Source organism: Heterodontus francisci, chromosome 8 (assembly GCF_036365525.1).
Source record: "Heterodontus francisci isolate sHetFra1 chromosome 8, sHetFra1.hap1, whole genome shotgun sequence".
In the NCBI taxonomy this organism is placed as follows: domain Eukaryota; kingdom Metazoa; phylum Chordata; class Chondrichthyes; order Heterodontiformes; family Heterodontidae; genus Heterodontus; species Heterodontus francisci.
In genome coordinates, this window is record NC_090378.1 from 119,052,776 (window position 1) to 119,196,954 (window position 144,179).

Consider the following 144,179-nt stretch of genomic DNA (forward strand, 5'->3'; position numbering starts at 1 on the left):
CACCTCTTAAAGGGGAGGCATGTGTTGGCTGGAGCAGGAGCTGAAAGTCTTTCTAAAAGTGATTTTGAAGTGGAAAAGACACAAGAATGGTACAATATGACATAGAGCAGGGTGCAAGATTTTCTGATGCTGCGCTGGAGGCCTAGGTGCAGGAGGTGGAGAGGAGGAGAGGTGTTATCTATCCATAGGGGGTCAGGTGACACTCCAGACCAATGATGAGAAGGCACTGGGACCGGGTAGCTATTGTGGTTAATGCCAGGAATCCAGCCCTGACAACCTGGATGCAGTGCCGCAAGAATTCAATGACCTCACACAAGTGGTCAAGGTCAGGGAATATATCTTCAAATGTTATCTCCTACCAACTGCACCATTAGCTTCATACACTGCTGTGTGTACCCCACCCCATCACCTAGCTACCAACAGTCACTATCAATCATGACTCATATCTAATATGCATAGTTTCACCTCACCCTCACACACTTAGCACTACTGCAAACCTCATACCCACATCTCATTGCTTGCATTCACTGCCAGCTATTCAACCATAACAACCACATCACCCAAACACATTGGAACACACTCTCTGACACATTTGCCTCTCCCTTGCAGAACAAGATGGAGGATAACCGAAAGTAGCTGCAGCTAACCGGTGGGGAACAGATCCAGCAGAATTGCCTTACCCCCATGGAGGAGCCAGTGCTCACCGTCATTGGAGCAGCCACGACTGAGGCCAGAGGTGGGGCTGAAACCATGGAAGGTGACGGCATGCTCATACCGAATCCTCCTTCTCACGTCCCACTTCCTCCTCATCCCACAATCCCTTCAGATTTACAAAGTACAGATGCTGTAAACATGCACCTCTTGCTTTCCCCCTGCACTCACCACAACATGACCCTTGTGCCTTTCTCCTTTCAGATACTCACGGACTGCAACCTGATCAGGTAGTGGTGAAAGAGCAAGAAATGGAAGAGGAGGAAGATAGTGGTGAAGAGAAACGGCATCTTGCGATCTCACTTGCAGCTGTCAGCTCAGATATTAACACTACATGTACTTTAGAGAATAGCTGAGAGGTGGGTTTGCATGTGGTGAGATGCTGGGCATGAGTGGCTTGCAGAAAAGCAGTGGACAAGGGTAGCACAGGTGTCAACTTGCTGGAGGGCATGGCTGCACATGTGTTCTGCTGCAGAGTATTCAGATGAGGACTTCTATGGTGTGGCCTACAGAAGAACACTGATAGATACTGAAATACTTGGTGTATTAGCAGGCTTGACAGAAATCCTACTGTCCATGTCAAGGATCATGGAGGAGCCCAGAACCAACTTGGCACAGGGCTTTGCACAGAGTTTGGAGCCCATGCTTTCCAGTGTGGAAGTGGTAGCCAACTTCATTGGCACGTTTGTGGACCAAACCATGACCCTTGTGGCATCTGATTGTCGATATCTCAGTTTCTATTGCAGCACAAGTTGCAGCCTCCCAACCTCTGGGTGCTGCAGTGGAAGATCGGAGTCAAGTTATGCAACGTCAGCTTGCTGTCACACACGAGCAGACTGATTCTATCATGGCTGGGGATACTAGTGTTGAACGGTGCTTGCATGGTGTCACAGCAGCCCAACAATCTGTCCTGCAACACATTACAGAGATTGCTGAGGCACCACCCCAGGGGAGTGGCAGTGGCCTCATGGAGAACAAACTTGTTGTCCTCTCTCAGGCTGACAGCATTCATCCTCCCACTACTGTCACTTCGCCAGTGTCCTTGCTGCCAGCCAGCCAGCCCAGACAACTACCACCCATGGGAGTTAGAGAGGCATTGGATCTGCGAGGAAACAGCCCAGGGTGAGAGACTATAAATCGGGACTGAGGCTCGAGGCCCACACTTACCTGGGAGTCAGAGAGACATTGGATCTGTGAGGAAACAGCCCGGAATAGGAGACTATAAATCAGGACCGAGGATCGAGGCTGACACTTACCTGGGAATCAGAGAGACATTGGATCTGTGAGGAAACAGCCCGGAATAGGAGACTATAAATCGGGAGCGAGGATCGAGGCTGACACTTACCTGGGAGTCAGAGACACATCAGGAGCTCCTTGGAATCAGAGGCACTGATTTGGAAAAAAATCTGTGATATCACAGCAAAGTCATAAGCTGATTGGTTGGTGAGTATGTAGTGTAAGTGTCTGATTGTAAAGAGCTTGACGCATTCAAAACTTTAGGTGGGTTAATAATTGGATTATAGAAAAAACGTAGAAGAAAGGTCAAAGTTTTTTTTTCTTGAACTCTGAAGAACCTACCTTGTACACACAGAAGGAGCTGATTGCTGAGTAATTTTACTTTCTACTCTCTGGTCTCCAGTTTAAAGTAAATAATCTGAAAGTAAGCTTAAGGCGTGGAAGGACAGCTCGGCTGCATGGAATGGCCATTCTGTGACGTGTGGGGAGTCGTGGACACGTCACGTGGCCCAGACGATCACATGCAGAAAGTGTCTCCAGCTGTAAAAACAAGCTCCTGTGTTTTGGAACTCGAACGGAGGTTGGAGTCGCTGTGGTGCATCCATGAAGCTGTAAACTATGTGGATAGTATGTTTAACAAGTGGTCACACTGCAGATTAAGAGCGTGCAGGCAGCGAGTGAATGGATGACCATTGGGCAGGCATGTAGTGCAGGAGTCCTCTGAGTCTATCTCACTCACTAACCAGTTTTCCATTTTGGATACTGGTGAGGGCAATGGTTCGTCAGAGGAATATAACAAGAGCCAAGGTTGTGGCACCACAAGTGTCTCAGCTGCACATGTAGGGGCAAAGAACAGTGGTAGGGCAATAGTGGTAGGCAATTCGATAGTTTGGGGAACAGACAGGCAGTTTTGTGGCTGTAGACCATGACTCCAGGATGGTAAGTTGCCTCCCTGGTGCCAGGGTCAAGGATATCATGGAATGGCTGCAGGACATTCTTTTGGAGGAAGGTGAACAGCCAGAAATTGTGGTCCACATTGACACGAGATACATAAGTAGAAAGAGGGATGAAGTCTTGAAAGCAGAATTTAGGGAGGTAGGAAGGAGATTAAAAAGCAGGACATCTAAGGCCATAATCTCAGGATTACTCCCAGTACCATGTGGTAGTGAGTTTAGAAATAGGAAGATAGAGCGAATGAACACGTGACTAGAAAAATGGTGTAGGAAGGAGGGCTTTAGATTCCTGGGCAGTTGGGACCGGTTCAGGGTAGTTGGCACCTCTGCAAGATGGACGGGTTATACCCTAACAGGACTGGGACTAATATCCTGGTGGGGAAATTTGCTAGTGCTGTTGCGGAGGGTTTAAACTAATTTATCAGGGGGTTGGGAATCTGCGAGGAAATGCAGATAGGAGAAAAGCAAAGCTGGTTATGGGAAGTAGAAAAGCTGTGAATGAAAGTGGAAAGCAGCAGAAACAAATGCTAGAACCAACCAGGGTCAAAATACAGAATAGTGTTCAAAAGGCAGAATTAAAGGCACTCTAGCTGACTGCAAGTAGCATTCGCAACAAGGTGAGTTGATGGCACAAGTAGAGTAAACAGGTATGATTGATTTGCCATTGCAGAGACGTGGCTGCAGGGTGACCAAGACTGGGAACTGAATATTAAAGGATATTCAACATTTAGGAATGACGGGCAAAAAGGAAAAGGCAGTGTGAAGTGCTGATAATAAGGGATGGGATTAGTGCATTAGTGAGAGAGCATCCTTGATTGGAAGGACAGGATGCAGAACCTGTTTGGATGGAGCTAAGAAACAGAAAAGGGGAACAATTGTTGGTAGTGGTTTACAGGCCACCAAACAGTAGTGTAAATGTAGGGTGTGGTATAAATCAGGAAATTAGAAGTGTATGTAGCAGGGACAATACAATAATCATGGGTGAATTAAATCTGCATATAGACTGGGTAAATCTAGTGAGCACCAATGCTATGGAAGAAGAATTCTTGGAATGTGTCCGAGATGGTTTTTTGGAGCAATATGTTGAGGAACCAACTAGGGAACAGGCTATTTTGGATTTAGTATTATGCATTGAGAAAGAGCTAATTAATAATCTGGAGGTAAAAGAACCTTTAGGGAAAAGTGACCATAGTATGATAGATTTTCCATGAAGTTTGAAAAAATGTAGTTCAATCTGAAATTAGTGTGTTAAATTTAAACAAGGGCAATTATGAAGGTATGAGGGGCAAGCTGGCCATGGTGGATTGGTAAAATACATTAAAAGGTTTGTCGGTAGACAGGCAATGGCTAGTATTTAAAGGATTAATGCATGGTTTTCAAAAAATATTCATTTCGGGCAAAAAAACCCAATAGGGAAAGCGAGTCAGTCTTGGCTAATAAAGGAAGTTAAAGATAATATTAGATCAAAGAGAGAGGCTTATAAAGTTGCCAAAAAGTCATAAGCCAGAGCATTGGGAGAATTCTAGAATCCAGAAAAGGAGGACCAAGAAATTGATAAAGAAGAGAGAATAGAATATGAATGTAAACTAGCAAGAAAAATATATACAGATTGTAAAAGTTCCTATGGGTATGTAAAAAGGAAAAAAATAGCAAAGACAAATGTGGGTCCATGACAGGCAGAGACAGGAGAATTTATAATGGGAAATAGATAAATGGCAGAGAAGCTAAATAATTACTTGAGTCTGTCTTATTTATTTAGAGATACAGCACTCAAACAGGCCCTTCGGCCCACTGAGTCTGTGCTGACCATCAACCACCCATTTCTACCAATCCTATCCTAGTTCCATATTTCCACCACATTCCCACCTGTCCCTATATTCCCCTACCACCTACCTATACTCGGGGCAATTTATAATGGCCAATTTACCTTTCAACCTGCAAGTCTTTGGGTGTGGGAGGAAACTGGAACACCTGGCAAAAACCCACACAGACACAGGGAGAACTTGCAAACTCCACACAGGCAGTACCCAAAATTGAACCCAGGTCGCTGGAGCTGTGAGGTTGCGGTGCTAGCCACTGCGCCACACATTCCTTGAAATAATTGAGATCCAAGGGGCTAGTGAGAATGAGGAACAATAAGAAATTAGGATTAGTAAAAAAGTAGTATTGGAGAAATTAATGGGATTGAAAGTTGACAAATCCCTGGGACTCAATGAACTTCACCCCAGAGTGTTGAAAAAGATGGCTACAGAGATAGTGGGTGCATTGCTGATCATCTTTCAAAATTCCATAAATTCTGCAACGGTGCCTGCAGATTACAAATATAACCCCACTGTTTCAGAAAGGAGAGAAAAACAGGGAACTACAAACTTGGGCTGAATTTTACTGACCCCCACCCCCCGACCTTGGGGGTTGTGACAGGAGGTCCCGGAAAATGCTTCCAGGAGAGGCCTGCCATGGGCCTCGAGGCCAGGAAGGCTCCGCCCCCTTTTACCAGCAGCGACGAGGCCTCGGTGGTGTCCCTCCCTGCACCCCTGCCGCTCGGCAGAAAAAATATCATTAACTTATGTATATAAATTATACTTATAGAATAATGATTTACCTTACAGTGACAGCCATCCTACGCTAATGTTCCAGCCGGTGGGGATGGAGGATTTGCATTTTTTGGGGGGCATGAAAAATAATGCTGTGATTATTCATTGAGTCGGGGAGGAGAGGGGTTTGGAAGTGTGACTCCATTTTTTCAAATTGTTTCACAAACCTGTGCCTTTAAAAATTTTAATACAATGGAAGGCCCTTTAAAAATGGCACCGGCACCTATGTGGTGGCTCCAGACACTGTTGGCGAGGACGGAGCATGCGCCCCTCGGGGTGGGCGTTCAACCCCCTCCATGTTAATGAGCCACCGCCTGACGTGGGTAGTAGGGAAAATACCAGAATCTGTTTTAAAGGATGTGTTTACTGGGCACTTAGAAAATAATGGGCTGAGTCAACATGGAGTTACGAAGGGAAAATCATGTTTTACTAGCAGAGTGGATAAGGGAGAACCAGTGGATGTGGTGTATTTGGACTTTCAGAAAGTTTTTGATAAAGTCCCACATAGGTTAGTAAGAAAAATTAAAGTGCATGGGATTGGGGGTAATATACTAGCATGGATTGGGGATTGGTAACAGGCAGAAAATAGAGAGTAGGAATAAATGGGTCATTCTCCAGTTGGCAGGCTGTCACTAGTGGGGTACCGGCGGGATCAATGCTTTGGCCCCAGCTGCTCACAATCTACATCAATGATTTGGATATGGAGAACAATTGTAATATTTCCAAGTCTGCGGATGACAAAACTTGGTGGGAATGTGAGTTGTGAGGAGGATACAAAGAGGCTTCAGGGGATTTGGACAGGCTGAGTGAGTGGGTAGGATCATAGCAGATAGAATATAATGTGGATAAGTGTGAGGATATCCACTTTGGTAGGAGGAACGGAGGTGCAGAGTATTTCTTAAATGATGAGCGATTGGAAAATGTTAATGTCCAAAGGGACCTAGATGTCCCTGTTCATAAGTCATTGAAAGCTAGCATGCAGGTGCAGCAAGCAATTGGGAAGGCAAACGGTATGTTAGCCTTCATCACAAGAGGACTTGAGTACAGGAGTAAAGAAGTCTTGGTTCGGTTGTATTGAGCATTGTTCAGGTTGCACCAGGAATATTGTGTGCAGTTCTGGTTCCCTTGCCTGAGGAAGGATATACTTGCCAGAGAGGGAGTGCAGCGGAGGTTCACCAGACTGAGTCCTGGGAAGGTGGGAATGTCCTATGTGGAGAGATGGAGGAGACTGGGCCTGTATTCTCTGGAGTTTAGAATAATGAGAGGCGATCTCATAGAAACTTACAAATTTCTTAAAGGGATAGTCAGGATAGATGCAGAAAGAATGTTCCCCCTGGCTGTGGGGTCTAGAACCAGGGGTCACAATCTCAGAATAAAGGGCAAGCAATTTAGGACTGAGATGAGGAGGAACTTCTGCACTCAGAGGGTGGTGAATCTTTGGAATTCTTTGCCCCAGAAGGTGGTGGAAGCTCAGTCACTAGGCCTGGAGCTGCTTGAGGTTGGCCTGCAAGGCCATCTACATTCTTCTCCACTGAAAGAGCTGGATTTTATGGCTCTCGACTGGGGATCTTGCTTCCAAGAGCTGCTGGCCAGTCACAGGTCCGGCAGTCCAACAGTATAGGCAGCACCACTGGGAGTAATGGCCACTGCTAACATTGCAGGCCGCAACAGACATCCATGAACCTTGACCCGTGCTCTACCGAGTACTGCAGGCCTCCTTCAGAATGGTTCAGGCAGTAGAAGCGCTGTTTCAACATCCCAATGGTCTGTATATTCACATTTTGTGTGGCAGCGTGGCTTTCATTGTATGCATGCTGCAACATGTGCACCAGAGTCTGAATCATATTGTCAGCAGATAGCCCTTGTTGCCCAGGAGCCGCCCTCTGGTTTGTGGTGGTGGCTGAAATACAAATGGCACAGCCAACTGCTGCAGAATGAAGGCATCATGACTGCTGTCAGGATACCGGGCATTGACCTGCATGCATCTGGTCACACACCAACTGGATATTGAGGAAGTGAGATCACTTTCAGTTGTGGTATATCTCAGAGTTAACATGCAGTGCCAGCAACGCGACTTGTGTGGAATCAGTGGCACCCTGCACCGTGGGGAAGTTGCAGTCCTCGTGAAGCCACATGTTTGCTCCACCTATTTCTCTCTGGCAAGACAGAATGAAATGCATTCAGCATTCTTGCAATACAGAGGCTCAGTGGCCTCCCTTATGCAAGAGTAGTTGGCACACTGAGAGAAGTTACAAATATTGCCTGCTGCTGCCTGGAAGGAGCCCAACACATAAAGTTCATGGTTACGATCACAGTGACTTCACAGTCACTGGCAATGTCATCCTCACCCTGCTCTGAACTGCAGTTGTGGCTGTAGCTTGTGGCAGATTTCAGTGAGGACCTCCTTGGTGAAGTGAAAACAAGTTTCCCACAGTTCTTCGCTGAGGTTCAGGTGGGAAAATTGCTCCTTGAACAACCTGGGTGGACATGGCCTCCTGCTGAGAGCCCTTCTCCCCCTCCTCCTCCTCCCTCTTCCAGCAGCTTGTCCTGCTCTGTACAGTAAAGCACCACTATTACATTCAGGTACAGTAATAAAAAAAAGTACATATATCGCACAGCCATTTACTGTAAGAAAGCATGTTATTAATATATTAGTCAAGTACAGCAATACAGTTGAGTACGAGTATTACAGTCAGATACAGTACTGCAATATAGTACCAGTATTACACAGGCATGCACAGTGACACAGTTTCAATATTATCAAATCAAATACAGTATGATACAATCAAGTAGAGCCATGTACTGTACCATAATTTGAATTAAATTGGGAGCATTAAAGTTAACGAACCTGTTAAGTTGGGAAAACTGGAATTTCATTTGTTACCACAATGAAATTATCAAGGTTTGAGAGACTCTTTAATTCCAGATACAAGGCTCACTCATGTAACATTGACAGTTTGAATTTTATATGTTTATTGCTGTGAACTGGAATTTGGAATCAGCCTGGTTGTTATCAAAAAATCATTGGGTTAGAAACCTCTTACAAGACGATGTTAGAAAGTTTGGAAACAATTGGAAGTTAATCCAAAACGCTGACTTCCTTGCCAGAGACATTTTTATTTGGAGTTTGAGTGGCGCAGTGGTTAACACTGCAGTCTCACAGCTCCAGTGACCTTGGTTCAGTTCTGGGTACTGCCTGTGTGGAGTTTGCAAGTTCTCTCTGTGACCATGTGAGTTTCCACTGGGTGCTCTGGTTTCTTCCCACAGCCAAAAGACTTGCAGGTTGATAGGTCAATTGGCCATTGTAAATTGCCCCTAGTGTAGGTTGGTGGTAGGGAATATGGGAATTAATGTTGGAATAGTATAAGTGGGTGGTTGTTGGTCGGCACAGACTTGGTGGGCTGAAGGACCTATTTCAATGCTGTATCTCTCTATAAGTTGATGATGTTACGAATGATTTTTGCTGTTTTCACTTCCTAAGGATACCAAAAAGAATTGGAAAAAAAACTATTTTAAAATGGAGTTTGATTGTTTTCAATCAGGAAAGTATTTTGAAAAAAGAAGTTACATAAAGCGACAAATCTGAGAATTATTTTTGCTCCATCTGCGTTTTCATTTAATTCACCACACAACTTTTGCATTGCTGAGTGTAAAATTTATATATTGGACATTATTAAATTTTAAGTTTCTAAATCGGCAGATGTATTTGGATAAGTTAACCCATTTGGCTCTGGGGCAGAGCCACAATGGATTCTTTGTGTGTTTTTTTTTTAAACAGGCGACATGAGAATTGATGCCACAGCACGAGAATTTAAGAACTTATCTGCAGACATCAGATTTGGACGAAAGGCTTTACCTTTTCTAAGATTTTTGTCATTTGTTATCTTCCAAGACAAAGTGCATGAGAATAAGGCTCTTTTGGGGAGAAATAAATAGAACATGAATAAAACTTGTCACTCCAACAACACTGTTATTTGAATTTGGGATAATTTTGAGATGCAAAGAGTCCAACGTAATTTTGCAAGTTACTTTTGAGAAACTAAAATGCCATCTAAGAATAAGAACAAACAAAATCTTGTAATGCCTGGGATCAAATGGGAATGTTTGGTTCTCAGGTTTAAAGATATTAGAATATTGTATTGGACTGTAAAGTTCTTCCAGGGCTCAAAAAAATGAAATCGAATTCTAATTAATGGGATTAATTATAATATTGGAAGTTAAATCGGGCTGGTGCAAGAGCTAATAAGGGAATTTGGGGAACAAATATTAGAAAATTAAAATTCAAACCCTTCAATTAGTATAGTGTATAATTTCCGAGAAGTCCAGTACTTTCCAGTGGAAGTTAAGATGTGTAGATAAGAATTGTAATTGACACTTTTCTCTTGGAAATATTTGTATCCTTGCTTTGGAGTTTTTTTTTAAAGAAAACCACATTTAAATGTCCAGCCACTGCCCGAGGTATCAGAACCATACGGGGGAGATAAGCAAAGGTTTTGTGACAGACACCCCACTTTTTGATCTTTTGATAAGATCACCTGAGAGTTGAGAATGTGTGGCGTGATATTGGGATACCAGTGTAAGAGTGCAGATGTGACTTTTTACATGTGAAGTAATTAACATGCAAAATGCATGGTGGAAATGCACTGACGAACGGTTCTCAAACATGTGCAACTACTTGACAAACAGCATGACATGAAATGGTTAATGTGGCCAGTGGAGTGAGACAACATTTTGAATCATCAAAGCATTGACATGTATTCCATAGAGAAACTGACTTTAAATTAATCAGATAGAATTGTACCTGTCAGAGGGAGTGAAATTAATATAAAGAGGGATATAGAATCTGGATTGCGACAATTAAGATCTAAGTCTAGCATTTAATAAGAATTATCCAGAAGTTGGATGCAGATAAAAGGAGAGCTGGAGAATCTTAAGTCCATGAATGATTGATTGCTTGAATTATATGTATTTATGTGCTCATAGTTGAGAGCATTATTGAGTGACGTGATCTGTAGGTGGGGAAGGTCAGAACAATCAATAGTATTCAGACATACCAGGGGTAGGAGATCAGGTCATGGTCAAGATTTTAAATGAAAAGACAGGATTAGCACCCCGATGGCAAGGGCCCTATGAGGTCCTAATGACAAGGACACTTGCGCACGTGTGGATATAAGAGGAAAGGGTAGTTGAAAATATTGGTCCCAACTTAAACCTTTTAAAGGCGCAAAGGATAATAAGGACTAACCAGTCATGACCGGCGTCCTCTGTGATTTCTCCCAACAGTGTAATGATGAATTGGAGAGATGGAATCATCGCAACCATCCTCCAGGGAACTGTGGCAGCCTGGGAAAAGCCTCTGATAGTTATTAGAAACAACACCTGTTAGCATCCTGGCCAGTACATACAGCTGCCCAAAGGAGGCCATGGAGAGTGGGTAAGGAGACCCAATGTCTGGATATTGGACAGGATGACCGGAGACAGCCATCGCATCATCTCGATTAGTTTGAGGGATGTGACAACACAGGTATCACTGTCCAGACCAGGTCTTACATTCTGCCTGCCAAACCCGTGGTCCTCGTGTAGAGACGACGTAGGCTCTTGGCTGTATGAGCCTGCAGGCTGCATTAACTCCTCTTGTCAGTGCCACATACACAAGTCTAACTTGACCTGTATTACCAGTACGGGTAATGATACGATGTTAAAAACGTTGATGACCCACTACAGGTGGAGGAGAGAAAATAATAAAGTTTCTGATGACCCTGCCCCAGTAACATACCAATGAGAATTATCAAGGGGGATGTAAATTCAAATCATTAGGAATAGAATAGACTGGGTGGGTATACCAGGTGGGATCCCGGGAATACTTGGTGACCAGTAAGAATACCACCTGACTGATGACAACACGGCAATGTTGTACAGAATCACAGCATTTCATTGTCTGCTCAGGCAACAGCTTAAAGCCCATCAGTAATAGTTCTGCCATTGTAGTGTCAGTGAATCCTCTGGAAAAGGCCTTCAAGGCAGTCCAAACCTTCCTCACACAATGGTCTTTCCTGACAGATAAAACAGAAGTTTAGAGTGTGGCAACAATCACACTTTCTGTTTGCATATAATTGACTTATTTACTGTTGGAGACTTCCACATAGCTGGTAGGGCTCTCACTGGATACATGTTCAGCCCACGGTGGGACAAAACGCAAAGCATAGATGATGCGCAGGAGAGATAGCCTGGAAGGAAGGCGATAGGTAAGGCCCTGATTATGGCCAATAAATATGCGAAGGAAAGTTACCAGGCAGTAACCAGTGGGAGAGTACAAATACACCAGGCAACAGAGAAAGCCAGGAAGCTGGAGGATTCAGCACAAGGCAGTGAAACAATAGCAAGAATGCAGTATGATTAGTGGGACAGAGAGAGATATGTGGCAGCAGGTGCATCCATTGTAGTGTTGCTAATCAGCCTGTGTATCTGCTGTTCCCAGAGACTGATGATGTCTCAAGCAGAGCTAATGGTAATGCTGGCCACCAAAAGATACAATCCAATGCCCACAGGGTCACGCACCTACTTAGGGGGGGGCAACCTCAGAGAGGTAATAATGATGTAATGTAGGTAGAATCAGTCCCAGGCTCAGCCTAGATCACTAAGACCTCAGTAAGGCCATAAGAGGACCTCAGGAAGAGATTTGAAGTTTGTCGAGTCCCAGATCCTCAGATTGTTTGACAGGTGGAGGATTCAGGGAATGACCACCTGGGCCACCTGGGCCAGATCGTATCTGACCAGGGGTCAAAAGTGGGGATTAAAGTAGGGAATCATGGAATAATTAGCAAGAAGAATGTTGAAAACTGCCAACATTGCACATAATGTGTAACCTCAACCTGTTTTTCAGAAGTGTGAAGCAATGGGCCATGTGAAGATATAATTAAAGTGAGACATGACTGGGGAAGGAACAAGAACGAAGAAGGAAATTGAACGATCAAACCACAAACTGATGGCCTTGGAACGGTTAGATGATTAAAAAATAGTTGATATGTAGAAACAAAGTATGTTGGAATAAGCAGCTGGCCAAGTGAATATGTGAAAATAGTTGACGCAGAGAATGTCATGTGAAGTTAAAGTATAAGTATGTGAATTGAACAAAGGAGTTTTGAGTTGCCTCTTGGATCTCACTGAGAAATGTACTCCCCTGTATGCATACTTGTATCTCTGAATAAATTTTCCTTAGTTCACCTACAGCCGTCTCGTGTGAAGTGCTTTCAAGAATACTCCACAACACACGCACACAAGAAAAGATGGAGAGTAGAGGGTAGTGTGCAATATTGATTCCAATTGTAAAGAGTTCAGTCTTTAAAAAAAAGCTTTAGAAGTTTTTTTGTGAGGAAATCTTTCATCCGTACAGGTCTGAATGTTCATTGTCTTGAAAAGGATGAAGTGTCATAGGCTCCTTGTGGTTAAGCCTCAGTCTGAAGTTGGTGGTGGGAAATCCTGGTTCCCCTTGCAATTTTTCTGCTGCAGTCGTTAAAAGATGTTATCACTGAGGCTTCTGCTTAGTTGGCACTGTCTCATAGCTGGTCTGCCTGGAAAAGACCTTCTTTGGCTGCTCATTGGCTGTTCTCTATCTCTCTCTCTCCAGAGAAATACCTTTTAAGGGAGAAACTCACCAGGTTGGGGTGTCGGTCAGGTGACTAAGGGCTCTGTCCCCTGGGGTGATTTATACAATGTTCCAGGACATGGGAACCAATTGTTACATGATGGTGTCTAAATATGGTCCATTTTGATAAATAGGTGTTCGTACCTATAATTTTGGCCTTGGCTTTGGAGTCAATCTGTCTGCAAACATCTTTGTTAGCTCCATTCCTGTCGATAGGAGTTGTTAGCATGGAATGGGCTGTTTTTTCTATTTCAATGTGCTTTCCCCAAAGCTAATTCAGATGTGGATAATGGGTTTAATCTTCAATAGACATACATGTTTATTGACAATACAGGAGGGGTCACTTGACCTTTACTCCATTTTGTCTGCGGCACGAAGGTGTCCATTTTTTGTAGCTCGGTTCAACAGTTGAGTTTTATTTCATAATTCTTCCAGTTCATTTAATAATTCACCACTTCCCTTCGTGGCATGACAACTCCTAGATATAAATTCCAGTGCTTTGTTAGAATTTTTAATATCTTTACTGACCTACGATGCTGCATTTAATCATTTGTTCACTTGTATCCTCAGATCACTTTTCTCTTCTGCCCCATTCACTTTCTTATTTTCAAAGGAAAGACGATATTTCTATTTTTCCTATCATAGTGCATTATCTCACATTTATCTGTCATATTTCATTTGCCAATGACCACATGCAAATACTGCTGGACCAAGTCTCTGGATTTTCTTGCTTACCGGTGTTTTCCCTGCCAGTGCCTGGTACTGTCAACAGCAGGTGATAGGAAGCTCTGGAAGGTAGTGGTAGTTCCTCGAGGGTGGTGGTAGCCCTGGAAATTGGCAGTAGGCACTGGTGAGTGGCAGTAGAATGCCCATGCAGCTGGATGGAGGGAGAGGAGTTATTAGTGGTCTCATCTCCCTTCCTGTCGATCTCAATTACTAATCTTTTAAGGCTTTAGGATTAGACTGAGGCTAAAAATGAATTCCATTCCTCCCTTTCTGGGCTCTTCTGTTCCCTTTAAATACCCCCATTCTCTCAAAATCCCCTTTTCCTCAGGTGCTGTGGTGACAGTCTCATTGGAGAAATTCCAGAATTTTCTGGCTTTGCAGCATAGGCCTCCCTCTTGGTGGCAAGGATCACTGTAGGAGATTTACTTGCACAGCGAATGAGCTCTGACCATGAAATCAGGTTGGGGGTTAATTCAAGGTCAAAGTGCCGAGCAGAAGTCTTGTCTCCCCAGTATCCAACATCAAGAAAATACAGGCCTTAGTGTCAAATCTCAAAGTTACAGGATTGAAAGTCATGGCTCATAGAGGAAGAACAATGTATATTGATCCAATGATGTATTAAAGTAAAAGAGAACAATACTGAGCTCCTGTAATAGATGAATATCTGATCCAAGATCACTCCAAATGAACAAAGAGTTCCAGTTATTGGGAACGCTGAGGAATGTAAAATCCATCTGAATGATCTGTCACAATTGCAGATGGCCAAGAATAAATTGTGTAGAAATGAAAGCCAAGGGTGGAAGTATAACATGCAGAAAATTATAACTTGCTAAAAGGAGAAAGATGCAAAGTTTTACACTAATATAAGAAGTGGAGACCACAGAGCTGATTCTACAATGCATTCTCTTGAGAGGTGGATTTGGACTTCATACTTGCTGGCTGTCTATCTTTTGGGAAAAACTTCAGAACATGTCAGTAACCGCATATAAAAATCAACGACTGATCCCCAGCCAGCAGCTCAGTGAGGTCCTCCAATGAGCAGCTGAACAATGCAGTCCAGAAAGGTCTCAAGTTCAACCCCTGGTCTATAAAGAGATAGTGATGGAGACTCTCCAATTGACCTCAGTACCCATAGGTTTGGGAGGGGAAAACTGGCTGGGATTCCTGTTTCTGATCTCTCCAGCGGTGCTGACTAGATCTGCTTGAATGTGGTGGCTGGACAATAACAGATTCGCGTTTGTGAGGCCGTGCAGACAAGGGAGGAATGGAATTCATTTTTATGGGCGGCACAGTGACGCAGTGGTTAGCACCGCAGCCTCACAGCACCAGAGACCCGGGTTCGATTCTGGGTACTGCCTGTGCGGAGTTTGCAAGTTCTCCCTGTGTCTGCATGGATTTCCACCGCCAAACGACTTGCAGGTTGATAGGTAAATTGGCCATTGTAAATTGCCCCTAGTGTAGGTAGTTGGTAGGAGAATGGTGGGGATGTGGTAGAGAATATGGGGTTAGTGTAGGGTTAGTATAAATGGGTGTTGTTGGTCTGCACAGACTCGGTGGGCCGAAGGGCCTGTTTCAGTGCTGTATCTCTAAATAAATAAATAAAGTCCCAAATTTGGGCAAAGAATGTACAGGGAGGAATAAAAACAGAAACTGCTGGAAACACTCAGCAGTTCTGGCAGCATCTGTGAGGAGAGAAACAGAGTTAACATTTCAGGTCTGTGATCTTTCATCTGAACTCGGTCCAGATCGTGTCTGCATTGTTCACTCAAGAAAAAACAAGCACGAAGCAGCAAGATGGACTCTGCATTAACGTTATTTCAAGGGTTAGGCACCCTGATTGCAGGTAAGGTCATTTTTTTGCAACTTTTCCGTTGCAAAATGTCTGGAAGTACTCTGGAGTATTTTTGAGAGTTCTTGGATTTACTAGAGAGTGTTGCTGCATCCTCATGGTGAGGGACAGGAGGGCAGAGAATGAGGTGACCTTTCCACAGAGTCATAGAATTATACAGGACAGAAACAGGCCCTTCGGCCCATCTTGTCCATGCCAACCATCAAGCACCGAACTATTCTAATCCCATTTTCCAGCACTTGGCTCATAGCCTTAAATGCTATGGCGTTTCAAGTGTTCATCTAAATACTTCTTAAATGTTGTGAGGGTTCCTGCCTCTACCACTCCTTCAGGCAGTCTGTTCCAAATTCCAATTTTCCTCAAATCCCCTCTAAACCTCCTGCCCCTTACCTTAAATCTATGCTCCCTGGTTATTGATCCCTCTGCTAAGGGAAACATTTTTTTTCCCATCTAACCTATCAATGCCCCTCATAATTTTCTATACCTCAGTCATGTCCCCTGTCAGCCTTCTCTGCTCTAAGGAAAACAACCCTCGCCTTTTCAGTCTCTCTTCATAGCTGAAATGCTCCAGCCCAGGCAACATCCTGGTGAATCTCCTCTGCACCCTCTCCAGTGCAATCACATCCTTCCTGTAATGTGGTGCCCAGAACTGTACACAGTACTTCAGCTGTGGCCTAACTAGCATTTTATACAGCTCCATCATAACCTCCCTGCTCTTATATTCTCTGCCTCGGCTGATAAAAGCAAGTGTCCCATATGCCTTCCTAACCACCTTATCTAACTGTGCTGCTGCCTTCAGTGATCTATAGACAAGTACACCGAGATCCCTCTGACTTTCTGTACTTCCTAGGGTCCTCCCATCCATTGTATATTCCCTTACCTTGTTAGTCCACCCAAAATGCATCACCTCACACTTCTCAGGATTAAATTCCATTTGCCACTGCTCTGCCCATCTTACCAGCCCATCTATATCGTCCCATAATCTAAGGCTTTCCTCCTCACTATTTACGACACCACCAATTTTAATGTCATCTGCGAACTTCCTTAGCATACCTCCTATATTCACGTCTAAATCGTTAATGTACACTACAAACAGCAAGGGTCTCAGCACCGATCCCTGAGGTACACCACTGGTCACAGGCTTCGACTCACAAAAACAACCCTCTGCCTCCTGCCACGAAGCCAATTTTGGATCCACATTGTCAATGTTCTCCATGATGCCAGATGCCAAGGGCCCCATTGCAATCAATCCATAGGGCTCAGGAGATGCAGGCGTCTTATTCTGCCACTGGATTTGCCCATGCTCCATTCTATTGTGTACTACCTTGTCTTGCAAGAGAGAGGTCAGAATGTCACTGCTTGTGTAGCACTGTATTTGGGTAATGTGTCTGCCATAGCTGAATAGCTGGAGATATGTGAAGGCAGTGAGAGGTGGGTGTGAGGCTGGCAGCATTGTTAGGTGTGTGAAGGTTGTGGTGGAATATCTGATTATTAGACCTGAGTCCTGAGTGCCAGCGAATGTTGTCAGATGAGTGATGGGGATGCATTGAGCAGCGTGAAGTGTTGATGGTGTGGTGGGTCGGAGATTTCATGTTCTGACCAACTGCATGAGCTCATTAGACTTCTTGCGACGCTGCTATCAGGTCCTTGGGTCCAGACTCTGAGAGTTGACCTTTCTGGCCACCAGCTCCCACTTCCATCTGAGGGGTGTCCTTGAGGGTCTCCTAGCTCCCTGCAGAACCACGGAATCTCTCCTCCTTCTCACCTGCTCCACTAATGCTTCCAGCACTGCATCTGTCACTCTGGAATCCTCTGTCTACCCTGGTGTTTACGTTATACTAATTTGCATTGCACAAAAATAATGATGCAGCTTTCCTTTAAGAGGGACAGACTGCCTTTAAGAAGAGTAAGCTGGCTGGGCAATGTGACCTACAAACAATGCTGCTGGGCCCTCCTGCTGTGTGTAGGGGCCACAGGCAGTGTTCAGGATCAGACATCAAAGCGGAAGCTGCTCAGGCCAATGCCATAATCTTTCAGTTGAGGTGGCGACATGATGCTTGTGTTGTCCACCTTGAACTGAATGGACGCAGACAGGTCACAAGTCATGACCTCCATGTCCAAAACTTGGGGCTAACCAAATTCTAGCCCCATATGTTCTACCAAAGTGCCCCAAACAACTCGTGCAAACACGCAGCTGATATGTGACTCATTTGATGGCCAACATGGAACACAGCAACATGAAAGGGATATGTGCAAGAAAGAAGATAATGTGAAACAGCAACATGGCCCATTGAAATGAGTATGACGGAACCTTAGCAAAGGCCAGCAGTGGGCAAAGTTCCCTGCATTTTCATTTATACCAAGTTTATAGTCCGAAGCAATAAAGTTCAGCAAGACAATCCAGATCGACACGTCTCCCTCTGCCTGCTCCTACACTCAGGTCACAGACACCACCTCCCCCAATGCTGCTCTGGCTGTACACTTTGTTTCCAGGTGACCCTGTCTTCCATGTAGACCCAGCCTTTTGAAACAGGCGGCCGTTTAAGTACCAAATCTGAAATACCAAGCCTAAGGGGTGTGACTACCTCCTGGAACAAAGTGTCCAGGTAACTTTCCCCCACTCCCTGATGCCTCGCAGTGTCTGAGTCTCGAACTCCAGCTCGTCAACTCTGAGCTGAAGTTCCTCGAGCTGCAGACACTTACTGCAGATGTGGTTTCAGTGAATCACACTGGCATCCACCAGCTTCCACTTGCTACAGCTGCAACACATCACCTGCCCTGACATCTCGATTGTGTTTCAAGTTTAAAAATATTACTGAATGATAATTTGTAGTTATATTAATTTGTTTAACTCATTAAGCTACAAGTTTATACATTACTTATATTTCCCCAGTACCAGTTTACACTGCCCCATTTTAGAAAGAAGAAAAATACTTTTTTTTATTCTATCACGGGATGTGGGTGTCGCTGGCTCAGCCAGCATTTATTGCCCATCCCTAATTGCCCTTGAGAAGATGGTGGTGAGCCTCCTTCTTGAACCGCTGCAGTCTTTGTGGTGTATGTACACCCACAGTGCTGTTGTAAAGGGAGTTCCAGAATTTTGACCCAGTAACAGTGAAGCAACAGCAATATAGTTCTAAGTCAGGATGGTGTGTGCCTTGGAGGGGAACTTGCAGGTGGTGGTGTTCCCATGCATCTGCTGTCCTTATCCTTCTAGGTGATATAGATTGTAGATTTGGAAGGTGCTGTCAAAGGAGCCTTGGTGCTTTGCTGCAGTGCATCTTGTAGATGGTACATACAGCTGCCAGTGTGCGTCAGTGGTGGAGGGAGTGAATGTTTGTGGATGGGGTGCCAATCAAGTGGGCTGCTTTGTCCTGGATGGTGTCAAGCTTCTTAATTGTTGTTGGAGCTGCTCTCATCCAGGCAATTGGAGGGTATTCCATCACACTCCTGACATATGCCTTGTATATGGTGGAGAGCCTTTACGGAGTCAGGAGGTGAGTTACTCACTGCAGAATTCCTAGCCTCTGACATGTTCTTGTAGCCATAGTATTTCTGTGGCTGGTGCAGTTCATTTTCTGGTCAATGGTAACCCCCAGGATGTTGATTGTGGGGGATTTTGCGATAGTAATGCCATTGAATGTCAAGGGAAGATGGTTAGATTCTCTCTTGTTTGATGTGATCAGTACCTAGCACTTGTGTGGCGCAAATGTAACTTGCCACTTATCAGCACAAGCCTGAATGTTGTCCAGGTACTGCTTCAGTCTCTGAGGAGTCACGAATGGTGTTGAATATTGTTCAATCGTCAGCAAACATCTTCACTTCTGACCTTAAAGTGGAGGAAAGGTCATTGATGAAAGAGCTGAAGATGGTTGGGCCTAGGACACTACCCTGAGGAACTCCTGCAGAGATATCCTAGAACTGAGATGATTGACCTCCAACAACCACAACCATCTTCCTTCATGCTAGGTCTGAATCTAACCAGTGGAGAGTTTTTCCACTGATTCCCATTGACTCCAGTTTTACGAGGGCTCTTTGATGCCATACTCGGTCAATAGTGTCAAAGGCGGTCACTCCCACCTCACCTCTGGAGTTTAGCTCTTTTGTCCATGTTTCAATCAAGGCTGTAATGAGGTCAAGAGCTGAGTGGCCCTGGCAGAACCCAAACTGAGTGTCAGTGAGCAGGTTATTGCTGAGCACGTGCCACTTGATAGCACTGTCGACGACCCCTTCCATCACTTTGCTGATGATCGTGAGTAAACTGATAGGGCAGTAATTGGTTGGGTTGAATTTGTCCTGCTTTTTGTGAACAGGACACACCTGGCCAATTTTCCACATTGTCGGATAGATGCCAGTGCTGTAGCTGTTCTGGAATAGCTTTGTTAGGGGCGCTGATTGTTCTGGAGCACAAGTCTTCAGTTCTATTGCCGAAATGTTGTCAGGGCCCATAGCCTTTGCTCTATCCAGTGCCTTCAGTCGTTTCTTGATATCACATGAAGTGAATCAAATTGGCTGAAGACTGGCATCTATGGTGTTCAGGACCTCAGGAAGAGGCCAAGATGAATCATTGACTTCTAGCTGAAGATGGATGCAAATGTTTCAGCCTTGTCTTGCACACAGAGATGCTGGGCTCCCCCATAGTTGAGGATGGGGATGTTTGTGGAGCCTGTCACAGACCTTTAATTATTTTTCTTCTCAGATTAAAAACAGTGTGCGTGCCTTTAAGACGCTGTTAACAACAGTGCACCTCCAAGGGAGAGAATGTTTTAGAATTCCTGGAGACACAGTGCACCAGCTGCATTTTTGTTAAAATGGGCAACAGCAGGAGAGAGAAAGGTCACATGGTAATGTTTCCATTTTAACTGTGTGTGAAACTGGCAGAAACCGGCTGAGACCAGTTAGTTTTTGAGAGACTTTCCAGTGAGGCGATCTGAAGAAAAGGAGCTGTATTATTTTCTCTCAGAAAAATTCTACAAGGTGCTACAAGCCACGTTCATTCCTGAGTAAAGAAGAAAAGCTTTTCTTCCTCAATAAATTATTTGTATTGCTGTGCTCATCGTTCAAAGAACTGTTTAATGTGTGCTACAGCTGAAGAGTTGAATGCCTATCTTCTGAAGGACTGTTTTCACCAGATCCATGATAAGACCGCAAATGACCTTTGACTATTTTCACTTTAGAAGACCTCATCCACCAGGAACATAATCCACAAACACTTTCTTATTTTATTTATACTTAAGAGACAGCTAATTTTTAAAAATTCCACTTTAATAAAAAAAACAGTTAACTATTGTTACTTCTGAGTATATGTGTGTGAATGTGGGAGTTAGATTAATATAAGTTATAAGGTCTTTAGAATAGGTTTATCTTAATAGTGTTTAAGATTGCATTTTAATAAATAGTTAATTTATTGTTGTCTAAACATGCCTGGTTTGATCTGTTTCATTCTGGGGTTACTGTTTAATTTGGCAGTTTTCCGATTGGGTGTGAAAGCTTAATAATATGCTACGACCTGCGGAGTGACGGGACTGAATTAACAGTGTGTTGCTCCCATTACAGTTGTAACAAGCCTCCTCGCCCAGTTAGTTGTTTAATTGTCCACCGTCATTCACGAGTAGATATGGCAGCACTGCAGAGCTTAGATCTGATCCTTTGCTTGTGGGATCATTTATCTCTATCACATGCTGCTTCTGCTGTTCGACACGCCTGAACTCCTGGCTCCATAGCATTGGACGGGCTGCAGTCTCAGCAGTGGCCACCACTCCCAGTGGAGCTGCTGGGACTAAGAGCTGCCGGCCCACTGATTGGTCGGCAAGTTACTGAGGCAGGATCTCCTCCCTCAAGTGGGTGGAAGTCCTGCCTCGGAACAATTAAATCCCAGGGACCCGTAAAATGCAGGTTGGATCCCCGGGCTATGCGTAAAAGTCAGTGGTGAAGTCTCGTCCGCCTACGGTAAAATCCAGCCCATTGAGTGAATCTCACACACTACTGCTTTGTTGAGCCGCGTTAAATCCACACATATTCGCAGAGTTTCATTTGTCTTCAGGACAGGAACCATGGCTAATCACCAGTTCATTGGTTGCCTTACCAGAGAGATAATGCCCATTCTTGTCACCTCCTCCAATTGTTTTTGGGCTTTGTTTAATAAGGGATGAGGTATTCCTCTTTGTGTGAAGATACACACTGATTTGTCCCCTTCCTTCAGAGTGATCCTGTACTCCGTCTTTAGTTTTCTGAGCCCTTTGCACAGCTTCAGGAATTCTGTTTGAAAGGAATTGTTAGCCTTTGTTTGCTTGACTTTGGCTACATTTTTAATCAACTGCAGTTGTCAGCAGACATTCCTGCTTAGTAAAGAAAATGCTTGATTGTGCAAGAAATGCAAGTTCTCTACCAGTTGTCTGCCGCTGTGCTGAAGAGTTTCTTGGAGTTTGCCTTTTACTCACAGTTATGTCCTGCCAGGACCGTGCAATTGTATATCTGTCAGTTGCAGGTAATGTCTCTTCACCCAAGGATCTTGGTCAGACAATACCATGATACTCGCCCCTGTGTCAAGCTTAAACTTCATGAGGCGTCCATTCACAGAGATGTCTGCTGTCCAGAAATTTTGGTCTGTATTATTGATTTCTCCCAAGAGCTCTCCTGGTACTTGCCCTTGTGGATATTGCTGTACTTGATTCACTGCTGTTTGAGTGAAGGTTTTCTGCTTTGTACTTTTAAGTGCAGAGATTTTGCTGTGGCACATCTTCCCATAATTAAAACACTCAGCTTTACTTGCTGGGCACTGCTCTCGTCTGTGGGTCTTCTTGGCTCCACAACATTGACAAGGTTTTCCTGTGTCATGCATCTTCTCACCTGGATTTTTTTTCTGTTCCTCAAAGTTTTTCCCTGGCTTTGGCTTCACCAGTTGGTTGGGAATTGGACTCCTTCTCATCCACAGCTTGTCTTCAGCTCGTAGAATGTCCCTATTCTGTTTGTGAACCTCAGCCTGTCTTATAATTTGAATGGCCTTTTCCAGTGTAAGGTCTTCCTTGGATTGCAACAGGTCTGACAAGGATTCATCCGCTGTGCCGATGACTATCCTGTCTCTGATTAGTTCTGCTTTTCATTCACTGTGTTCACAACCTTCTGACAATTTGTACAGGTCATTAATATAGGAATCTACAGACTCTCCAATCATCTGCACCCACTTATTAAATTTGGCTCTTTTCAAAATTTCATTGGTAGGCAGATTAAAATATTTATCAAAAGCTTGGAGTAATTTTTGAATTTATCAGAAGCCTCATTGATCCCTTGTCGGACAGTTACATTGTCTGCTATTGCACCTACTGAATACAGGAGGGTGTTCACTTGCTCCATTTCAGATTTGGTCTGGAGTTGAGAAGCAATTCTGAATATTAAGAACCTTATTCTCCATATTAGCCAATTTTGGACCTGATTGAGACCTTCTTGGTTCTGGAAACTCTCAGGCATTCCCAATTTTGGATCCATATTGCTTCCTTTCGTTTTTTAGACTTTGCTAAGGTGGTCCTTGGCTCGAGGTGTTTGCGTTCTGTTTGGGGCTTTCCCACGCTCTCCGACCTTTCACGCACTTTCTGACAAATACCAAGCTTTTTTCCCTCGGTGAGGCTGAGCAATGGCTGCCACTGTACTCACCTCTCGTCGCCGATTCGACTGAGATCTCTTTCTGCACCTGATTTTTTTCCCAGTGCACCGTTTAAACAAATGGCCAATTTCACTGTCCCACCGATCCTGGATCGTCGTCTGGCATGAAGACTCAGACCCAACCGCTGGATGTGCTGGATGTACTGACGCAGAGCCTCCCATTGCTGTGGTGTGGTCTCCAGAGCCTCTTCACAGCCTCTTCTGCCAGTAAGTCATTTTCTTACTGTACTGGACCAGTATTTATCTTTAAATTTCTCTGCTTTACCCCTGGTGTTCCTTCAAAAGGTAAGGAGATCTTCAAATTCTCCTATAATAATAGCAAAATACTGCGGATGCTGGAAGTCTGAAATAAAAACAAGAAATGCTGCAACCACTCAGCAGGTCTGGCAGCATCTGTGGAAAGAGAAGCAGAGGTAACGTTTCGGGTCACTGACCGTTCTTCAAATTCTCCTGATCCCTTTCACAGCAGCCACCATATTGCGTTGTCGTGTTTGTATTAGTAGTTTTTAAGGGCGTTCTACAGAAAGTCTTCAATTCCGGTAAAGGTTAACAATAACTCTTTATTATTCACAGTTGCTATATACACTCTCCACAAGCCACTTAAACTAGTATCCTTCGTGCTGCTATACCTTCTCCTTCTCAAGTCTATCTCATGTGACTGTTACATCATCACTTGCACAGTGGGAGGGGTCTCATTGTCTTTGGTATTAACTCTTTACATCCTTATACTACACCTCGGTTGATGCTGGAGGTCTGTCCAGTTTCATTCCTTTTCGACTTTTCTCTTGTGATTTGGTACAACTGAATGGCTTGCCAGGCCATTTCAGAGGGCATTTAAGAGTCAACCACATTGCTGTGGGTCTGGAGTCATACATAGGCCAGACCAGATAAGGACAGCAGATTTCCTTCCCTAAAGGACATTAGTGAACCAGATGGGTTTTTATGACAATCTACAATGGTTTCATAGTCACCATTACTGAGAACATACGGACATACAAATTCAGAGCAGGAGTAGACCACTCGACCCCTCGAACCTGCTCCGCCATTCAATAAGTTCATGGCTGAACTGATTACTCCACATTTCCACCTACCCCCGATAACCTTCCACCCCCTTGCTTATCAAGAATCTATCTACCTCTTCCGTAAAAATATTCAAAGACTCTGCTTCCACTGCCTTTTGAGGAAGAGAATTCCAAAGACTCACGATCCTCTGAGAGAAAAGATTTCTCCTCATCTCTGACCCCTAGTTTGAGATTCTTCCACAAGGGAAAACATCCTTTCCACATCCACCCTGTCAAGACCCCCCAGGATCTTATATGTTTCAATCAAGACGCCTCTTACTTTTCTAAATTCCAGCGGATACAACCTAGCCTGTCCAATCTTTCCTCGGAAGACAGGCCACCCATTCCAGGTATCAGTCTAGTAAACCTTCTCTGTACTGCCTCCAAAGCATTTACATCCTTCCTTAAATAAGGAGACCAGTACTGTACACAGTACTCCAGATGTGGTTTCACCAATGTCCTGTATAGCTGAAGCATAACCTCCCTACTTTTGTATTCAATTCCCCTTGTGATAAATGATAACATTCTATTAGCTTTCCTAATTACGTGCTGTATCTGCATACTAACCTTTTGCGATTCATTGACTCATGCACTAGGACACCCAGATTCTTCTGCATCTCAGAGCTCTGCAATCTCTCACAATTTAGATAATATGCTTCTGTTTTATTCTTCCTGCCAAAGTGGACAATTTCCCACTTTCCCACATTATACTCCATTTCCCAGGTCTTTGCCCACTCACTTAACCGATCTGTATTTCTTTGTAGCCTCCTTATGTCCTTTTCACAAGTTACTTTCCTACCTATCTTTCTGTCCTCAGCAAATTTAGCGACCATACCTTCATCTAAGTCATTTATATAAATTGTAAAAAGTTGAGGCCCCCAGCACAGATCCCTGTGGCACACCACCTGTTACATCTTGCCAACCAGAAAATGACCCATTTATGCCTACTGTCTGTTTGCTGTTAGCTAACCAATCTTCTATCCATGCCAATATGTTACCCCCTACACCATGAGCTTTTATTTTCTGCAATAACCTTTGATGTAGCACCTTATCAAATGCCTTCTGGGAATCCAAGTACAATACATCCACTGGTTCCCCTTTATCCACAGCACATGTAACTCCCTCAAAGAACTCCAATAACTTGGTTAAACATGATTTCCCTTTCACAAAACCATGTTGAGTCTTCCTGATTACCTTGAATTTTTCTAAATACCCTGCTATAACATCTTTAATAATAACTTCAAACATATTCCCTAAGACAGATGTTAAGCTAACTGGCCTGTAGTTTCCTGCTTTCTGTCTCCCTCCCTTTTTGAATAAAGGAGTTACATTTGCTATTTTCCAATCTAAAGGAACCTTCCCTGAATCTCGGGAAATTTGGAAAATTAAAACTAACGCATCAACTATCTCACTAGCCACTTCTTCTTATACCCTAAGATGAAGTCCATCAGGACCTGGGGACTTGTCGTCCCGCAGCTTCAACAATTTGTTCAGTACCACGTCCCTGATGATTGTAATTTTCTTGAGTTCCTCCCTCCCTTCCATTTCCTGACTTACAGCTAATACTAGGATGTTACGTGTATACTCAGTAGTAAAGGCTGATACAAAATATATTTTCAATTCATCTGCCATCTCCTTATTATCCATCAATAATTCCCTGGACTCACTTTTTATAGGACCAATGCTCACTTTGTTAACTTTTTTCTTTTTAATATATTTATAGATGCTCTTACTATCTATCTTTATATTTCTAGCTAGCTTTCTCTCGTACTCTAACTTTACCTTCCTTATCAATCTTTTAGTCCTTCTTTGCTGTTTTTTATATTCTGTCCAATCTTCTGGCCTGCCTCCCATCTTTGCACAATTTTAGGCTTTTTCTTTAAGTTTTATATATCTTTAACTGTTTTACTTAACCACGAATGGCGGGTCCCACCCTTGGAATTTTTCTGTCTCGTTGAAATGTACCTATTCTGCATATTCTGAAATATCCCCTTAAAAGTCTGCCACTGCATCTCTATTGACCTATCCCTAAACCTACTTTGCTAGTTCACTTCAGCTCGCTCTGCTTTCATTCCCTCATAATTGCCCTTATTTAAGTTTAAAATACTAGTCTTGGACCCACTCTTCTCTCCTTCAAACTGAATGTAAAATTCAGTCATGTTCTGATCGCTGCTACCTAGGGGCACTTTAACTATGAGGTCATTAATTATTCCTATCTCATTCCACAATACCAGGTCTAGTATAGCCTGCTCTCTGGTTGGATCCTGAACGTATTGTTCCAAGAAATTATCCCAAAATCATTCCATGTACTCATCTAGGCTACCTCTGCCCATCTGATTTTTCCAGTCTATATGTAGGTTAAAATCCCCCACAATTATCACTATACCTTTCTGACAAGCTGCCATTATTTCTTCCTTTATACCCCTTCCCACAGTGTAGTTAATGTTAGGTAGCCTGTGCACCACTCCCACATGTGACTTCTTGTCTTTATGATTTCTCATCTCTACCCAAACTGCTTCATCATCCTGGTCTCCTGAACTTAGGTCATCCCTCTCTATTGCGCTAATGCCATCATTAATTAACAGAGCTACCCCTCCACCGTTTCCTAGCTTCCTGTCCTTCCTAAATGCCAGATATCCTTCAATATTCAGGTCCCAATCAATGTCGTCCTGTAGCCTGTAATGGCTATCTTCCTTGGCCTCCTTGTCTCGGGAGACAATGGGTAAGCACTTGGAGGTGGTCAGTGGTTTGTAAAGCAGCGCCTGGAGTAGCTATAAAGACCAATTCTAGAGTGACAGACTCTTCCACAGGTGCTGCAGAAAAAATTGGTTGTCGAGGCTGTTACACAGTTGGCTCTCTCCTTGCGCTTCTGTCTTTTTTCCTGCCAACTGCTAAGTCTCTTTGACTCGCCACACTTTAGCCCCGCCTTTATGGCTGCCCGCCAGCTCTGGCGATCGCTGGCAACTGACCCCCACGACTTGTGATCAATGTCACAGGACTTCATGTCGCGTTTGCAGACGTCTTTAAAGCGGAGACATGGACGGCCGGAGGGTCTGATACCAGTGGCGAGCTCGCTGTGCAATGTGTCCTTGGGGATCCTGCCATCTTCCATGCGGCTCACATGGCCAAGCCATCTCAAGCGCCGCTGACTCAGTAGTGTGTATAAGCTGGGGATGTTGGCCGCCTCGAGGACTTCTGTGTTGGAGATACGGTCCTGCCACCTGATGGCAAGGATTCTCCGGAGGCAGCGAAGATGGAATGAATTGAGACGTGGCTCTTGGCTGACATACGTTGTCCAGGCCTCGCTGCCATGGAGCAAGGTACTGAGGACACAGGCTTGATACACTCGGACTTTTGTGTTCCGTGTCAGTGCGCCATTTTCCCACATTCTCTTGGCCAGTCTGGACATAGCAGTGGAAGCCTTTCCCATGCGCTTGTTGATTTCTGCATCGAGAGACAGGTTACTGGGGATAGTTGAACCACTTCCAGAGTGTGGTCGCCGATATTGATGGATGGAGCATTTCTGATGTCCTGTCCCATGATGTTCATTTTCTTGAGGCTGATGGTTAGGACAAATTCATTGCAGGCAGCCGCAAACTTGTCGATGAGACTCTGCAGGCACTCTTCAGTGTGAGATGTCAGCAAAGAGGAGTTCCCTGATGAGGACTTTCCGTACTTTGGTCTTCGCTCTTAGACAGGCAAGGTTGAAAAACCTGCCACCTGATCTTGTGTGCAGGAAAATTCATTCTTCTGAAGACTTGAACGCGTGTGAGAGCAGCAGAGAGAAGAAAATCCCAACCAGTGTAGGTGCGAGAACATAGCCCTGTTTCACGCCACTCAGGATAGGAAAGGGGTCTGATGAGGTGCCGTTATGCTGAATTGTGCCTTTCATATTGTCATGGAATGAGGTGATGATACTTAGTAGCTTTGGTGGACATCCAATCTTTGTTAGTAGCCTGAAGAGACCACGTCTGCTGCCGAGGTCAAAGGCTTTGGTGAGATCAATGAAAGCAACATAGAGGGGCATCTGTTGTTCACGGCATTTCTCCTGTAGCTGATGAAGGGAGAACAGCGTGTCAATGGTCGATCTCTCTGCTCGAAGGCCACACTGTGCCTCAGGTTACATACGCTTGGCCAGCTTCTGGAGCCTGTTTAAAGCGACTCGAGCGAAGACTTTCCCCACTATGCTGTGCAGGGAGATTCCACGGTAGTTGTTGCAGTCACCGCGGTCACTCTTGTTCTTATAGAGGGTGATGATATTGGCATCGCGCATGTCCTGTGGTGCTGCTCCCTCGTCCCAGCACAGGCAAAGCAGTTCGTAGAGTGCTGAGAGTTTGGCAGGCTTAGCACTCTTGCTTATTTCAGGGATAATGCCGTCCTTCCCAGGGTCTTTTCCGCTGGCTGGAGAATCAGTGGCATCACTGAGTTCTGATTTTGTTGGCTGTATGTCCAGCTCATCCATGACTGGCAGAGACTGGGCTGCATTGAGGGCGGTCTCAGTGACAACATTCTCCCTGGAGTACAGTTCTAGGTAGTGCTCCACCCAGCGGTCCATTTGCTTGCTTTGGTCAATGATTGTGTCCCCTCATTTAGATTTGAGGGGGGCGATCTTCTTGATGGTTGGCCCAAAAGCTCTCTTAATGCCATCATACATTCCAATGATGTTTCCGGTGTCAGAGGCCAGCTGAATATGACTGCATAGGTGTTGCCAGTAGTCATTTGCGCAGCGCCTGGCTGTTCTTTGTGCAGCGCTTCTGGCTGTTTTAAGTGCTACGGATGTTAACTCGCTGGGGGCTTTTTTGTAGTTCAGCAGTGCAATGCGCTTAGTGGCTATGACAGGTTCCAGCTCTTCAATGTGAGATTGAAACCAGTCTGCATTCCGCTTCACACGTTTGCCATAGGTGGTCATGGCTGACTCATAAATGGCGTCTCTGATGTGGGCCCACTTGGTCTCTGCATCCCCTGTGGGATTGTTTTGAAGGGCTTTTCCAAGTGAATTTAGAAATTTTTGTAACAGCTGTGGATAAGAAATTCTGCTCGTGTTGATGCGCGGGTGGCCCTTCTGCTTGGAGTGATGCAGCTTCTTTGGTTTGAGTCTAACCTTGCTGCACACCAGGGAGTGGTCGGTGTCGCAGTCCGCACTGTGGAAGCTGCATGTGATTTGAACACTGTTTAAGGAGGCTCGCCTTGTGACGATGAGGTCCAGCTGGTGCCAACGACGTGATCTTGGGTGCCTCCAAGAAACCTGGTGACAGGGTTTAGTGTGAAAGAACGAGTTGTTGATGCAGAGGTTATGATAGGTACACAACTCAAGCAGTCTCTGTCCATTCTCATTCATCCTTCCAACGCCATAGCGCCCAAGGCAGGAGGGCCATGAGTCATGGTCGGCCCCAACCCTGGCATTAAAGTCCCCCAGCAGGAACAGATGTTCGGTATTTGGGATGCTACCAATGATATTATGGAGTTCCTCGTAGAACTGGTCTTTATCTTCATGTGGGGAGCAGAGTGTTGAAGCATAGATGCTGAGTAGGTGTACTGGACCAGAGGTGGTGAGCAGTCGGATGGACAGTATGCGTTCTGAGCCATTTGAAGGTGGCTCTATCATGCTGAGCAAAGAGTTTCTGATGGCGAAGCCCACTCCATGCTGTCTTAGTTCTTCAGGAACCCTACCCTGCCAGAAGAAGGTGTAGTCTTGCTCTGTTAGAGATCTGCTCGCTGGGAGGCATGTCTCCTGAAGTGCTGCAATGTCCACATTGAGTCTACTGAGCTCGTTGTTAATGATGGCGGTCTTCCGAGAATCGTTGATTTGTGTAAGGTCTTCCGACAGGCCAGGACACATAGTTCTGACGTTCCAGTTTGCAAAACGAAGGGCTGGTACCTTCTTTCCTTTTTTCGTGCTGTTTGGTGCAGTGTTGCAGTCCGCTTTTCGGGCAATAACCCTGAGCTCCAAGCACCCATTGAAGCAGGTGGACTGTGGGGGGACAGAACCTTATTGACTGGGGGCTTCCCGGTTTGAGGCGGGCGGTAGCTGTCCACTGAGGTGCGATGACCTCTTCCACTGACAAAGGCAACCCGTGGCGCCCAATCTCTACGCCAATTGAGCTGGACTTATAACCTGTAACTGTTGCCTTCCGTGTTGTTTCGGTTGCTGTGAGGCGACTTTGGAGTGACCTCTCCATGGCGCTTGCCTGGGTGAATGTATGGAGGTTGTGAGTTGCCCAAGCGTCAAAACCCCCCTCTCGGCCTTCTGGTGGGGTCCAAAGGAGTGCAGAGCACGATATTTGGCACCGGTATGGCTGCAGGAACTGCCGGAAACATGCCTAAAGTGACACATGACCGCCTACGGGGTTCCGCTCCGGATTTCTGTTAGGGTTTACTGCCTTAGCCTTGGACTCTCCCAAGACGCCAACAAGGCAGTGGGGTTGTTAGGGCCCCTGCTCAGGGCTAGGTGGATGCCGGTGGGAGGAGGGGGTGCGAGGGGGAGGGGTGGAGGGAAGGGGGTGCGAGGGGGAGCTGGGAAGGGGGCTGTAGAGGGGTGGGGGGGGTTCAGGCGAAGGGGGTGCAGGGGGAAGATGGTGCAAGGGGGGAGCTGGGAAGGGGTTGCGAGGGGGGAGGGGGTGGGGTAAGAGGGTGCTGGGGGGGGTGAGCTGGGAGGGGGGAGCTGGGAAGGGGAAGCGGGGGGAGTGAAGGGGATGCAGGTAATAAAACATTTCATCAGTTCCCACCATCCATGCCGGGAAAGCTCAACCGCGTCCTCCGGGAGGTGGGTGACAGCCTCCGGCGCCAGTACCAGCAGGAATTCGTAGACATTGAGCTGACAGTATTGGAGGCTGCAGGGAGCTGGCAGTATTGGAGGGTACAGGGAGCTGGCAGTATTGGAGGGTACAGGGAGTGGCAGTATTGGAGGGTACAGGGAGTGGCAGTATTGGGGGGGGGGAGCAGGGAGCTGGCAGTATTGGGGGGGCGGAGCAGGGAGCTGGCAGTATTGGGGGAACAGGGTCTAACAGTCCTGTGAGTCCAGGTATTTTGGATTTAAATATCCTGTTTCATCCACTTTCAAACCTCCTGTTTCCAATTTCTACTGTCTTCCCACCGTCAGCGTTTCTCTGTCTCTGCTCAGCTAAAATCAGGAGGTGACTGACTGCAAAACAATGAATTTCCAGTATACAATGTTTTCTGTCCAATGAAACAGAATAAAATCTATTATTTTACACCATTGCTGTCTCTCGGTGTTGTTTGCCAGAATGAGTTCCACATTCTAACCTCTCTCTGGTTAAAAAAGTTGCTCCTGAATTCCCTATTGGATTTAATGTTGATTATTGTATGTTCTGATCTCACCCACAATTGGAAGAATCTTCTCAACATCTACTCTATCAAACCTCTTCATATCCTGAAAGACATTCATGAGGTCACCAAAGAGCCCCAGCCTGTTTAGCCTTTCCTGATCAGTTTATCCTCTCAGTTCTGGTAAATCTATTTTGCACCTTCTCCACTGGCTCGAGATCCTTTTCAGAATATGGAGGCTCGAACCGTTCAGTGTACGTCGAGTGTGGCCTCAACAACATTGTACAGCAGTTCAACAGAAATTCACTGCTTTTCAATTCGAAGCCTCTAGAAATAAATCCAGCTGCTTGATTTGCTTTGTTTAAGTCTTTATTCACCTGTGTCACTACTTTTAGTGATTTTTCATATTTTTGCCTCATTGTTCCTATTATCCACAAATCTTCATTGAATTTCTCCAATCAGGTTATCAGCCCTGTCACATCACCATAACGGCTGGAACCAGTGACACATGGACTCATCTGTGACTTCAACCCTGGAGCATTATCCGTCTTCAACACACACCCACAGTACTGGGTAACACACCCACACTCAGAGACACTCACCTACAGACAGTACTGGGTAACGCACCCACATTCAGAGACACTCACCTACAGACAGTACTGGGTAATACACCCACACTCAGAGACACACCTACAGACAGTACTGGGTGACACACCCACACTCAGAGACACTCACCTACAGACAGTACTGGGTAACGCACCCACACCCAGAGACACTCACCTACAGACAGTACTGGGTAACGCACCCACATTCAGAGACACTCACCTACAGACAGTACTGGGTAACGCACCCACACCCAGAGACACTCACCTACAGACAGGACTGGGTAACGCACCCACATTCAGAGACACTCACCTACAGACAGTACTGGGTAATACACCCACACTCAGAGACACACCTACAGACAGTACTGGGTGACACACCCACACTCAGAGACACTCACCTACAGACAGTACTGGGTAACGCACCCACACCCAGAGACACTCACCTACAGACAGTACTGGGTACCACACCCACACTCAGAGACACACACCTACAGACAGTACTGGGTAACACACCCACACTCAGAGACACACACCTACAGACAGTACTGGGGAACGCACCCACTCTCAGAGACACACACCTACAGACAGTACTGGGTAACACACCCGCAATCAGAGACACACACCTACAGACAGTACTGGGTAATACACCCACACTCAGAGACACACACCTACAGACAGTACTGGGTAACGCACCCACATTCAGAGACACTCACCTACAGACAGTACTGGGTAATACACCCACACTCAGAGACACACACCGACAGACAGTACTGGGTGACACACCTACACTCAGAGACACACACCTACAGACAGTACTGGGGAACGCACCCACTCTCAGAGACACTCACCTACAGACAGTACTGGGTAACACACCCACATTCAGAGACACTCACTGACAGACAGTACTGGGTAACACATCCACACTCAGAGACACGCACCTACAGACAGTACTGGGTAATACACCCACACTCAGAGACACACACCTACAGACAGTACTGGGTAATACACCCACACTCAGAGACACACACCTACAGACAGTACTGGGTAATACACCCACACTCAGAGACACACACCTACAGACAGTACTGGGGAACGCACCCACTCTCAGAGACACACACCTGCAGACAGTCCTGGGTAATACACCCACATTCAGAGACACACACCTACAGACAGTACTGGGTAACACACCCACACTCAGAGACACACACTGACAGACAGTACTGGGTAACACACCCACATTAAGAGACACTCACTGACAGACAGTACTGGGTAACACATCCACACTCAGAGACACGCACCTACAGACAGTACTGGGTAACACACCCACACTCAGAGACACGCACCTACAGACAGTACTGGGTAACACACCCACATTCAGAGACACTCACTGACAGACAGTACTGGGTAACACATCCACACTCAGAGACACGCACCTACAGACAGTACTGGGTAACACACCCACACTCAGAGACACACACCTACAGACAGTACTGGGGAACGCACCCACTCTCAGAGACACACACCTGCAGACAGTCCTGGGTAATACACCCACATTCAGAGACACACACCTACAGACAGTACTGGGTAACACACCCACATTCAGAGACACTCACTGACAGACAGTACTGGGTAACACATCCACACTCAGAGACACGCACCTACAGACAGTACTGGGTAACACACCCACACTCAGAGACACACACCTACAGACAGTACTGGGGAACGCACCCACTCTCAGAGACACACACCTGCAGACAGTCCTGGGTAACACACCCACACTCAGAGACACACACTGACAGACAGCACTGGGTAATACACCCACACTCAGAGACACACACCTACAGACAGTACTGGGTAACGCACCCACATTCAGAGACACTCACCTACAGACAGTACTGGGTAATACACCCACACTCAGAGACACACACCGACAGACAGTACTGGGTGACACACCTACACTCAGAGACACACACCTACAGACAGTACTGGGGAACGCACCCACTCTCAGAGACACTCACCTACAGACAGTACTGGGTAACACATCCACACTCAGAGACACACACCTACAGACAGTACTGGGGAACGCACCCACTCTCAGAGACACACACCTACAGACAGTACTGGGTAACACACCCACACTCAGAGACACACACCTACAGACAGTACTGGGTAACACACCTACACTCAGAGACACACACCTACAGACAGTACTGGGTAACACACCCACACTCAGAGACACACACCGACAGACAGTACTGGGTAATACACCCACACTCAGAGACACACACCTACAGACAGTACTGGGTAATACACCCACACTGAGAGACACACACTGACAGACAGTACTGGGTAATACACCCACACTCAGAGACACACACCTACAGACAGTACTGGGGAACGCACCCACTCTCAGAGACACACACCTGCAGACAGTCCTGGGTAATACACCCACATTCAGAGACACACACCTACAGACAGTACTGGGTAACACACCCACACTCAGAGACACACACTGACAGACAGTACTGGGTAACACACCCACATTCAGAGACACTCACTGACAGACAGTACTGGGTAACACATCCACACTCAGAGACACGCACCTACAGACAGTACTGGGTAACACACCCACACTCAGAGACACGCACCTACAGACAGTACTGGGTAACACACCCACATTGAGAGACACTCACTGACAGACAGTACTGGGTAACACATCCACACTCAGAGACACGCACCTACAGACAGTACTGGGTAACACACCCACACTCAGAGACACACACCTACAGACAGTACTGGGGAACGCACCCACTCTCAGAGACACACACCTGCAGACAGTCCTGGGTAACACACCCACACTCAGAGACACACACTGACAGACAGTACTGGGTAATACACCCACACTCAGAGACACACACCTACAGACAGTACTGGGTGACACACCTACACTCAGAGACACACACCTACAGACAGTACTGGGGAACGCACCCACTCTCAGAGACACACACCTGCAGACAGTCCTGGGTAACACACCCACACTCAGAGACACTCACCTACAGACAGTACTGGGTAATACACCCACATTCAGAGACACACACCTACAGACAGTACTGGGTAACACACCCACACTCAGAGACACACACCTACAGACAGCACTGGGGAACGCATCCACTCTCTGAGACACACACCTACAGACAGCACAGGGTAACACACCCACACTCAGAGACACACACCTACAGACAGTACTGGGTAACACACCCACATTCAGAGACACTCACTGACAGACAGTACTGGGTAACACATCCACACTCAGAGACACGCACCTACAGACAGTACTGGGTAACACACCCACACTCAGAGACACACACCTACAGACAGTACTGGGGAACGCACCCACTCTCAGAGACACACACCTGCAGACAGTCCTGGGTAATACACCCACATTCAGAGACACACACCTACAGACAGTACTGGGTAAAACACCCACATTCAGAGACACTCACTGACAGACAGTACTGGGTAACACATCCACACTCAGAGACACGCACCTACAGACAGTACTGGGTAACACACCCACTCTCAGAGACACACACCTGCAGACAGTCCTGGGTAACACACCCACACTCAGAGACACACACTGACAGACAGTACTGGGTAATACACCCACACTCAGAGACACACACCTACAGACAGTACTGGGTAACGCACCCACATTCAGAGACACTCACCTACAGACAGTACTGGGTAATACACCCACACTCAGAGACACACACCGACAGACAGTACTGGGTGACACACCTACACTCAGAGACACACACATACAGACAGTACTGGGTAACGCACCCACACCCAGAGACACTCACCTACAGACAGTACTGGGTACCACACCCACACTCAGAGACACACACCTACAGACAGTACTGGGTAACACACCCACACTCAGAGACACACACCTACAGACAGTACTGGGGAACGCACCCACTCTCAGAGACACACACCTACAGACAGTACTGGGTAACACACCCGCAATCAGAGACACACACCTACAGACAGTACTGGGTAATACACCCACACTCAGAGACACACACCTACAGACAGTACTGGGTAACACACCCACATTCAGAGACACTCACCTACAGACAGTACTGGGTAATACACCCACACTCAGAGACACACACCGACAGACAGTACTGGGTGACACACCTACACTCAGAGACACACACCTACAGACAGTACTGGGGAACGCACCCACTCTCAGAGACACTCACCTACAGACAGTACTGGGTAACACACCCACACTCAGAGACACACACCTACAGACAGTACTGGGTAATACACCCACACTCAGAGACACACACCTACAGACAGTACTGGGTAATACACCCACACTCAGAGACACACACCTACAGACAGTACTGGGTAATACACCCACACTCAGAGACACACACCTACAGACAGTACTGGGTAATACACCCACACTCAGAGACACACACCTACAGACAGTACTGGGGAACGCACCCACTCTCAGAGACACACACCTGCAGACAGTCCTGGGTAATACACCCACATTCAGAGACACACACCTACAGACAGTACTGGGTAACACACCCACACTCAGAGACACACACTGACAGACAGTACTGGGTAACACACCCACATTCAGAGACACTCACTGACAGACAGTACTGGGTAACACATCCACACTCAGAGACACGCACCTACAGACAGTACTGGGTAACACACCCACACTCAGAGACACGCACCTACAGACAGTACTGGGTAACACACCCACATTCAGAGACACTCACTGACAGACAGTACTGGGTAACACATCCACACTCAGAGACACGCACCTACAGACAGTACTGGGTAACACACCCACACTCAGAGACACACACCTACCAGACAGTACTGGGGAACGCACCCACTCTCAGAGACACACACCTGCAGACAGTCCTGGGTAATACACCCACATTCAGAGACACACACCTACAGACAGTACTGGGTAACACACCCACATTCAGAGACACTCACTGACAGACAGTACTGGGTAACACATCCACACTCAGAGACACGCACCTACAGACAGTACTGGGTAACACACCCACACTCAGAGACACACACCTACAGACAGTACTGGGGAACGCACCCACTCTCAGAGACACACACCTGCAGACAGTCCTGGGTAACACACCCACACTCAGAGACACACACTGACAGACAGTACTGGGTAATACACCCACACTCAGAGACACACACCTACAGACAGTACTGGGTAACGCACCCACATTCAGAGACACTCACCTACAGACAGTACTGGGTAATACACCCACACTCAGAGACACACACCGACAGACAGTACTGGGTGACACACCTACACTCAGAGACACACACCTACAGACAGTACTGGGGAACGCACCCACTCTCAGAGACACTCACCTACAGACAGTACTGGGTAACACATCCACACTCAGAGACACACACCTACAGACAGTACTGGGGAACGCACCCACTCTCAGAGACACACACCTGCAGACAGTCCTGGGTAACACACCCACACTCAGAGACACTCACCTACAGACAGTACTGGGTAATACACCCACATTCAGAGACACACAACTACAGACAGTACTGGGTAACACACCCACACTCAGAGACACACACCTACAGACAGCACTGGGGAACGCATCCACTCTCTGAGACACACACCTACAGACAGTACTGGGTAACACACCCACACTCAGAGACACACACCGACAGACAGTACTGGGTAACACACCCACACTCAGAGACACTCACCTACAGACAGTACTGGGTAATACACCCACACTCAGAGACACACACCGACAGACAGTACTGGGTAACACACCTACACTCAGAGACACACACCAACAGACAGTACTGGGGAACGCACCCACTCTCAGAGACACTCACCTGCAGACAGTACTGGGTAACACATCCAGACTCAGAGACACACACCTACAGACAGTACTGGGTAATACACCCACATTCAGAGACACACACCTACAGACAGTACTGGGTAACACACCCACACTCAGAGACACACACCTACAGACAGCACTGGGGAACGCACCCACTCTCAGAGACACACACCTACAGACAGTACTGGGTAACACACCCACACTCAGAGACACACACCTACAGACAGTACTGGGTAACACACCCACACTCAGAGACACACACCTACAGACAGTACTGGGTAACACACCCACACTCAGAGACACACACCTACAGACAGTACTGGGTAATGCACCCACACTCAGAGACACACACCTACAGACAGTACTGGGGAACGCACCCACTCTCAGAGACACACACCTGCAGACAGTCCTGGGTAATACACCCACATTCAGAGACACACACCTACAGACAGTACTGGGTAACACACCCACACTCAGAGACACACACTGACAGACAGTACTGGGTAACACACCCACATTCAGAGACACTCACTGACAGACAGTACTGGGTAACACATCCACACTCAGAGACACGCACCTACAGACAGTACTGGGTAACACACCCACACTCAGAGACACGCACCTACAGACAGTACTGGGTAACACACCCACATTCAGAGACACTCACTGACAGACAGTACTGGGTAACACATCCACACTCAGAGACACGCACCTACAGACAGTACTGGGTAACACACCCACACTCAGAGACACACACCTACAGACAGTACTGGGGAACGCACCCACTCTCAGAGACACACACCTGCAGACAGTCCTGGGTAACACACCCACACTCAGAGACACACACTGACAGACAGTACTGGGTAATACACCCACACTCAGAGACACACACCGACAGACAGTACTGGGTGACACACCTACACTCAGAGACACACACCTACAGACAGTACTGGTGAACGCACCCACTCTCAGAGACACACACCTGCAGACAGTCCTGGGTAACACACCCACACTCAGAGACACTCACCTACAGACAGTACTGGGTAATACACCCACATTCAGAGACACACACCTACAGACAGTACTGGGTAACACACCCACACTCAGAGACACACACCTACAGACAGCACTGGGGAACGCATCCACTCTCTGAGACACACACCTACAGACAGTACAGGGTAACACACCCACACTCAGAGACACACACCTACAGACAGTACTGGGTAACACACCCACATTCAGAGACACTCACTGACAGACAGTACTGGGTAACACATCCACACTCAGAGACACGCACCTACAGACAGTACTGGGTAACACACCCACACTCAGAGACACACACCTACAGACAGTACTGGGGAACGCACCCACTCTCAGAGACACACACCTGCAGACAGTCCTGGGTAATACACCCACATTCAGAGACACACACCTACAGACAGTACTGGGTAACACACCCACATTCAGAGACACTCACTGACAGACAGTACTGGGTAACACATCCACACTCAGAGACACGCACCTACAGACAGTACTGGGTAACACACCCACACTCAGAGACACACACCTACAGACAGTACTGGGGAACGCACCCACTCTCAGAGACACACACCTGCAGACAGTCCTGGGTAACACACCCACACTCAGAGACACACACTGACAGACAGTACTGGGTAATACACCCACACTCAGAGACACACACCTACAGACAGTACTGGGTAACGCACCCACATTCAGAGACACTCACCTGCAGACAGTACTGGGTAATACACCCACACTCAGAGACACACACCGACAGACAGTACTGGGTGACACACCTACACTCAGAGACACACACCTACAGACAGTACTGGGGAACGCACCCACTCTCAGAGACACTCACCTGCAGACAGTACTGGGTAACACATCTACACTCAGAGACACACACCTACAGACAGTACTGGGGAACGCACCCACTCTCAGAGACACACACCTGCAGACAGTCCTGGGTAACACACCCACACTCAGAGACACACACCTACAGACAGTACTGGGTAACACACCCACACTCAGAGACACTCACCTACAGACAGCACTGGGGAACGCACCCACTCTCAGAGACACACACCTACAGACAGTACTGGGTAACACACCCACACTCAGAGACACACACCTACAGACAGTACTGGGTAACACACCCACACTCAGAGACACACACCTACAGACAGTACTGGGTAACACACCCACACTCAGAGACACACACCTACAGACAGTACTGGGTAATACACCCACACTCAGAGACACACACCTACAGACAGTACTGGGTAATACACCCACACTCAGAGACACACACTGACAGACAGTACTGGGTAATACACCCACACTCAGAGACACACACCTACAGACAGTACTGGGGAACGCACCCACTCTCAGAGACACACACCTGCAGACAGTCCTGGGTAATACACCCACATTCAGAGACACACACCTACAGACAGTTCTGGGTAACACACCCACACTCAGAGACACACACTGACAGACAGTACTGGGTAACACACCCACATTCAGAGACACTCACTGACAGACAGTACTGGGTAACACATCCACACTCAGAGACACGCACCTACAGACAGCACTGGGTAACACATCCACACTCAGAGACACACACCTACAGACAGTACTGGGGAACGCACCCACTCTCAGAGACACACGCTGACAGACTGTACTGGGTAATACACCCACACTCAGAGACACACACCGACAGACAGTACTGGGTGACACACCTACACTCAGAGACACACACCTACAGACAGTACTGGGGAACGCACCCACTCTCAGAGACACACACCTGCAGACAGTCCTGGGTAACACACCCACACTCAGAGACACTCACCTACAGACAGTACTGGGTAATACACCCACATTCAGAGACACACAACTACAGACAGTACTGGGTAACACACCCACACTCAGAGACACACACCTACAGACAGCACTGGGGAACGCATCCACTCTCTGAGACACACACCTACAGACAGTACTGGGTAACACACCCACACTCAGAGACACACACCGACAGACAGTACTGGGTAACACACCCACACTCAGAGACACTCACCTACAGACAGTACTGTGTAATACACCCACAGTCAGAGACACACACCGACAGACAGTACTGGGTAACACACCTACACTCAGAGACACACACCAACAGACAGTACTGGGGAACGCACCCACTCTCAGAGACACTCACCTGCAGACAGTACTGGGTAACACATCCAGACTCAGAGACACACACCTACAGACAGTACTGGGTAATACACCCACATTCAGAGACACACACCTACAGACAGTACTGAGTAACACACCCACACTCAGAGACACACACCTACAGACAGTACTGGGTAACACACCCACACTCAGAGACACACACCTACAGACAGTACTGGGTAACACACCCACACTCAGAGACACACACCTACAGACAGTACTGGGTAATACACCCACACTCAGAGACACACACCTACAGACAGTACTGGGTAACACACCCACACTCAGAGACACACACCTACAGACAGTACTGGGTAACACACCCACACTCAGAGACACACACCTACAGACAGTACTGGGTAATGCACCCACACTCAGAGACACACACCTACAGACAGTACTGGGGAACGCACCCACTCTCAGAGACACACACCTGCAGACAGTCCTGGGTAACACACCCACACTCAGAGACACTCACCTACAGACAGTACTGGGTAATACACCCATATTCAGAGACACACACCTACAGACAGCACTGGGGAACGCACCCACTCTCAGAGACACTCACCTACAGACAGTCCTGGGTAATACACCCACATTCAGAGACACACACCGACAGACAGTACTGGGTAACACATCCACACTCAGAGACACTCACCTACAGACAGTACTGGGTAACACACCCACACTCAGAGACACACACCTACAGACAGTACTGGGGAACGCACCCACTCTCAGAGACACTCACCTGCAGACAGTCCTGGGTAACACACCCACACTCAGAGACACACACTGACATACAGTACTGGGTAACACACCCACATTCAGAGACACTCACTGACAGACAGTACTGGGTAACACATCCACATTCAGAGACACTCACCTACAGACAGTACTGGGTAATACACCTACACTCAGAGACACACACCGACAGACAGTACTGGGTGACACACCTACACTCAGAGACACACACCTACAGACAGTACTGGGGAACGCACCCACTCTCAGAGACACACACCTACAGACAGTACTGGGTAACACATCCACACTCAGAGACACGCACCTACAGACAGTACTGGGTAACACACCCACACTCAGAGACACACACCTGCAGACAGTACTGGGTAATACACCCACACTCAGAGACACACACCTACAGACAGTACTGGGGAACGCACCCACTCTCAGAGACACACACCTGCAGACAGTCCTGGGTAACACACCCACACTCAGAGACACACACTGACAGACAGTACTGGGTAACACACCCACATTCAGAGACACTCACTGACAGACAGTACTGGGTAACACATCCACACTCAGAGACACGCACCTGCAGACAGTACTGGGTAACACACCCACACTCAGAGACACACACCTACAGACAGTACTGGGTAACACACCCACATTCAGAGACACTCACTGACAGACAGTACTGGGTAACACATCCACACTCAGAGACACGCACCTACAGACAGTACTGGGTAACACACCCACACTCAGAGACACACACCTACAGACAGTACTGGGTAAAACACCCACACTCAGAGACACACACCTACAGACAGTACTGGGTGACACACCCACACTCAGAGACACACACCTACAGACAGTACTGGGTGAGACACCCATACTCAGAGACACACACCTACAGACAGCACTGGGTGACACACCCACACTCAGAGACACTCACCTACAGACAGTACTGGGTAACACACCCACACTCAGAGACACACACCTACAGACAGTACTGGGTAACACACCCACACTCAGAGACACACACCTACAGACAGTACTGGGTAACACACCCATACTCAGAGACACACACCTACAGACAGTACTGGGTAACACCCCCACACTCAGAGACACTCACCTACAGACAGTACTGGGTAACAGTCACACCCACACTCAGGGTCATGTACACAATGATACCCTGACTGCTCCTCTCTCTAAACTGAGACCTCACTTGGTTCAGTTTTGTACTGTTACCATGAGGCATTGGTTAAGGTGGGAGAAATGAACATTGTGAGTGTGGCCTCCAGCCCTGAGATTGTCCCAGGCTCATTTCAGGTATTGCTCAGCAGTCAGCACAGAGTGCACAGTGCGATCCCACCAGCTGGGGCTACACCAACACCTCCAGTGTGAAGAGTGATGTGTGAATGCTGGGATTGTGATGATTTAATTCCAGCTGCTTTCAGTTTCTGTTTTTAATCTTGTAATCTCAAGGGATTTGAGATAAAACTGATCATTTTAATATGATTTACAATTGGCTATGAATCAATTCTGCTTCTGACATGTTATTGATTGACAGGTCAACCAGCCAATCATCAGATTCACTTGCTGAAATGCAGCCAATCAGCTGACAGGAAGGTGGGACATTTCCAAAGCACTCCCAAGACATTTACTGAATATTCTTAATGTTTATTACCTTTTACTGATTTACATTTACAGAAAAAAGACTTGAATAAACAGCCCAGCGAGAGGTAGCTGGAGAAATTCACAGGGAGAATGGAGGTTTATTAAAACAGTTGTGGAGATTTTCTCAATAACATGAGAATCCTGTCGCTTTAAACAGAGACTAAACTTTAAATTGTAACTGCAGAGTGAGCAGGAAGGAGGTCTGGTTTACTGAGCGGCGAATTCTGAGGTTCACATTATTTTAGCTCAGCTGACAGTCTTCAGCATCTTAGAGAGGTTTTACTTGGCATCACGAGTCTACATTGTCCAATCAAACACTCCCAGGGCAGGTCCAGTACGGGTTAGATACAGAGTAAAGCTCCGTCTACATTGTCCAATCAAATACTCCCAGGGCAGGTACAGTACGGGTGAGATACAGAGTAAAGCTCCCTCTACACTGTCCCAATTTCGAGCCTTAACCCCTGATCCTCAGAAGTGTCTCAGACCCAGTCACGAGAAGGAAGAGAGTTGAAATTCCGTGTTGAAAATGACCTTTATCCTCCCAGCTCACCCCTGTTATATTTAAAGTTGTGTCTCCTCTGCGGACTGTCTCTAACACTCTACACACATTCTGATCTGCTCACACTCTTACTGAGGGGAGAGGAGAGGGTCTCATGGATCAGGGCACAGGAGAAGCGGGCGTTGGACTCCCAGTCAGAGCCAGAGAGGGTCAGCAGGCTGCTGACACTGTAGGTGCTATCCGAAGCTCGCAGGTAGTTGCTGGTCTGAACCCCGGCCGAAATGGCTGCACCGTCCTTCTTCCACTCTACCCCCACTTCATCGGGATAGAAGTGATCGGCAAGGCACACCAGGGTGGCAGTGCCCTTGGCCTTGACCTCCTCCTCCGAGGGGGGCAGCAGGGTCAGTGTGGGTTGAGACTTCTCTCGGCCTGAAAGAGAAGAGAAAAACTGTTAATCACTGCATGTTTGTGTGCTCGGTGTATATATTTGTGTGTTGTGGGTATATGTGTTCTTTGTGCATTTTTGCATATTCTGTGTATATCTGTGTTTCCTGTGTGTATATTTGTGTGTTCTGTGTGTGTATTTATGTGTTCTATATATATTTGTGTGTTCTATAAATATTTATGTATTCTGAGTATATATTTATTTGTTCTGTGTATATGTGTGTGTTCTGCATATTGTTACAAGAGATTTATTTTTGTACTAAAATCTTAGAATTCTGTGTGTTTTTAAAAATTGAAAACAGGATTTCCAGTGGACATGGACACCTGCAACTAGCTGAAATTTTTGGATGTTGACTTTGTATACAAGAATAGGAAAAGCAAACCGTTTCAAGGAAGCCTGCCAAGGGGTTTTTGACCTCCTCAGAGCATCACTTTGAATGACAGTGGATACTCTATGTCTGGTCATGTGATTGGCTCAGGAAGGTTTACTGTCACTTCAGACCCTTTTAAAATCCAATGAGTTAGACAAAAAGCAGGCATTTGAAATTTGGTTGCTGATCTGCCTTGAGATCAAAGTTGAAGACCAAAAAAGACCTCTCTCTGTAAAGGAAACTTGCATCTCTTGAAAAGAAACCCTGCATTTGAAAGGTGGCAGATTCCGATTGCCTCCTGTCTCTGAAGAATTCCTGCATCCAGCATGGTTCCTGTTGCCTGCTGTGTTTTGGGAAATCCTGGAACCTGAAGAAAGCTTCTACTGCAATACTGCTGCTGTGAGCCCTCAGCAGACCTGTTGCTACACCCCTGCCAAAAGTCCTGTGTGACGCCTACTGTAGCCGAATTGCCCTGAACGCCGACCCATCACAGACTGTTCATCAACTTCTCCTGGAGAGACTTTGAGTGGCATCCGACTATTCAACTCTGGGACACCTCATTCAACTGAAGAACTTCATATCAAGAACGTGACAAACTGATTTATTTTATTTTTCCTTCTATTCCTAAGAAACAGCTGTGACCCGTGAAGAAGTGGGACTGAATTAATATTTATTTCTTCCACCTTGGTCGGAACAATATATATTATTTTGTTCTTCGTGTATTTGTGTGCTCTTTGTGTATTTATGTGTTTCAGTGTATATTTGCATTATCTGTGCATTTTTGTGTTCTATGTCTATGCTTCTGTGTTCTCTATATATTTTTGTAAATTCTGTGTTCATATTTGTGTGTTCTGTGTGTTTATATTTCTGTGCTGTGTGTTTGTGTATTCTGTGTTTATTTGTATGTTTTGAGTCTATTTGAGTGGTCTATGTGTATATTCGTCTGTGTCTCTCTGTGGGTGTTTCTACATTGGAATTCACATTGGATAACAGACAGCTGGGTTGATGAACTCCTGTTTGTGTTTAACCATTAGAGGTGAGAACCATTAATTCTTGATTTCCTTCTGTTTTGCCTAGCTTGCTAAGGTTAGTCTAAATATAAATACATTGAATCATTTGATGTTCAGATGGTTAAATCGTGTTGGACAGTTTTTTAAATCTGTAATGAAGGGTTACCACAAATTCAGCACTGAAATGGTTATAGTAAGAGTGTTTGAAGACTCAGTGTCCCTTTAAGACACTGTTAACCTGACAGGAAGCTCGAACTATAGATCAGTCCATCTGGAGGAAACAGGCTCAGTGTTAACAAATCTCAGATCACACATACACATCGGGAGAACTTTCTCCGGAACACTGGAACAGACTTGTCTCAACACACTTCAGAAATAACAACAACCAAAACAATAACTTGTATTTATATGTTCAGTGATTGCTTTTAAGAATAATGTACCTTTAAGATCTTTGTATGCTAATGAGGTGAGCACCACTATTTGAGATCTTCAACAGCCAGATCTCCACATACCTCATTCATGTTGCATCAGACAACATAAAAAGCTTCTCATTACATGGTGGCAGCTGTGGTGTATAGCGCCTTTAATCTCATTAAGCATTTAAAACATCTCAATGTGCTTCACAGGAGCATTATAAAACAGAAATATGACACTGAGCCACAAATGGAGATAAAGGAGGAAAGTGAGGTAGATGATGAGCAGATGAGCTGAGCAGGGACACAGTCGTGTGATGTTACTGCGGTGGAAATAGGGGGTCTTAGTGATGGCCGGAACATGAGGTCAGAAATATGACACCAAGGCTGTGAACAGTCTGGTTTAGTCTCAGACGGGGGGAAGGATGGAGGGATGGAGAAGGGTTGGATGACGTGGGGGAGGATGGAGGGATGGAGAAGGGTTGGGTGTCAGTGTAGAAGGTTCTAGATGTCATTTAAAACCTTCCTGCCCAGCACTGGGGTGAGGTCAAGGGTGAGGCTATAATTAGTCTCAGTGCACTGGGGTCAGGCAGGGTCACTGCTCCGAATGATCCCATGACCCCTGGAAGGTGAGAGTGTGCGGACAATGGGCGAGGGTCAGGATCAGGAGCCTCCAACCTCAAAGAAAGACTTGCATTTCTATAGCGCCTGTCACCACCTCAGCATATCTTCAAGTATTTTACAGCCAACTGTTCACAGTAAGATCCCAGACAGCTGAGTGATACTGAGCAGATAATCTGATTTTTAATGGTGTTGGTTGAGTGATAAACATTGTCCAGGACACCGGGGAGAACTCCCCTGCTCTTCTAATAGTGCAGTGGGATCCTTTACATTCACCTGAGAGGGCAGACGTCAGTTTGTCTCATCTGAAAGACAGCACCTCTGACAGTGCAGCATTCCCTCAATACTGCACTGCAGTGTCAGCCTGGATTATGTGCTCCAGTCTCTGGAGTGGGACCTGAAGCCACGACATTCTGACTCAGAGGTGAGAGTGTTACCCACTGAGACAACACTAAAACCTCACAGTCGAATAGCCTGCCATTCTCAACCTCCCGGCTCACACTTGGAGGAATGAGGCCACTTGGGGAGGGTGGAGCTGTGCCCCAGCCAGAGATAGTGCCTTCAGGAGAGAGATGGAGAGCAGATTACGGGAGGCCTGTAGTCTAGAGGGGTGACATTTAACCAGTCGATGGCAGGTGCTGAGCCCTTTCCCCGTAAGTATTATGTAAGTCGATGGGGAAAGTGGGAGGGGCACTAGAGTAACACCTTTGTTGCTGCTGAAACTCTTGCTATCTGCTCAGTCATGTCTAATAAACACACAGACAAATCAGACAAACATTAGTCAGTTTTCTGTGGATTTTCTGCTGGGTTCAGCTTTAATCAACAGGGTATTGTGGGAGCTCCCGGTTAATAAAAAGAAAAGAAAGACTTGTATTTATATCGAGTATTTCACACCTCAGGACCTCCCAAAGTCATTTACAGACAATGAAGGACTTGTTTAAAGAGCAGTCACTGTTGGAATGTAGGAAATGTGGCAGACAATTTGTGCACAGCAAGATCCCACAAACAGCAATGAGGTAAATGAGCATTTTTAGCAATGTCGGTTCAGAGATAAATTTTGGCCTGAACTTCACCCAAAGAGAAAGCAACTGAGAGTCTCCCCAAAACCCTGGAACACTGAAGCCACTGGATTGGGAGCCCTGCTGTCACTGTTTGTCATCAGAACTTTGACAAGAGATAAGCAGGGAGTGGACAGAACAGAGTTAAAGCTGGGGGAGGTGGGACCTCGGTGTCTCACTGTGCTGGTGCTGAGATCAGTTATATCAGAGACTGTGACAGAGACCCAGAGCTCACACTGAGACTGGCAGGAATCTAGTGAGGGATTTCACTCCATGGAGCAGGAATGTGACCACAGTCTGCAAACGTCCAGATCTCCTCTACACACTCGGTAAAAGTTGGTTACTTATATCTTGTTGGTTAAAGGGGGAATGTAACTAAAGAAATACAGCTGGGCACCCTGTTATACACAGTGCTCTTCAATGAACCATTTCATTGACTGCAGCTCCTTACTAACACCTTCCACTATTCAGCATTTGTGTTTTAGAATGTTTCAGTATTTAAAGGATTAGTAACGGAGGATTGAGGTTTACTTACTCAGTCTGAGCTTGGTTCCTTTACCAAACGTTAACCACACTGACAGCTTCCAGTGCAGGGGCTGTACAATATCCTCTGCTCTGTGTTTCACTCACTCACTCTCACACTCTCTCTGTCTTTCACTGTCACTGTGTCTCTCTCTCTCTGTCTGTATTTGTGTGTGTGTGTGTGTCTCTCTTTCTCTCTCTCTGTGTTTCCTTCCCTGTGTGTGCCTCTGTGTGTGTGTCTGTCTCTCTGTCTGTATTTGTGTGTGTGTCTCTCTCTGTGTTTCCTTCTCGGTGTGTGCCTCTGTGTGTGTGTCTCTCTCTGTCTGTATTTGTGTGTGTGTCTCTCTCTGTGTTTCCTTCTCGGTGTGTGCCTCTGTGTGTGTGTCTCTCTCTGTCTGTATTTGTGTGTGTGTCTCTCTCTGTGTTTCTTTCTCGGTGTGTGCCTCTGTGTGTGTGTCTGTCTCTCCGTCTGTATTTGTGTGTGTGTCTCTCTCTGTGTTTACTTCCCGGTGTGTGCCTCTGTGTGTGTGTCTGTCTCTCCGTCTGTATTTGTGTGTGTGTCTCTCTCTGTGTTTCCTTCCCTGTGTGTGCCTCTGTGTGTGTGTCTCTCTCTCTCTGTATTTGTGTGTGTATGTGTGTGTGTGTGTCTCTCTTTCTCTCTCTCTGTGTTTCCTTCCCTGTGTGTGCCTCTGTGTGTGTGTCTCTCTCTGTCTGTATTTGTGTGTGTGTCTCTCTCTGTGTTTCCTTCCCTGTGTGTGCCTCTCTTTGTCTGTATTTGTGTGTGTGTCTCTCTCTGTGTTTCCTTCTCGGTGTGTGCCTCTGTGTGTGTGTCTGTCTCTCCGTCTGTATTTGTGTGTGTCTCTCTCTGTGTTTACTTCCCGGTGTGTGCCCCTGTGTCTCTCTCTCTCTTCGGGTAAGAATGGATCTGACCCAGATAAATTGGAGAACTGTAACTGAACAATGGGCTGCTTTTAAAGAAGAGATAGTTCGGGCAAAACCAAGGTGTATTTCCACGAAGGGGAAACGTGGGGCAAACAAATCCAGAGCTCCCTGGATGACAAAAGAGACAGAGGTTAAGATAAAGAAGAAAAAGTCTGCTTATGATAAATGTCAGGTGGATTTTCTTTTGTTATTTGATCATGGGATATGGGCGTCACTGGCTAGGCCAGCATTTATTGCCCATCCCTAATTGCCCACTGAAGGCATTTAAGAGTCAACCACATTGCTGTGGGTCTGGAGTCACATGAAGGCCAGACCAGGTAAGGCCTGCAGATTTCCTTCCCTGAAGGACATTAGTGAACCAGATGGGTTTTTACAACAATCGACAATGGTTTCATGGTCACCATTCCACCAGCTTTTAATTCCAGATTTATTAATTGAATTCAAATTTCACTATCTGCCATGGTGGGATTCAAACACATGTCCCCAGAACGGCACAGTGGCGCAGTGGTTAGCACCGCAGCCTCACAGCTCCAGCGACCCGGGTTCAATTCTGGGTACTGCCTGTGTGGAGTTTGCAAGTTCTCTCTGTGTCTGCGTGGGTTTCCTCCGGGTGCTCCGGTTTCCTCAAACATGCCAAAGACTTGCAGATTGATAGGTAAATTGGCCATTAGCAATTGCCCCTAGTATAGGTAGGTGGTAGGGAAATTTGGGTACAGGTGAGGATGTGGTAGGAATATGGAATTAGTGTAGGATTAGTATAAATGGGTGGTTGATGGTCGGCACAGACTCGGTGGGCCGAAGGGCCTGTTTCAATGCTGTATCTCTAAAAAAAAAATTAGCCTGGGCCTCTGGATTACTGGTCAAGTGACATTACCACTACACCATCACCTCCCCCTACAATCGAGAACTAGGCTGAATGTAGAAGGCTCAGAGGGGAATTTAAAAGGCAAAGGGAAGAAAAGAGAGAGTATGAAAAGAGACTGGCAGCTAATACAATAGTGGATCTAATAGTCTTGTATCGGCATGTATATAGTAAAAGAGTGGTAAAAGGAGTAGTGGGGCGATTAGGGACCAAAAAGGGGATTTACACATGGAGGTAGGAGCATGGCTGAGGTATGAAATGAATACTTTCCATCTGTCTTTATCAAGGGAGAAGATGCTGCACAGGTCATAGTGAAAGAGAAGGTAATTCAGACACCAGATGGGTTTAAAATTGATAAAGAGGAGTTATTGGATAGGCTGTCTGTACTTAAAGTGGATTAAACACCAGGACCGGATGAGATACTGAGGGAGTGAGAGTGGAAATTGCAGAGCCACTGGCCATAATTTTACAGTCTTCGTTAAACTCAGGGATGGTGGCAGAGAATTGGAGAATTGTAAATGTGACACCCTTGTTCAAAAAAAGGGTGTAAAGATAAGCCCAGCAATGTCAAGCCAGTCAGTTTAACCTCAGTGGTGGGGAAACTTCTAGAAAGAATAATTCGGGACAAGATTAATAGTCACATGGACAAGTGCAAGTTAGTTAAGGAAAGCCAGCAATGATTTGTTCAGGGCAAATCATGTTTAACTAACTTGTTGGAGTTTTTGATGAGGTAACAGAGAGAGTTGATGAGGGCAATGTTGTTGCTGTTGATGTTGTGTACATGGACTTTCAAAAGGTGTTTGACACAGTGCCACACAACAGACTGGTGAGCAAAGTTATAGCTCATGGAATAAAAGGGACAGTAGCAACATGGATACAAAATTGGCTGACTGACAGGAAAAAGAGAGTAGTTAATGGATGTTTTTCAGGCTGGAGGAAGGATTGTAGTGGAGTTCCTCAGGGATCAGTGTTGGGATCCTTGCTTTTCCTAATATATATTAATGACCTAAACCTTGGTGTGCAGGGCACAATTTCAAAATTTGCAGAAGATACAAAACTTGGAAGTATTGTGAACTGTGAGGAAGATAGTGTAGAACTTCAAAAGGATACGGACAGGTTGGTGGAATGGGCTGACAAGTGGCAGATGAAATTTAAATGCAGAGAAGGGTGATGTGGTAGAGAGAATGCGGAGAGACAATATAAAATAAAGGGTATAATTCTAAAGGGGGTTCAGGAGCATAGGGACCTAAGTGTATATGTGCGGACGTCATTGAAGGTGGCAGGACAGGTTGAGAGAGAGGATAATAAAGCATACAGTATCCTGGGCTTTATTAATAGGGGCACAGAGTACAAGAGCAAGGAGGTTATGTTAAATTTGTATAAAACACTAGTTCAGCCTCAACTGGAGGACTGTGTCCAGTTCTGGGTGCCACAATTTAGGAAGGAAGTGAAGGCATTAGAGAGGGTGCAGAAAGGATTCACAAGAATCGGTCCAGGGATAGTTATGTGGATAAATTGGAGAAGCTGGGACTGTTTCCTTGGAGATGAGAAGGTTGAGAGGGGATTTGATAGGGGTATTCAAAATCATTAGGGCTCTGGACAGAGTAGATAGGGAGAAACTATTACCATTGGTGGAAGGATCGAGAACCAGACGGCACAGATGTAAGGTAATTGGCAAAAGATGCAATGGTGACATGAGGAGAAACTTTTTCACACAGCGAGTAGTTCGGATCTGGAATGCACTGCCTGAGAGTGTGGTGGAGGCATGTTCAATTGATGCATTCAAAAGGGAATTGGATTATTCTCCTAAAAGGAAGGATATGCAGGATGACGGGGAGAAGGTGCCGGAGTGTCACGAGGTGAATTGCTCTTTCAGAGATCCAGCACAGAAATGATGGCCTGAATGGCCTTCTTCTGTGCTGTAACCATTCTATAATTCTATCATTGTTTTTCAAAGTCTGTATTTGTCTCTCATTGCCTGCGTGTCTCCCGTTGTGTGTGTGTGGATGTGTCTCTTTCCTTCTGTCTCTCTCTCAATGTCTGCGTGCATGTCTCTGTGCCTCTACGCATATCTCCCTGTCCCTCTCCCACCTTCTCTCACTCATTCTGTCTCTCCCTTGGTCTGTATCTCTCTCACACTCTGCCTCTCACTGTTTCTGTGTCTTGCTGTGTCTAAGCTGCATGCAGCAGTGCTCGGGAGAGTTGGAATCCCAATTCAATGAAAACATTTTCAGCATCTCTTCATAAGTGCACATGGAGTGTTCGAGGAACAACTTAAGCCTTCAATGAGCAGTGGGCACCACAGGGGCAGGGGGGTGTAGTGGACAGTGAACATAATGTCATGGTTTAATTTGATCAGTTTACGTTCTTCATTAATTATATTACATATATAACTGTGGGATGTGTCAGTTCAGGAGGTGGGACCGTGTGTCCATTATTATATATTATATATAACTGTGGGACGTGTCAGTACAGGAGGTGGGACTGTGTGTCCATTATTATATATTATATATAACTGTGAGATGTGTCAGTCCAGGAGGTGGGACTGTGTGTCCATTATTATATATTATATATAACTGTGGGACGTGTCAGTACAGGAGGTGGGACTGTGTGTCCATTATTATATATTATATATAACTGTGAGATGTGTCAGTCCAGGAGGTGGGACTGTGTGCCCATTATTATATATTATATATAACTGTGGGATGTGTCAGTCCAGGAGGTGGGACTGTGTGTCCATTATTATATATTATATACAACTGTGGGATGTGTCAGTCCAGGAGGTGGGATTGTGTGTCCATTGTTATATATTATATATAACTGTGGGATGTGTCAGTCCAGGAGGTGGGACTGTGTGTCCATTATTTTATATGATATATAACTGTGGGATGTGTCAGTCCAGGAGGTGGGACTGTGTGTCCATTATTATATATTATATATAACTGTGGGATGTGTCAGTCCAGGAGGTGGGACTGTGTGTCCATTATTATATATGATATATAACTGTGGGATGTGTCAGTCCAGGAGGTGGGACTGTGTGTCCATCATTATATATTATATATAACTGTGGCATGTGTCAGTCCAGGAGGTGGGACTGTGTGTCCATTATTTTATATGATATATAACTGTGGGATGTGTCAGTTCAGGAGGTGGGAGCGTGTGTCCATTATTATATATTATATATAACTGTGGGACGTGTCAGTCCAGGAGGTGGGACTGTGTGTCCATTATTATATATTATATATAACTGTGGGATGTGTCAGTCCAGGAGGTGGGACTGTGTGTCCATTATTATATATTATATATAACTGTGGGACGTGTCAGTCCAGGAGGTGGGACTGTGTGTCCATTATTATATATTATATATAACTGTGGGATGTGTCAGTATGCAGGAGGTGGGACTGTGTGTCCATTATTATATATTATATATAGCTGTGGGATGTGTCAGTACAGGAGGTGAGACTGTGTGTCCATTATTATATATTATATATAACTGTGGGATGTGTCAGTATACAGGAGGTGGGACTGTGTGTCCATTATTATATATTATATATAGCTGTGGGATGTGTCAGTACAGGAGGTGAGACTGTGTGTCCATTATTATGTATTATATATAACTGTGGGATGTGTCAGTCCAGAAGGTGAGACTGTGTGTCCATTATTATATATTATATATAACTGTGGGATGTGTCAGTGCAGGAGGTGGGACCGTGTGTCCATTATTATATATTATATATAACTGTGGGATGTGTCAGTCCAGGAGGTGGGACTGTGTGTCCATTATTTTATATTGTATATAACTGTGGGACGTGTCAGTACAGGAGGTGGGACTGTGTGTCCATTATTATATATTACATATAACTGTGGGATGTGTCAGTCCAGGAGGTGGGACTGTGTGTCCATTATTATGTATTATATATCACTGTGGGAAGTGTCAGTATACAGGAGGTGGGACTGTGTGTCCACTATTATATATTATATATAGCTGTGGGATGTGTCAGTACAGGAGGTGGGACTGTGTGTCCATTATTATATATTATATATAACTGTGGGATGTGTCAGTCCAGGAGGTGGGACTGTGTGTCCATTATTATATATTATATATAACTGTGGGATGTGTCAGTCCAGAAGGTGAGACTGTGTGTCCATTATTATATATTATATATAACTGTGGGATGTGTCAGTCCAGGAGGTGGGACTGTGTGTCCATTATTTTATATTGTATATAACTGTGGGACGTGTCAGTCCAGGAGGTGGGACTGTGTGTCCTTTATTATATATTATATATAAATGTGGGATGAGTCAGTACAGGAGGTGGGACCGTGTGTCCATTATTATATATTATATATAACTGTGGGATGTGTCAGTCCAGGAGGTGGGACTGTGTGTCCTTTATTATATATGATATATATAAATGTGGGACGTGTCAGTACAGGAGGTGGGACTGTGTGCCCATTATTATATATTACATATAACTGTGGGATGTGTCAGTCCAGGAGGTGGGACTGTGTGTCCATTATTATATATTATATATAAATGTGGGACATGTCAGTACAGGAGGTGGGACTGTGTGCCCATTATTATATATTACATATAACTGTGGGATGTGTCAGTCCAAGAGGTGGGACTGTGTGTCCATTATTATATATTATATATAACTGTGGGATGTGTCAGTACAGGAGGTGGGACCGTGTGTCCATTATTATATATTATATATAAATGTGGGATGTGTCACGACAGGAGGTGGGACTGTGTGTCCATTATTATATATTCTATATAACTGTGGGATGTGTCAGTGCAGGAGGTGGGACCGTGTGTCCATTATTATATATTAAATATAACTGTGGGATGTGTCAGTAGAGGAGGTGAGACTGCGTGTCCATTATTATATATTATATATACCTGTGGGATGTGTCAGTGCAGGAGGTGGGACCGTGTGTCCATTATTATATATTACATATAACTGTGGGATGTGTCAGTGCAGGAGGTGAGACTGCGTGTCCATTATTATATATTATATATAACTGTGGGATGTGTCAGTCCAGGAGGTGGGACTGTGTGTCCATTATTATATATTATATATAACTGTGGGATGTGTCAGTCCAGGAGGTGGGACTGTGTGTCCATTATTATATATTATATATAACTGTGGGATGTGTTAGTCCAGGAGGTGGGACTGTGTGTCCATTATTATATATTATATATAACTGTGGGATGTGTCAGTATACAGGAGGTGGGACTGTGTGTCCATTATTATATATTATATATAGCTGTGGGATGTGTCAGTACAGGAGGTGGGACCGTGTGTCCATTATTATATATTACATATAACTGTGGGATGTGTCAGTCCAGGGGGTGGGACTGTGTGTCCATTATTATATATTGTATATAACTGTGGGACGTGTCAGTCCAGGAGGTGGGACTGTGTGTCCATTATTATATATTATATATAACTGTGGGATGTGTCAGTACAGGAGGTGGGACTGTGAGTCCATTGTTTTTTATTATATATATCTGTGGGATGTGTCAGTACAGGAGGTGGGACTGTGTGTCCATTATTATATATTATATATAACTGTGGGATGTGTCAGTATACAGGAGGTGGGACTGTGTGTCCATTATTATATATCATATATAGCTGTGGGATGTGTCAGTACAGGAGGTGAGACTGTGTGTCCATTATTATGTATTATATATAACTGTGGGATGTGTCAGTCCAGAAGGTGAGACTGTGTGTCCATTATTATATATTATATATAACTGTGGGAAGTGTCAGTGCAGGAGGTGGGACCGTGTGTCCATTATTATATATTATATATAACTGTGGGATGTGTCAGTCCAGGAGGTGGGACTGTGTGTCCATTATTTTATATTGTATATAACTGTGGGACGTGTCAGTCCAGGAGGTGGGACTGTGTGTCCATTATTATATATTGTATATAACTGTGGGATGTGTCAGTACAGGAGGTGGGACTGTGAGTCCATTGTTTTTTATTATATATATCTGTGGGATGTGTCAGTACAGGAGGTGGGACTGTGTGTCCATTATTATATATTATATATAACTGTGGGATGTGTCAGTATACAGGAGGTGGGACTGTGTGTCCATTATTATATATTATATATAGCTGTGGGATGTGTCAGTACAGGAGGTGAGACTGTGTGTCCATTATTATGTATTATATATAACTGTGGGATGTGTCAGTCCAGAAGGTGAGACTGTGTGTCCATTATTATATATTATATATAACTGTGGGATGTGTCAGTGCAGGAGGTGGGACCGTGTGTCCATTATTATATATTATATATAACTGTGGGATGTGTCAGTGCAGGAGGTGGGACCGTGTGTCCATTATTATATATTATATATAACTGTGGGATGTGTCAGTGCGGGAGGTGGGACTGTGTGTCCATTATTTTATATTGTATATAACTGTGGGATGTGTCAGTACAGGAGGTGGGAATGTGTGTCCATTATTATATATTACATATAACTGTGGGATGTGTCAGTCCAGGAGGTGGGACTGTGTGTCCATTATTATATATTATATATAACTGTGGGACGTGTTAGTCCAGGAGGTGGGACTGTGTGTCCTTTATTATATATTATATATAAATGTGGGATGTGTCAGTACAGGAGGTGGGACCGTGTGTCCTTTATTATATATTATATATAAATGTGGGAAGTGTCAGTATACAGGAGGTGGGACTGTGTGTCCACTATTATATATTATATATAACTGTGGGACGTGTTAGTCCAGGAGGTGGGACTGTGTGTCCTTTATTATATATTATATATAAATGTGGGATGTGTCAGTACAGGAGGTGGGACCGTGTGTCCATTATTATATATTATATATAACTGTGGGATGTGTCAGTCCAGGAGGTGGGACTGTGTGTCCTTTATTATATATTATATATAAATGTGGGATGTGTCAGTACAGGAGGTGGGACTGTGTGTCCATTATTATATATTATATATAACTGTGGGATGTGTCAGTACAGGAGGTGGGACTGTGTGCCCATTATTATATATTACATCTAACTGTGGGATGTGTCAGTCCAGGAGGTGGGACTGTGTGTCCTTTATTATATATTATATATAAATGTGGGACGTGTCAGTACAGGAGGTGGGACTGTGTGCCCATTATTATATATTACATATAACTGTGGGATGTGTCAGCCCAGGAGGTGGGACTGTGTGTCCATTATTATATATTATATATAACTGTGGGATGTGTCAGTACAGGAGGTGGGACCGTGTGTCCATTATTATATATTATATATAAATGTGGGATGTGTCACTACAGGAGGTGGGACTGTGTGTCCATTATTATATATTATATATAACTGTGGGATGTGTCAGTGCAGGAGGTGGGACCGTGTGTCCATTATTATATATTACATATAACTGTGGGATGTGTCAGTACAGGAGGTGAGACTGCGTGTCCATTATTATATATTATATATACCTGTGGGATGTGTCAGTGCAGGAGGTGGGACCGTGTGTCCATTATTATATATTACATATAACTGTGGGATGTGTCAGTGCAGGAGGTGAGACTGCGTGTCCATTATTATATATTATATATAACTGTGGGATGTGTCAGTCCAGGAGGTGGGACTGTGTGTCCATTATTATATATTATATATAACTGTGGGATGTGTCAGTCCAGGAGGTGGGACTGTGTGTCCATTATTATATATTATATATAACTGTGGGATGTGTCAGTCCAGGAGGTGGGACTGTGTGTCCATTATTATATATTATATATAACTGTGGGATGTGTCAGTATACAGGAGGTGGGACTGTGTGTCCATTATTATATATTATATATAGCTGTGGGATGTGTCAGTACAGGAGGTGGGACTGTGTGTCCATTATTATATATTACATATAACTGTGGGATGTGTCAGTCCAGGAGGTGGGACTGTGTGTCCATTATTATATATTGTATATAACTGTGGGACTTGTCAGTCCAGGAGGTGGGACTGTGTGTCCATTATTATATATTGTATATAACTGTGGGATGTGTCAGGACAGGAGGTGGGTCAGTGTGTCCATTATTATATATTATATATAACTGTGGGATGTGTCAGTGCAGGAGGTGGGACTGTGAGTCCATTGTTTTTTATTATATATATCTGTGGGATGTGTCAGTACAGGAGGTGGGACTGTGTGTCCATTATTATATATTATATATAACTGTGGGATGTGTCAGGACAGGAGGTGGGTCAGTGTGTCCATTATTATATATTATATATAACTGTGGGATGTGTCAGTGCAGGAGGTGGGACTGTGAGTCCATTATTCTTTATTATATATATCTGTGGGATGTGTCAGAACAGGCGGTGGGACTGTGTGTCCATTATTATATATTATATATAACTGTGGGATGTGTCAGTGCAGGAGGTGAGACTGTGTGTCCATTATTATATATTACATATAACTGTGGGATGTGTCAGTCCAGGAGGTGGGACTGTGTGTCCATTATTATGTATTATATATAACTGTGGGATGTGTCAGTATACAGGAGGTGGGACTGTGTGTCCACTATTATATATTATATATAGCTGTGGGATGTGTCAGTACAGGAGTTGAGACTGTGTGTCCATTATTATGTATTATATATAACTGTGGGATGTGTCAGTCCAGAAGGTGAGACTCTGTGTCCATTATTATATATTATATATAACTGTGGGATGTGTCAGTGCAGGAGGTGGGACCGTGTGTCCATTATTATATATTATATATAACTGTGGGATGTGTCAGTCCAGGAGGTGGGACCGTGTGTCCATTATTTTATATTGTATATAACTGTGGGACGTGTCAGTCCAGGAGGTGGGACAGTGTGTCCTTTATTATATATTATATATAAATGTGGGATGTGTCAGTACAGGAGGTGGGACCGTGTGTCCATTATTATATATTATATATAACTGTGGGATGTGTCAGTCCAGGAGGTGGGACTGTGTGTCCTTTATTATATATTATATATAAATGTGGGACATGTCAGTGCAGGAGGTGGGACTGTGTGCCCATTATTATTTATTACATATAACTGTGGGATGTGTCAGTCCAGGAGGTGTGACTGTGTGTCCTTCATTATATATTATATATAAATGTGGGACGTGTCAGTACAGGAGGTGGGACTGTGTGCCCATTATTATATATTACATATAACTGTGGGATGTGTCAGTCCAGGAGGTGGGACTGTGTGTCCATTATTATATTTTATATATAACTGTAGGATGTGTCAGTACAGGAGGTGGGACCGTGTGTCCATTATTATATATTATATATAAATGTGGGATGTGTCACTACAGGAGGTGGGACTGTGTGTCCATTATTATATATTATATATAACTGTGGGATGTGTCAGTGCAGGAGGTGGGACCGTGTGTCCATTATTATATATTACATATAACTGTGGGATGTGTCAGTACAGGAGGTGAGACTGCGTGTCCATTATTATATATTATATATACCTGTGGGATGTGTCAGTGCAGGAGGTGGGACCGTGTGTCCATTATTATATATTACATATAACTGTGGGATGTGTCATTGCAGGAGGTGAGACTGCGTGTCCATTATTATATATTATATATAACTGTGGGATGTGTCAGTCCAGGAGGTGGGACTGTGTGTCCATTATTATATATTATATATAACTGTGGGATGTGTCAGTCCAGGAGGTGGGACGGTGTGTCCATTATTATATATTATATATAACTGTGGGATGTGTCAGTCCAGGAGGTGGGACTGTGTGTCCATTATTATATATTATATATAACTGTGGGATGTGTCAGTATACAGGAGGTGGGACTGTGTGTCCATTATTATATATTATATATAGCTGTGGGATGTGTCAGTACAGGAGGTGGGACCGTGTGTCCATTATTATATATTACATATAACTGTGGGATGTGTCAGTCCAGGAGGTGGGACTGTGTGTCCATTATTATATATTGTATATAACTGTGGGACGTGTCAGTCCAGGAGGTGGGACTGTGTGTCCATTATTATATATTGTATATAACTGTGGGACGTGTCAGTCCAGGAGGTGGGACTGTGTGTCCATTATTATATATTGTATATAACTGTGGGATGTGTCAGTACAGGAGGTGGGACTGTGAGTCCATTGTTTTTTATTATATATATCTGTGGGATGTGTCAGTACAGGAGGTGGGACTGTGTGTCCATTATTATATATTATATATAACTGTGGGATGTGTCAGGACAGGAGGTGGGTCAGTGTGTCCATTATTATATATTATATATAACTGTGGGATGTGTCAGTGCAGGAGGTGGGACTGTGAGTCCATTATTCTTTATTATATATATCTGTGGGATGTGTCAGTACAGGCGGTGGGACTGTGTGTCCATTATTATATATTATATATAACTGTGGGATGTGTCAGTGCAGGAGGTGGGACTGTGTGTCCATTATTATTTATTATATATAACTGTGGGATGTGTCAGTGCAGGAGGTGGGACTGTGTGTCCATTATTATATATTATATATAACTGTGGTTTGTGTCAGTCCAGGAGGTGAGACGGTGTGTCCATTATTATATATTATATATAACTGTGGGATGTGTCAGTGCAGGTGGTGGGACTGTGTGTCCATTATTATTTATTATATATAACTGTGGGATGTGTCAGTGCAGGAGGTGGGACTGTGTGTCCATTATTATATATTATATATAACAGTGGTTTGTGTCAGTCCAGGAGGTGGGACTGTGTGTCCATTATTATATATTATATATGACTGTGGGATGTGTTAGTACAGGAGGTGGGAACGTGTGTCCATTATTATATATTACATATAACTGTGGAATGTGTCAGTCCAGGAGGTGGGACTGTGTGTCCATTATTATATATTGTATATAACTGTGGGACGTGTCAGTACAGGAGGTGGGACTGTGTGTCCATTATTATATATTATATATAACTGTGGGACGTGTCAGTAATGGAGGTGGGACTGTGTGTCCATTATTATATATTGTATGTAACAGTGGGATGTGTCAGTACAGGAGGTGGGTCAGTGTGTCCATTATTATATATTATATATAACTGTGGGATGTGTCAGTACAGGAGGTGGGACTGTGAGTCCATTATTTTTTATTATATATATCTGTGGGATGTGTCAGTACAGGCGGTGGGACTGTGTGTCCATTATTATATATTATATATAACTGTGGGATGTGTCAGTGCAGGAGGTGGGACTGTGTGTCCATTATTATATATTATATATAACTGTGGGATGTGTCAGTGCAGGAGGTGGGAGTGTGTCCATTATTATTTATTATATATAACTGTGGGATGTGTCAGTCCAGGAGGTGGGACTGTGTGTCCATTATTATATATTGTATATAACTGTGGGACGTGTCAGTCCAGGAGGTGAGACTGTGTGTCCATTATTATATATTGTATATAACTGTGGGACGTGTCAGTACAGGAGGTGGGACTGTCTGTCCATTATTATATATTGTATGTAACTGTGGGAAGTGTCAGTCCAGGAGGTGGGACTGTGTGTCCATTATTATAAATTATATATAACTGTGGGATGTGTCAGTACAGGAGGTGGGACTGCGTGTCCATTATCATATATTATATATAACTGTGGGATGTGTCAGTACAGGAGGTGGGACTGTGAGTCCATTATTTTTTATTATATATATCTGTGGGATGTGTCAGTACAGGCGGTGGGACTGTGTGTCCATTATTATATATTATATATAACTGTGGGATGTGTCAGTCCAGGAGGTGGGACTGTGAGTCCATTATTTTTTATTATATATATCTGTGGGATGTGTCAGTACAGGCGGTGGGACTATGTGTCCATTATTATATATTATATATAACTGTGGGACGTGTCGGTACAGGAGGTGGGACTGTGTGTCCATTATTATATATTATATATAAGTGTGGGATGTGTCAGTACAGGAGGTGGGACTATGTGTCCATTATTATATATTATATATAACTGTGGGACGTGTCGGTACAGGAGGTGGGACTGTGTGTCCATTATTATATATTATATATAGGTGCGGGATGTGACAGTACAGGAGGTGGGACTATGTGTCCATTATTATATATTATATATAACTGTGGGACGTGACAGTACAGGAGTTGGGAGTGTGTGTCCATTATTATATCTTATATATAACTGTGGGACATGTCAGTACAGGAGGTGGGACTGTGTGTCCATTATTATATATTATATATAACTGTGGGACGTGTCAGTACAGGAGATGGGACTGTGTGTCCATTATTATATATTATATATAACTGTGGGAGGTGTCAGTACAGGAGTTGGGACTGTGTGTCCATTATTATATTATATAACTGTGGGACGTGTCAGTACAGGAGGTGGGACTGTGTGTCCATTATTATATATTATATATAACTGTGGGACGTGTCAGTACAGGAGGTGGGACTGTGTGTCCATTATTATATCTTATATATAACTGTGGGACATGTCAGTACAGGAGGTGGGACTGTGTGTCCATTATTATATATTATATATAACTGTGGGACGTGTCAGTACAGGAGGTGGGACTGTGTGTCCATTATTATATATTATATGTAATTGTGGGACGTGTCAGTACAGGAAGTGGGACTGTGTGTCCATTATTATATTATATAACTGTGGGATGTGTCAGTACAGGAGGTGGGACTGTGTGTCCATTATCATACATTATATATAACTGTGGGACGTGTCAGTACAGGAGCTGGGACTGTGTGTCCATTATTATATATTATATATAACAGTGGGATGTGTCAGTACAGGAGGTGGGACTGTGTGTCCATTATTATATTATATAACTGTGGGACATGTCAGTACAGGAGGTGGGACTGTGTGTCCATTATTATATATTATATATAACAGTGGGATGTGTCAGTACAGGAGGTGGGACTGTGTGTCCATTATTATATTATATAACTGTGGGACATGTCAGTACAGGAGGTGGGACTGTGTGTCCATTATTATATTATATAACTGTGGGACATGTCAGTACAGGAGGTGGGACTGTGTGTCCATTATTATATATTATATATAACTGTGGGATGTGTCAGTACAGGAGGTGGGACTGTGTGTCCATTATTATATTATATAACTGTGGGACATGTCAGTACAGGAGGTGGGACTGTGTGTCCATTATTATATTATATAACTGTGGGACATGTCAGTACAGGAGCTGGGACTGTGTGTCCATTATTATATTATATAACTGTGGGACATGTCAGTACAGGAGGTGGGACTGTGTGTCCATTATTATATATTATATATAACTGTGGGATGTGTCAGTACAGGAGGTGGGACTGTGTGTCCATTATTATATATTATATATAACTGTGGACGTGTCAGTACAGGAGGTGGGACTGTGTGTCCATTATTATATATGATATATAACTGTGGGACGTGTCAGTACAGGAGGTGGGACTGTGTGTCCATTATTATATATTATATATAACTGTGGGACGTGTCAGTGCAGGAGGTGGGACTGTGTGTCCATTATTATATATTATATATAACTGTGGGATGTGTCGGTACCGGAGGTGGGACTGTGTGTTCATTATTATATCTTAGATAGAACTGTGGGACGTGTCAGTGCAGGAGGTGGGTCAGTGTGTCCATTATTATGTATTATATATAACTGTGGGATGTGTCAGTCCAGAAGGTGAGACTGTGTGTCCATTATTATATATTATATATAACTGTGGGATGTGTCAGTGCAGGAGGTGGGACTGTGTGTCCATTATTATATATTATATATAACTGTGGGATGTGTCAGTCCAGGAGGTGGGACTGTGTGTCCATTATTTTATATTGGATATAACTGTGGGACGTGTCAGTAGAGGAGGTGGGACTGTGTGTCCATTATTATATATTACATATAACTGTGGGATGTGTCAGTCCAGGAGGTGGGACTGTGTGTCCATTATTATGTATTATATATAACTGTGGGACGTGTCAGTACAGGAGGTGGGACTGTGTGCCCATTATTATATATTATATATAGCTGTGGGATGTGTCAGTACAGGAGGTGAGACTGTGTGTCCATTATTATGTATTATATATAACTGTGGGATGTGTCAGTCCAGAAGGTGAGACTGTGTGTCCATTATTATATATTATATATAACTGTGGGATGTGTCAGTGCAGGAGGTGGGACCGTGTGTCCATTATTATATATTATATATAACTGTGGGATGTGTCAGTCCAGGAGGTGGGACTGTGTGTCCATTATTTTATATTGTATATAACTGTGGGACGTGTCAGTCCAGGAGGTGGGACTGTGTGTCCTTTATTATATATTATATATAAAATGTGGGATGTGTCAGTACAGGAGGTGGGACTGTGTGTCCATTATTATATATTACATATAACTGTGGGATGTGTCAGTACAGGAGGTGGGACTGTGTGTCCATTATTATATATTACATATAACTGTGGGATGTGTCAGTCCAGGAGGTGGGACTGAGTGTCCTTTATTATATATTATATATAAATGTGGGACGTGTCAGTACAGGAGGTGGGACGGTGTGCCCATTATTATATATTACATATAACTGTGGGATGTGTCAGTCCAGGAGGTGGGACTGTGTGTCCATTATTATATATTATATATAACTGTGGGATGTGTCAGTACAGGAGGTGGGACCGTGTGTCCATTATTATATATTATATATAAATGTGGGATGTGTCAGTACAGGAGGTGGGACTGTGTGTCCATTATTATATATTATATATAACTGTGGGATGTGTCAGTGCAGGAGGTGGGACCGTGTGTCCATTATTATATATTACATATAACTGTGGGATGTGTCAGTACAGGAGGTGAGACTGCGTGTCCATTATTATATATTATATATACCTGTGGGATGTGTCAGTCCAGGAGGTGGGACCGTGTGTCCATTATTATATATCACATATAACTGTGGGATGTGTCAGTGCAGGAGGTGAGACTGCGTGTCCATTATTATATATTATATATAACTGTGGGATTTGTCAGTCCAGGAGGTGGGACTGTGTGTCCATTATTATATATTATATATAACTGTGGGATGTGTCAGTCCAGGAGGTGGGACTGTGTGTCCATTATTTTTTATTATATATATCTGTGGGATGTGTCAGTACAGGAGGTGGGACTGTGTGTCCATTATTATATATTATATATAACTGTGGGATGTGTCAGTCCAGGAGGTGGGACTGTGTGTCCATTATTTTTTATTATATATATCTGTGGGATGTGTCAGTACAGGAGGTGGGACTGTGTGTCCATTATTATATATTATATATAACTGTGGGATGTGTCAGTACAGGAGGTGGGTCAGTGTGTCCATTATTATATATTATATATAACTGTGGGATGTGTCAGTACAGGAGGTGGGACTGTGAGTCCATTATTTTTTATTATATATATCTGTGGGATGTGTCAGTACAGGCGGTGGGACTGTGTGTCCATTATTATATATTATATATAACTGTGGGACGTGTCAGTACAGGAGGTGGGACTGTGTGCCCATTATTATATATTATATATAGCTGTGGGATGTGTCAGTACAGGAGGTGGGACTGTGTGTCCATTATTATATATTATATATAACTGTGGGATGTGTCAGTCCAGGAGGTGGGACTGTGTGTCCATTATTTTATATTGTATATAACTGTGGGACGTGTCAGTCCAGGAGGTGGGACTGTGTGTCCTTTATTATATATTATATATAAAATGTGGGATGTGTCAGTACAGGAGGTGGGACCGTGTGTCCATTATTATATATTACATATAACTGTGGGATGTGTCAGTCCAGGAGGTGGGACTGTGTGTCCTTTATTATATATTATATATACATGTGGGACGTGTCAGTACAGGAGGTGGGACGGTGTGCCCATTATTATATATTACATATAACTGTGGGATGTGTCAGTCCAGGAGGTGGGACTGTGTGTCCATTATTATATATTATATATAACTGTGCGATGTGTCAGTACAGGAGGTGGGACCGTGTGTCCATTATTATATATTATATATAAATGTGGGATGTGTCAGTGCAGGAGGTGGGACCGTGTGTCCATTATTATATATTACATATAACTGTGGGATGTGTCAGTACAGGAGGTGAGACTGCGTGTCCATTATTATATATTATATATACCTGTGGGATTTGTCAGTGCAGGAGGTGGGACCGTGTGTCCATTATTATATATTACATATAACAGTGGGATGTGTCAGTACAGGAGGTGGGACTGTGTGTCCATTATTATATATTATATATAAATGTGGGATGTGTCAGTGCAGGAGGTGGGACCGTGTGTCCATTATTATATATTACATATAACTGTGGGATGTGTCAGTACAGGAGGTGAGACTGCGTGTCCATTATTATATATTACATATAACTGTGGGATGTGTCAGTCCAGGAGGTGGGACTGTGTGTCCATTATTATATATTGTATATAACTGTGGGACGTGTCAGTCCAGGAGGTGGAACTGTGTGTCCATTATTATATATTGTATATAACTGTGGGACGTGTCAGTCCAGGAGGTGGGACTGTGAGTCCATTATTTTTTATTATATATAACTGTGGGATGTGTCAGTACAGGGGGTGGGACTGTGTGTCCATTATTATATATTATATATAACTATGGGATGTGGCAGTGCAGGAGGTGGGACTGTGTGTCCATTATTATATATTATATATAACTGTGGGATGTGTCAGTACAGGGGGTGGGACTGTGTGTCCATTATTATATATTATATATAACTATGGGATGTGGCAGTGCAGGAGGTGGGACTGTGTGTCCATTATTATATATTATATATAACTGTGGGACATGTCAGTACAGGAGGTGGGACTGTGAGTCCATTATTTTTTATTATATATAACTGTGGGATGTGTCAGTACAGGGGGTGGGACTGTGTGTCCATTATTATATATTATATATAACTATGGGATGTGGCAGTGCAGGAGGTGGGACTGTGTGTCCATTATTATATATTATATATAACTGTGGGATGTGTCAGTACAGGGGGTGGGACTGTGTGTCCATTATTATATATTATATATAACTATGGGATGTGGCAGTGCAGGAGGTGGGACTGTGTGTCCATTATTATATATTATATATAACTGTGGGATGTGTCAGTGCAGGAGGTGGGACTGTGTGTCCATTATTATATATTATATATAACTGTGGGATGTGTCAGTACAGGAGGTGGGACTATGTGTCCATTATTATATATTAAAAATAACTGTGGGATGTGTCAGTCCAGGAGGTGGGACTGTGTGTCCATTATTATATATTGTATATAACTGTGGGATGTGTCAGTACAGGAGGTGGGACTGTGAGTCCATTATTATATATTATATATAACTGTGGGATGTGTCAGTACAGGAGGTGGGACTGTGAGTCCATTATTATATATTATATATAACTGTGGGATGTGTCAGTGCAGGAGGTGGGACCGTGTGTCCATTATTATATATTACATATAACTGTGGGATGTGTCAGTACAGGAGGTGAGACTGCGTGTCCATTATTATATATTATATATAACTGTGGGATTTGTCAGTCCAGGAGGTGGGACTGTGTGTCCATTATTATATATTGTATATAACTGTGGGATGTGTCAGTACAGGAGGTGGGACTGTGAGTCCATTATTATATATTATATATAACTGTGGGATGTGTCAGTGCAGGAGGTGGGACCGTGTGTCCATTATTATATATTACATATAACTGTGGGATGTGTCAGTACAGGAGGTGAGACTGCGTGTCCATTATTATATATTATATATAACTGTGGGATTTGTCAGTACAGGAGGTGGGACTGTGTGTCCATTATTATATATTATATATAACTGTGGGATGTGTCAGTACAGGAGGTGAGACTGCGTGTCCATTATTATATATTATATATAACTGTGGGATTTGTCAGTACAGGAGGTGGGACTGTGTGTCCATTATTATATATTATATATAACTGTGGGATGTGTCAGTACAGGAGGTGAGACTGCGTGTCCATTATTATATATTATATATAACTGTGGGATTTGTCAGTACAGGAGGTGGGACTATGTGTCCATTATTATATATTATATATAACTGTGGGATGTGTCAGTACAGGAGGTGGGACCGTGTGTCCATTATTATATATTACATATAACTGTGGGATGTGTCAGTCCAGGAGGTGGGACTGTGTGTCCATTATTATATATTGTATATAACTGTGGGACGTGTCAGTCCAGGAGGTGGAACTGTGTGTCCATTATTATATATTATATATAACTGTGGGATGTGTCAGTACAGGAGGTGGGACTGTGAGTCCATTATTTTTTATTATATATATCTGTGGGATGTGTCAGTACAGGAGGTGGGACTGTGTGTCCATTATTATATATTATATATAACTGTGGGATGTGTCAGTACAGGAGGTGGGACTGTGAGTCCATTATTTTTTATTATATATATCTGTGGGATGTGTCAGTACAGGAGGTGGGACTGTGTGTCCATTATTATATATTATATATAACTGTGGGATGTGTCAGTACAGGAGGTGGGACTGTGAGTCCATTATTTTTTATTATATATATCTGTGGGATGTGTCAGTACAGGAGGTGGGACTGTGTGTCCATTATTATATATTATATATAACTGTGGGATGTGTCAGTACAGGAGGTGGGACTGTGAGTCCATTATTTTTTATTATATATATCTGTGGGATGTGTCAGTACAGGAGGTGGGACCGTGTGTCCATTATTATATATTACATATAACTGTGGGATGTGTCAGTCCAGGAGGTGGGACTGTGTGTCCATTATTATATATTGTATATAACTGTGGGACGTGTCAGTCCAGGAGGTGGAACTGTGTGTCCATTATTATATATTATATATAACTGTGGGATGTGTCAGTACAGGAGGTGGGACTGTGAGTCCATTATTTTTTATTATATATATCTGTGGGATGTGTCAGTACAGGAGGTGGGACTGTGTGTCCATTATTATATATTATATATAACTGTGGGATGTGTCAGTACAGGAGGTGGGTCAGTGTGTCCATTATTATATATTATATATAACTGTGGGATGTGTCAGTACAGGAGGTGGGACTGTGAGTCCATTATTTTTTATTATATATATCTGTGGGATGTGTCAGTACAGGCGGTGGGACTGTGTGTCCATTATTATATATTATATATAACTATGGGATGTGGCAGTGCAGGAGGTGGGACTGTGTGTCCATTATTATATATTATATATAACTGTGGGATGTGTCAGTGCAGGAGGTGGGACTGTGTGTCCATTATTATTTATTATATATAACTGTGGGATGTGTCAGTACAGGAGGTGGGACAGAGTGTCCATTATTATATATTATATATAACTGTGGGATGTGTCAGTCCAGGAGGTGAGACGGTGTGTCCATTATTATATATTATATATAACTGTGGGATGTGTCAGTCCAGGAGGTGGGACTGTGTGTCCATTATTATATATTATATATAACTGTGGGATGTGTCAGTACAGGAGGTGGGACCGTGTGTCCATTATTATATATTACATATAACTGTGGGATGTGTCAGTCCAGGAGGTGGGACTGTGTGTCCATTATTATATATTGTATATAACTGTGGGACGTGTCAGTACAGGAGGTGGGACTGTGTGTCCATTATTATATATTGTATGTAACTGTGGGAAGTGTCAGTACAGGAGGTGGGACTGTGTGTCCATTATCATAAATTATATATAACTGTGGGATGTGTCAGTACAGGAGGTGGGACTGCGTGTCCATTATCATATATTATATATAACTGTGGGATGTGTCAGTACAGGAGGTGGGACTGTGAGTCCATTATTTTTTATTATATATATCTGTGGGATGTGTCAGTACAGGCGGTGGGACTGTGTGTCCATTATTATATATTATATATAACTGTGGGATGTGTCAGTACAGGAGGTGGGACTGTGAGTCCATTATTTTTTATTATATATATCTGTGGGATGTGTCAGTACAGGCGGTGGGACTGTGTGTCCATTATTATATATTATATATAACTGTGGGACGTGTCAGTACAGGAGATGGGACAGTGTGTCCATTATTATATATTATATATAACTGTGGGACGTGTCAGTACAGGAGATGGGACTGTGTGTCCATTATTATATATTATATATAACTGTGGGAGGTGTCAGTACAGGAGGTGGGACTGTGTGTCCATTATTATATTATATAACTGTGGGACGTGTCAGGACAGGAGGTGGGACTGTGTGTCCATTATTATATCTTATATATAACTGTGGGACGTGTCAGTACAGGAGGTGGGACTTTGTGTCCATTATTATATATTATATGTAATTGTGGGACGTGTCAGTACAGGAGGTGGTACTGTGTGTCCATTATTATATTATATAACTGTGGGATGTGTCAGTCCAGGAGGTGGGACTGTGTGTCCATTATTATATATTGTATATAACTGTGGGAAGTGTCAGTACAGGAGGTGGGACTGTGTGTCCATTATTATATATTATATATAACTGTGGGACGTGTCAGTACAGGAGGTGGGACTGTGTGTCCATTATTATATATTGTATATAACTGTGGGACTTGTCAGTACAGGAGGTGGGACTGTGTGTCCATTATTATATATTGTATGTAACTGTGGGAAGTGTCAGTACAGGAGGTGGGACTGTGTGTCCATTATCATAAATTATATATAACTGTGGGATGTGTCAGTACAGGAGGTGGGACTGTGAGTCCATTATTTTTTATTATATATATCTGTGGGATGTGTCAGTACAGGCGGTGGGACTGTGTGTCCATTATTATATATTATATATAACTATGGGATGTGGCAGTGCAGGAGGTGGGACTGTGTGTCCATTATTATATATTATATATAACTGTGGGATGTGTCAGTGCAGGAGGTGGGACTGTGTGTCCATTATTATTTATTATATATAACTGTGGGATGTGTCAGTACAGGAGGTGGGACAGAGTGTCCATTATTATATATTATATATAACTGTGGGATGTGTCAGTCCAGGAGGTGAGACGGTGTGTCCATTATTATATATTATATATAACTGTGGGATGTGTCAGTCCAGGAGGTGGGACTGTGTGTCCATTATTATATATTATATATAACTGTGGGATGTGTCAGTACAGGAGGTGGGACCGTGTGTCCATTATTATATATTACATATAACTGTGGGATGTGTCAGTCCAGGAGGTGGGACTGTGTGTCCATTATTATATATTGTATATAACTGTGGGACGTGTCAGTACAGGAGGTGGGACTGTGTGTCCATTATTATATATTGTATGTAACTGTGGGAAGTGTCAGTACAGGAGGTGGGACTGTGTGTCCATTATCATAAATTATATATAACTGTGGGATGTGTCAGTACAGGAGGTGGGACTGCGTGTCCATTATCATATATTATATATAACTGTGGGATGTGTCAGTACAGGAGGTGGGACTGTGAGTCCATTATTTTTTATTATATATATCTGTGGGATGTGTCAGTACAGGCGGTGGGACTGTGTGTCCATTATTATATATTATATATAACTGTGGGATGTGTCAGTACAGGAGGTGGGACTGTGAGTCCATTATTTTTTATTATATATATCTGTGGGATGTGTCAGTACAGGCGGTGGGACTGTGTGTCCATTATTATATATTATATATAACTGTGGGACGTGTCAGTACAGGAGATGGGACTGTGTGTCCATTATTATATATTATATATAACTGTGGGACGTGTCAGTACAGGAGATGGGACTGTGTGTCCATTATTATATATTATATATAACTGTGGGAGGTGTCAGTACAGGAGGTGGGACTGTGTGTCCATTATTATATTATATAACTGTGGGACGTGTCAGGACAGGAGGTGGGACTGTGTGTCCATTATTATATCTTATATATAACTGTGGGACGTGTCAGTACAGGAGGTGGGACTTTGTGTCCATTATTATATATTATATGTAATTGTGGGACGTGTCAGTACAGGAGGTGGTACTGTGTGTCCATTATTATATTATATAACTGTGGGATGTGTCAGTCCAGGAGGTGGGACTGTGTGTCCATTATTATATATTGTATATAACTGTGGGAAGTGTCAGTACAGGAGGTGGGACTGTGTGTCCATTATTATATATTATATATAACTGTGGGACGTGTCAGTACAGGAGGTGGGACTGTGTGTCCATTATTATATATTGTATATAACTGTGGGACGTGTCAGTACAGGAGGTGGGACTGTGTGTCCATTATTATATATTGTATGTAACTGTGGGAAGTGTCAGTACAGGAGGTGGGACTGTGTGTCCATTATCATAAATTATATATAACTGTGGGATGTGTCAGTACAGGAGGTGGGACTGTGAGTCCATTATTTTTTATTATATATATCTGTGGGATGTGTCAGTACAGGCGGTGGGACTGTGTGTCCATTATTATATATTATATATAACTGTGGGATGTGTCAGTACAGGAGGTGGGACTGTGAGACCATTATTTTTTATTATATATATCTGTGGGATGTGTCAGTACAGGCGGTGGGACTGTGTGTCCATTATTATATATTATATATAAGTGTGGGATGTGTCAGTACAGGAGGTGGGACTGTGTGTCCATTATTATATATTATATATAAGTGTGGGATGTGTCAGTACAGGAGGTGGGACTATGTGTCCATTATTATATATTATATATAACTGTGGGACGTGTCAGTACAGGAGATGGGACTGTGTGTCCATTATTATATATTATATATAACTGTGGGACGTGTCAGTACAGGAGATGGGACTGTGTGTCCATTATTATATATTATATATAACTGTGGGAGGTGTCAGTACAGGAAGTGGGACTGTGTGTCCATTATTATATTATATAACTGTGGGACGTGTCAGGACAGGAGGTGGGACTGTGTGTCCATTATTATATATTATATATAACTGTGGGACGTGTCAGTACAGGAGGTGGGACTGTGTGTCCATTATTATATCTTATATATAACTGTGGGACGTGTCAGTACAGGAGGTGGGACTTTGTGTCCATTATTATATATTATATGTAATTGTGGGACGTGTCAGTACAGGAGGTGGTACTGTGTGTCCATTATTATATTATATAACTGTGGGATGTGTCAGTAAAGGAGGTGGGACTGTGTGTCCATTATTATATATTATATATAACTGTGGGATGTGTCAGTACAGGAGCTGGGACTGTGTGTCCATTATTATATATTATATATAACAGTGGGATGTGTCAGTACAGGAGGTGGGACTGTGTGTCCATTATTATATTATATAACTGTGGGATGTATCAGTAAAGGAGGTGGGACTGTGTGTCCATTATTATATATTATATATAACTGTGGGATGTGTCAGTACAGGAGCTGGGACTGTGTGTCCATTATTATATTATATAACTGTGGGATGTGTCAGTAAAGGAGGTGGGACTGTGTGTCCATTATTATATATTATATATAACTGTGGGATGTGTCAGTACAGGAGCTGGGACTGTGTGTCCATTATTATATATTATATATAACAGTGGGATGTGTCAGTACAGGAGGTGGGACTGTGTGTCCATTATTATATATTATATATAACAGTGGGATGTGTCAGTACAGGAGGTGGGACTGTGTGTCCATTATTATATTATATAACTGTGGGACATGTCAGTACAGGAGGTGGGACTGTGTGTCCATTATTATATATTACATATAACTGTGGGATGTGTCAGTACAGGAGCTGGGACTGTGTGTCCATTATTATATATTATATATAACAGTGGGATGTGTCAGTACAGGAGGTGGGACTGTGTGTCCATTATTATATATTATATATAAGTGTGGGATGTGTCAGTACAGGAGGTGGGACTATGTGTCCATTATTATATATTATATATAACTGTGGGACGTGTCAGTACAGGAGATGGGACTGTGTGTCCATTATTATATATTATATATAACTGTGGGACGTGTCAGTACAGGAGATGGGACTGTGTGTCCATTATTATATATTATATATAACTGTGGGAGGTGTCAGTACAGGAAGTGGGACTGTGTGTCCATTATTATATTATATAACTGTGGGACGTGTCAGGACAGGAGGTGGGACTGTGTGTCCATTATTATATATTATATATAACTGTGGGACGTGTCAGTACAGGAGGTGGGACTGTGTGTCCATTATTATATCTTATATATAACTGTGGGACGTGTCAGTACAGGAGGTGGGACTTTGTGTCCATTATTATATATTATATGTAATTGTGGGACGTGTCAGTACAGGAGGTGGTACTGTGTGTCCATTATTATATTATATAACTGTGGGATGTGTCAGTAAAGGAGGTGGGACTGTGTGTCCATTATTATATATTATATATAACTGTGGGATGTGTCAGTACAGGAGCTGGGACTGTGTGTCCATTATTATATATTATATATAACAGTGGGATGTGTCAGTACAGGAGGTGGGACTGTGTGTCCATTATTATATTATATAACTGTGGGATGTATCAGTAAAGGAGGTGGGACTGTGTGTCCATTATTATATATTATATATAACTGTGGGATGTGTCAGTACAGGAGCTGGGACTGTGTGTCCATTATTATATTATATAACTGTGGGATGTGTCAGTAAAGGAGGTGGGACTGTGTGTCCATTATTATATATTATATATAACTGTGGGATGTGTCAGTACAGGAGCTGGGACTGTGTGTCCATTATTATATATTATATATAACAGTGGGATGTGTCAGTACAGGAGGTGGGACTGTGTGTCCATTATTATATATTATATATAACAGTGGGATGTGTCAGTACAGGAGGTGGGACTGTGTGTCCATTATTATATTATATAACTGTGGGACATGTCAGTACAGGAGGTGGGACTGTGTGTCCATTATTATATATTATATATAACTGTGGGATGTGTCAGTACAGGAGCTGGGACTGTGTGTCCATTATTATATATTATATATAACAGTGGGATGTGTCAGTACAGGAGGTGGGACTGTGTGTCCATTATTATATTATATAACTGTGGGACATGTCAGTACAGGAGGTGGGACTGTGTGTCCATTATTATATATTATATATAACTGTGGGATGTGTCAGTACAGGAGGTGGGACTGTGTGTCCATTATTATATTATATAACTGTGGGACATGTCAGTACAGGAGGTGGGACTGTGTGTCCATTATTATATATTATATAGAACTGTGGGATGTGTCAGTCCAGGAGGTGGGACTGTGTGTCCATTATTATATATTATATATAACTGTGGGATATGTCAGTCCAGGAGGTGGGACTGTGTGTCCATTATTATATATTATATATAGCTGTGGGATGTGTCAGTACAGGAGGTGGGACCGTGCGTCCATTATTATATATTACATATAACTGTGGGATGTGTCAGTCCAGGAGGTGGGACTGTGTGTCCATTATTATATATTGTATATAACTGTGGGACGTGTCAGTCCAGGAGGTGGAACTGTGTGTCCATTATTATATATTGTATATAACTGTGGGATGTGTCAGTACAGGAGGTGGGACTGTGAGTCCATTATTTTTTATTATATATATCTGTGGGATGTGTCAGTACATGAGGTGGGGCTGTGTGTCCATTATTATATATTATATATAACTGTGGGATGTGTCAGTACAGGAGGTGGGTCAGTGTGTCCATTATTATATATTATATATAACTGTGGGATGTGTCAGTACAGGAGGTGGGACTGTGAGTCCATTATTTTTTATTATATATATCTGTGGGATGTGTCAGTACAGGCGGTGGGACTGTGTGTCCATTATTATATATTATATATAACTGTGGGATGTGGCAGTGCAGGAGGTGGGACTGTGTGTCCATTATTATATATTATATATAACTGTGGGATGTGTCAGTGCAGGAGGTGGGACTGTGTGTCCATTATTATTTATTATATATAACTGTGGGATGTGTCAGTACAGGAGGTGGGACTGAGTGTCCATTATTATATATTATATATAACTGTGGGATGTGTCAGTACAGGAGGTGGGACCGTGTGTCCATTATTATATATTACATATAACTGTGGGATGTGTCAGTCCAGGAGGTGGGACTGTGTGTCCATTATTATATATTATATGTAACTGTGGGATGTGTCAGTCCAGGAGGTGAGACGGTGTGTCCATTATTATATATTATATATAACTGTGGGATGTGTCAGTCCAGGAGGTGGGACTGTGTGTCCATTATTATATATTATATATAACTGTGGGATGTGTCAGTACAGGAGGTGGGACCGTGTGTCCATTATTATATATTACATATAACTGTGGGATGTGTCAGTCCAGGAGGTGGGACTGTGTGTCCATTATTATATATTATATATAACTGTGGGATGTGGCAGTGCAGGAGGTGGGACTGTGTGTCCATTATTATATATTATATATAACTGTGGGATGTGTCAGTGCAGGAGGTGGGACTGTGTGTCCATTATTATTTATTATATATAACTGTGGGATGTGTCAGTACAGGAGGTGGGACTGTGTGTCCATTATTATATATTATATATAACTGTGGGATGTGTCAGTGCAGGAGGTGGGACTGTGTGTCCATTATTATTTATTATATATAACTGTGGGATGTGTCAGTACAGGAGGTGGGACTGTGAGTCCATTATTTTTTATTATATATATCTGTGGGATGTGTCAGTACAGGCGGTGGGACTGTGTGTCCATTATTATATATTATATATAACTGTGGGATGTGGCAGTGCAGGAGGTGGGACTGTGTGTCCATTATTATATATTATATATAACTGTGGGATGTGTCAGTGCAGGAGGTGGGACTGTGTGTCCATTATTATTTATTATATATAACTGTGGGATGTGTCAGTACAGGAGGTGGGACTGAGTGTCCATTATTATATATTATATATAACTGTGGGATGTGTCAGTACAGGAGGTGGGACCGTGTGTCCATTATTATATATTACATATAACTGTGGGATGTGTCAGTCCAGGAGGTGGGACTGTGTGTCCATTATTATATATTATATGTAACTGTGGGATGTGTCAGTCCAGGAGGTGAGACGGTGTGTCCATTATTATATATTATATATAACTGTGGGATGTGTCAGTCCAGGAGGTGGGACTGTGTGTCCATTATTATATATTATATATAACTGTGGGATGTGTCAGTACAGGAGGTGGGACCGTGTGTCCATTATTATATATTACATATAACTGTGGGATGTGTCAGTCCAGGAGGTGGGACTGTGTGTCCATTATTATATATTATATATAACTGTGGGACGTGTCAGTACAGGAGGTGGGACTGTGTGTCCATTATTATATATTATATATAACTGTGGGACGTGTCAGTACAGGAGGTGGGACTGTGTGTCCATTATTATATATTATATATAACTGTGGGATGTGTCAGTCCAGGAGGTGGGACTGTGTGTCCATTATTATATATTGTATATAACTGTGGGACGTGTCAGTCCAGGAGGTGGGACTGTGTGTCCATTATTATATATTGTATATAACTGTGGGATGTGTCAGTACAGGAGGTGGGACTGTGAGTCCATTATTTTTTATTATATATATCTGTGGGATGTGTCAGTACATGAGGTGGGGCTGTGTGTCCATTATTATATATTATATATAACTGTGGGATGTGTCAGTACAGGAGGTGGGTCAGTGTGTCCATTATTATATATTATATATAACTGTGGGATGTGTCAGTACAGGAGGTGGGACTGTGAGTCCATTATTTTTTATTATATATATCTGTGGGATGTGTCAGTACAGGCGGTGGGACTGTGTGTCCATTATTATATATTATATATAACTGTGGGATGTGGCAGTGCAGGAGGTGGGACTGTGTGTCCATTATTATATATTATATATAACTGTGGGATGTGTCAGTGCAGGAGGTGGGACTGTGTGTCCATTATTATTTATTATATATAACTGTGGGATGTGTCAGTACAGGAGGTGGGACTGAGTGTCCATTATTATATATTATATATAACTGTGGGATGTGTCAGTCCAGGAGGTGAGACGGTGTGTCCATTATTATATATTATATATAACTGTGGGATGTGTCAGTCCAGGAGGTGGGACTGTGTGTCCATTATTATATATTATATATAACTGTGGGATGTGTCAGTACAGGAGGTGGGACCGTGTGTCCATTATTATATATTACATATAACTGTGGGATGTGTCAGTCCAGGAGGTGGGACTGTGTGTCCATTATTATATATTGTATATAACTGTGGGACGTGTCAGTACAGGAGGTGGGACTGTGTGTCCATTATTATATATTATATATAACTGTGGGACGTGTCAGTACAGGAGGTGGGACTGTGTGTCCATTATTATATATTGTATATAACTGTGGGACGTGTCAGTACAGGAGGTGGGACTGTGTGTCCATTATTATATATTGTATGTAACTGTGGGAAGTGTCAGTACAGGAGGTGGGACTGTGTGTCCATTATCATAAATTATATATAACTGTGGGATGTGTCAGTACAGGAGGTGGGACTGCGTGTCCATTATCATATATTATATATAACTGTGGGATGTGTCAGTACAGGAGGTGGGACTGTGTGTCCATTATTATATATTATATATAACTGTGGGACGTGTCAGTACAGGAGATGGGACTGTGTGTCCATTATTATATATTATATATAACTGTGGGAGGTGTCAGTACAGGAAGTGGGACTGTGTGTCCATTATTATATTATATAACTGTGGGACGTGTCAGGACAGGAGGTGGGACTGTGTGTCCATTATTATATATTATATATAACTGTGGGACGTGTCAGTACAGGAGGTGGGACTGTGTGTCCATTATTATATCTTATATATAACTGTGGGACGTGTCAGTACAGGAGGTGGGACTTTGTGTCCATTATTATATATTATATGTAATTGTGGGACGTGTCAGTACAGGAGGTGGTACTGTGTGTCCATTATTATATTATATAACTGTGGGATGTGTCAGTAAAGGAGGTGGGACTGTGTGTCCATTATTATATATTATATATAACTGTGGGATGTGTCAGTACAGGAGCTGGGACTGTGTGTCCATTATTATATATTATATATAACAGTGGGATGTGTCAGTACAGGAGGTGGGACTGTGTGTCCATTATTATATTATATAACTGTGGGATGTATCAGTAAAGGAGGTGGGACTGTGTGTCCATTATTATATATTATATATAACTGTGGGATGTGTCAGTACAGGAGCTGGGACTGTGTGTCCATTATTATATTATATAACTGTGGGATGTGTCAGTAAAGGAGGTGGGACTGTGTGTCCATTATTATATATTATATATAACTGTGGGATGTGTCAGTACAGGAGCTGGGACTGTGTGTCCATTATTATATATTATATATAACAGTGGGATGTGTCAGTACAGGAGGTGGGACTGTGTGTCCATTATTATATATTATATATAACAGTGGGATGTGTCAGTACAGGAGGTGGGACTGTGTGTCCATTATTATATTATATAACTGTGGGACATGTCAGTACAGGAGGTGGGACTGTGTGTCCATTATTATATATTATATATAACTGTGGGATGTGTCAGTACAGGAGCTGGGACTGTGTGTCCATTATTATATATTATATATAACAGTGGGATGTGTCAGTACAGGAGGTGGGACTGTGTGTCCATTATTATATTATATAACTGTGGGACATGTCAGTACAGGAGGTGGGACTGTGTGTCCATTATTATATATTATATATAACAGTGGGATGTGTCAGTACAGGAGGTGGGACTGTGTGTCCATTATTATATTATATAACTGTGGGACATGTCAGTACAGGAGGTGGGACTGTGTGTCCATTATTATATTATATAACTGTGGGACATGTCAGTACAGGAGGTGGGACTGTGTGTCCATTATTATATATTATATATAACTGTGGGATGTGTCAGTCCAGGAGGTGGGACTGTGTGTCCATTATTATATATTATATATAACTGTGGGATATGTCAGTCCAGGAGGTGGGACTGTGTGTCCATTATTATATTATATAACTGTGGGACATGTCAGTACAGGAGGTGGGACTGTGTGTCCATTATTATATATTATATATAACTGTGGGATGTGTCAGTACAGGAGCTGGGACTGTGTGTCCATTATTATATTATATAACTGTGGGATGTGTCAGTAAAGGAGGTGGGACTGTGTGTCCATTATTATATATTATATATAACTGTGGGATGTGTCAGTACAGGAGCTGGGACTGTGTGTCCATTATTATATATTATATATAACAGTGGGATGTGTCAGTACAGGAGGTGGGACTGTGTGTCCATTATTATATATTATATATAACAGTGGGATGTGTCAGTACAGGAGGTGGGACTGTGTGTCCATTATTATATTATATAACTGTGGGACATGTCAGTACAGGAGGTGGGACTGTGTGTCCATTATTATATATTATATATAACTGTGGGATGTGTCAGTACAGGAGCTGGGACTGTGTGTCCATTATTATATATTATATATAACAGTGGGATGTGTCAGTACAGGAGGTGGGACTGTGTGTCCATTATTATATTATATAACTGTGGGACATGTCAGTACAGGAGGTGGGACTGTGTGTCCATTATTATATATTATATATAACAGTGGGATGTGTCAGTACAGGAGGTGGGACTGTGTGTCCATTATTATATTATATAACTGTGGGACATGTCAGTACAGGAGGTGGGACTGTGTGTCCATTATTATATTATATAACTGTGGGACATGTCAGTACAGGAGGTGGGACTGTGTGTCCATTATTATATATTATATATAACTGTGGGATGTGTCAGTCCAGGAGGTGGGACTGTGTGTCCATTATTATATATTATATATAACTGTGGGATATGTCAGTCCAGGAGGTGGGACTGTGTGTCCATTATTATATATTATATATAGCTGTGGGATGTGTCAGTACAGGAGGTGGGACCGTGCGTCCATTATTATATATTACATATAACTGTGGGATGTGTCAGTCCAGGAGGTGGGACTGTGTGTCCATTATTATATATTGTATATAACTGTGGGACGTGTCAGTCCAGGAGGTGGAACTGTGTGTCCATTATTATATATTGTATATAACTGTGGGATGTGTCAGTACAGGAGGTGGGACTGTGAGTCCATTATTTTTTATTATATATATCTGTGGGATGTGTCAGTACATGAGGTGGGGCTGTGTGTCCATTATTATATATTATATATAACTGTGGGATGTGTCAGTACAGGAGGTGGGTCAGTGTGTCCATTATTATATATTATATATAACTGTGGGATGTGTCAGTACAGGAGGTGGGACTGTGAGTCCATTATTTTTTATTATATATATCTGTGGGATGTGTCAGTACAGGCGGTGGGACTGTGTGTCCATTATTATATATTATATATAACTGTGGGATGTGGCAGTGCAGGAGGTGGGACTGTGTGTCCATTATTATATATTATATATAACTGTGGGATGTGTCAGTGCAGGAGGTGGGACTGTGTGTCCATTATTATTTATTATATATAACTGTGGGATGTGTCAGTACAGGAGGTGGGACTGAGTGTCCATTATTATATATTATATATAACTGTGGGATGTGTCAGTCCAGGAGGTGAGACGGTGTGTCCATTATTATATATTATATATAACTGTGGGATGTGTCAGTCCAGGAGGTGGGACTGTGTGTCCATTATTATATATTATATATAACTGTGGGATGTGTCAGTACAGGAGGTGGGACCGTGTGTCCATTATTATATATTACATATAACTGTGGGATGTGTCAGTCCAGGAGGTGGGACTGTGTGTCCATTATTATATTTTGTATATAACTGTGGGACGTGTCAGTACAGGAGGTGGGACTGTGTGTCCATTATTATATATTATATATAACTGTGGGACGTGTCAGTACAGGAGGTGGGACTGTGTGTCCATTATTATATATTATATATAACTGTGGGATGTGTCAGTCCAGGAGGTGGGACTGTGTGTCCATTATTATATATTGTATATAACTGTGGGACGTGTCAGTCCAGGAGGTGGGACTGTGAGTCCATTATTTTTTATTATATATATCTGTGGGATGTGTCAGTACATGAGGTGGGGCTGTGTGTCCATTATTATATATTATATATAACTGTGGGATGTGTCAGTCCAGGAGGTGGGACTGTGTGTCCATTATTATATATTGTATATAACTGTGGGATGTGTCAGTACAGGAGGTGGGACTGTGAGTCCATTATTTTTTATTATATATATCTGTGGGATGTGTCAGTACATGAGGTGGGGCTGTGTGTCCATTATTATATATTATATATAACTGTGGGATGTGTCAGTACAGGAGGTGGGACTGTGTGTCCATTATTATATATTATATATAACTGTGGGATGTGTCAGTCCAGGAGGTGGGACTGTGTGTCCATTATTATATATTGTATATAACTGTGGGATGTGTCAGTACAGGAGGTGGGACTGTGAGTCCATTATTTTTTATTATATATATCTGTGGGATGTGTCAGTACATGAGGTGGGGCTGTGTGTCCATTATTATATATTGTATATAACTGTGGGATGTGTCAGTACAGGAGGTGGGACTGTGAGTCCATTATTTTTTATTATATATATCTGTGGGATGTGTCAGTACATGAGGTGGGGCTGTGTGTCCATTATTATATATTGTATATAACTGTGGGATGTGTCAGTCCAGGAGGTGGGACTGTGTGTCCATTATTATATATTGTATATAACTGTGGGATGTGTCAGTACAGGAGGTGGGACTGTGAGTCCATTATTTTTTATTATATATATCTGTGGGATGTGTCAGTACATGAGGTGGGGCTGTGTGTCCATTATTATATATTATATATAACTGTGGGATGTGTCAGTACAGGAGGTGGGTCAGTGTGTCCATTATTATATATTATATATAACTGTGGGATGTGTCAGTACAGGAGGTGGGACTGTGAGTCCATTATTTTTTATTATATATATCTGTGGGATGTGTCAGTACAGGCGGTGGGACTGTGTGTCCATTATTATATATTATATATAACTGTGGGATGTGGCAGTGCAGGAGGTGGGACTGTGTGTCCATTATTATATATTATATATAACTGTGGGATGTGTCAGTGCAGGAGGTGGGACTGTGTGTCCATTATTATTTATTATATATAACTGTGGGATGTGTCAGTACAGGAGGTGGGACTGAGTGTCCATTATTATATATTATATATAACTGTGGGATGTGTCAGTCCAGGAGGTGAGACGGTGTGTCCATTATTATATATTATATATAACTGTGGGATGTGTCAGTCCAGGAGGTGGGACTGTGTGTCCATTATTATATATTATATATAACTGTGGGATGTGTCAGTACAGGAGGTGGGACCGTGTGTCCATTATTATATATTACATATAACTGTGGGATGTGTCAGTCCAGGAGGTGGGACTGTGTGTCCATTATTATATATTGTATATAACTGTGGGACGTGTCAGTACAGGAGGTGGGACTGTGTGTCCATTATTATATATTATATATAACTGTGGGACGTGTCAGTACAGGAGGTGGGACTGTGTGTCCATTATTATATATTGTATATAACTGTGGGACGTGTCAGTACAGGAGGTGGGACTGTGTGTCCATTATTATATATTGTATGTAACTGTGGGAAGTGTCAGTACAGGAGGTGGGACTGTGTGTCCATTATCATAAATTATATATAACTGTGGGATGTGTCAGTACAGGAGGTGGGACTGCGTGTCCATTATCATATATTATATATAACTGTGGGATGTGTCAGTACAGGAGGTGGGACTGTGAGTCCATTATTTTTTATTATATATATCTGTGGGATGTGTCAGTACAGGCGGTGGGACTGTGTGTCCATTATTATATATTATATATAACTGTGGGATGTGTCAGTACAGGAGGTGGGACTGTGAGTCCATTATTTTTTATTATATATATCTGTGGGATGTGTCAGTACAGGCGGTGGGACTGTGTGTCCATTATTATATATTATATATAAGTGTGGGATGTGTCAGTACAGGAGGTGGGACTGTGTGTCCATTATTATATATTATATATAAGTGTGGGATGTGTCAGTACAGGAGGTGGGACTATGTGTCCATTATTATATATTATATATAACTGTGGGACGTGTCAGTACAGGAGATGGGACTGTGTGTCCATTATTATATATTATATATAACTGTGGGACGTGTCAGTACAGGAGATGGGACTGTGTGTCCATTATTATATATTATATATAACTGTGGGAGGTGTCAGTACAGGAGGTGGGACTGTGTGTCCATTATTATATTATATAACTGTGGGACGTGTCAGGACAGGAGGTGGGACTGTGTGTCCATTATTATATATTATATATAACTGTGGGACGTGTCAGTACAGGAGGTGGGACTGTGTGTCCATTATTATATCTTATATATAACTGTGGGACGTGTCAGTACAGGAGGTGGGACTTTGTGTCCATTATTATATATTATATGTAATTGTGGGACGTGTCAGTACAGGAGGTGGTACTGTGTGTCCATTATTATATTATATAACTGTGGGATGTGTCAGTCCAGGAGGTGGGACTGTGTGTCCATTATTATATATTGTATATAACTGTGGGAAGTGTCAGTACAGGAGGTGGGACTGTGTGTCCATTATTATATATTATATATAACTGTGGGACGTGTCAGTACAGGAGGTGGGACTGTGTGTCCATTATTATATATTGTATATAACTGTGGGACGTGTCAGTACAGGAGGTGGGACTGTGTGTCCATTATTATATATTGTATGTAACTGTGGGAAGTGTCAGTACAGGAGGTGGGACTGTGTGTCCATTATCATAAATTATATATAACTGTGGGATGTGTCAGTACAGGAGGTGGGACTGCGTGTCCATTATCAGATATTATATATAACTGTGGGATGTGTCAGTACAGGAGGTGGGACTGTGAGTCCATTATTTTTTATTATATATATCTGTGGGATGTGTCAGTACAGGCGGTGGGACTGTGTGTCCATTATTATATATTATATATAACTGTGGGATGTGTCAGTACAGGAGGTGGGACTGTGAGACCATTATTTTTTATTATATATATCTGTGGGATGTGTCAGTACAGGCGGTGGGACTGTGTGTCCATTATTATATATTATATATAAGTGTGGGATGTGTCAGTACAGGAGGTGGGACTGTGTGTCCATTATTATATATTATATATAAGTGTGGGATGTGTCAGTACAGGAGGTGGGACTATGTGTCCATTATTATATATTATATATAACTGTGGGACGTGTCAGTACAGGAGATGGGACTGTGTGTCCATTATTATATATTATATATAACTGTGGGACATGTCAGTACAGGAGATGGGACTGTGTGTCCATTATTATATATTATATATAACTGTGGGAGGTGTCAGTACAGGAAGTGGGACTGTGTGTCCATTATTATATTATATAACTGTGGGACGTGTCAGGACAGGAGGTGGGACTGTGTGTCCATTATTATATATTATATATAACTGTGGGACGTGTCAGTACAGGAGGTGGGACTGTGTGTCCATTATTATATCTTATATATAACTGTGGGACGTGTCAGTACAGGAGGTGGGACTTTGTGTCCATTATTATATATTATATGTAATTGTGGGACGTGTCAGTACAGGAGGTGGTACTGTGTGTCCATTATTATATTATATAACTGTGGGATGTGTCAGTAAAGGAGGTGGGACTGTGTGTCCATTATTATATATTATATATAACTGTGGGATGTGTCAGTACAGGAGCTGGGACTGTGTGTCCATTATTATATATTATATATAACAGTGGGATGTGTCAGTACAGGAGGTGGGACTGTGTGTCCATTATTATATTATATAACTGTGGGACATGTCAGTACAGGAGGTGGGACTGTGTGTCCATTATTATATATTATATATAACAGTGGGATGTGTCAGTACAGGAGGTGGGACTGTGTGTCCATTATTATATTATATAACTGTGGGACATGTCAGTACAGGAGGTGGGACTGTGTGTCCATTATTATATATTATATATAACTGTGGGATGTGTCAGTACAGGAGCTGGGACTGTGTGTCCATTATTATATATTATATATAACAGTGGGATGTGTCAGTACAGGAGGTGGGACTGTGTGTCCATTATTATATTATATAACTGTGGGACATGTCAGTACAGGAGGTGGGACTGTGTGTCCATTATTATATATTATATATAACAGTGGGATGTGTCAGTACAGGAGGTGGGACTGTGTGTCCATTATTATATTATATAACTGTGGGACATGTCAGTACAGGAGGTGGGACTGTGTGTCCATTATTATATTATATAACTGTGGGACATGTCAGTACAGGAGGTGGGACTGTGTGTCCATTATTATATATTATATATCACTGTGGGATGTGTCAGTCCAGGAGGTGGGACTGTGTGTCCATTATTATATATTATATATAACTGTGGGATGTGTCAGTCCAGGAGGTGGGACTGTGTGTCCATTATTATATATTATATATAGCTGTGGGATGTGTCAGTACAGGAGGTGGGACCGTGTGTCCATTATTATATATTACATATAACTGTGGGATGTGTCAGTCCAGGAGGTGGGACTGTGTGTCCATTATTATATATTGTATATAACTGTGGGACGTGTCAGTCCAGGAGGTGGAACTGTGTGTCCATTATTATATATTGTATATAACTGTGGGATGTGTCAGTACAGGAGGTGGGACTGTGAGTCCATTATTTTTTATTATATATATCTGTGGGATGTGTCAGTACATGAGGTGGGGCTGTGTGTCCATTATTATATATTATATATAACTGTGGGATGTGTCAGTACAGGAGGTGGGTCAGTGTGTCCATTATTATATATTATATATAACTGTGGGATGTGTCAGTACAGGAGGTGGGACTGTGAGTCCATTATTTTTTATTATATATATCTGTGGGATGTGTCAGTACAGGCGGTGGGACTGTGTGTCCATTATTATATATTATATATAACTGTGGGATGTGGCAGTGCAGGAGGTGGGACTGTGTGTCCATTATTATATATTATATATAACTGTGGGATGTGTCAGTGCAGGAGGTGGGACTGTGTGTCCATTATTATTTATTATATATAACTGTGGGATGTGTCAGTACAGGAGGTGGGACTGAGTGTCCATTATTATATATTATATATAACTGTGGGATGTGTCAGTCCAGGAGGTGAGACGGTGTGTCCATTATTATATATTATATATAACTGTGGGATGTGTCAGTCCAGGAGGTGGGACTGTGTGTCCATTATTATATATTATATATAACTGTGGGATGTGTCAGTACAGGAGGTGGGACCGTGTGTCCATTATTATATATTACATATAACTGTGGGATGTGTCAGTCCAGGAGGTGGGACTGTGTGTCCATTATTATATATTGTATATAACTGTGGGACGTGTCAGTACAGGAGGTGGGACTGTGTGTCCATTATTATATATTATATATAACTGTGGGACGTGTCAGTACAGGAGGTGGGACTGTGTGTCCATTATTATATATTGTATATAACTGAGGGACGTGTCAGTACAGGAGGTGGGACTGTGTGTCCATTATTATATATTGTATGTAACTGTGGGAAGTGTCAGTACAGGAGGTGGGACTGTGTGTCCATTATCATAAATTATATATAACTGTGGGATGTGTCAGTACAGGAGGTGGGACTGCCTGTCCATTATCATATATTATATATAACTGTGGGATGTGTCAGTACAGGAGGTGGGACTGTGAGTCCATTATTTTTTATTATATATATCTGTGGGATGTGTCAGTACAGGCGGTGGGACTGTGTGTCCATTATTATATATAACTGTGGGATGTGTCAGTACAGGCGGTGGGACTGTGTGTCCATTATTATATATTATATATAAGTGTGGGATGTGTCAGTACAGGAGGTGGGACTGTGTGTCCATTATTATATATTATATATAAGTGTGGGATGTGTCAGTACAGGAGGTGGGACTATGTGTCCATTATTATATATTATATATAACTGTGGGACGTGTCAGTACAGGAGATGGGACTGTGTGTCCATTATTATATATTATATATAACTGTGGGACGTGTCAGTACAGGAGATGGGACTGTGTGTCCATTATTATATATTATATATAACTGTGGGAGCTGTCAGTACAGGAGGTGGGACTGTGTGTCCATTATTATATTATATAACTGTGGGACGTGTCAGGACAGGAGGTGGGACTGTGTGTCCATTATTATATATTATATATAACTGTGGGACGTGTCAGTACAGGAGGTGGGACTGTGTGTCCATTATTATATCTTATATATAACTGTGGGACGTGTCAGTACAGGAGGTGGGACTGTGTGTCCATTATTATATATTATATGTAATTGTGGGACGTGTCAGTACAGGAGGTGGTACTGTGTGTCCATTATTATATTATATAACTGTGGGATGTGTCAGTACAGGAGGTGGGACTGTGTGTCCATTATTATATATTATATATAACTGTGGGATGTGTCAGTACAGGAGCTGGGACTGTGTGTCCATTATTATATATTATATATAACAGTGGGATGTGTCAGTACAGGAGGTGGGACTGTGTGTCCATTATTATATTATATAACTGTGGGACATGTCAGTACAGGAGGTGGGACTGTGTGTCCATTATTATATTATATAACTGTGGGACATGTCAGTACAGGAGGTGGGACTGTGTGTCCATTATTATATATTATATATAACTGTGGGATGTGTCAGTACAGGAGGTGGGACTGTGTGTCCATTATTATATTATATAACTGTGGGAAATGTCAGTACAGGAAGTGGGACTGTGTGTCCATTATTATATTATATAACTGTGGGACATGTCAGTACAGGAGGTGGGACTGTGTGTCCATTATTATATTATATAACTGTGGGACATGTCAGTACAGGAGGTGGGACTGTGTGTCCATTATTATATATTATATATAACTGTGGGATGTGTCAGTACAGGAGGTGGGACTGTGTGTCCATTATTATATATTATATATAACTGTGGACGTGTCAGTACAGGAGGTGGGACTGTGTGTCCATTATTATATATTATATATAACTGTGGGACTTGTCAGGACAGGAGGTGGGACTGTGTGTCCATTATTATATATTATATATAACTGTGGACGTGTCAGTACAGGAGGTGGGACTGTGTGTCCATTATTATATATTATATATAACTGTGGGATGTGTCAGTACCGGAGGTGGGACTGTGTGTTCATTATTATATCTTATATAGAACTGTGGGACGTGTCAGTGCAGGAGGTGGGACTGTGTGTCCATTATTATATTATATAACTGTGGGACGTGTCAGTACAGGAGGTGGGACTGTGTGTCCATTATTATATATTATATATAACTGTGGGATGTGTCAGTACAGGAGGTGGGACTGTGTGTCCATTATTATATATTATATATAACTGTGGGACGTGTCAGTACAGGAGGTGGGACTGTGTGTCCATTATTATATATTATATATAACTGTGGGACGTGTCAGTACAGGAGGTGGGACTGTGTGTCCATTATTATATTATATAACTGTGGGACGTGTCAGTACAGGAGGTGGGACTGTGTGTCCATTATTATATATTATATATAACTGTGGGACATGTCAGTACAGGAGGTGGGACTGTGTGTCCATTATTATATATTATATATAACTTTGGGACGTGTCAGTACAGGAGGTGGGACTGTGTGTCCATTATTATATTATATAACTGTGGACGTGTCAGTACAGGAGGTGGGACTGTGTGTCCATTATTATATATTATATATAACTGTGGGACATGTCAGTACAGGAGGTGGGACTGTGTGTCCATTATTATATATTATATATAACTTTGGGACGTGTCAGTACAGGAGGTGGGACTGTGTGTCCATTATTATATATTATATATAACTGTGGGACATTTCAGTACAGGAGGTGGGACTGTGTGTCCATTATTATATATTATATATAACTGTGGGATGTGTCAGTGCAGGAGGTGGGACCGTGTGTCCATTATTATATATTACATATAACTGTGGGATGTGTCAGTACAGGAGGTGAGACTGCGTGTCCATTATTATATATTATATATAACTGTGGGATGTGTCAGTGCAGGAGGTGGGACCGTGTGTCCATTATTATATATTACATATAACTGTGGGATGTGTCAGTGCAGGAGGTGAGACTATGTGTCCATTATTATATATTATATATAACTGTGGGATGTGTCAGTCCAGGAGGTGGGACTGTGTGTCCATTATTATATATTATATATAGCTGTGGGATGTGTCAGTACAGGAGGTGGGACCGTGTGTCCATTATTATATATTACATATAACTGTGGGATGTGTCAGTCCAGGAGGTGGGACTGTGTGTCCATTATTATATATTATATATAACTGTGGGATGTGTCAGTCCAGGAGGTGGGACTGTGTGTCCATTATTATATATTATATATAGCTGTGGGATGTGTCAGTACAGGAGGTGGGACCGTGTGTCCATTATTATATATTACATATAACTGTGGGATGTGTCAGTCCAGGAGGTGGGACTGTGTGTCCATTATTATATATTGTATATAACTGTGGGACGTGTCAGTCCAGGAGGTGGAACTGTGTGTCCATTATTATATATTGTATATAACTGTGGGATGTGTCAGTACAGGAGGTGGGACTGTGAGTCCATTATTTTTTATTATATATATCTGTGGGATGTGTCAGTACAGGAGGTGGGACTGTGTGTCCATTATTATATATTATATATAACTGTGGGATGTGTCAGTACAGGAGGTGGGTCAGTGTGTCCATTATTATATATTATATATAACTGTGGGATGTGTCAGTCCAGGAGGTGGGACTGTGTGTCCATTATTATATATTATATATAGCTGTGGGATGTGTCAGTACAGGAGGTGGGACTGTGAGTCCATTATTTTTTATTATATATATCTGTGGGATGTGTCAGTACAGGCGGTGGGACTGTGTGTCCATTATTATATATTATATATAACTGTGGGATGTGTCAGTGCAGGAGGTGGGACTGTGTGTCCATTATTATATATTATATATAAATGTGGGATGTGTCAGTACAGGAGGTGGGACTGTGTGTCCATTATTATATATTATATATAACTGTGGGATGTGTCAGTACAGGAGGTGGGACTGTGTGTCCATTATTATATATTATATATAACTGTGGGATGTGTCAGTGCAGGAGGTGGGACTGTGTGTCCATTATTATATATTATATATAACTGTGGGATGTGTCAGTACAGGAGGTGGGACTGAGTGTCCATTATTATATATTATATATAACTGTGGGATGTGTCAGTACAGGAGGTGGGACTGTGTGTCCATTATTATTTATTATATATAACTGTGGGATGTGTCAGTACAGGAGGTGGGACTGTGTGTCCATTATTATTTATTATATATAACTGTGGGATGTGTCAGTCCAGGAGGTGGGACTGTGTGTCCATTATTATATATTATATATAACTGTGGGATGTGTCAGTACAGGAGGTGGGACTGTGTGTCCATTATTATTTATTATATATAACTGTGGGATGTGTCAGTACAGGAGGTGGGACTGTGTGTCCATTATTATTTATTATATATAACTGTGGGATGTGTCAGTCCAGGAGGTGGGACTGTGTGTCCATTATTATATATTATATATAAATGTGGGATGTGTCAGTACAGGAGGTGGGACTGTGTGTCCATTATTATATATTATATATAACTGTGGGATGTGTCAGTACAGGAGGTGGGACTGTGTGTCCATTATTATATATTATATATAACTGTGGGATGTGTCAGTGCAGGAGGTGGGACTGTGTGTCCATTATTATTTATTATATATAACTGTGGGATGTGTCAGTACAGGAGGTGGGACTGAGTGTCCATTATTATATATTATATATAACTGTGGGATGTGTCAGTACAGGAGGTGGGACTGTGTGTCCATTATTATTTATTATATATAACTGTGGGATGTGTCAGTACAGGAGGTGGGACTGTGTGTCCATTATTATTTATTATATATAACTGTGGGATGTGTCAGTCCAGGAGGTGGGACTGTGTGTCCATTATTATATATTATATATAACTGTGGGATGTGTCAGTACAGGAGGTGGGACTGTGTGTCCATTATTATATATTATATATAAATGTGGGATGTGTCAGTACAGGAGGTGGGACTGTGTGTCCATTATTATATATTATATATAACTGTGGGATGTGTCAGTGCAGGAGGTGGGACTGTGTGTCCATTATTATTTATTATATATAACTGTGGGATGTGTCAGTACAGGAGGTGGGACTGAGTGTCCATTATTATATATTATATATAACTGTGGGATGTGTCAGTCCAGGAGGTGAGACGGTGTGTCCATTATTATATATTATATATAACTGTGGGATGTGTCAGTCCAGGAGGTGGGACTGTGTGTCCATTATTATATATTATATATAACTGTGGGATGTGTCAGTACAGGAGGTGGGACCGTGTGTCCATTATTATATATTACATATAACTGTGGGATGTGTCAGTCCAGGAGGTGGGACTGTGTGTCCATTATTATATATTGTATATAACTGTGGGACGTGTCAGTACAGGAGGTGGGACTGTGTGTCCATTATTATATATTATATATAACTGTGGGACGTGTCAGTACAGGAGGTGGGACTGTGTGTCCATTATTATATATTGTACATAACTGTGGGACGTGTCAGTGCAGGAGGTGGGACTGTGTGTCCATTATTATATATTGTATGTAACTGTGGGAAGTGTCAGTACAGGAGGTGGGACTGTGTGTCCATTATCATAAATTATATATAACTGTGGGATGTGTCAGTACAGGAGGTGGGACTGCGTGTCCATTATCATATATTATATATAACTGTGGGATGTGTCAGTACAGGAGGTGGGACTGTGAGTCCATTATTATATATTATATATAACTTTGGGACGTGTCAGTACAGGAGGTGGGACTGTGTGTCCATTATTATATTATATAACTGTGGGACGTGTCAGTACAGGAGGTGGGACTGTGTGTCCATTATTATATATTATATATAACTTTGGGACGTGTCAGTACAGGAGGTGGGACTGTGTGTCCATTATTATATTATATAACTGTGGGACGTGTCAGTACAGGAGGTGGGACTGTGTGTCCATTATTATATATTATATATAACTGTGGGACATGTCAGTACAGGAGGTGGGACTGTGTGTCCATTATTATATATTATATATAACTGTGGGACATTTCAGTACAGGAGGTGGGACCGTGTGTCCATTATTATATATTATATATAACTGTGGGATGTGTCAGTACAGGAGGTGGGACCGTGTGTCCATTATTATATATTATATATAACTGTGGGATGTGTCAGTACAGGAGGTGGGACTGTGTGTCCATTATTATATATTATATATAACTGTGGGATGTGTCAGTGCAGGAGGTGGGACCGTGTTTCCATTATTATATATTACATATAACTGTGGGATGTGTCAGTACAGGAGGTGAGACTGCGTGTCCATTATTATATATTATATATACCTGTGGGATGTGTCAGTGCAGGAGGTGGGACCGTGTGTCCATTATTATATATTACATATAACTGTGGGATGTGTCAGTGCAGGAGGTGAGACTGCGTGTCCATTATTATATATTTTATATAACTGTGGGATGTGTCAGTCCAGGAGGTGGGACTGTGTGTCCATTATTATATATTATATATAACTGTGGGATGTGTCAGTCCAGGAGGTGGGACTGTGTGTCCATTATTATATATTATATATAGCTGTGGGATGTGTCAGTACAGGAGGTGGGACCGTGTGTCCATTATTATATATTACATATAACTGTGGGATGTGTCAGTCCAGGAGGTGGGACTGTGTGTCCATTATTATATATTGTATATAACTGTGGGATGTGTCAGTACAGGAGGTGGGACTGTGAGTCCATTATTTTTTATTATATATATCTGTGGGATGTGTCAGTACAGGAGGTGGGACTGTGTGTCCATTATTATATATTATATATAACTGTGGGATGTGTCAGTACAGGAGGTGGGTCAGTGTGTCCATTATTATATATTATATATAACTGTGGGATGTGTCAGTACAGGAGGTGGGACTGTGAGTCCATTATTTTTTATTATATATATCTGTGGGATGTGTCAGTACAGGCGGTGGGACTGTGTGTCCATTATTCTATATTATATATAACTGTGGGATGTGGCAGTGCAGGAGGTGGGACTGTGTGTCCATTATTATTTATTATATATAACTGTGGGATGTGTCAGTACAGGAGGTGGGACTGAGTGTCCATTATTATATATTATATATAACTGTGGGATGTGTCAGTCCAGGAGGTGAGACGGTGTGTCCATTATTATATATTATATATAACTGTGGGATGTGTCAGTCCAGGAGGTGGGACTGTGTGTCCATTATTATATATTATATATAACTGTGGGATGTGTCAGTACAGGAGGTGGGACCGTGTGTCCATTATTATATATTACATATAACTGTGGGATGTGTCAGTCCAGGAGGTGGGACTGTGTGTCCATTATTATATATTGTATATAACTGTGGGACGTGTCAGTACAGGAGGTGGGACTGTGTGTCCATTATTATATATTATATATAACTGTGGGACGTGTCAGTACAGGAGGTGGGACTGTGTGTCCATTATTATATATTGTATATAACTGTGGGACGTGTCAGTGCAGGAGGTGGGACTGTGTGTCCATTATTATATATTGTATGTAACTGTGGGAAGTGTCAGTACAGGAGGTGGGACTGTGTGTCCATTATCATAAATTATATATAACTGTGGGATGAGTCAGTACAGGAGGTGGGACTGCGTGTCCATTATCATATATTATATATAACTGTGGGATGTGTCAGTACAGGAGGTGGGACTGTGAGTCCATTATTTTTTATTATATATATCTGTGGGATGTGTCAGTACAGGCGGTGGGACTGTGTGTCCATTATTATATATTATATATAACTGTGGGATGTGTCAGTACAGGAGGTGGGACTGTGAGTCCATTATTTTTTATTATATATATCTGTGGGATGTGTCAGTACAGGCGGTGGGACTGTGTGTCCATTATTATATATTATATATAAGTGTGGGATGTGTCAGTACAGGAGGTGGGACTGTGTGTCCATTATTATATATTATATATAAGTGTGGGATGTGTCAGTACAGGAGGTGGGACTATGTGTCCATTATTATATATTATATATAACTGTGGGACGTGTCAGTACAGGAGATGGGACTGTGTGTCCATTATTATATATTATATATAACTGTGGGACGTGTCAGTACAGGAGATGGGACTGTGTGTCCATTATTATATATTATATATAACTGTGGGAGGTGTCAGTACAGGAGGTGGGACTGTGTGTCCATTATTATATTATATAACTGTGGGACGTGTCAGGACAGGAGGTGGGACTGTGTGTCCATTATTATATATTATATATAACTGTGGGACGTGTCAGTACAGGAGGTGGGACTGTGTGTCCATTATTATAACTTATATATAACTGTGGGACATGTCAGTACAGGAGGTGGGACTGTGTGTCCATTATTATATATTATATATAACTGTGGGATGTGTCAGTACAGGAGGTGGGACTGAGTGTCCATTATTATATATTATATATAACTGTGGGATGTGTCAGTCCAGGAGGTGAGACGGTGTGTCCATTATTATATATTATATATAACTGTGGGATGTGTCAGTCCAGGAGGTGGGACTGTGTGTCCATTATTATATATTATATATAACTGTGGGATGTGTCAGTACAGGAGGTGGGACCGTGTGTCCATTATTATATATTACATATAACTGTGGGATGTGTCAGTCCAGGAGGTGGGACTGTGTGTCCATTATTATATATTGTATATAACTGTGGGACGTGTCAGTACAGGAGGTGGGACTGTGTGTCCATTATTATATATTATATATAACTGTGGGACGTGTCAGTACAGGAGGTGGGACTGTGTGTCCATTATTATATATTGTATATAACTGTGGGACGTGTCAGTGCAGGAGGTGGGACTGTGTGTCCATTATTATATATTGTATGTAACTGTGGGAAGTGTCAGTACAGGAGGTGGGACTGTGTGTCCATTATCATAAATTATATATAACTGTGGGATGAGTCAGTACAGGAGGTGGGACTGCGTGTCCATTATCATATATTATATATAACTGTGGGATGTGTCAGTACAGGAGGTGGGACTGTGAGTCCATTATTTTTTATTATATATATCTGTGGGATGTGTCAGTACAGGCGGTGGGACTGTGTGTCCATTATTATATATTATATATAACTGTGGGATGTGTCAGTACAGGAGGTGGGACTGTAAGTCCATTATTTTTTATTATATATATCTGTGGGATGTGTCAGTACAGGCGGTGGGACTGTGTGTCCATTATTATATATTATATATAAGTGTGGGATGTGTCAGTACAGGAGGTGGGACTGTGTGTCCATTATTATATATTATATATAAGTGTGGGATGTGTCAGTACAGGAGGTGGGACTATGTGTCCATTATTATATATTATATATAGCTGTGGGACGTGTCAGTACAGGAGATGGGACTGTGTGTCCATTATTATATATTATATATAACTGTGGGACGTGTCAGTACAGGAGATGGGACTGTGTGTCCATTATTATATATTATATATAACTGTGGGAGGTGTCAGTACAGGAGGTGGGACTGTGTGTCCATTATTATATTATATAACTGTGGGACGTGTCAGGACAGGAGGTGGGACTGTGTGTCCATTATTATATATTATATATAACTGTGGGATGTGTCAGTACAGGAGGTGGGACTGTGTGTCCATTATTATAACTTATATATAACTGTGGGACATGTCAGTACAGGAGGTGGGACTGTGTGTCCATTATTATATATTATATATAACTGTGGGACGTGTCAGTACAGGAGGTGGGACTGTGTGTCCATTATTATATATTATATGTAATTGTGGGACGTGTCAGTACAGGAGGTGGTACTGTGTGTCCATTATTATATTATATAACTGTGGGATGTGTCAGTACAGGAGGTGGGACTGTGTGTCCATTATTATACATTATATATAACTGTGGGACGTGTCAGTACAGGAGCTGGGACTGTGTGTCCATTATTATATATTATATATAACAGTGGGATGTGTCAGTACAGGAGGTGGGACTGTGTGTCCATTATTATATTATATAACTGTGGGACATGTCAGTACAGGAGGTGGGACTGTGTGTCCATTATTATATATTATATATAACAGTGGGATGTGTCAGTACAGGAGGTGGGACTGTGTGTCCATTATTATATTATATAACTGTGGGACATGTCAGTACAGGAGGTGGGACTGTGTGTCCATTATTATATTATATAACTGTGGGACATGTCAGTACAGGAGGTGGGACTGTGTGTCCATTATTATATATTATATATAACTGTGGGATGTGTCAGTACAGGAGGTGGGACTGTGTGTCCATTATTATATTATATAACTGTGGGACATGTCAGTACAGGAGGTGGGACTGTGTGTCCATTATTATATATTATATATAACTGTGGGATGTGTCAGTACAGGAGGTGGGACTGTGTGTCCATTATTATATTATATAACTGTGGGACATGTCAGTACAGGAGGTGGGACTGTGTGTCCATTATTATATTATATAACTGTGGGACGTGTCAGTACAGGAGGTGGGACTGTGTGTCCATTATTATATATTATATATAACTTTGGGACGTGTCAGTACAGGAGGTGGGACTGTGTGTCCATTATTATATTATATAACTGTGGGACGTGTCAGTACAGGAGGTGGGACTGTGTGTCCATTATTATATATTATATATAACTGTGGGACATGTCAGTACAGGAGGTGGGACTGTGTGTCCATTATTATATATTATATATAACTGTGGGACATTTCAGTACAGGAGGTGGGACCGTGTGTCCATTATTATATATTATATATAACTGTGGGATGTGTCAGTACAGGAGGTGGGACCGTGTGTCCATTATTATATATTATATATAACTGTGGGATGTGTCAGTACAGGAGGTGGGACTGTGTGTCCATTATTATATATTATATATAACTGTGGGATGTGTCAGTGCAGGAGGTGGGACCGTGTTTCCATTATTATATATTACATATAACTGTGGGATGTGTCAGTACAGGAGGTGAGACTGCGTGTCCATTATTATATATTATATATACCTGTGGGATGTGTCAGTGCAGGAGGTGGGACCGTGTGTCCATTATTATATATTACATATAACTGTGGGATGTGTCAGTGCAGGAGGTGAGACTGCGTGTCCATTATTATATATTTTATATAACTGTGGGATGTGTCAGTCCAGGAGGTGGGACTGTGTGTCCATTATTATATATTATATATAACTGTGGGATGTGTCAGTCCAGGAGGTGGGACTGTGTGTCCATTATTATATATTATATATAGCTGTGGGATGTGTCAGTACAGGAGGTGGGACCGTGTGTCCATTATTATATATTACATATAACTGTGGGATGTGTCAGTCCAGGAGGTGGGACTGTGTGTCCATTATTATATATTGTATATAACTGTGGGATGTGTCAGTACAGGAGGTGGGACTGTGAGTCCATTATTTTTTATTATATATATCTGTGGGATGTGTCAGTACAGGAGGTGGGACTGTGTGTCCATTATTATATATTATATATAACTGTGGGATGTGTCAGTACAGGAGGTGGGTCAGTGTGTCCATTATTATATATTATATATAACTGTGGGATGTGTCAGTACAGGAGGTGGGACTGTGAGTCCATTATTTTTTATTATATATATCTGTGGGATGTGTCAGTACAGGCGGTGGGACTGTGTGTCCATTATTCTATATTATATATAACTGTGGGATGTGGCAGTGCAGGAGGTGGGACTGTGTGTCCATTATTATTTATTATATATAACTGTGGGATGTGTCAGTACAGGAGGTGGGACTGAGTGTCCATTATTATATATTATATATAACTGTGGGATGTGTCAGTCCAGGAGGTGAGACGGTGTGTCCATTATTATATATTATATATAACTGTGGGATGTGTCAGTCCAGGAGGTGGGACTGTGTGTCCATTATTATATATTATATATAACTGTGGGATGTGTCAGTACAGGAGGTGGGACCGTGTGTCCATTATTATATATTATATATAACTGTGGGATGTGTCAGTCCAGGAGGTGGGACTGTGTGTCCATTATTATATATTACATATAACTGTGGGATGTGTCAGTCCAGGAGGTGGGACTGTGTGTCCATTATTATATATTGTATATAACTGTGGGATGTGTCAGTCCAGGAGGTGGGACTGTGTGTCCATTATTATATATTATATATAACTGTGGGATGTGTCAGTCCAGGAGGTGAGACGGTGTGTCCATTATTATATATTATATATAACTGTGGGATGTGTCAGTCCAGGAGGTGGGACTGTGTGTCCATTATTATATATTACATATAACTGTGGGATGTGTCAGTCCAGGAGGTGGGACTGTGTGTCCATTATTATATATTGTATATAACTGTGGGACGTGTCAGTACAGGAGGTGGGACTGTGTGTCCATTATTATATATTATATATAACTGTGGGACGTGTCAGTACAGGAGGTGGGACTGTGTGTCCATTATTATATATTGTATATAACTGTGGGACGTGTCAGTGCAGGAGGTGGGACTGTGTGTCCATTATTATATATTGTATGTAACTGTGGGAAGTGTCAGTACAGGAGGTGGGACTGTGTGTCCATTATCATAAATTATATATAACTGTGGGATGAGTCAGTACAGGAGGTGGGACTGCGTGTCCATTATCATATATTATATATAACTGTGGGATGTGTCAGTACAGGAGGTGGGACTGTGAGTCCATTATTTTTTATTATATATATCTGTGGGATGTGTCAGTACAGGCGGTGGGACTGTGTGTCCATTATTATATATTATATATAACTGTGGGATGTGTCAGTACAGGAGGTGGGACTGTGAGTCCATTATTTTTTATTATATATATCTGTGGGATGTGTCAGTACAGGCGGTGGGACTGTGTGTCCATTATTATATATTATATATAAGTGTGGGATGTGTCAGTACAGGAGGTGGGACTGTGTGTCCATTATTATATATTATATATAAGTGTGGGATGTGTCAGTACAGGAGGTGGGACTATGTGTCCATTATTATATATTATATATAACTGTGGGACGTGTCAGTACAGAAGATGGGACTGTGTGTCCATTATTATATATTATATATAACTGTGGGACGTGTCAGTACAGGAGGTGGGACTGAGTGTCCATTATTATATATTATATATAACTGTGGGATGTGTCAGTACAGGAGGTGGGACTGAGTGTCCATTATTATATATTATATATAACTGTGGGATGTGTCAGTCCAGGAGGTGAGACGGTGTGTCCATTATTATATATTATATATAACTGTGGGATGTGTCAGTCCAGGAGGTGGGACTGTGTGTCCATTATTATATATTATATATAACTGTGGGATGTGTCAGTACAGGAGGTGGGACCGTGTGTCCATTATTATATATTACATATAACTGTGGGATGTGTCAGTCCAGGAGGTGGGACTGTGTGTCCATTATTATATATTGTATATAACTGTGGGACGTGTCAGTACAGGAGGTGGGACTGTGTGTCCATTATTATATATTATATATAACTGTGGGACGTGTCAGTACAGGAGGTGGGACTGTGTGTCCATTATTATATATTGTATATAACTGTGGGACGTGTCAGTGCAGGAGGTGGGACTGTGTGTCCATTATTATATATTGTATGTAACTGTGGGAAGTGTCAGTACAGGAGGTGGGACTGTGTGTCCATTATCATAAATTATATATAACTGTGGGATGAGTCAGTACAGGAGGTGGGACTGCGTGTCCATTATCATATATTATATATAACTGTGGGATGTGTCAGTACAGGAGGTGGGACTGTGAGTCCATTATTTTTTATTATATATATCTGTGGGATGTGTCAGTACAGGCGGTGGGACTGTGTGTCCATTATTATATATTATATATAACTGTGGGATGTGTCAGTACAGGAGGTGGGACTGTAAGTCCATTATTTTTTATTATATATATCTGTGGGATGTGTCAGTACAGGCGGTGGGACTGTGTGTCCATTATTATATATTATATATAAGTGTGGGATGTGTCAGTACAGGAGGTGGGACTGTGTGTCCATTATTATATATTATATATAAGTGTGGGATGTGTCAGTACAGGAGGTGGGACTATGTGTCCATTATTATATATTATATATAACTGTGGGACGTGTCAGTACAGGAGATGGGACTGTGTGTCCATTATTATATATTATATATAACTGTGGGACGTGTCAGTACAGGAGATGGGACTGTGTGTCCATTATTATATATTATATATAACTGTGGGAGGTGTCAGTACAGGAGGTGGGACTGTGTGTCCATTATTATATTATATAACTGTGGGACGTGTCAGGACAGGAGGTGGGACTGTGTGTCCATTATTATATATTATATATAACTGTGGGATGTGTCAGTACAGGAGGTGGGACTGTGTGTCCATTATTATAACTTATATATAACTGTGGGACATGTCAGTACAGGAGGTGGGACTGTGTGTCCATTATTATATATTATATATAACTGTGGGACGTGTCAGTACAGGAGGTGGGACTGTGTGTCCATTATTATATATTATATGTAATTGTGGGACGTGTCAGTACAGGAGGTGGTACTGTGTGTCCATTATTATATTATATAACTGTGGGATGTGTCAGTACAGGAGGTGGGACTGTGTGTCCATTATTATACATTATATATAACTGTGGGACGTGTCAGTACAGGAGCTGGGACTGTGTGTCCATTATTATATATTATATATAACAGTGGGATGTGTCAGTACAGGAGGTGGGACTGTGTGTCCATTATTATATTATATAACTGTGGGACATGTCAGTACAGGAGGTGGGACTGTGTGTCCATTATTATATATTATATATAACAGTGGGATGTGTCAGTACAGGAGGTGGGACTGTGTGTCCATTATTATATTATATAACTGTGGGACATGTCAGTACAGGAGGTGGGACTGTGTGTCCATTATTATATTATATAACTGTGGGACATGTCAGTACAGGAGGTGGGACTGTGTGTCCATTATTATATATTATATATAACTGTGGGATGTGTCAGTACAGGAGGTGGGACTGTGTGTCCATTATTATATTATATAACTGTGGGACATGTCAGTACAGGAGGTGGGACTGTGTGTCCATTATTATATATTATATATAACTGTCTACCCTGAGGCACAGTGTGGCTTTCGTGCAGAGAGATCGACTATTGACATGCTGTTCTCCCTTCGTCAGATACAGGAGAAATGCCGTGAACAACAGATGCCCCTCTACATTGCTTTCATTGATCTCACCAAAGCCTTTGACCTCGTCAGCAGACGTGGTCTCTTCAGACTACTAGAAAAGATCGGATGTCCACCAAAGCTACTAAGTATCATCACCTCATTCCATGACAATATGAAAGGCACAATTCAACATGGTGGCTCCTCATCAGAGCCCTTTCCTATCCTGAGTGGTGTGAAACAGGGCTGTGTTCTCGCACCCACACTTTTTGGGATTTTCTTCTCCCTGCTGCTTTCACATGCGTTCAAATCCTCTGAAGAAGGAATTTTCCTCCACACAAGATCAGGGGGCAGGTTGTTCAACCTTGCCCGTCTAAGAGCGAAGTCCAAAGTACGGAAAGTCCTCATCAGAGAACTCCTCTTTGCTGACGATGCTGCTTTAACATCTCACACTGAAGAATGCCTGCAGAGTCTCATCGACAGGTTTGCGTCTGCCTGCAATGAATTTGGCCTAACCATCAGCCTCAAGAAAACGAACATCATGGGGCAGGATGTCAGAAATGCTCCATCCATCAATATTGGCGACCACGCTCTGGAAGTGGTTCAAGAGTTCACCTACCTAGGCTCAACTATCACCAGTAACCTGTCTCTAGATGCAGAAATCAACAAGCGCATGGGTAAGGCTTCCACTGCTATGTTCAGACTGGCCAAGAGAGTGTGGGAAAATGGCGCACTGACACGGAACACAAAAGTCCGAGTGTATCAGGCCTGTGTCCTCAGTACCTTGCTCTACGGCAGCGAGGCCTGGACAACGTATGCCAGCCAAGAGCGACGTCTCAATTCATTCCATCTTCGCTGCCTTCGGAGAATACTTGGCATCAGGTGGCAGGACTATATCTCCAACACAGAAGTCCTTGAAGCGGCCAACACCCCCAGCTTATACACACTACTGAGTCAGCGGCGCTTGAGATGGCTTGGCCATGTGAGCCGCATGGAAGATGGCAGGATCCCCAAAGACACATTGTACAGCGAGCTCGCCACTGGTATCAGACCCACCGGCCGTCCATGTCTCCGTTATAAAGACGTCTGCAAACGCGACATGAAATCGTGTGACATTGATCACAAGTCGTGGGAGTCAGTTGCCAGCATTCGCCAGAGCTGGCGGGCAGCCATAAAGACAGGGCTAAATTGTGGCGAGTCGAAGAGACTTAGTAGTTGGCAGGAAAAAAGACAGAGGCGCAAGGGGAGAGCCAACTGTGCAACAGCCCCAACAAACAAATTTCTCTGCAGCACCTGTGGAAGAGCCTGTCACTCCAGAATTGGCCTTTATAGCCACTCCAGGCGCTGCTTCACAAACCACTGACCACCTCCAGGCGCGTATCCATTGTCTCTCGAGATAAGGAGGCCCAAAAGAATAACTGTGGGATGTGTCAGTACAGGAGGTGGGACTGTGTGTCCATTATTATATTATATAACTGTGGGACATGTCAGTACAGGAGGTGGGACTGTGTGTCCATTATTATATTATATAACTGTGGGACATGTCAGTACAGGAGGTGGGACTGTGTGTCCATTATTATATATTATATATAACTGTGGGATGTGTCAGTACAGGAGGTGGGACTGTGTGTCCATTATTATATTATATAACTGTGGGACATGTCAGTACAGGAGGTGGGACTGTGTATCCATTATTATATATTTTATATAACTGTGGGACATGTCAGTACAGGAGGTGGGACTGTGTGTCCATTATTATATATTATATATAACTGTGGGATGTGTCAGTACAGGAGGTGGGACTGTGTGTCCATTATTATATATTTTATATAACTGTGGGACATGTCAGTACAGGAGGTGGGACTGTGTATCCATTATTATATATTTTATATAACTGTGGGACATGTCAGTACAGGAGGTGGGACTGTGTGTCCATTATTATATATTATATATAACTGTGGGATGTGTCAGTACAGGAGGTGGGACTGTGTGTCCATTATTATATATTATATATAACTGTGGACGTGTCAGTACAGGAGGTGGGACTGTGTGTCCATTATTATATATTATATATAACTGTGGGACGTGTCAGTACAGGAGGTGGGACTGTGTGTCCATTATTATATATTATATATAACTGTGGACGTGTCAGTACAGGAGGTGGGACTGTGTGTCCATTATTATATATTATATATAACTGTGGGATGTGTCAGTACCGGAGGTGGGACTGTGTGTTCATTATTATATCTTATATAGAACTGTGGGACGTGTCAGTGCAGGAGGTGGGACTGTGTGTCCATTATTATATTATATAACTGTGGGACGTCTCAGTACAGGAGGTGGGACTGTGTGTCCATTATTATATATTATATATAACTGTGGGATGTGTCAGTACAGGAGGTGGGACTGTGTGTCCATTATTATATATTATATATAACTGTGGGACGTGTCAGTACAGGAGGTGGGACTGTGTGTCCATTATTATATATTATATATAACTGTGGGACGTGTCAGTACTGGAGGTGGGACTGTGTGTCCATTATTATATTATATAACTGTGGGACGTGTCAGTACAGGAGGTGGGACTGTGTGTCCATTATTATATATTATATATAACTGTGGGACATGTCAGTACAGGAGGTGGGACTGTGTGTCCATTATTATATATTATATATAACTTTGGGACGTGTCAGTACAGGAGGTGGGACTGTGTGTCCATTATTATATATTATATATAACTGTGGGATGTGTCAGTACAGGAGGTGGGACTGAGTGTCCATTATTATATATTATATATAACTGTGGGATGTGTCAGTCCAGGAGGTGAGACGGTGTGTCCATTATTATATATTATATATAACTGTGGGATGTGTCAGTCCAGGAGGTGGGACTGTGTGTCCATTATTATATATTATATATAACTGTGGGATGTGTCAGTACAGGAGGTGGGACCGTGTGTCCATTATTATATATTACATATAACTGTGGGATGTGTCAGTCCAGGAGGTGGGACTGTGTGTCCATTATTATATATTGTATATAACTGTGGGATATGTCAGTACATGAGGTGGGACTGTGTGTCCATTATTATATATTATATATAACTGTGGGATGTGTCAGTATACAGGAGGTGGGACTGTGTGTCCATTATTATATATTGTATATAACTGTGGGACGTGTCAGTGCAGGAGGTGGGACTGTGTGTCCATTATTATATATTGTATGTAACTGTGGGAAGTGTCAGTACAGGAGGTGGGACTGTGTGTCCATTATCATAAATTATATGTAACTGTGGGATGAGTCAGTACAGGAGGTGGGACTGCGTGTCCATTATCATATATTATATATAACTGTGGGATGTGTCAGTACAGGAGGTGGGACTGTGAGTCCATTATTTTTTATTATATATATCTGTGGGATGTGTCAGTACAGGCGGTGGGACTGTGTGTCCATTATTATATATTATATATAACTGTGGGATGTGTCAGTACAGGAGGTGGGACTGTGAGTCCATTATTTTTTATTATATATATCTGTGGGATGTGTCAGTACAGGCGGTGGGACTGTGTGTCCATTATTATATATTATATATAAGTGTGGGATGTGTCAGTACAGGAGGTGGGACTGTGTGTCCATTATTATATATTATATATAAGTGTGGGATGTGTCAGTACAGGAGGTGGGACTATGTGTCCATTATTATATATTATATATAACTGTGGGACGTGTCAGTACAGGAGATGGGACTGTGTGTCCATTATTATATATTATATATAACTGTGGGACGTGTCAGTACAGGAGATGGGACTGTGTGTCCATTATTATATATTATATATAACTGTGGGAGGTGTCAGTACAGGAGGTGGGACTGTGTGTCCATTATTATATTATATAACTGTGGGACGTGTCAGGACAGGAGGTGGGACTGTGTGTCCATTATTATATATTATATATAACTGTGGGACGTGTCAGTACAGGAGGTGGGACTGTGTGTCCATTATTATATCTTATATATAACTGTGGGACATGTCAGTACAGGAGGTGGGACTGTGTGTCCATTATTATATATTATATATAACTGTGGGACGTGTCAGTACAGGAGGTGGGACTGTGTGTCCATTATTATATATTATATGTAATTGTGGGACGTGTCAGTACAGGAGGTGGTACTGTGTGTCCATTATTATATTATATATCTGTGGGATGTGTCAGTACAGGAGGTGGGACTGTGTGTCCATTATTATACATTATATATAACTGTGGGACGTGTCAGTACAGGAGCTGGGACTGTGTGTCCATTATTATATATTATATATAACAGTGGGATGTGTCAGTACAGGAGGTGGGACTGTGTGTCCATTATTATATTATATAACTGTGGGACATGTCAGTACAGGAGGTGGGACTGTGTGTCCATTATTATATATTATATATAACAGTGGGATGTGTCAGTACAGGAGGTGGGACTGTGTGTCCATTATTATATTATATAACTGTGGGACATGTCAGTACAGGAGGTGGGACTGTGTGTCCATTATTATATTATATAACTGTGGGACATGTCAGTACAGGAGGTGGGACTGTGTGTCCATTATTATATATTATATATAACTGTGGGATGTGTCAGTACAGGAGGTGGGACTGTGTGTCCATTATTATATTATATAACTGTGGGACATGTCAGTACAGGAGGTGGGACTGTGTGTCCATTATTATATTATATAACTGTGGGACATGTCAGTACAGGAGGTGGGACTGTGTATCCATTATTATATATTTTATATAACTGTGGGATGTGTCAGTACAGGAGGTGGGACTGTGTGTCCATTATTATATATTATATATAACTGTGGACGTGTCAGTACAGGAGGTGGGACTGTGTGTCCATTATTATATATTATATATAACTGTGGGATGTGTCAGTACAGGAGGTGGGACTGTGTGTCCATTATTATATATTATATATAACTGTGGACGTGTCAGTACAGGAGGTGGGACTGTGTGTCCATTATTATATATTATATATAACTGTGGGACGTGTCAGTACAGGAGGTGGGACTGTGTGTCCATTATTATATATTATATATAACTGTGGACGTGTCAGTACAGGAGGTGGGACTGTGTGTCCATTATTATATATTATATATAACTGTGGGATGTGTCAGTACCGGAGGTGGGACTGTGTGTTCATTATTATATCTTATATAGAACTGTGGGACGTGTCAGTGCAGGAGGTGGGACTGTGTGTCCATTATTATATTATATAACTGTGGGACGTCTCAGTACAGGAGGTGGGACTGTGTGTCCATTATTATATATTATATATAACTGTGGGATGTGTCAGTACAGGAGGTGGGACTGTGTGTCCATTATTATATATTATATATAACTGTGGGACGTGTCAGTACAGGAGGTGGGACTGTGTGTCCATTATTATATATTATATATAACTGTGGGACGTGTCAGTCCAGGAGGTGGGACTGTGTGTCCATTATTATATTATATAACTGTGGGACGTGTCAGTACAGGAGGTGGGACTGTGTGTCCATTATTATATATTATATATAACTGTGGGACATGTCAGTACAGGAGGTGGGACTGTGTGTCCATTATTATATATTATATATAACTTTGGGACGTGTCAGTACAGGAGGTGGGACTGTGTGTCCATTATTATATATTATATATAACTGTGGGACATTTCAGTACAGGAGGTGGGACTGTGTGTCCATTATTATATATTATATATAACTGTGGAACGTTTCAGTACAGGAGGTGGGACTGTGTGTCCATTATTATATATTATATATAACTGTGGGACGTGTCAGTACAGGAGGTGGGACTGTGTGTCCATTATTATAGATTATATATAACTGTGGGACATGTCAGTACAGGAGGTGGGACTGTGTGTCCATTATTATATATTATATATAACTGTGGGACGTGTCAGTACAGGAGGTGGGACTGTGTGTCCATTATTATATATTATATGTAATTGTGGGACGTGTCAGTACAGGAGGTGGTACTGTGTGTCCATTATTATATTATATATCTGTGGGATGTGTCAGTACAGGAGGTGGGACTGTGTGTCCATTATTATACATTATATATAACTGTGGGACGTGTCAGTACAGGAGCTGGGACTGTGTGTCCATTATTATATATTATATATAACAGTGGGATGTGTCAGTACAGGAGGTGGGACTGTGTGTCCATTATTATATTATATAACTGTGGGACATGTCAGTACAGGAGGTGGGACTGTGTGTCCATTATTATATATTATATATAACAGTGGGATGTGTCAGTACAGGAGGTGGGACTGTGTGTCCATTATTATATTATATAACTGTGGGACATGTCAGTACAGGAGGTGGGACTGTGTGTCCATTATTATATTATATAACTGTGGGACATGTCAGTACAGGAGGTGGGACTGTGTGTCCATTATTATATATTATATATAACTGTGGGATGTGTCAGTACAGGAGGTGGGACTGTGTGTCCATTATTATATTATATAACTGTGGGACATGTCAGTACAGGAGGTGGGACTGTGTGTCCATTATTATATTATATAACTGTGGGACATGTCAGTACAGGAGGTGGGACTGTGTATCCATTATTATATATTTTATATAACTGTGGGATGTGTCAGTACAGGAGGTGGGACTGTGTGTCCATTATTATATATTATATATAACTGTGGACGTGTCAGTACAGGAGGTGGGACTGTGTGTCCATTATTATATATTATATATAACTGTGGGATGTGTCAGTACAGGAGGTGGGACTGTGTGTCCATTATTATATATTATATATAACTGTGGACGTGTCAGTACAGGAGGTGGGACTGTGTGTCCATTATTATATATTATATATAACTGTGGGACGTGTCAGTACAGGAGGTGGGACTGTGTGTCCATTATTATATATTATATATAACTGTGGACGTGTCAGTACAGGAGGTGGGACTGTGTGTCCATTATTATATATTATATATAACTGTGGGATGTGTCAGTACCGGAGGTGGGACTGTGTGTTCATTATTATATCTTATATAGAACTGTGGGACGTGTCAGTGCAGGAGGTGGGACTGTGTGTCCATTATTATATTATATAACTGTGGGACGTCTCAGTACAGGAGGTGGGACTGTGTGTCCATTATTATATATTATATATAACTGTGGGATGTGTCAGTACAGGAGGTGGGACTGTGTGTCCATTATTATATATTATATATAACTGTGGGACGTGTCAGTACAGGAGGTGGGACTGTGTGTCCATTATTATATATTATATATAACTGTGGGACGTGTCAGTCCAGGAGGTGGGACTGTGTGTCCATTATTATATTATATAACTGTGGGACGTGTCAGTACAGGAGGTGGGACTGTGTGTCCATTATTATATATTATATATAACTGTGGGACATGTCAGTACAGGAGGTGGGACTGTGTGTCCATTATTATATATTATATATAACTTTGGGACGTGTCAGTACAGGAGGTGGGACTGTGTGTCCATTATTATATATTATATATAACTGTGGGACATTTCAGTACAGGAGGTGGGACTGTGTGTCCATTATTATATATTATATATAACTGTGGAACGTTTCAGTACAGGAGGTGGGACTGTGTGTCCATTATTATATATTATATATAACTGTGGGACGTGTCAGTACAGGAGGTGGGACTGTGTGTCCATTATTATAGATTATATATAACTGTGGGACGTGTCAGTACAGGAGGTGGGACTGTGTGTTCATTATTATATATTATATATAATTGTGGGATGTGTCAGTGCAGGAGGTGGGACTGTGTGTTCATTATTATATATTATATATAACTGTGGGATGTGTCAGTGCAGGAGGTGGGACTGTGTGTCCATTATTATATATTATATATAACTGTGGGATGTGTCAGTGCAGGAGGTGGGACTGTGTGTTCATTATTATATATTATATATAACTGTGGGACGTGTCAGTACAGGAGGTGGGACTGTGTGTTCATTATTATATATTATATATAACTGTGGGATGTGTCAGTACAGGAGGTGGGACTGTGTGTCCATTATTATATATTATATATAACTGTGGGACGTGTCAGTACAGGAGGTGGGACTGTGTGTCCATTATTATATATTATATATAACTGTGGGATGTGTCAGTGCAGGAGGTGGGACTGTGTGTCCATTATTATATATTATATATAACTGTGGGATGTGTCTGTGCAGGAGGTGGGACTGTGTGTCCATTATTATATATTATATATAACTGTGGGACGTGTCAGTACAGGAGGTGGGACTGTGTGTTCATTATTATATATTATATATAACTGTGGGATGTGTCAGTGCAGGAGGTGGGACTGTGTGTTCATTATTATATATTATATATAACTGTGGGATGTGTCAGTGCAGGAGGTGGGACTGTGTGTCCATTATTATATATTATATATAACTGTGGGATGTGTCAGTACAGGAGGTGGGACTGTGTGTTCATTATTATATATTATATATAACTGTGGGATGTGTCAGTACAGGAGGTGGGACTGTGTGTTCATTATTATATATTATATATAACTGTGGGATGTGTCAGTGCAGGAGGTGGGACTGTGTGTCCATTATTATATTATATATCTGTGGGATGTGTCAGTACAGGAGGTGGGACTGTGTGTCCATTATTATACATTATATATAACTGTGGGACGTGTCAGTACAGGAGCTGGGACTGTGTGTCCATTATTATATATTATATATAACAGTGGGATGTGTCAGTACAGGAGGTGGGACTGTGTGTCCATTATTATATTATATAACTGTGGGACATGTCAGTACAGGAGGTGGGACTGTGTGTCCATTATTATATATTATATATAACAGTGGGATGTGTCAGTACAGGAGGTGGGACTGTGTGTCCATTATTATATTATATAACTGTGGGACATGTCAGTACAGGAGGTGGGACTGTGTGTCCATTATTATATATTATATATAACAGTGGGATGTGTCAGTACAGGAGGTGGGACTGTGTGTCCATTATTATATTATATAACTGTGGGACATGTCAGTACAGGAGGTGGGACTGTGTGTCCATTATTATATTATATAACTGTGGGACATGTCAGTACAGGAGGTGGGACTGTGTGTCCATTATTATATATTATATATAACTGTGGGATGTGTCAGTACAGGAGGTGGGACTGTGTGTCCATTATTATATTATATAACTGTGGGACATGTCAGTACAGGAGGTGGGACTGTGTGTCCATTATTATATTATATAACTGTGGGACATGTCAGTACAGGAGGTGGGACTGTGTATCCATTATTATATATTTTATATAACTGTGGGATGTGTCAGTACAGGAGGTGGGACTGTGTGTCCATTATTATATATTATATATAACTGTGGACGTGTCAGTACAGGAGGTGGGACTGTGTGTCCATTATTATATATTATATATAACTGTGGGATGTGTCAGTACAGGAGGTGGGACTGTGTGTCCATTATTATATATTATATATAACTGTGGACGTGTCAGTACAGGAGGTGGGACTGTGTGTCCATTATTATATATTATATATAACTGTGGGACGTGTCAGTACAGGAGGTGGGACTGTGTGTCCATTATTATATATTATATATAACTGTGGACGTGTCAGTACAGGAGGTGGGACTGTGTGTCCATTATTATATATTATATATAACTGTGGGATGTGTCAGTACCGGAGGTGGGACTGTGTGTTCATTATTATATCTTATATAGAACTGTGGGACGTGTCAGTGCAGGAGGTGGGACTGTGTGTCCATTATTATATTATATAACTGTGGGACGTCTCAGTACAGGAGGTGGGACTGTGTGTCCATTATTATATATTATATATAACTGTGGGATGTGTCAGTACAGGAGGTGGGACTGTGTGTCCATTATTATATATTATATATAACTGTGGGACGTGTCAGTACAGGAGGTGGGACTGTGTGTCCATTATTATATATTATATATAACTGTGGGACGTGTCAGTCCAGGAGGTGGGACTGTGTGTCCATTATTATATTATATAACTGTGGGACGTGTCAGTACAGGAGGTGGGACTGTGTGTCCATTATTATATATTATATATAACTGTGGGACATGTCAGTACAGGAGGTGGGACTGTGTGTCCATTATTATATATTATATATAACTTTGGGACGTGTCAGTACAGGAGGTGGGACTGTGTGTCCATTATTATATATTATATATAACTGTGGGACATTTCAGTACAGGAGGTGGGACTGTGTGTCCATTATTATATATTATATATAACTGTGGAACGTTTCAGTACAGGAGGTGGGACTGTGTGTCCATTATTATATATTATATATAACTGTGGGACGTGTCAGTACAGGAGGTGGGACTGTGTGTCCATTATTATAGATTATATATAACTGTGGGATGTGTCAGTACAGGAGGTGGGACTGTGTGTCCATTATTATATATTATATATAACTGTGGGACGTGTCAGTACAGGAGGTGGGACTGTGTGTTCATTATTATATATTATATATAATTGTGGGATGTGTCAGTGCAGGAGGTGGGACTGTGTGTTCATTATTATATATTATATATAACTGTGGGATGTGTCAGTGCAGGAGGTGGGACTGTGTGTCCATTATTATATATTATATATAACTGTGGGATGTGTCAGTGCAGGAGGTGGGACTGTGTGTTCATTATTATATATTATATATAACTGTGGGACGTGTCAGTACAGGAGGTGGGACTGTGTGTTCATTATTATATATTATATATAACTGTGGGATGTGTCAGTACAGGAGGTGGGACTGTGTGTCCATTATTATATATTATATATAACTGTGGGACGTGTCAGTACAGGAGGTGGGACTGTGTGTCCATTATTATATATTATATATAACTGTGGGATGTGTCAGTGCAGGAGGTGGGACTGTGTGTCCATTATTATATATTATATATAACTGTGGGATGTGTCTGTGCAGGAGGTGGGACTGTGTGTCCATTATTATATATTATATATAACTGTGGGACGTGTCAGTACAGGAGGTGGGACTGTGTGTTCATTATTATATATTATATATAACTGTGGGATGTGTCAGTGCAGGAGGTGGGACTGTGTGTTCATTATTATATATTATATATAACTGTGGGATGTGTCAGTGCAGGAGGTGGGACTGTGTGTCCATTATTATATATTATATATAACTGTGGGATGTGTCAGTACAGGAGGTGGGACTGTGTGTTCATTATTATATATTATATATAACTGTGGGATGTGTCAGTACAGGAGGTGGGACTGTGTGTTCATTATTATATATTATATATAACTGTGGGATGTGTCAGTGCAGGAGGTGGGACTGTGTGTCCATTATTATATATTATATATAACTGTGGGATGTGTCAGTACAGGAGGTGGGACTGTGTGTTCATTATTATATATTATATATAACTGTGGGATGTGTCAGTACAGGAGGTGGGACTGTGTGTTCATTATTATATATTATATATAACTGTGGGATGTGTCAGTGCAGGAGGTGGGACTGTGTGTTCATTATTATATATTATATATAACTGTGGGATGTGTCAGTACAGGAGGTGGGACTGTGTGTATTGAGGTTTTTGTACGGCTCTGTCTCACTGTGTAGAGGGAAGCTGTAATATTGCTGACAGTAATAATCTGCGACATCCTCATTCTGTACATTACTGATTGTCAGAGTGAATTTGAGGTTCTGTTGACTGCCGGTGAACCGTTCCGATATTCCTGTGTATCGAGTTGTTGCAGCATAGATCAGGGGAGTGGGTTTCTGACCGTCTCGCTGCTGATACCAAGCTACATATTTGCTAACGGACTGGCTGGCCGTACAGGTGATCGTTGCGGTCTGTCCCAGTGTCACTGACAGTGCCGGTGGAGACTGGGTCATGATGATGGTGTCTCCACTGATACCTGAGGGGTAATAGAGAAACAGAGTGAAGTAAGAACTGTCACAGAAAGACCCTGTAAAATGAGATATTATTAGAGACAGTGACCGCTCCTCATGTTTCAGCATTTTCACTCCAATCACAAGTCAGTAGAATTGGACTGAAATAAACAGCAGGAAAATATTAAACGTGGAAGGAGAGAGATTTGTACCTGCGACGCAGAATGCCAGAGGCCAGATCAGCTGGATGGGTGAAATCATGGTGCCTGCTCCTGTCTCTGTGCCTGGTTACTGATAAACTCTCCCTTCACTGGGCTCTGCTTTATAAAGCTGCAGCCTGTGAGAGTCTGACTGCCTGTTTCTCAGTATGTAAATGGTATCACCCAGAGAAAGGCACGTCAGCAACTCTCACTTCCTCTTCTCTCTCCCTCTTCCACCCTCCCTCTCACTCTCCCTCTCCTCCCTCCCTCTTCCTCACTCTCCCTCTCCTCCCTCTGTCTCCCTGTCTTCCTCTTCCACCCTCTGACTCTCCCTCTTCTCCCTCTTTTCCTCTTCCTGTCTCCCTCCCTTCCTCTTCCTCACTCTCCCTCTCCTCCCTCTCTTCCTCTTCCTCACTCTCACTCTCCTCCCTCTTTTCCTCTTCCTCTGTCTCCCTCTCTTCCTCTTCCTCACTCTCCCTCTCCTCCCTCTCTTCCTCTGTCTCCCTCTCTTCCTCTTCCTCACTCTCCCTCTCCTCCCTCTCTTCCTCTTCCTCACTCTCCCTCTCCTCCTTCTCTTCCACTTCCTCTGTCTCCCTCTCTCACGATCCCTCTCCCTCACTCACTCTCTTTCTCTCCCCTTCTCTCTATCCTTGTCTCTGTTTTGCTCTTTTGTGCTCTTTCTTTGTCATCCTCTCTTTCTGCCTCTCTCTCTCTGTTACTCTGTCTCACTGGCCTGGATTTTAAGGCTCCCTCGACATTGTGATCCCTGGTGGGAGATCCTGAAGTTGGCTCCGGATGAGGCCACCACGGACCTTGACGCCGGCAGAGCTACTCCCGATCCTCCCGGTGACGGGGAGGCTCCGTGCCGACCACCCGGCCGCTGGGCGACAGGACCACAATTTAAACATTTAAATCAATAATATTAATGAATTTAAATCGACTCACCCGTGATCTTGAGGGTCCGTCACAGTGTCGCACCTTCAGAACCCTGTCTTGGGAAACAAGGCACCACACTGGTGGGGAGGTGGGAGCAGGTCAGTTTCTCAGTGCAGGAGTTGGGGGGGAAACAGGGTCAAATAAACAGCAGGATGGAGGGGATGGTGGGAATTTTCTGTCATTTTCTGAACTCGCTGACGAGCTCATAGAATCCAGCACATTGTTTCTCCTCTCTCTGTCTCTCTCTCTCTCTCTGTCTCTCTCTCTGTCTCTCATTCTCTCTCTCACCCTCTTTTTCTATCTCCCTCTCCCTCTCTCTGTCTCAGTTTTCGAGCCTCTGGGCTGAATTTTACCAGCCCCTCCACTCGCGGGTCACAGCGCTGGGGCAGGTAAAATTATGTGGGGAGTCGCCCGCCTCGACCCCCCATGTTGTGGAGAAGGGCTCGCCGCATATTACCAGTGGCGAGGGGACATTGGTGCCACCGCCCACTGCCACCTGGCAGCAGGACCTTCATCTCCATATTAAAATGAACCTTAATGATATGTAAATAAACTTACCTGCAGGTGCGGCTGTCCCACACCGATTTTACCACCACCGTTCATACCTCGCGCACCTTCGGAACTCCGTACGGAATTCCCAGGCGGGAACCTGGTGGATAGCGGGGAGGAATAAAACTTTCAGGGCGGGAGGGGTGGGGGAGCGGGGGAGCGGGGAAAACAATTTTGATTGGATGTGGGGATGGTGGGAAGAGGTTGAAGGGTAAAAGATTGAAGGTTGGGGTGAAAGTTCAGGTATTTGAAAAAGCCAGTTGTTGATCATTTCGGGCAATGAAATGACCATTGGGGAGTTGGGGAAGGGCTTCCATCACAAAGATTTTTATTTAATAAAGTTTTACAATAATACACCTTTATTTAAATGAGCCCCTATGTGTAATTTCGCGGGGGCTCCGGGACGACACATCTGCACAGTCTACATCCCGACAACACTCATAAAATTCATCCTTGGATTTCTATCACCCTGTTCGTCCACCTCTCTGTATCTCTCTCAGTTATACTTTCACCCTCCTCTCTCTCATTGCATATCTGTCTTTCACATTCTTCCCATCTCGCTCTCCCTGTTTTGCTCTCCTCCCTGTCGCTCTGTCTCTTTCTCATTCTCTCTCATTTCTGGTCTCTCTCTCCCATTGCGTTTCTCTCTCCCTCTTTCCCTGTCTCTATCTCTCTGTCTTTGTTCCTCTGCCGACTCATCTCTCTCTCCCACCCTCCATTGTTCTGTAATTCTGTAACTGATCTCTATAACAGGAGTTATTACTGGAGACTGGAACACTTTGAGGCCTGGTGCAGCAGTTAAATGCCTCCCCCTCTCTCTTTCTCTCACTCTGTCTCACAGCCTCCACCTCTCTCTCTTTCCCACAGTCTCCCAGGTGGAGCACAGTTAAATGAAGGGTAAAACTCCCTCTGCTCTGCCCCATCAATGGTTGTTAATTCTTGACCCCAGAAACATGCCTTCTCCTGGAGTAAGGCCCCATTCCCCACAGTGACCATGCTTTGACCTCTCTCAGTAAGACTGGCAGATTATTGTCAAATTTAGGGCAGTTCTGTGCTGTTGGTCTATTCTCACTGGGACTGGTTTGGACAGAAAGCTCATTTCGTGAAGGCCCAGCAGAGAGAGGAGATCCTCACCCCATCAGTGTGAGCTGGAGGGACAGGATAGGGTCTGACCCACTGCCCCATCCTGTCAGCTCATAACATGTTCTAATCCCTTCCCGTCTCCATCCCTTTCCATGGTCAGGCTCCGGGTCATGGGGTTTTACTGGGATGAGGGGTCGACAATCACACATTTACAACATGAAGGAGCTTTGCTTCACATCAACCATGGTGACCATGTTCCACTGGACCTCCAATAGGGACCAGTAAACATGGGCCTCCTTCTCACTGGACCTCCAATAGGGAACAGTAAACATGGGCCTCCTTCCCACTGGACCCTCCAATAGGGACCAGTAAACATGGGCCTCCTTCCCACTGGACCCTTCAATAGGGACCAGTAAGCATGGGCCTCCTTCCCACTGGACCCTCCAATCGGGACCAGTAAACATGGGCCTCCTTCCCACTGGGCATCCAATAGGGACCAGTAAACATGGGCCTCCTTCCCACTGAACCCTCCAATCGGGACCAATAAACATGGGCCTCCTTCCCACTGGACCCTTCAATAGGGACCAGTAAACATGGGCCTCCTTCCCACTGGGCATCCAATAGGGACCAGTAAACATGGGCCTCCTTCCCACTGGGCATCCAATAGGGACCAGTAAACATGGGCCTCCTTCCCACTGGGCCTCCAATAGGGACCAGCAAACATGGGCCTCCTTCCCACTGGGCCTCCAATAGGGACCAGTAAACACGGGCCTCCTTCCCACTGGACCCTCCAATAGGGACCAGTAAACATGGGCCTCCTTCCCACTGGACCCTCCAATAGGGACCAGTAAACATGGGCCTTCTTCCCACTGGGCATCCAATAGGGACCAGTAAACATGGGCCTCCTTCCCACTGGGCATCCAATAGGGACCAGTAAACATGGGCCTCCTTCCCACTGGCCCTCCAGTAGGGACCAGCAAACATGGGCCTCCTTCCCACTGGGCCTAAAGTAGTTGAGCTTCAAACCCCACATCCTCTCCATCATGTGAGCCTCTTATTTCTGTCCCCACAACATTGCCTGTCTCTACACTACATCAGCCCCTTGACCACACAAACCCTTATCCCTGCTCATCTTGTCTCCAAACTTGATTATTCCCATGTCTGCTGCCGGCTTCTTTCATCCACTCTCCATAAACCCCGACTTGTCTGAAATGCAGTGGTCAGTACACTGTCTGACACCAAGTGCCGTTCCAACACTACCCCTGACCTCACTGACCTACTACCCTGACCTCACTGACCTCTGTTTCCCTCCTCCCTACCCTCTGCCTCCTGCTGCAGACTCACATTCCCTCCCTCACTCTTCCATCTTCTAACTCGCCTCTCCTGCCCATCGCTGCTTCCTTCATCCCACCATGGACAGCAGAGCCTTCAGATGCCTCGGCCCTGCTCTCTGAACTCCCGCCATTAATCCCTCCCCCTCTCCAGGTCTCTCTCTGCTCCATCAAACTCCATCCTTTCACCCAAGACTTTGATCACTCTTCCGAAAGTCTCCTCACCCCCTACCCCGTTCCTCTTACTGTGGCTCTGTGAAGCATCTTGTGATGTTTTGTACTTTAAAGGTGCTATATAAATGCAAGTTGTGTGTGGATTTCAGGTGGGGACAGAATTGGACACAGTTGTGATGGCCCCTGCAGTCAAATATCCTGCTAACAGGGTCCAGGTTTACACATGTAGGCTGGGATTTTGTTGAGGTCCCGATGTCGGGATCCGTGGCGGGGAATGGTGGCGGGGGGGCCGGAAGATCATTCTGACAGCGGCCGGACACGGAGTCCGACGCCAGGAGTGTCGGACCCGATCTTCCTGGTGGTGACGTGGCTCCAGGGCGGTCCCTCCGCTGCTGGGTGATGGGATCCGACTTTACATATTTAAATTAAGTAAATGAATAAATTTAAATAAAATCAACAGCAATCTTCCCGGCTGCCCGCGATCTTCCGAGTGGCGGCCGGCACTCACACCTTCACTTCCCCGTCCAGGGAAAACTAGCACCACCGAGGTGGGGATGGGGGGAGACTTAGGACCTTTAGTGCAGTGAGAGGGGGATCAGGATCCAATCAGCATTAATAGTGTAGGGGAGGGTGGGAAGGGGTGACCTCTGAACTTTGATCAGTTTGGGGGGAAAGGTCAAGTCTTGCTGGTAAGTGTTTTGTTGGGGGAGAGGAGGACAACCATTACATTTAATTGTTATTGGGGGGAAGGGGCGAGAGTTTATTTTGCAGTTCATTGGGTGGGGAGGGGTTAGGCCATTAAAAATGTAAATGTAGCAGCAGGACTGGCTGTCCTTTCAAAATGGCACCAGCGCCTGTGTAAAGGCAGCTGATGCTGTTGCCAGCGTCGCAGAGCACCCACCCTCCACGTGATTGAGGGGGCAGCACGACCATCGTTTTATGTTGGGCCACCGTGCGGTCGATCGTGGTAGCATGGCGGCACGGGGACCACATGTGTGACCATCATATTGTTCACCCACAGAATGGGGAAGTGGGTGAGGTAGGAATGTGCTGTCGGGGTCCATGGAACTGTTACCCCAGCATGAAGTGTCCCTCAGGAGGGGAGAGGGAATGTTCCGAGTCCTGAGCTCCATTTCCCACACCAGGCATTTTGTCTTCCAATGAATGAATGAGATGCCAATTTCGAGCCCAGGTTAGGGACAGTCTCGTACTGTGGGCCCAGGTCTAGAAGAGGGAATTGGAGATAGACCTGAAAAGGAAAGATTTGCTGGGTTATGGGGCTGGAGAGGGGCAGTGGGAGGAATTGGGTAGCTCACAGGCACGATGGGCTGAATGGCCTCCTTCTGTGCTGTAAGATTCTAGGTAGTGTGTGCGGTTCACAGTTTTGTCCCGTGTCATTAACAAACGTCCAGCTGCTCCGAGCTCCTTCTTTCACTTCCTCTGTTAGTTAAGTTTCAATCTTCCGATCTGACAGTCTTTGCAGTTATTTTTTACATTGGGGATTTCTGCTGTGGTCTGAGTCTCTAATAATAACCGTCCAATCAAAGAAAATAACAGCAGCTAAGACCAGTCAGCACTGAGGACCCAGTCTCACTGGGGAACACATTGGGAAGATCAAAGCCATTGTCTTCAGTTCCTGGTACAAACTCCATCCCTCTCCCTGAACACTGTCTGCTGCCGAACCAGACTCTTTACAACCTTAGTCTCATCTTTGACCCTGATCTGACCCCAAATCCTCCACATCTCAATGATTATCCACTTCCCCCTCTGTAACATTGCCCATCTCTGCCCCTCCCTCACTCCTTCCACTACTGAAACTCTTCTTCATGTCTTTGTCACCTCTAACTTTACTATTCCAGTGTTCTCCTGACCAGACTGCCATCCTCCACTCTCTGTATTCTTCAGCTCATCCGAAGCTCTGCTCTCTCTATCCTGTTCCAAACCAAGTCCTGTTCACCATCACCCCCGTCCATGCTGACCTACATTGGGCTTCCATCCCCAAACACCCTCAAATTTCAATGTAAAATTCTACTCTCTGGATTTAAATCCCTCCGTAGTCTTAACCCACCCCCCATATCTAGAACCTCCTTTAACCTTGGTCTCCTTGAAACACTTCACCCTCCTTAAAACCCACATCTTTAACCAAGCATTTGGTCACCCCTCCTAATCTCTCTGTATTACTTGTGTCTGTTTTCCTGATGTCATGTGAGGTGGCGTGCGATGTTTCTCTACATTAAAGAGGTGACTTGTTGCTGATATATATCGATGATTTGGTCTTGGACAGAGGGAGCACGATCATTGGAATGTGCTGATTACACAGAAGGAGAGGTTTGACAAACAGGGAGGAGAAGAGACAAAGACTCGGGGAGAGGGATCAGGGAAGGGACAGATCGGAGACTGACACAATTCAATGGCGAGGGGTTTGAGATGATGGGTTTTGGAAGGAAAAGGAGTGAAAAGCTGATGAAGGATGTGTAGAAGCAGAGAGATCTCGGGTTCAATTACATCATTCCTTGAAAGTGGAAATGCAGATCGATAAACCCTTGAATTAAAACAATCAACAGCGTTTGGAAACTAAAAACTACAGATAGTAGAAATCTGAAATCAAAACCGAGAATTCACTAAACATTCAGCAGCCTCTCGGGGATTAAACTTCAGGTTTTTATTCAAATTGTATTCAATAAACATGTGAATCTGAGGAGAATACAGGACTATGGGGATAGAGCAGGGTAGTGGGATTGGGAATATAGGAACAGGAGGAGGCTGTTCAGCCCATCGAGCCTGTTCTATCCTCCAGTTAGATCATCTGATCTGTATCTGATCTCCATCTCCCTGCCTTGGTCCCATACCCCACAATACCCCGACCCAACAAAATCTATCAAGCTCATTGTTAAATGTTTAAATTGATCTTCAGCCTCAACAGCTTTATGAGGGAGAGAGTTCCCGATTTCCACTCGCCTTTATGTGAAGAAATGCCTCCTGACATCACCCCGAGCTCTAATATTAAGATTATGTCCCCTTGTTCTCGACTCCCCCACCAGAGGAAACAGTTTCTCGCCATCTCTCCGAATCATCTTAATCCTTTATTCATCTTAAATACCTCAATGAGATCACCCCTGAATTCACATTCCCCCATCACTGTGATCACTGACCTACATTGGCTCCTGTTCCAGCAACACCTCGATGTTGCCTCATCTTGCCTCACATTATCCCTACTCTCTGTCTCCTACCTCCTAACCAATTCCTTACCCATGTCAAAAGGTTTCCTCACATTCCATATGCTTCTATTTTGCGAACAGTCTCTTGTGTGGAACCTTCTCAAATGCCTTCTGGAAATCCATATAAATAACATCCATAGACATTCCCTTATCTACCACATTAGTGACCTCTTCAAAAAATACAACTCGATTAGTTAAACATGTTTCACCCTTTTTAAATCCGTGCTGACTCTCTCTGATCAGTTTCTATTTGTCAGTCATTCTGTCCCTAATACCAGATTCAAATAACTTCCCCACAACAGATATTAAACTGAGATGTTAGTCGTGAATTACTCGAGCAAACAGCTGGCAGAGAGACGAGAGTCTGAACGGCCTCCTCCTGTGCTGTAGAATTATACGGCTCTTTGGCTGAAACATGTGGATTGGAACAGGAGGTGTGCTGGAGTTTAAACAATGAGTTAAATGTGGACGTAGTGTCATTCGTGGGTAATGCACAGTCTGCATTGTGTCCATTGACCGTCTCTAAAAGATGTCTTTCTCTTTTTCCCTTTTCAGATCCAGGGCTGTAATTAAGGAGCTGAAAGAATATTTAGTGAAGAAGTTTCCGGACGGTGCGGTGTGTGTGAAGGTGTTCGGCAGTGACTGATGATGACAGCTCCTTGTTCAGTCTGCTCCGCCCTCACCACTGATCAAGCAATGTAACCTCCTGTCACACTGAGTGAAATTACAATCGATATCATAGTGTCAGTCACAGAAAACAACAGCATCACAGTCTGAGTCACTGGGACAGACATCACTGCCTCAAATCAAAGAACAGATCCCTAATCCCCTCTCACCATGTTCATAAACCATACAGCAGTGAAAATATACTGACAAACACCACCTTATATTAAACACTCACATCCATAGAACACCTTCAGAGGTAGAAGATGGGATAGAGATTGAGAGAGAGAAAAAGAGAGAGTGAGATGGAGAGAGAGAGAGAGGGAGTGAGAGGGAGTGAGATGGAGACAGAGACTCTGTGTCAGCTCTTGTACATGGAAGAGTGAAGAAGTCTTATTGCAGTTGGATCGGACCTTGCTGAGACCACACCTGGAGAACTGTGGCCAGTTTTGGTCTCTTGACCAAAGGAAGGATATTCTGGCCTTGGAAGGAGAGCAGCAAAGATTCACCAGATTGATTCCTGGGATGCGGGGATTGTCCTATGAGGAGAGATTGAGTAGACTGGGATATTATTCCCTGAAATGTAGAAGAATGAGAGGTGATCTGATTGAAAGATATACAATTTTTAATGTGATTGACAGGGTAGATACTGGGAGGATGTTTTCCCCTGGCTGGGGAATCTAGAACTAGGGGTCACAGTCTCAGAATAAGGGGTCGGCCATTTCGGACTGAGATCAGGATAAAGTTCTTCAACTCAAGGGGTTGTGAATCTTTGGAATTCTGTTTCCCAGAGAGCAGTGGATGCTCAGTCATTGAAGACAGGAGTCTATAGATCCGGAGTGCGCCTGTTCCTGCCCAATTTCTAATACAATGGTGGAATTACACTCGAACCCTTGCTGCATGTAAAGTATCAGCCATGGCTCAGTGTTTGCAGTAACGTTTATACTCATCAGTCTCCAGACAGAGCGCAATTCATCCAGTGCAGTCTCCAGCCGGGGCTCCATTCATCCAGTGCAGTCTCCAGCTAGGGCTCCATTCATCCAGTGCAGTCTCCAGCCAGGGCTCCATTCATCCAGTGCAGTCCCCAGTCAGGGCTCCGTTCATCCAGTGCCGTCTCCAGCCAGGGCTCCATTCATCCAGCGCAGTCTCCAGTCAGGGTTCCATTCATCCAGTGCAGTCTCCAGTCAGGGCTCCGTTCATCCAGTGCCGTCTCCAGCCAGGGCTCCATTCATCCAGTGCAGTCTCCAGTCAGGGCTCCGTTCATCCAGTGCCGTCTCCAGCCAGGGCTCCATTCATCCAGTGCCGTCTCCAGCCAAGGCTCCATTCATCCAGGGCAGTCTCTAGCCAGGGCTCCATTCATCCAGTGCAGTCTCCAGCCAGGGCTCCATTCATCCAGTGCAGTCTATGGTCAGGGCTCCATTCATCCAGTGCAGTCTCCAGCCAGGGCTCCATTCATCCAGTGCAGTCTCCAGCCAGAGCTCCATTCATCCAGTGCAGTCTCCAGCCAGGGCTCCATTCATCCAGTGCCGTCTCTAGCCAAGGCTCCATTCATCCAGTGCAGTCTCCAGCCATGGCTCCATTCATCCAATGCAGTCTCTAGCCAGGGCTCCATTCATCCAGTGCAGTCTCCAGCCACGGCTCCATTCATCCAGTTCAGTCTTCAGCCAGGGCTCCATTCATCCAGTGCCGTCTCCAGTCAGGGCTCCATTCATCCAGTTCAGTCTTCAGCCAGGGCTCCATTCATCCAGTGCAGTCTCCATCCAGGGCTCCATTCATCCAGTGCAGTCTCCGGTCAAGGCTCCATTCATCCAGTGCAGTCTCCAGTCAGGGCTCCGTTCATCCAGTGCAGTCTCCAGTCAGGGCACCATTCATCCAGTGCAGTCTCTAGCCAGGGCTCCATTCATCCAGTGCAGTCTCCAGCCAGGGCTCCATTCATCCAGTGCCGTCTCCAGCCAAGGCTCCATTCATCCAGTGCAGTCTCTCGCCAGGGCTCCATTCATCCAGTGCAGTCTCCAGCCAGGGCTCCATTCATCCAGTGCAGTCTCCAGTCAATGCTCCATTCATCCAGTGCAGTCCTTAGCCAGGGCTCCATTCATCCAGTGCAGTCTCCAGCCAGGGCTCCATTCATCCAGTGCAGTCTCCAGCCAAGGCTCCATTCATCCAGTGCAGTTTCCAGCCATGGCTCCAATTATCCAATGCAGTCTCTAACCAGGGCTCCATTCATATAGTGCAGTCTCCAGCCAGGGCTCCATTCATCCAGTGCAGTCGCCGGTCAAGGCTCCATTCATCCAGTGCAGTCTCCAGTCAGGGCTCCGTTCATCCAGTGCAGTCTCCAGTCAGGGCTCCATTCATCCAGTTCAGTCTTCAGTCAGGGCTCGATTCATCCAGTGCCGTCTCCAGTCAGGGCTCCATTCATCCAGTGCAGTCTCCAGCCAGGGCTCCATTCATCCAGTGCAGTCTCCGGTCAAGGCTCCATTCATCCAGTGCAGTCTCCAGCCAGGGCTCCATTCATCCAGTGCCGTCTCCAGTCAGCGCTCCGTTCATCCAGTGCCGTCTCCAGTCAGGGCTCCATTCATCCAGTTCAGTCTCCAGTCAGGGCTCCGTTCATCCAGTGCCGTCTCCAGTCAGGGCTCCATTCATCCAGTTCAGTCTCCAGCCAGGGCTCCATTCATCCAGTGCAGTCTCCAGCCAGGGCTCCATTCATCCAGTGCAGTCTCCAGCCAGGGCTCCATTCATCCAGTGCCATCTCCAGCCAAGGCTCCATTCATCCAGTGCAGTCTCTAGCCAGGGCTCCATTCATCCAGTGCAGTCTCCAGCCAGGGCTCCATTCATCCAGTGCAGTCTCCACTCAGGGCTCCATTCATCCAGTGCAGTCTCCAGTCAGGGCTCCATTCAGCCAGTGCAGTCTCCAGCCAGAGCTCCATTCATCCAGTGCAGTCTCCAGCCAGGGCTCCATTCATCCAGTGCCGTCTCCAGCCAAGGCTCCATTCATCCAGTGCAGTCTCTAGCCAGGGCTCCATTCATCCAGTGCAGTCTCAAGCCAGGGCTCCATTCATCCAGTGCCGTCTCCAGTCAGGGCTCCATTCATCCAGTGCAGTCTCCAGTCAGGGCTCCATTCATCCAGTGCAGTCTCCAGCCAGAGCTCCATTCATCCAGTGCAGTCTCCAGCCAAGGCTCCATTCATCCATTGCAGTCTCCAGCCATGGCTCCATTCATCCAATGCAGTCTCTATCCAGGGCTCTATTCATCCAGTGCAGTCTCCAGCCAGGGCTCCATTCATCCAGTTCAGTCTTCAGCCAGGGCTCGATTCATCTAGTGCCGTCTCCAGTCAGGGCTCCATTCATCCAGTTTATTTTTCAGCCAGGGTTCGATTCATCCAGTGCCGTCTCCAGTCAGGGCTCCATTCATCCAGTGCAGTCTCTAGCCAGGGCTCCAGTCATCCAGTGCAGTCTCCAGCCAGGGCTCCATTCATCCAGTGCAGTCTCTAGCCAGGGCTCCATTCATCCAGTGCAGTCTCCAGCCTGGGCTCCATTCATCCAGTGCAGTCTCTAGCCAGGGCTCCATTCATCCAGTGCAGTCTCTAGCCAGGGCTCCATTCATCCAGTGCAGTCTCTAGCCAGGGCTCCATTCATCCAGTGCAGTCTCCAGCCAATGCTCCATTCATCCTTTGCAGTCTCCAGTCAGGGCTCCATTCATCCAGTGCAGTCTCCAGCCAGGGCTCCATTCATCCAGTGCAGTCTCCAGCCAAGGCTCCATTCATCCAGTGCAGTTTCCAGCCATGGCTCCAATTATCCAATGCAGTCTCTAACTAGGGCTCCATTCATCCAGTGCAGTCTATGGTCAGGGCTCCATTCATCCAGTGCAGTCTCCTGCCAGGGCTCCATTCATCCAGTGCAGTCTCCAGCCAGAGCTCCATTCATCCAGTGCAGTCTCCAGCCAGGGCTCCATTCATCCAGTGCCGTCTCTAGCCAAGGCTCCATTCATCCAGTGCAGTCTCCAGCCATGGCTCCATTCATCCAGTGCAGTCTCCAGTCAGGGCACCATTCATCCAGTTCAGTCTTCAGCCAGGGTTCAATTCATCCAGTGCATTCTCCAGTCAGGGCTCCATTCATCCAGTGCAGTCTCCAGCCAGGGCTCCATTCATCCAGTGCAGTCTCCAGCCAGGGTTCCATTCATCCAGTGCAGTCTCCAGCCAGGGCTCCATTCATCCAGTGCCGTCTCCAGCCAAGGCTCCATTCATCCAGTGCAGTCTCTAGCCAGGGCTCCATTCATCCAGTGCAGTCTCCAGCCAGGGCTCCATTCATCCAGTGCAGTCTCCAGTCAGGGCTCCATTCATCCAGTGCAGTCTCCAGTCAGGGCTCCATTCATCCAGTGCAGTCTCCAGCCAGAGCTCCATTCATCCAGTGCAGTCTCCAGCCAAGGCTCCATTCATCCATTGCAGTCTCCAGCCATGGCTCCATTCATCCAATGCAGTCTCTATCCAGGGCTCTATTCATCCAGTGCAGTCTCCAGCCAGGGCTCCATTCATCCAGTTCAGTCTTCAGCCAGGGCTCGATTCATCTAGTGCCGTCTCCAGTCAGGGCTCCATTCATCCAGTTTATTTTTCAGCCAGGGTTCGATTCATCCAGTGCAGTCTCCAGTCAGGGCTCCATTCATCCAGTGCAGTCTCTAGCCAGGGCTCCATTCATCCATTGCAGTCTCCAGCCAGGGCTCCATTCATCCTTTGCAGTCATTAGCCATGGCTCCATTCATCCAGTGCAGTCTCCAGCCTGGGCTCCATTCATCCAGTGCAGTCTCTAGCCAGGGCTCCATTCATCCAGTGCAGTCTCTAGCCAGGGCTCCATTCATCCAGTGCAGTCTCCAGCCAGGGCTCCATTCATCCAGTGCAGTCTCCAGCCAAGGCTCCATTCATCCTTTGCAGTCTCCAGTCAGGGCCCCATTCATCCAGTGCAGTCTCCAGCCAGGGCTCCATTCATCCAGTGCAGTCTCCAGCCATGGCTCCAATTATCCAATACAATCTCTAACCAGGGCTCCATTCATCCAGTGCAGTCTATGGTCAGGGCTCCATTCATCCAGTGCAGTCTCCTGCCAGGGCTCCATTCATCCAGTGCAGTCTCCAGCCAGAGCTCCATTCATCCAGTGCAGTCTCCAGCCAGGGCTCCATTCATCCAGTGCCGTCTCTAGCCAAGGCTCCATTCATCCAGTGCAGTCTCCAGCCATGGCTCCATTCATCCAATGCAGTCTCTAGCCAGGGCTCCATTCATCCAGTGCAGTCTCCAGCCAGGGCTCCATTCATCCAGTTCAGTCTTCAGCCAGGGCTCCATTCATCCAGTGCCGTCTGCAGTCAGGGCTCCATTCATTCGGTTCAGTCTTCAGCCAGGGCTCCATTCATCCAGTGCAGTCTCCATCCAGGGCTCCATTCATCCAGTGCAGTCTCCGGTCAAGGCTCCATTCATCCAGTGCAGTCTCCAGTCAGGGCTCCATTCATCCAGTGCAGTCTCCAGTCAGGGCACCATTCATCCAGTTCAGTCTTCTGCCAGGGCTCGATTCATCCAGTGCCGTCTCCAGTCAGGGCTCCATTCATCCAGTTCAGTCTTCAGCCAGGGCTCCATTCATCCAGTGCAGTCTCCAGCCAGGGCTCCATTCATCCAGTGCAGTCTCCGGTCAAGGCTCCATTCATCCAGTGCAGTCTCCAGTCAGGGCTCCATTCATCCAGTTCAGTCTCTAGCCAGGGCTTGATTCATCCAGTGCCGTCTCCAGTCAGGGCTCCATTCATCCAGTGCAGTCTCTAGCCAGGGCTCCATTCATCCAGTGCCGTCTCCAGCCAGGGCTCCATTCATCCAGTGCAGTCTCTAGCCAGGGCTCCATTCATCCAGTGCCGTCTCCAGCCAGGGCTCCATTCATCCAGTGCAGTCTGCAGCCAGGGCTCCATTCATCCAGTGCAGTCTCCAGTCAGGGCTCCGTTCATCCAGTTCAGTCTTCAGCCAGGGTTCAATTCATCCAGTGCATTCTCCAGTCAGGGCTCCATTCATCCAGTGCAGTCTCGAGCCAGGGCTCCATTCATCCAGTGCAGTCTCTAGCCAGGGCTCCATTCATCCAGTGCAGTCTCCAGCCAGGGCTCCATTCATCCAGTGCCGTCTCCAGCCAAGGCTCCATTCATCCAGTGCAGTCTCTCGCCAGGGCTCCATTCATCCAGTGCAGTCTCCAGCCAGGGCTCCATTCATCCAGTGCAGTCTCCAGTCAGGGCTCCATTCATCCAGTGCAGTCCTTAGCCAGGGCTCCATTCATCCAGTGCAGTCTCCAGCCAGAGCTCCATTCATCCAGTGCAGTCTCCAGCCAAGGCTCCATTCATCCAGTGCAGTTTCCAGCCATGGCTCCAATTATCCAATGTAGTCTCTAACCACGGCTCCATTCATATAGTGCAGTCTCCAGCCAGGGCTCCATTCATCCAGGGCAGTCGCCGGTCAAGGCTCCATTCATCCAGTGCAGTTTCCAGTCAGGGCTCCGTTCATCCAGTGCAGTCTCCAGTCAGGGCTCCATTCATCCAGTTCAGTCTTCAGTCAGGGCTCGATTCATCCAGTGCCGTCTCCAGTCAGGGCTCCATTCATCCAGTGCAGTCTCCAGCCAGGGCTCCATTCATCCAGTGCAGTCTCCGGTCAAGGCTCCATTCATCCAGTGCAGTCTCCAGCCAGGGCTCCATTCATCCAGTGCCGTCTCCAGTCAGGGCTCCGTTCATCCAGTGCCGTCTCCAGTCAGGGCTCCATTCATCCAGTTCAGTCTCCAGCCAGGGCTCCATTCATCCAGTGCAGTCTCCAGCCAGGGCTCCATTCATCCAGTGCAGTCTCCAGCCAGGGCTCCATTCATCCAGTGCCGTCTCCAGCCAAGGCTCCATTCATCCAGTGCAGTCTCTAGCCAGGGCTCCATTCATCCAGTGCAGTCTCCAGCCAGGGCTCCATTCATCCAGTGCAGTCTCCAGTCAGGGCTCCATTCATCCAGTGCAGTCTCCAGTCAGGGCTCCATTCATCCAGTGCAGTCTCCTGCCAGATCTCCATTCATCCAGTGCAGTCTCCGGCCAGGGCTCCATTCATCCAGTGCAGTCTCCAGTCAGGGCTCCATTCATCCAGTGCAGTCTCCAGTCAGGGCTCCATTCATCCAGTGCAGTCTCCAGCCAGAGCTCCATTCATCCAGTGCAGTCTCCAGCCAAGGCTCCATTCATCCATTGCAGTCTCCAGCCATGGCTCCATTCATCCAATGCAGTCTCTATCCAGGGCTCTATTCATCCAGTGCAGTCTCCAGCCAGGGCTCCATTCATCCAGTTCAGTCTTCAGCCAGGGCTCGATTCATCTAGTGCCGTCTCCAGTCAGGGCTCCATTCATCCAGTTTATTTTTCAGCCAGGGCTCCATTCATCCAGTGCAGTCTCTAGCCAGGGCTCCATTCATCCAGTGCAGTCTCTGGTCAAGGCTGCATTCATCCAGTGCAGTCTCCAGTCAGGGCTCCGTTCATCCAGTGCCTTCTCCAGTCAGGGCTCCATTCATCCAGTTCAGTCTTCAGCCAGCATTCGATTCATCCAGTGCCGTCTCCAGTCAGGGCTCCATTCATCCAGTGCAGTCTCTAGCCAGGGCTCCATTCATCCAGTGCAGTCTCCAGCCAGGGCTCCATTCATCCAGTGCAGTCTCTAGCAAGGGCTCCATTCATCCAGTGCAGTCTCCAGCCTGGGCTCCATTCATCCAGTGCAGTCTCTAGCCAGGGCTCCATTCATCCAGTGCAGTCTCTAGCCAGGGCTCCATTCATCCAATGCAGTCTCTAGCCAGGGCTCCATTCATCCAGTGCAGTCTCCAGCCACGGCTCCATTCATCCAGTTCAGTCTTCAGCCAGGGCTCCATTCATCCAGTGCCGTCTCCAGTCAGGGCTCCATTCATCCAGTTCAGTCTTCAGCCAGGGCTCCATTCATCCAGTGCAGTCTCCATCCAGGGCTCCATTCATCCAGTGCAGTCTCCGGTCAAGGCTCCATTCATCCAGTGCAGTCTCCAGTCAGGGCTCCGTTCATCCAGTGCAGTCTCCAGTCAGGGCACCATTCATCCAGTGCAGTCTCTAGCCAGGGCTCCATTCATCCAGTGCAGTCTCCAGCCAGGGCTCCATTCATCCAGTGCCGTCTCCAGCCAAGGCTCCATTCATCCAGTGCAGTCTCTCGCCAGGGCTCCATTCATCCAGTGCAGTCTCCAGCCAGGGCTCCATTCATCCAGTGCAGTCTCCAGTCAATGCTCCATTCATCCAGTGCAGTCCTTAGCCAGGGCTCCATTCATCCAGTGCAGTCTCCAGCCAGGGCTCCATTCATCCAGTGCAGTCTCCAGCCAAGGCTCCATTCATCCAGTGCAGTTTCCAGCCATGGCTCCAATTATCCAATGCAGTCTCTAACCAGGGCTCCATTCATATAGTGCAGTCTCCAGCCAGGGCTCCATTCATCCAGTGCAGTCGCCGGTCAAGGCTCCATTCATCCAGTGCAGTCTCCAGTCAGGGCTCCGTTCATCCAGTGCAGTCTCCAGTCAGGGCTCCATTCATCCAGTTCAGTCTTCAGTCAGGGCTCGATTCATCCAGTGCCGTCTCCAGTCAGGGCTCCATTCATCCAGTGCAGTCTCCAGCCAGGGCTCCATTCATCCAGTGCAGTCTACGGTCAAGGCTCCATTCATCCAGTGCAGTCTCCAGCCAGGGCTCCATTCATCCAGTGCCGTCTCCAGTCAGCGCTCCGTTCATCCAGTGCCGTCTCCAGTCAGGGCTCCATTCATCCAGTTCAGTCTCCAGTCAGGGCTCCGTTCATCCAGTGCCGTCTCCAGTCAGGGCTCCATTCATCCAGTTCAGTCTCCAGCCAGGGCTCCATTCATCCAGTGCAGTCTCCAGCCAGGGCTCCATTCATCCAGTGCAGTCTCCAGCCAGGGCTCCATTCATCCAGTGCCATCTCCAGCCAAGGCTCCATTCATCCAGTGCAGTCTCTAGCCAGGGCTCCATTCATCCAGTGCAGTCTCCAGCCAGGGCTCCATTCATCCAGTGCAGTCTCCACTCAGGGCTCCATTCATCCAGTGCAGTCTCCAGTCAGGGCTCCATTCATCCAGTGCAGTCTCCAGCCAGAGCTCCATTCATCCAGTGCAGTCTCCAGCCAGGGCTCCATTCATCCAGTGCCGTCTCCAGCCAAGGCTCCATTCATCCAGTGCAGTCTCTAGCCAGGGCTCCATTCATCCAGTGCAGTCTCAAGCCAGGGCTCCATTCATCCAGTGCCGTCTCCAGTCAGGGCTCCATTCATCCAGTGCAGTCTCCAGTCAGGGCTCCATTCATCCAGTGCAGTCTCCAGCCAGAGCTCCATTCATCCAGTGCAGTCTCCAGCCAAGGCTCCATTCATCCATTGCAGTCTCCAGCCATTGCTCCATTCATCCAATGCAGTCTCTATCCAGGGCTCTATTCATCCAGTGCAGTCTCCAGCCAGGGCTCCATTCATCCAGTTCAGTCTTCAGCCAGGGCTCGATTCATCTAGTGCCGTCTCCAGTCAGGGCTCCATTCATCCAGTTTATTTTTCAGCCAGGGTTCGATTCATCCAGTGCCGTCTCCAGTCAGGGCTCCATTCATCCAGTGCAGTCTCTAGCCAGGGCTCCAGTCATCCAGTGCAGTCTCCAGCCAGGGCTCCATTCATCCAGTGCAGTCTCTAGCCAGGGCTCCATTCATCCAGTGCAGTCTCCAGCCTGGGCTCCATTCATCCAGTGCAGTCTCTAGCCAGGGCTCCATTCATCCAGTGCAGTCTCTAGCCAGGGCTCCATTCATCCAGTGCAGTCTCTAGCCAGGGCTCCATTCATCCAGTGCAGTTTCCAGCCATGGCTCCAATTATCCAATGCAGTCTCTAACCAGGGCTCCATTCATCCAGTGCAGTGTATGGTCAGGGCTCCATTCATCCAGTGCAGTCTCCTGCCAGGGCTCCATTCATCCAGTGCAGTCTCCAGCCAGAGCTCCATTCATCCAGTGCAGTCTCCAGCCAGGGCTCCATTCATCCAGTGCCGTCTCTAGCCAAGGCTCCATTCATCCAGTGCAGTCTCCAGCCATGGCTCCATTCATCCAATGCAGTCTCTAGCCAGGGCTCCATTCATCCAGTGCAGTCTCCAGCCAGGGCTCCATTCATCCAGTTCAGTCTTCAGCCTGGGCTCCATTCATCCAGTGCCGTCTGCAGTCAGGGCTCCATTCATTCGGTTCAGTCTTCAGCCAGGGCTCCATTCATCCAGTGCAGTCTCCATCCAGGGCTCCATTCATCCAGTGCAGTCTCCGGTCAAGGCTCCATTCATCCAGTGCAGTCTGCAGTCAGGGCTCCATTCATCCAGTGCAGTCTCCAGTCAGGGCACCATTCATCCAGTTCAGTCTTCAGCCAGGGTTCAATTCATCCAGTGCATTCTCCAGTCAGGGCTCCATTCATCCAGTGCAGTCTCCAGCCAGGGCTCCATTCATCCAGTGCAGTCTCCAGCCAGGGCTCCATTCATCCAGTGCAGTCTCCAGCCAGGGCTCCATTCATCCAGTGCCGTCTCCAGCCAAGGCTCCATTCATCCAGTGCAGTCTCTAGCCAGGGCTCCATTCATCCAGTGCAGTCTCCAGCCAGGGCTCCATTCATCCAGTGCAGTCTCCAGTCAGGGCTCCATTCATCCAGTGCAGTCTCCAGTCAGGGCTCCATTCATCCAGTGCAGTCTCCAGCCAGAGCTCCATTCATCCAGTGCAGTCTCCAGCCAAGGCTCCATTCATCCATTGCAGTCTCCAGCCATGGCTCCATTCATCCAATGCAGTCTCTATCCAGGGCTCTATTCATCCAGTGCAGTCTCCAGCCAGGGCTCCATTCATCCAGTTCAGTCTTCAGCCAGGGCTCGATTCATCTAGTGCCGTCTCCAGTCAGGGCTCCATTCATCCAGTTTATTTTTCAGCCAGGGTTCGATTCATCCAGTGCAGTCTCCAGTCAGGGCTCCATTCATCCAGTGCAGTCTCTAGCCAGGGCTCCATTCATCCAGTGCAGTCTCCAGCCAGGGCTCCATTCATCCTTTGCAGTCATTAGCCAGGGCTCCATTCATCCAGTGCAGTCTCCAGCCTGGGCTCCATTCATCCAGTGCAGTCTCTAGCCAGGGCTCCATTCATCCAGTGCAGTCTCTAGCCAGGGCTCCATTCATCCAGTGCAGTCTCCAGCCAGGGCTCCATTCATCCAGTGCAGTCTCCAGCCAAGGCTCCATTCATCCTTTGCAGTCTCCAGTCAGGGCCCCATTCATCCAGTGCAGTCTCCAGCCAGGGCTCCATTCATCCAGTGCAGTCTCCAGCCATGGCTCCAATTATCCAATACAATCTCTAACCAGGGCTCCATTCATCCAGTGCAGTCTATGGTCAGGGCTCCATTCATCCAGTGCAGTCTCCTGCCAGGGCTCCATTCATCCAGTGCAGTCTCCAGCCAGAGCTCCATTCATCCAGTGCAGTCTCCAGCCAGGGCTCCATTCATCCAGTGCCGTCTCTAGCCAAGGCTCCATTCATCCAGTGCAGTCTCCAGCCATGGCTCCATTCATCCAATGCAGTCTCTAGCCAGGGCTCCATTCATCCAGTGCAGTCTCCAGCCAGGGCTCCATTCATCCAGTTCAGTCTTCAGCCAGGGCTCCATTCATCCAGTGCCGTCTGCAGTCAGGGCTCCATTCATTCGGTTCAGTCTTCAGCCAGGGCTCCATTCATCCAGTGCAGTCTCCATCCAGGGCTCCATTCATCCAGTGCAGTCTCCGGTCAAGGCTCCATTCATCCAGTGCAGTCTCCAGTCAGGGCTCCATTCATCCAGTGCAGTCTCCAGTCAGGGCACCATTCATCCAGTTCAGTCTTCTGCCAGGGCTCGATTCATCCAGTGCCGTCTCCAGTCAGGGCTCCATTCATGCAGTTCAGTCTTCAGCCAGGGCTCCATTCATCCAGTGCAGTCTCCAGCCAGGGCTCCATTCATCCAGTGCAGTCTCCGGTCAAGGCTCCATTCATCCAGTGCAGTCTCCAGTCAGGGCTCCATTCATCCAGTTCAATCTCTAGCCAGGGCTTGATTCATCCAGTGCCGTCTCCAGTCAGGGCTCCATTCATCCAGTGCAGTCTCTAGCCAGGGCTCCATTCATCCAGTGCCGTCTCCAGCCAGGGCTCCATTCATCCAGTGCAGTCTCTAGCCAGGGCTCCATTCATCCAGTGCCGTCTCCAGCCAGGGCTCCATTCATCCAGTGCAGTCTGCAGCCAGGGCTCCATTCATCCAGTGCAGTCTCCAGTCAGGGCTCCGTTCATCCAGTTCAGTCTTCAGCCAGGGTTCAATTCATCCAGTGCATTCTCCAGTCAGGGCTCCATTCATCCAGTGCAGTCTCGAGCCAGGGCTCCATTCATCCAGTGCAGTCTCTAGCCAGGGCTCCATTCATCCAGTGCAGTCTCCAGCCAGGGCTCCATTCATCCAGTGCCGTCTCCAGCCAAGGCTCCATTCATCCAGTGCAGTCTCTCGCCAGGGCTCCATTCATCCAGTGCAGTCTCCAGCCAGGGCTCCATTCATCCAGTGCAGTCTCCAGTCAGGGCTCCATTCATCCAGTGCAGTCCTTAGCCAGGGCTCCATTCATCCAGTGCAGTCTCCAGCCAGAGCTCCATTCATCCAGTGCAGTCTCCAGCCAAGGCTCCATTCATCCAGTGCAGTTTCCAGCCATGGCTCCAATTATCCAATGTAGTCTCTAACCACGGCTCCATTCATATAGTGCAGTCTCCAGCCAGGGCTCCATTCATCCAGTGCAGTCGCCGGTCAAGGCTCCATTCATCCAGTGCAGTTTCCAGTCAGGGCTCCGTTCATCCAGTGCAGTCTCCAGTCAGGGCTCCATTCATCCAGTTCAGTCTTCAGTCAGGGCTCGATTCATCCAGTGCCGTCTCCAGTCAGGGCTCCATTCATCCAGTGCAGTCTCCAGCCAGGGCTCCATTCATCCAGTGCAGTCTCCGGTCAAGGCTCCATTCATCCAGTGCAGTCTCCAGCCAGGGCTCCATTCATCCAGTGCCGTCTCCAGTCAGGGCTCCGTTCATCCAGTGCCGTCTCCAGTCAGGGCTCCATTCATCCAGTTCAGTCTCCAGCCAGGGCTCCATTCATCCAGTGCAGTCTCCAGCCAGGGCTCCATTCATCCAGTGCAGTCTCCAGCCAGGGCTCCATTCATCCAGTGCCGTCTCCAGCCAATGCTCCATTCATCCAGTGCAGTCTCTAGCCAGGGCTCCATTCATCCAGTGCAGTCTCCAGCCAGGGCTCCATTCATCCAGTGCAGTCTCCAGTCAGGGCTCCATTCATCCAGTGCAGTCTCCAGTCAGGGCTCCATTCATCCAGTGCAGTCTCCAGCCAGAGCTCCATTCATCCAGTGCAGTCTCCAGCCAGGGCTCCATTCATCCAGTGCAGTCTCCAGTCAGGGCTCCATTCATCCAGTGCAGTCTCCAGTCAGGGCTCCATTCATCCAGTGCAGTCTCCAGCCAGAGCTCCATTCATCCAGTGCAGTCTCCAGCCAAGGCTCCATTCATCCATTGCAGTCTCCAGCCATGGCTCCATTCATCCAATGCAGTCTCTATCCAGGGCTCTATTCATCCAGTGCAGTCTCCAGCCAGGGCTCCATTCATCCAGTTCAGTCTTCAGCCAGGGCTCGATTCATCTAGTGCCGTCTCCAGTCAGGGCTCCATTCATCCAGTTTATTTTTCAGCCAGGGCTCCATTCATCCAGTGCAGTCTCTAGCCAGGGCTCCATTCATCCAGTGCAGTCTCTGGTCAAGGCTGCATTCATCCAGTGCAGTCTCCAGTCAGGGCTCCGTTCATCCAGTGCCTTCTCCAGTCAGGGCTCCATTCATCCAGTTCAGTCTTCAGCCAGCATTCGATTCATCCAGTGCCGTCTCCAGTCAGGGCTCCATTCATCCAGTGCAGTCTCTAGCCAGGGCTCCATTCATCCAGTGCAGTCTCCAGCCAGGGCTCCATTCATCCAGTGCAGTCTCTAGCAAGGGCTCCATTCATCCAGTGCAGTCTCCAGCCTGGGCTCCATTCATCCAGTGCAGTCTCTAGCCAGGGCTCCATTCATCCAGTGCAGTCTCTAGCCAGGGCTCCATTCATCCAGTGCAGTCTCCAGCCAGGGCTCCATTCATCCAGTGCAGTCTCCAGCCAAGGCTCCATTCATCCTTTGCAGTCTCCAGTCAGGGCTCCATTCATCCAGTGCAGTCTCCAGCCAGGGCTCCATTCATCCAGTGCAGTCTCTAGCCAGGGCTCCGTTCATCCATCATATCAGTAAAAAGTACAAGGTGAAAACCATCAAACTGTAATCGTGGAGCCTGTCCTCAGGATGGGGGATAAGGGAGCTGCATGGATTGGTGAAGAGACATCCTCTTTTCTCTCAGATACACACCTCCCTGACCTCCATTCCTCCCTCTATCTGACCTCCATCCCTCTCTCTATCTGAGCTCTATCCCTCCCTCTATCTGATCTCCATCCCTCCCTCTATCTGACCTCCATCCCTTCCTCTATCTGACCTCCATCCCTCCCTCTATCTGACCTCCATCCCTCCCTCTATCTGATCTCCATCCCTCCCTCTATCTGACCTCCATCCCTCCCTCTATCTGACCTCCATCCCTCCCTCTATCTGATCTCCATCCCTCCCTCTATCTGACCTCCATCCCTCCCTCTATCTGATCTCCATCCCTCCCTCTATCTGAGCTCCATCCCTCCCTCTATCTGATCTCCATCCCTCCCTCTATCTGACCTCCATCCCTCCCTCTATCTGATCTCCATCCCTCCCTCTATCTGATCTCCATCCCTCCCTCTATCTGACCTCCATCCCTCCCTCTATCTGAGCTCCATCCCTCCCTCTATCTGATCTCCATCCCTCCCTATATCTGAGCTCCATCCCTCCCTCTGTCTGATCTCCATCCCTCCCTCTATCTGAGCTCCATCCCTCCCTCTATCTGATCTCCATCCCTCCCTCTATCTGATCTCCATCCCTCCCTCTATCTGAGCTCCATCCCTCCCTCTATCTGACCTCCATCCCTCCCTCTATCTGATCTCCATCCCTCCCTCTATCTGATCTCCATCCCTCCCTCTATCTGAGCTCCATCCCTCCCTCTATCTGAGCTCCATCCCTCCCTCTATCTGATCTCCATCCCTCCCTCTATCTGATCTCCATCCCTCCCTCTATCTGAGCTCCATCCCTCCCTCTATCTGATCTCCATCCCTCCCTCTATCTGATCTCCATCCCTCCCTCTATCTGAACTCCATCCCTCCCTCTATCTGATCTCCATCCCTCCCTCTATCTGATCTCCATCCCTCCCTCTATCTGATCTCCATCCCTCCCTCTATCTGATCTCCATTCCTCCCTCTATCTGATCTCCATCCCTCCCTCTAACTGATCTCCATCCCTCCCTCTATCTGAGCTCCATCCCTCCCTCTATCTAATCTCCATCCCTCCCTCTATCTGAGCTCCATCCCTCCTTCTATCTGAACTCCATCCCTCCCTCTATCTGATCTCCATCCCTCCTTCTATCTGAGCTCCATCCCTCCCTCTATCTGAGCTGCATCCCTCCCTCTATCTGAGCTCCATCCCTCCCTCTATCTGATCTCCATCCCTCCCTCTATCTGATCTCCATCCCTCCCTCTATCTGAGCTCCATCCCTCCCTCTATCTGAGCTCCATCCCTCCCTCTATCTGATCTCCATCCCTCCCTCTATCTGAGCTCCATCCCTCCCTCTATCTGATCTCCATCCCTCCCTCTATCTGATCTCCATCCCTCCCTCTATCTGATCTCCATCCCTCCCTCTATCTGATCTCCATCCCTCCCTCTATCTGAGCTCCATCCCTCCCTCTATCTGAGCTCCATCCCTCCCTCTATCTGATCTCCATCCCTCCCTCTATCTGAGCTCCATCCCTCCCTCTATCTGATCTCCATCCCTCCCTCCAGAGCTTTCTGCAAATAAACACAGAATGGATGAAAGATACAATAAAAGAATTATGAAGATGATTATCAGAGATGTGTCATTATTATAGTTAAAAAGGTCTCCTTCTCAGTGAAGATATATCCTGCTGAATAATATATACAGACAGGCTGTGCTAAAGTTGGACAATGTTGAGATGTAGATTTTATATTTTACCAAAAAGCAGAATTGAGTAAACAAGATGTGAACAAGATGATTAGAAATTGTTTACAGACACTGATGACAGTCTCTGTGTTCCTCAGGCGGTCCCAGTCGTGTTGTTCACAAACCATGGGGGGAGTTTTATTCCCTCCCCATGGCGGGTTTGGAGGTGGGAGAGCCGATAATGGGGTGGGATGGTGACGGGGGAGGGACCACCGCCAATTAAGGCCCTTTAGAGGGTAATTAATTCCCAATTACCTCATTGCACTGCCACCACAATTAGCCCAGCTGTGGGCGGGGCCTGTCGCCACACGGGGAGCATGACAAGAAAAACCGTGCGAGTTGCTTCCTGGCTCCGTTTGGGGAGGGGAGAGTCCCTTGTTAAAAGACACTTCGTGCCTGAACACGGAACCCAGCATCGGGAATGGGGGCCCGCTGAGAGTCAACCCCCCTTCCCTTGATGCTGACCCCCCGACACACCTCTCCCATATGACCCCCACCCCGCGGAACCACTCCTGCCCTGACCTACCTGTGACCTGGTTCCTGCACCGCTCCGAGGCCTCGGGTTGGTTCTCCACTGTCAGCAGCCACTGCCTCCACTGTGGCGTTGCTCAGTTCCTCTGATTGGCTGGCAGTTCTCAGAGGGCGGGACTTCAGTGTGGTCCTTGATCCCGTGAAAGGTCCACTGCTGTCCAGTTACGCGCCTAATTGGTACTTTATTTGGTGAGCCTCTCACAGAAGGAGAAACGTGGGGCTCTTGGTGGGTCTTTTGCTGGAGTCGGGACCCTGTCACCTGGATAAACTCCTGACCCATGTTTTGCAGTCAACCTGCTCTTCTTAACGGCAGGCTGTCCCTTTTAAAGGAAATCTGAACTGAATAATATTAATGCAATTGAAATGGTTTCAAACTGAATGCTGGCATGATGGATGTGATGCTGGAGGCGTCAGCGGTGAAGGTGGTTAGGAAGAAAGACATTATGGATCCTCGGAGTGGGGGGAGGGTGGGGTGTGTGCGGGGTGGTCAGGAGGCATTGGTGGGAGTGTGAGGATGAGGTGGAGAATCTGACTGTCAGGAGTGAATCCTGAGTGCCAGGGATTGTTACTGGGTGAGTGATGGGGGTCTGGTACAATGAGCAGCAGGAGAGGTTGGTGCTGTGCTTGGTGGGAGATGTCCTGTGAAGATACATTCACTGACCTTGACCACCCCTGAGAGGTCACTGAACTTCCCGCGACATTACTGTCAGGTCCTCAGGTCCAGACTGCAGGAATTGACCTCCCTGGTCACCGCGCCCATTCTCTTCTCAGCGTTTTGCTTTGAGGGTCTCCTGGCACCTTGTGCAAACATTGATTTTCTCCTCCTTTGTAACTATTCTTTTCATGTCTCCAGTGTCACATTGGGAACCCTGGGAGCCCTCTCTCTGCTCTCCAGTCTGTGTACTCAGGTACATCACACTTCACAATCCAGTCTGTGTAATCAGGTACATCACACTTCACAATCCAGTCTGTGTAATCAGGTATATCACACTTCACAATCCAGTCTGTGTACTCAGGTACATCACACTTCACAATAAAGTCTGTGTACTCAGATACATCACACTTCACAATCCAGTCTGTGTACTCAGGTACATCACACTTCACAATCCAGTCTGTGTACTCAGGTACATCACACTTCACAATCCAGTCTGTGTACTCAGGTACATCACACTTCACAATCCAGTCTGTGTAATCAGGTACATCACACTTCACAATCCAGTCTGTGTACTCAGGTACATCACACTTCACAATCCAGTCTGTGTACTCAGGTACATCACACTTCACAATCCAGTCTGTGTACTCAGGTACATCACACTTCACAATCCAGTCTGTGTACTCAGATACATCACACTTCACAATCCGGTCTGTGTACTCAGATACATCACACTTCACAATCCAGTCCGTGAACTCAGATACATCACACTTCACAATCCAGTCTGTGTACTCGGGTACATCACACTTCACAATCCAGTCCGTGAACTCAGATACATCACACTTCACAATCCAGTCCGTGAACTCAGATACATCACACTTCACAATCCAGTCTGTGTAATCAGGTATATCACACTTCACAATCCAGTCTGTGTACTCAGGTACATCACACTTCACAATCCAGTCTGTGTAATCAGGTATATCACACTTCACAATCCAGTCTGTGTAATCAGGTATATCACACTTCACAATCCAGTCTGTGTACTCAGATACATCACACTTCACAATCCAGTCTGTGTACTCAGGTACATCACACTTCACAATCCAGTCTGTGTAATCAGGTATATCACACTTCACAATCCAGTCTGTGTACTCAGGTACATCACACTTCACAATCCAGTCTGTGTAATCAGGTATATCACACTTCACAATCCAGTCTGTGTAATCAGGTATATCACACTTCACAATCCAGTCTGTGTACTCAGGTACATCACACTTCACAATCCAGTCTGTGTACTCAGGTACATCACACTTCACAATCCAGTCTGTGTAATCAGGTATATCACACTTCACAATCCAGTCTGTGTACTCAGGTACATCACACTTCACAATCCAGTCTGTGTACTCAGATACATCACACTTCACAATCCGGTCTGTGTACTCAGATACATCACACTTCACAATCCAGTCCGTGAACTCAGATACATCACACTTCACAATCCAGTCTGTGTACTCGGGTACATCACACTTCACAATCCAGTCCGTGAACTCAGATACATCACACTTCACAATCCAGTCCGTGAACTCAGGTACATCACACTTCACAATCCAGTCTGTGTAATCAGGTATATCACACTTCACAATCCAGTCTGTGTAATCAGGTATATCACACTTCACAATCCAGTCTGTGTACTCAGATACATCACACTTCACAATCCAGTCTGTGTACTCAGGTACATCACACTTCACAATCCAGTCTGTGTAATCAGGTATATCACACTTCACAATCCAGTCTGTGTACTCAGGTACATCACACTTCACAATCCAGTCTGTGTAATCAGGTATATCACACTTCACAATCCAGTCTGTGTAATCAGGTATATCACACTTCACAATCCAGTCTGTGTACTCAGGTACATCACACTTCACAATCCAGTCTGTGTAATCAGGTATATCACACTTCACAATCCAGTCTGTGTACTCAGGTATATCACACTGCACAATCCAGTCTGTGTACTCAGGGATATCACACTTCACAATCCAGTCTGTGTACTCAGGTATATCACACTTCACAATACGGACTGTGTACTCAGAGACATCACCGTTCACAATCCAATCTGTGTACTCAGGTATATCACCGTTCACAATCCAGTCTGTGTACTCAGGTACATCACACTTCACAATCCAGTCCGTGAACTCAGGTACATCACACTTCACAATCCAGTCTGTGTACTCAGGTACATCACACTTCACAATCCAGTCTGTGTCCTCAGGTACATCACACTTCACAATCCAGTCTGTGTACTCAGTTACATCGCTCTTCACAATCCAGTCTGTGTAGTCAGGAACATCACACTTCACAATCCAGTCTGCATACTCAGGTACATCACACTTCGCAATCCAGTCCGTGTACACAGGTACATCACACTTCACAATCCAGTCTGTGTACTCAGGTACATCACACTTCACAATCCAGTCTGTGTACTCAGGTACATCACACTTCACAATCCAGTCTGTGTACTCAGGTACATCACACTTCACAATCCTGTCTGTGTACACAGGTACATCACACTTCGCAATCCAGTCCGTGTACACAGGTACATCACATTTCACAATCCAGTCTGTGTACTCAGGTACATCACACTTCACAATCCAGTCTGTGTACTCAGGTACATCACACTTCGCAATCCAGTCCGTGTACACAGGTACATCACACTTCACAATCCAGTCTGTGTACTCAGATACATCACACTTCACAATCCAGACTGTGTACTCAGGTACATCACACTTCACAATCCAGTCTGTGTAATCAGGTATATCACACTTCACAATCCAGTCTGTGTACTCAGGTACATCACACATCACAATCCAGTCTGTGTACTGAGGTACATCACACTTCGCAATCCAGTCTGAGTACTCAGGTACATCACACTTCACAATCCAGTCTGTGTACTCAGGTACATCACACTTCACAATCCAGTCTGTGCACACAGGTACATCACACTTCACAATCCAGTCTGTGTACACAGGTACATCACACTTCACAATCCAGTCTGTGTACTCAGGTACATCACACTTCACAATCCAGTCTGTGTACACAGGTACATCACACTTCACAATCCAGTCTGTGTACTCAGGTACATCACACTTCACAATCCTGTCTGTGCACTCAGGAACATCACACTTCACAATCCAGTCTGTGTACACAGGCACATCACACTTCACAATCCATTCTGCTTACTCAGGTACATCACAATTCACAGTCCAGTCTGTGTACTCAGGTGCATCACACTTCACAATCCATTCTGTGTACTCAGGTACATCACTCTTCACAATCCGGTCTGTGTACTCAGGTAAATCACACTTCACAATCCGGTCTGCGTACTCAGGTACATCACACTTCACAATCCAGTCTGTGTACTCAGGTACATCACACTTCACAATCCGGTCTGTGTACTCAGGTACATCACACTTCA

General features: G+C 44.5%; 1 long non-coding RNA gene and 1 gene segment (V, D, J or C); one reads left to right on the plus strand and one right to left on the minus strand.

The window, feature by feature from the left end:
* Positions 1–11,631: 11,631 nt before the first annotated feature.
* Positions 11,632–12,723, plus strand: LOC137372597 (uncharacterized). The gene is made up of 2 exons (XR_010975453.1): positions 11,632–11,739; positions 12,378–12,723. It is a non-coding gene; the product is annotated as an uncharacterized lncRNA (long non-coding RNA).
* A 31,191-nt stretch (positions 12,724–43,914) lies between these two features.
* LOC137373105 (Ig kappa chain V region Mem5-like) lies at positions 43,915–115,565 on the minus strand. The segment is given in 4 exon segments: positions 43,915–44,860; positions 48,884–48,914; positions 114,952–115,253; positions 115,440–115,565. Coding segments are annotated over 4 exon segments (711 nt in total).
* Positions 115,566–144,179: the final 28,614 nt, after the last annotated feature.